The sequence below is a fragment of the Drosophila obscura genome, unplaced genomic scaffold (assembly GCF_018151105.1).
Source record: "Drosophila obscura isolate BZ-5 IFL unplaced genomic scaffold, ASM1815110v1 contig_192, whole genome shotgun sequence".
Taxonomy (NCBI): domain Eukaryota; kingdom Metazoa; phylum Arthropoda; class Insecta; order Diptera; family Drosophilidae; genus Drosophila; species Drosophila obscura.
Genome location: NW_024542781.1, coordinates 1548089 through 1662719, shown reverse-complemented (window position 1 = coordinate 1662719; position 114631 = coordinate 1548089). Strand labels below are relative to the sequence as shown.

Here is a 114631-nt window from a genome sequence, read left to right as displayed (position 1 = left end):
CAGTGGAGGGGCACGTGGTGCAGCGGTGCCTGGCGGTGGCACACACTGTTGGCTCATCAGCGGTGCAGGCGGAAGAGGCCTCAGATTCAATTAAGTGCACTGCCCGCTAAAAAATCACGTGCATTCCGGAACCGAAACAAAGGCATACTCTTACTTTTACACATCCCCTACCGCAAGCCGCCATTCGCCATCCACTATCCGCTTTGTATTTCAGTCGATCCCCGGAGCTGCCGCATCATATCATCACTCTCCTGCCTCTTGCCACCGCCTCCGCCTCTTCGAAAAAAGGTAAGCAAACAACAGCAGGCGAAGGCGTCCAAGCCAGGATGTGCCGACGCCAACTTGCAGTTGTTTGTTTGTCCTTTCCAGCCTTGTGCTCTTCGTCCTTTCACTCACGTCCAACTCTCCCGAGCAGGAGCCCCGTACCCCGAATCCGACACTGCCACGACTCTTTGGCCGCCTCTCACGTTCCGCGGCAAAGTCACGTATTTTCCAGGTAATTTACGTTGGCGAAACTGTTGCCACCAATATTTCTGGCCATGTTGGCCGTTGATTTTAGCCGCGTCTTCATTGCTGCTTGTTTTTGTTGCTGTTGCTGCTGCTGCTGGTGTTTCGTGCTCTTCCCCGCTTTGGGTGCATGAAATGCGTTTTTTGGCCTTTGTACGTGAGCGTTGTCCTTGTTTGCCGCAGTTGTTGCTTTTGCTGCTGCTGATGCTGCCCCTTGCTCTTCGCTTATTGTTTTTCATGTCCGCCGTTCGCTGTCCTCTGTCCTCTGGTGGGGTGGTGTGTCCGCCTGCGCTATACTTGCCCCGAGTGCAACGAAATGTGCATAACGTGACCGGGTTTCTTAGTTGGCTTTTAGCAGTGCCACCTCCACCTCCAGCACCACCAGCACCGCCGCAGCGAAAGTGCAAGCCAACTTTCAGGGGGTTCACAGGAAGCAGGAGTGCTCATCCTTTTAGCCCGATCTTCTCTTCCTTTTGCTGATATTTCACTTGAAAACTTTTCGACAACTTTCGGACAGTTGCCATGGATACTGGCATACACCCACACCCACACACTCGCAGTGCCATCCCAATTCCAATCCCATTGCCCCGTCATCACGAGTTGTTTGTTTGTGCCGCAGTTGCAACTGCTGCAACTGCTGCTTCTGCTGCGGTTGTTTGCGGTAAATTAAGTTGCTGCCATTGAAACTGCACTTGAGTTAATCGTTTAATTGCTGAATGTTCCGCGGGTGGCCCCACTAAATGGGTGGTGGGGGATGTGCTATTGATAGCCAAAGTTCCATAAACCTGTCGGCAAAGTCTTGCCAGATAAACCAAAACAAAAAGTGTAGACAAAAACTTTGCTCAAAGGCAAGGAGAGTTTTCCTGTTAAACAGCATCAAGGATGATGACCTCAAGGAAGTTTCCCCCCCACCCACTTGTTTTACTGTAGGACTTTAACCATAAAATTCAAGCAGAAATTAAAATTTATATTCCCACAACTTGAACGCATTTTATGAGAACCATAAAAAACAAACAAAAAAAGTAAAATAAGTAAATTAATATTTTATTTGCAGTGAAAAGTGCTCAATTCTGAGCCAACTTTGTTTTATGGCCAAGACCAAGACCAAGGCTTCTCTTCTGCTCTCCGGTTGTTGGCCCTGTTTTATGATGGGTTGTTAATTTTTAAATGAACTTTTTTCCAGAGCGGAAGCAACTTCCTGGAGGCGGAGTCCTCAAGTGGAAGCTGTTCATTTTATTTCCCAGAATGTGCAACACGCGAGCATCACATCGAATCAATATTTTAGAGGGCTGGGCGGAGGTGGGGGTGGGGGTGGGGTGGCGCCATCCATGTTCATGCCATAAAATCTCATCAAATATTTAAACAATCAAACTGCGAGACGGCTGCCTTGCCACGGTGCTCCGGTGATGGTGTGGTTATGGGTGGTTAAAGTTGGCCGAGACTCCACTTTTGCACCTGCCAACAGACAACAGACAACAGGTAATGGCAGTGATGCCGCCGCCATCTCAACAAATCTCTCTGTCCCCCTTCTGTCGTGGGTATGGGGGTAAGCTTATTTAGCAGTTTCCGTTTCCGCTTACCGTTTGCATTGAACTCAGCTGGCACTTCCTGTGCACGATTCTGCAGGAGCTGGTCCTGTGTTAGCTTGCAAGTTTAATGCATTTAGCGCTTACATTCAACTCGAGGAATTGGCAGGAGCAGCGAAAGAAGTTTCTGCCGCCCAACTGTCGATTCTCCTGACGGAGTTTTATTCCTTCGTTTTTGCTGGAAATTCTCTGGGCCACTGTTGGCAAACAAAGGAATTAAATTTCAACCCACTTGAACTATTTTTAGCACATTCTTTTCTGTGTATCCGTACCCATGAGCCGTCCGTCCTCTGGGCTCATCCAAAACAAATCCAGACGCTCATTGAGGTCAGATCGTGTTGCGTTTGTATTGCGGTGACATTACCAGAGGACACCCACTGTGCGTCTGTCTGTGTTGCGACGATTCTGTTTGTGTCTTTGCCAAAAAAATAAATGGTTACAGTTATTGCCTCGCTGCCGCCTGCTGCCTGCTGCCACATGCTGTGTCTGTGCCCCCAATCCACCCCCACCCTCACCCTCACCAGAGTGGTTTATTTTAACAGCCAAGGATTGCTGCTGGATTCCTCTTTAGAATCGGAGGATGGCATCGCATCTGGCTAGTGGGTTGGTTCGCTCCTCCATTTGGTTAATTGTGAGCTTTGGCTAGTTTTTAATCTGCTAATGGTCGTGTTGATTCCAATCCCCTTTTCAATCGATTTCCCATTTCTCTGGCCAATTATTTCAATAATTCGAAACATTTCTCTCTCGGCCTCGGACTCGTTCTCTCCTTCTGTGGTACTCGTTTTCATTCTGGGTTCTTTTTTTTCTAGCAATTTCATGGCTCCGCCTGTGGGTCTGATTCCTGTCCGGATCCAAAGCTTTGTCAAGATGCAAAATGCTGAAGCGGAATGAGGCCGAATGGGACGTAACGTAACGTAGCGGAGCGGAGGCGAAGCGGAAACGGAAATAATATTCCCCAGCTCAAGCAGCGGAAATGATTTATTAAAAAACGGACTGCCAGTCAACTGAAGAATCATAATAATCGCAACAATCACGAGCAAAATGGGAATGCGAATGCGAAGAGGAAAAAATGTCAGGGATAAAACTGGCGATTGTCACACAATAAATCGCAACAGAAATCAAAGCGAAAAAAGGAACTTCTGAACGACAACTTATCGCTCTGGAGGTACACTTTTTGTATCTTCGTAGCCCAGGGATACAGGGGAATAGGAATACCCTGTTGCTGCGGATACAGCGTCCCCCAATACAATTGCACGACAATTACGGTGATGGCCAGCAAACGAAGGACAGGGCAGTCGCCTGTTTAGTGACACAGAAATTCTGATTCTGCTGATGACAGTTGGCGGAATAAAAGATACAAATGGAAAGCATAGAGCGGAAAAAAAACACAGTATCGCTTGCAAAAGTATCTGCTGTTTGGTCTGACTGGGGGGGAACAAAAAAATAACTTAAAGCTGAAGCAAAGCAGACTCCCACTTGAGAGGAGAACTTATCATAAAGTGGATTTTCCAATTATATTTTATCACTTATGCAGTCTATTCGGGTATTAATTTGGGATTAATTTCGTTGCTCTATGCACAAGGAAGGGGCCATCTACTACTTCCTGTACAGACAAGCACAAGCTGCCACGTGCACGTGCCCCAGCATCGACGTCCCCCTTCAGACACATGTCAATTAGTTGGAAGCGTATTTATCATTAATTACGGTCCGACTGCCTCCACTTCTTCAACTGTTGTTGCTCTTGGGGCTTGGAGTATGTTTTCCCACTCCAATAACAGACATTGTTTATCTATCCGCTGGGTGTGGGAAAATAGATGAAAATCGAGAGGAAAGCTGAGGATGAGGAAGGGAAATGAAACCAAAGCTGTGGAGTACAAAACCAAACAAACGGCAAGTTCCACAATAGCTGAGATGAGATGCATTTGATGGATAAACAACATTTTGTGGCTGGAGCGCAAATTGAATTTGGCTTAAACTCTTATCACTTATCACTTGGGCTGAGCCAAAGGCAAAGGCAGACGCAAGGCAGAGGACGAGCTGCTTCCGCCCGAATGCACAACTTGCAAAACTAATTAGCAGCAAAGTCAGTCAAGAAAATTTACTCAGCTGCCACTAGCACCGACTCTCCGACTCACCGACTCCCCGAGGTCGTATGCATGTGCGTCTGCCTCTGGCTTTGATTGCACCACAGCTCAGAGAGACACAGTGACAGAGAGAGAGAGAGAGAGAGAGAGAGAGATATGCCGCAGTGCCAGCTGCAGCCAGAGCACTCATAAGACTGCCACACAGACTAGCTAATAAATTTAACTATAATCCGGCATTGTTGCACTAAGTACTTTTCATATTTACACAATATATAAGCTGCATAGTGAAGCCAGCACTCACCCACAACCACACTGGATACGAGTGCACTGGAGCCGACAGGCCTCATATGCATGACTGAAACGGGGCCACAGACAGGAACACAGTGGAGCAGTTTGCCACTGCTGCCACAGCGGCAGTGTGGCTGCTTCTGTCTGCTCTGTCTCCTATCAAATAGGTCAAAAAAGGAGCCCGAGTGGAGCTGTTAGATGCTGCCTCTCCAGGCGACGTTAACCGCATGTGAAAACTTAACTTCCGGTGACATAAACACTGGCAAGGAGCTTGCTTAAAGTGCACCCGGAACGGAGCAACGAAAGTAAATGTGCAGCCTCAAAGCTAGATAAAATATTCAAATGAACAAGCAGCAACACCCACAGGGTGAGTGTGGCACAGATGCACAGATGTCTAAGCAGAAGATGCAACGCATGTAGCTGTGTGCCACACTGGGCCAAGTTGCAGCCAGACAATGGGGATAACGACAAAAATGTCGACAACAATGCGAGCAGACAATGCTGTGGCTGCGGCGGGGGGATGAAACGACTATGTCGAGGACTACGACTAGGACTAGGACTAGGAGGTGGCTTAGATGGCAGGTTGTCGACCCGGTTGTTGTCACTGTGCTGAACTTTTGAACTATTTCCGATGGTTGCCGTTACCTGGTTACCACACGTGCCACACGCACACGCCACACTGCACACACAACCAAATTAATTGCATGCATGGCTCTTAGACTTGATTTTGCCTCCGCTGATTTATAACTCATCTGAGAAGAAGGGAGTGACAGTGGCAGTGCCAGTGGCATCTGCTGCCAAGCCGCAAACTTTTGGCCATCGTCATCGCTGAAATGAAGTGACTGGCATACGCCACAAAAGACGATCGCTTCCGGTTTTCTCGGGTGAAAGTTTTGTGCCCCATGCTCCACTCGCTTGCGATTTGCATGACTTTTGCCAAAGTTTTGAAAAGTGAAAACTTTCTCAGGGACCACTCCCATAGGGCTAGCGAAACAGACAGAGAGAGAGAAAGAGAGGGAGATGGATGAGATGGCTATCTGAATCAATGATTAGCAGCCTTGAAATCGAAAGCGAAGCCAAATCGGTATTCAATCTTAAAATGTCTGGGGCTGAATTGGCCAGTAAATTTTCTTTAATCGAAAAAGAACTTTTAGGGGAAAATTACAAGTAAAAATGGTTTTTTTTCTGTGGAGACTGAAATTTTTTTTAAGTTTTCAGTCTTGAATAGAATTCAAATTTCTAGAATAACAGTCAAAGTTTACTTCGTGATAATCAACGGAAATATAAATAATGGAAAATTTTTTTTTTTTGGGGTAATTTTTTTACGAAATTTTGGCTCCATCAAAAGCAACCTTGATTGATCCTCTATCTTTTTGTGTATGGGATTATTGCCATCACAGATAAGAGCAGGCCAATTTTAACCAAACCTAAAAAATGATACCTTTATAGAATCACTCATATTACTTAATCCTATTATCCAACTCTGATAAAAAAAATACCATTAAACGAAAACTGGTTTAAAAAAAAAAATATCATCAATTTAGCATATATTCAAGAATTGGTTATTTTTGAGAAAAAAAAAAAGGGAAAAAAAAAAAAAAAAAAAAAAAGGGGGGGCCCCAAAAAAAAAAACCGGGGGGGGTGGGGGGGGGGGGGAAAACCCAAAAAAAAAAAGGGGGGGGAAAAAAAAAAAAACCTAAAAAAGGGAGGGATCCATTATCCACCTCGATCCATTAACGACTGGTTTTTTGTTTAGCTTTAATAAACAGTTTTTAAGAGGTGTCACCTACATATACATATAACCAGACTGATAAGTTTTTCGACGATCTAAGCTAAATTTCCGAGCCAATTATTATTATTTTTCAGAATAGATATGATCTGCTGTTCCTAGAATATCTACTCAAGTTACCTAACAACGACTTTGTAGACTTAATTATACTATTAAAATGTCTGCTGTACTATGTAAAACCCTTCCCTAACTGATGCTCGAAATCGTGCTTTGGATGGCAATTTTTTTCGCCAGTGTAATGTGGGTGAAAGTTTATGGGTCGCAGCTAGTTATAAAGTCATTTCGCAGCCCCAGAAAATGTTCTTTACCCGAAAAGGCGTCGCCATGGCCTGGAGAGTATCCCATTTAAAGGCGCCGTGATGCCCGGTCTGCCTCCGATTCATTGACGGCGATAAGGAGACAAGCAGAACAATTTTTGTGTTCGACAGTGGGGGGGGAGAGAGACCCAAAAGGAATCCCAAAAGCAGCTTAGGTTCCTGGGACCTGGAATATGCCTCATTGCATGCCACGCCTGCTTGCGCAGCTGCCACCATTTTCGGTGTGCCGTCTTACCGCAATCAAAATTGTTACTTTCTAAGCCAATATGTTTTATGATGTATGAAATTTGATGTTGCGATAACATTTTACACGCCTGGCTGCACTTTATTTTTTCCATCTTAAAGGCCAAGTGCGAAATCTGGGATAGAATTGGGGCTGCCCTTTTTTTTTTTTGTTGTTGGCCAACATTTAAAGTGTCCTACGTGGTTTGCCACTTTCGTACAACCCCTGCAGGCATTGACTGGGTTCTCCTTTTTTTTATTCTATTTTTATTTTTGCGGGAGGAATGCCGCAATCAACAGCAAAGTTCAATGGGCCAAAACGGATGCCAAGCTGCAACTAAATTTGGCTTTTCCCAGTGAAATATTGTCAATTTCACAACCATGCATGGAGGGCGCTCTGCTCGTACGAGTATGTGCATGAAAGCGTATGAAACTGCAGCGCTTTTCAGTGGATAGACCCAGCGATTTATGCACTAAGCGGGACTGAGAGCAGGTGGAATAGTCCCCTAATCGTTGAAGATTTACGGAACTTACAGCTCACTTGATTAAAGGGTCTTACAGTTATTTCATTAGCTCTGTGTCAGCTCTAGCCCCGAAGCCATGCAGGTAGAGTATACCCGCCTCGACTTGGCTTTGGGGCTTATCTCCGCCGACTGCCAATTGAAATGTGTCACCATTTTGTAGCTTTATGCATGCACCGCTCGCACGGTACGCTACGGGACGGCACGGCACGGCCAGAGCTCCATAAAAAGCAGCGCTTATCATTCTTTTTGCTGTCGGCCATTTTGGGGAAGCGTTTAAGCTTAAGCGACCATTCTTTGGTATAGTATATTCCCTCCACCCTCCACCACCTCTTTCAGCATGGCGGCCATTTTTTTGTTAGCTTAAAAAATTCTTTTTATGCGCTCATGATTTTAATGCGCTTTGGCCATTTTTATGAAGCCAGCAGCAGCAGCAGCATCAGCCGGCAAGCGGCCTCAGCCTCAACCTCCCTACTACCATCCGCCTGTCATTCCGTTTGAAATTCATGAAGCGCAACGCGGTTTTGTAAGCGGCAGACTTAAGTGCTGAAGAGGACCAGGGAGTGGGAGTGAGATTGGGATTGAGATTGGGATTGGGTCCAAGCTGGTCTTATGCTTATGCTCTACTCCACTTGGTTGCCATATCTGTATGCAAATGCCATGGCCAAGTCACTTAATTATGTATTAAATGCTGCAGTTTGCATAATTAACCAAGTGCTTTTGGCAGCTGCAGTTCCGACTGCATCGTGGCTTCGGAAACTTTTCCACTTTTGGTATCCAATAGGGTCTTAAAACCATCCGGCTGAACGCTTTATGCTCGAGTCTTTAATGTGCCTAAGTGAGAGAAGTTAACCATTTTAACGCTTCGATTCGACAGCAGCAGAATCAGGACCCAGACCCAGGCCCAGACAAGGGACGTGCTGTCAGGGAATCTGCTCCTGAGTCCTGTTTCCTGTCTCCAGTCGCCCGCTTCCTGTCAGCCATTGTTTATTTATGTAAAGCAAACGCGTATGTGTGTGTGCGTTGCGTGTGAAATTGTCACGTCAACGGCATGGTACGGCACGGAGCGGCACGGCACGGCGCCGCAGCCAGAGCCATAGAAAGTCAAAAGTGTGGCAAGACGTCTTGGCTTCTGTCATTCGGCATCTGGTGGCTGGCACCTGCCGTTTTGCTTTGACAAGAAATCAAATTAACAGCCCGCAGACGCGTCTGCCGCCCCATGATCTCAAGTGTTTCCCAGCCAAGGCTTCTCCAGCATTACTCATACGCGCCGTGTGGCGCTGCTTCTGGTGGCGTTTGGTGGTGGCAGAGAGAGTGGTTGGCCCAAAGTGGTTGCTGGTTTGAGTGGTTGCGTATGTATGCCTCTTGTGTGTGTGTGTGATTTTGGTTGTATGCATATCCATTGACCTGAATCCTAGGGCCAAGTGCTACTAGCCTGAAATGGCCAGCACTCACGGGCATGGCCCCCATTTGAATGCATTTTTAGACAGCTGCTACTAAAAACAGAAGCAAACAGCCTGAATCTCTATCTGTATCTGCATCTGTACCTGTATTTGTATCTGCATCTGAATCTATGTATATGCATTCATTCCTGAAAGTTTGCACTTGGTTGTTGATGGCAGGCGAAACTTTTTGCTGCCAAATGGGCGAAATTGTTAACTTTACATTAAAGCAGATTACAAAACAAGGGCAAAACGACACAACATACGAACGGGTTGGGCCCCAGACCTGGTCCTGGTCATGGTTCTGTCCATGATCCTGATCCTGCACATGGCAGGCGTGTGCAATGCCTGTCAGCCTTGTGTCAATCATTTGCCACTGCCCCAGTCACAGGGAGAGCCAGCTTTGGTGCGAAGATAATTGTTTTTTTTGCCGGGCTACCGACTGTGTCTGTGACGTGTGTTGGCTTTAAATTATTTTGTTTCGCATTCGTGTCGCTCAATGGAAGGATTTACAAAAAGGAATGGGTAAAAGGACTCCGCCTCTCAATGCCAGTGGCTTAATGGATGTTGGATTTCGCTCTCAATTGAATGTGACAGCAGCTGTCCAATCCCCACATCTCCCTCGAATTTTACTAATTGCCGCCACCGCCTATTTGAGGCCAAAGCTAATTTCGATTAGGCAAAGCCACAGACAGCATCACAAATTTCTGTTTGATTTTGGTTTGCACATTCAATTGCAGCTGCACAAGCGGTTAACCATTAAAAAATTGAATGAAATCGAAAAAAGCAGAGGGCTGTGAACGAACAGACAGACAGAAAGGGGAAAGCTAATGGCTATTGGTTTTTGCCTAAGACAGTCAATAAGCTGATTAAATGGGGTTTTGCGATGCTGAGTCTGTGATTTGTCTGGGGGGGCTATTCCACAGTGTAGTTTTTTGTGTACATTTTCCCATGAATTACGTGCATTGCGTGTTTTATGAATAATGAAAGAATTACTCTAAATTTTCTGCAATTAATGACCATCAATGACCCACCAATGTCTACCTTTTCGTGGTTATCCCTTACGTTTTTCATATCGAGCAATTATATATGATTATATGAGCATCATTGAATTCAAGTATCCTCTTGTCAGCAGCTGCCCATGCAATTTGATCCAAATTGCATTAAGCATTTAAATAATTCATGAGAAATATTTGCCTGAATTATAAGCCATTCAATTGCTCTTTCAAGGACAATTTCCACTGCCACGCCCACTGCCAAATTGTCTCATTTGTTGGAGGCAGGAGGTTGGTTGTTGGAAAATGGCAGCCAGAGAAAGCATCGTTGATTAATTTAATTATCTGGCGCAAAGGCAGGCGGTGATTGTGGATTGGGTGGAGTGGGGCGGGGCTATCCACCTCGGTGATCCAATTGAAAAATATTTTATATTTTAATTGAATTGCATTAAAATTCAATGCGCAATTTAATTATCATTGGCATCGGGCTTTTGACGATGCCTAGGCATGCCAATTGATTTGGCTGCGGCATCAAGCCGCATGCCACATGCCAGACATTGTCAACATTGTTGCTGCTGCCACAGCCACTCACGTTGCTGTTACTACTGCTCTTGCTGCCACTGCCACTGCCACCGCCTCTGCTGCTGCTATTGTTGGGTTTTTCGCATCATTTGATAATTAGTAGGAATGGGCCAATATAGTTGGCCAACCAAAGGGCTTTCTGGCGTAATTTCGTGTCCAATTTTGATGCGGCAATAACGATGCGATTTTTCTCTCATTACGAATATACACTTTCCGTGCAGAGGGAATATGGGTATGATCCAGAGAAGTGTGATCATCATTATTTAGTGGAAAATATTCGTTTAGAAAAAACTTTTCAAAGATGATTTAACCAAGCGTTCAAGATTTTTTGGCTTAGATATTCCCAATCAATTTTGTTCACTATCACCTCAGTGCAGTAGTAGCGATGGATTTTCAAGGGTATTTAAGGCTTCGTCTTCCCAATCAATACTCTTTTTCACTTATTGTTTTGACAATTATCCACCTCGCTATGCGTCGATTGTGATCATCCAAAAATTGGGCACATGAAACGCTCATTAAGGGTTTCTTCTCATCCAAAACATGGCTCCATGTGCTGTTGAATGTTGAATACGACATGAATGTTGAACGTTGAATGCAAACCGAATGGAAAAAGCATTCACTGTGAATAGCCAGGCACCAATAACCCCTCTCGTAAATCCCTTTTTGCACAACAGCTCCCCGTGGCGATTGTGTTGGCAGGAATTTTGTGACTTTGGCTATTGAATAAAGCCCAATATTGGCTCCCAGCGACTGTGTGGCTGCAACACCATACCAAGCAATGTAGGGTGGTGTGGCACATGCTGAGCAGGCTGCCCCTTATCATGCCTTTGAGTGGCAGTACACTCCTCAGCATGAAGCCTGGACCAAAGTCTGATACAACTCTATGAAATTTTCAGTTTTCCCCTTTCAGTATTAATTATTTATATATAAAGTTTATGGGAAAAGCCTCACAGATGCCCATACAGAAGTTTGTAAGCTGAAAAGGGGCCGAAAAACGTATTTTATTGGCCACATAATAAACGGGCCACTTACGCCTGCTTCTCATGCTGGCCCATACTTTTCGTTGAACGACAGTTTGAAGCCTTTAAGTGCCGAATCGTATTGTCCTTAATTGCTTTTTAAAGGCTGGGGGGTGGGACCCTACCGTATCCCGTCAACAACCGAGAACGTCTGACGGTTGTGGCGCTGCAGATAGGCGAAAGACTGGGGATCACAGGGTGGATGTGGATGCCCAAGCAACATTTGTTGCAAGAAATTTACTTCAACATAATCATATTAAATTTTCTCCACCTACTCGCTTAGTTCCATCGAGGATAGGGCCCCAAAGGGGGCGTGCACATCGTTTTTGTCTATCGTTTTCGTACCTGGAGTCCAGACTCGACTCGCCTCGCCCTCTTCTCTATCTCTGGAAAATTATACTTAAAAGCTGGGAGCGTCCTCACCACACACATGCGTCTGAATGGCCGCACATAGAACATACACTCGTACATATTTCCCCTGCCCCGATCTCGGTAAGCTGCAGGCGGACACCAACAGAACCCCACACGGAGAGCTTTTTTTTTATAGTTGCTCTGCGGCAGGATGGCATGGCCATCCAGCCCTGACTCTGAGGCAGTTCTGGTATGTTTATTTTTTTCACCCTGCTCCTGCTGCTAGTCCTGGTCGTCTGCCCTGCCCAGGTCGTTGGCTTCTTGCCTCACATGGGGGGGCGTTTTCATTTCCTTGCAGCCTTTGGCCAGCCCCAACACCAGGAGCCACATGCAACATCCATGGAGTTTCGTTTCCTTTTGTTTCGTTTCGTTTCTTGCCTCAGCTTGGAGGAGGTTCTTTCTTGTGCTGTATTACAGCAATTATAATTTCGTTCTAATTTAATTTCAAATCAAGTAAAAAGCCGTAGCGTCAAAGGCCAGAACCTGGGTCTTGTAGGACTTATGGTGATTATGCATACGTTACACGAAATTCATTTTCCCCGCCCCCAAGTGTTGGCACAGCTCCTGCGCGTGTCCTTCTTTGGGCTTGCTTTCAAATAAGAGACCTTACATATATGAGGGCCTATTTACATCTGTTCTCTTCTGGTTTTGGTTTTAATCATCAATGTAGTTAAATCGCTGTAGTCCCAAGTGTCGCGTAGAGGCAGATTGTCGTTAATATATTTGGCTGGAATATGTCACATTAAAAACTTAAAGGCTTGCAGCTCTTTTCGATTGCATTGGAAGTGGTACTGCCACTGGTTGAATGGGTGGTTGAATGGTGGCGGGGGGGTGTTTCGTGGTTTCTCAACAGCGCAGAACAGCCATTAATATGGCCATTTTTTATTGCAACTTTTGCACTTAAAGGAAACCAACAGAAGCAGCAACATACAGAAGAATTCCATCAAGCATATAAATGGATAAACATTTATTGCAGTTTATTGAAAAATTGGCGGTTATCGAGAACCGTGGCAGGGAGTCAACGAAAGGGAGCAGAGAAGTTTGCACGACCGTTAAGCATTTTAATTTCACACAAGAGACGCAAAGTGCTGTGCGCTACATGCCACCGAATGAGGCATATAGATGGATCAAATTACCAGTACAAGTGCCGGAATAAATGCAGCAAAGATCATGTACATAAAACCAGCTTAATGAAGACCTCAGCTTAGCTAGTGGACTGGCGATAAATTATTTAAATTAGTTCCCATTCCCAGGAGTGGATCCTGTCCCCTGATGGAAGGCAAAAGGTTGCACACTTGCCGTTAGCTCACTTTATTTATTCAACAATTTATATTTGTGTTGCGTGCTTGCACTTTACGGCCACACGGACACTCGCCGGGGCACACGAGTTGCAGTAAATTAAGTCGTTAATATCTTGTTTATCATGGCCACCGCTGCTGCTGCTGCTGCTGCTGGTGCATGATGGTGCAGGCACTGTGCCGTGGCCATATGTTGACCCAGGTCGCTACTTGAACCAGGCCGTAACGGCACGCTGCTCGACCCCGGCGCCATACGTGACTATGCGCCTGTTAATTACATGATTTATATGCATAAATATATGCATTGAGCTTGATTTATGAAATTAATTAAAAATGGATTTACCGTCCTCCAATGGGAAACAGTATCTGTCTCCTGCTCCTGCTTCCACTGCTCCTGGCATTGCGGTCTTTTAAAATTATGTTGCATACGGGGCGGCTATCGATTGAAACACATGGCGCAGACACACACACACTCACACGCGCACACACACAGACACACACAATGTGCTAATCACTTTATCACTTGCAGCAAATTTAAGCAATCCACGCACCCAGCTACACTCGCACCCAAACAGGCGCACACACACACACACACATAAGGATAATTTAATTCTGTTCAGCCTGGCACGAACCAACCGCAAGGAAATAGAATATAGAACCCTCCTTTTGGCAGCCACTACTAACTCATTATAACAGTTTTATTAGCCAACTCTGGTGGGAAGCCAGGAGCAGGAGTGCGATCCGAGAAGGCGCCACAGCCCCGCCCCAGCCCCAGCCACAGCTATTCGCGCTTCGCTTGTTTCATTTACACTCGCTGCCTGAATTACTTTATTAGTCTAATTAAATGCGCCACTTGTACGCAGAAAATGGTACGCGGCTGTGCTGTGCGAGCTGAGCAAACAATTAATGAAATTAGCAAAAGTTTTTTTTCTTTTTTTTTTTTGGTTGGAGGTATTTCTTTTTGCCCCTTAATTACATTAATTAATTGGTCGATCAGGCGCCCGGGCAAGTGAAACTTCAATGCAGCCACAATCCTGGCCTAGCTGCAGATGTTCAGCTGTTGATTTAAGTTTCCGATACTCAGATACAAGCCCAGTGGAGGCAACACCTGCCCCGACACAATCCCGAAATGAACCCGCAAGCCCAACCGCATCCAAAGCGTCGACATCAGCGATTATGGGGCTGAAAGTGGAACAGGAGCCGCAGGAATCGCAACACTCTCAGACACACACACACAGATAGGAATATATGTATATACAACCTGCGGATTATGTCTGCACTAGTATGGAATCCCAAACTGTCAGTGTGGCATACACTGCAGACCGACCCGCTGGCTAAACATAAGCCACACACTCGCATACTCGCAGTCGCATTCGCATTCGCTCTCGAACCCCAGACATAATTCCTTTTATTCTTTGCTGGCAGCCGCTACTTTTTAAATATTTACACATATGCGAGCATCCACGAGTGGGTTTGGCGAGGGTCTCTATTTATGTGTCTTTGTCGGGCGCTCGGATAGAAACTTGTTCAAAGACAATTTGCATTAAGATTCGTGGGTTTAGCACTTAATACAGCTTCAAGTTTACGTACTCTAGAGTTGTCCTAGCTTAGCACTCAATAATTACCTGGAATATGATCTTAGCACACCTTTTTATGGACCTTAATTAGTCTGAAAATATAATTCCCATCTGCAGCAGCTTCCCATATAAGCTTTAAGTTTTTCAACTTTACCCCTTAATAATTATCCTGAAAATTCACACCCTCTTCTGAATCTTAATTCTTCAGACAAGTAAATCTCCCCCTTAAATTGGCAAAGTGCAAAGTGGCAAAACACTATCTGTAATAGACAGACGGGTGCCTGTCTAAACACACACACACACATACCTGCCGAAGGTAGCTATGGTGCGGATTTGGCAATGAAGTATTTTTGGGAAAACAATTTTGCCCCCGAAAACAGCTCTGTGGCTCTAGAGAAACTTCTCGACAATGCACCCAGAACAATGTAACTCGGTTAATCCTATTGATTTTGATTTGCATACAAATTAGAATGTGCTTGCGCACAAGCAGGATGCTCTACTGGCAGTCGGAGAAGCAATCTGCCAAAGGATTTCTGGCTCTCTCTAGCTCTCTGTATGGCAGGATAGCTAGCTGGAGCTGCTGGAGGCGATAAAGAAAGTTGAGCTCGACAAAAAAGTGTTTAACATGTGTACTGCCACATCCAGCGTGGCTTAACCTTCTACTACTCCGGCATTAAATTTCAATTTAAGCTGGACGCTTCGAATGCTTCGAAGAGGCGAAAGGCGGTGTAAAAGCAGCGCTGGGTTGGTGCTTTGGAAGCGACGAAGTGCGAATGCTTTGTGAAACAATTAGCATCTTGCTTAATTGTTCGGAGAGGGAGAACAGTGCTGAGATGTGGCATGTGGGCATGCCCCAGCATGTGTGGCATACAATTCTCCAACATTTTAATGGAGAATGTAGTGAGCGTGTGTGTTGGCTGAACCCCTCCGCATAGATGTGGCTGTACCCCACCCGCAATATTGCTGCTTCTGTACATGAAAGAAATATGAAAATGAAATTTAATGCGGTGCAAATACTTTTCAGCATGTCTGTGTGTTTGTGAGCATTTTAATTTGCTTTAATATTTCATTACGGGCCTGGCATGTGCATGAGCGGGCAAATAGCATATGGCCAAAGAACCAAACAGCTGCGCGGCAAGGAATTTCAATTAAGATTAATTCGAGCCTTTACTCCCAGCACCTTGAGCATGGCTGCCTTCAGGTCTGTGGGTCTGGGGGTCTGGGGTTCTGGAGCCCAGATGCCATCGCGGTGGCAGTCTTCAGGTGGAGCTCACTTTTTGGCACGTCCCCTCGGCAGGCAGTTGCGGTTCTTTTTCAACTCGGTTGCACTTTGGGTCACGCCTGAGCGACGATGCGTTATGAAGATGGCGAAACCGGCGGGAGTGGAAGTGGCAGTGGCAGTCACGGTGGCAGGTGAATAACTTGAGCGGCACAAAATTGTGCCACTTAACGGAAGCAGCATAAAAGCAACGGCAAAAGTAAAGCCAAGCCAAGCCGCAGCCGCAGCAACACGGCAAAGAACAACAGCAACAAATTAAAATAAACTTTAATCATGGCGGGTAAACAGAGGCGAAAAAAACTGTAGCATACTTATGTGCGCCAAAGCAAATGGCGACACCAACACCAAGAGCAACAGCGGACGGAGATGGAGGATGAGAAGAAGCACCAGCTCCACTAAGTGCTCTATTTCATCATCGTCAACAGTCGTATCAGAGGGAGCTCTTCGTCCTGTCGCCTTGTCATCCCTGGCTGCAGCAGCTGCAGCCCCATTGATAACTGGAGTGCTTGACGGGCAGTAAATATTTTTATTCAAGTTAATAATGTTGCTCTCGTTGCCAGCTTTGGTTTGCTTTTTGCCTTCTACCGTTTCCCCTTTTTATACCCATATTAAGGTACCCTTGCTGAGGGTATTTGTGTTCTGATGAGACGTTTGACGTTTACAGAATGTGGTGCATATATTTCAACCATTATTCTTGATCATTAATATTCGGAGTATATGTAGACTTATTCCATTTATCAGCCAATCGATCGAAAACTATCGAAGACTGATCGATAAAATTGCGTAATATCCAACCATCATTGGCTAGGGTATCTAAATTTGCGGCACCAGACCGTACCTTCTTTTCTTATTGCTTATGCAGCCAGCCTGTTTACGGGCCAAGTCCTTTAGTCCGTCTATTTACCAGCACTGCAGTTGTTTACTGAGGTTTCCATCATCCTTTCCCTATCTGTGCTTTTCTGTTTGTTCATTAGCCGCTCGGTCCATGGCAACCAGCAACAGCAGAAGCAGCAGCGGCAGCAACAGCAGCAAGAGCAACATCAGCAAAGGAGCGGCGGCAACATTTTTACTCGTCGCTTGTTTTATGCGGTTTCAAATAAATTGCCAGCCAGCATCATTTCCGCTGCCCCGCCATGATTAAACAGCAACATTTTTGCCCACTCATCAGCCATAAGGGGGATCCCGATACTCGACTCGACTTTGGCATTCCCTCGGCTGCGACCGTATTCATCGTGGATGGCTCAAGTGCTCAATATACCCCTGGAAAGGATGCGACACTCTGCCCTTCAGTTTTGAGCACTAGCTACTATTTATGGCCAACACTTTGCTTTCCCTGGCTAACGACTGCGACTGAAGCGGGGTCTAGAAAAGGCAATTAAATGATTATTTGTGCTTCTACTTCTTCCCAGTGATTTAATGACGTGGTGGAAATATGTTTGCTGTCTGCGTAAGCAGCAAAGAAAGCCGGACAGGGCAGGGGCCAAATGTAATGACCAAAAAACAATTAGACGGAAATCCTCTCCTGCAACGACTTGTTGGTTGCTCTAGAAACGCAATTAATATCAATTTGAATTACTTTTTATGTGTTCCCGTTGAATGGTTCACCTTAATATATCATAATTAGCAATGGGGATTCCCCTTGCTACAGAATGGCCCAGCATATGGCCTGAAATACAAAGGAGACGCAGGGGTAAGGTACACAAAACAAAAAAAGGTGCGGCCATTAAATTTGCATACAATTTTGTGCTTCTGTTATCCTTATCGGGAGGAAGCTCTAACCGTGTTTGCATAATTTTCCACTTTGTGATTTGGGCTGTGCATAGACAAGGAAAAGCCTCGAGTTGATTAATGTTTCTGCCTGATTTCCAGAGTTCTTGACAAGGCATAAATCGCTGGCTTCCATGGCATGGCCATTGTCAGGGCTTATTGGCACATATAATGACAATTATTTAATTGCCAAATACACACAAAAGCCCCTCCCATCCCCTTCCCACCCACGCACACACACACACATTAGGGGGCTTTCGGGGCGTTTTCCAAATTAGTTGGACAAACTTTGTCGTCTGATGATCCGACTGAATGGCAAGTTGAGTTGACTTTTCGACTACAAAAGGGCAAGCAGGGATACTCGTATACTCGTATCTCGGATTGCCATTTAAGTCAGTTGCATTTACACCCAGACATTGATAAGGTTGTAGTCGCCACACACACACACCCACACGCCCAGTCACGTGTGTGTGCATGTGTGCACAGGTATGTGGATTGCATAACTTGGCAGTATGAGTAAATAAACACAGACACGAATAAACCAACAATGCCAAAGTAATTTGCACTCAGGCGGCCCTCTCCTTGTGTAATTTTAGGTGTTTCCTGTACGTCTCTGGCTGCTGCTTTGCATAATTATTATTATGATTGCTCAAGTTTTGGTAATTTGGTCATGCACAAATGAAATTTTGCTGAAGCTGGAGACGAAATTTCGTCTCTAGTTCATCAGACACTCAACCACATCTCGTACTGGCTTCAATTTGCATAGCAAACAAATGATTTTATAACTAATTGCAATATGTATCTTAAGCGATATTTAACAGCCTGGCCCATGAATTATTTCCTCAAATACTGAATAATCCCAACCGCTAACAACTCGAAGCCAGAACTAATTACTAATCATTCATGTTTAATCTACAAATTTCGATTAAAGATGGCCTTTGGTACTCGCCTGCAAGATATTTCCTTTGCTTTAATCTCTCTCTCTCTCGTACTCGCATTAAATATGGTTGGCCAAACTTTCTTCCCTCGAAAAAAAGCAATGGAAAACTTGGCTGGCTTGCCAAGAAAACCCCTTGGCCCGAACCCACCCATGGGGAGGACTGTTGGTTTGGTCCACCTGCCGAGCCGGGCCGGGCCTGCCTCTAATGGCCGCAATGTGCGCGACCATTAGTGGAACATATGGCCAGCTGGAGCAGAGCGGAGCGAACCTTCTTTGGCCCAAAAACTTTTTCGCTGGCCTAAATGTAACTTAATTTTTTGGCTTCTATAGCGGGTCAAACCCAGCTTGTTACCTGACTCGATGCCCGCTCTATAGAGTAATTGGTCCCCGGAGTGCTGTAGCTACTTAGAGACATTGTGCGGTTCAAGCTGGGTTGGGTGGAAGGATACCAGCCATACACTCTTTGCTCCTCTCCACTCCTTGTGCTCGTGTCAACCATCTAGGCATATTTATGGCACAGGAGTGGCGATAAAAAACGTTAACCGTTTTGGCTTAGACTTTTAGCAGACTTTTCCCCACTTTTTCTGCTGGAAAATTAGCAAAGGCACTAAATTTTATTTAAGAAATTACCAGCCAAAGTCGTATGTAATCGTGGGGTTACAAATGGAACCTTTAAGGTCCTAGTGCCCAGCACTTGAAGAGCCAAGAGCGGAACTATGACTGAGACTGAGGCTCCAACGGAAACGGAAACCGAAACCAAAGATTTCCACTTAAGTAAGGGAACTCCAAAGACCGCTCAGGTGTGGCCCTCGTGTGTGTGGGCCAACTCAATTTAACGCCCCGAAGGCAGCAAAGTAGCAGCACAAATAAAGACACACAGCATTCCAGGGATTGCTAGCTCATAAATAGTTAAGCAAGCGAGATGAGAGGCAGGACCTAGTACTCCCGAAAAGGGACCTGGGCAGGAAATGGCATAGAGAGAACCCAGCTCCGGTGCTGGTGCTGGCCCAAAAGGTGGGCCGAAAGGTTAACAAAAGGTTGAAGCGAATTTTATGCGTTTGTCAATAAAAGCCCAAGCACACACGGAACCCCTAGAAGGTGACCCTAAAAGCGAAAGCAAATCAGGCTAAGTGTAGGCATATTGACCTTCATCAGTGCCAACATCGGGCCAGCTCCAACTCCCAGCGGACAGAAGGCAGGGCAAATAATGGCGAGTGGGCTAGGATGTGTAAGAGGACTATGGCGGTACTGGACTGTGATTTGGCGGGGCCTTCACGTGCGACGATTGCTTTGCAATTAGCGCCATTTCAGCATTTTTGTCGTTCTGTCGCCGGCTCGTCGTTAATTACCCAAGTCGCCTGCATTCGAAGGCTGTCCGGCACTCGACACCGCCCATCGACGACAGTTTTGTGACCCATTTGTGTGCAGTATCCATTGCTGTGTGTGAATGTCTATGTGTCTATGGAATAATGGTTAAAAATGCCCTCATAAATTTTGCACACGCCGAACCACGGGGCGCATACGTAACGTCTAATCGTATGTAAGACGGCCGGCTCCAATTAGTCGTGTCGCTTTCAAGTGCTGCGCTCTCGCACACACTAGCACCCTCATCCTTGTCCTCGTTTTTGCTATATTTATGCATGTGTGTGCGTGTGTATGTGTGTGTGTCTGTGTCCCACTGGTACGTGTGATTGCTGAGAGCCAGAAGTTGCTTGGCCAGTCGCCTAACGAGCTAAGCGCCGGGTAAGAGAAGCAGGAGACCAAACAAAAGCTGCTCCTCCTCGAATGCTGCTGCACAATGGCCGTGCAAGATGGCCGCCGGCAGTGCCACTTGGCAAGTGTAAACAAGAACACAAAAAAAAAAAAAAAAACAGAAGCCCGACAAAATTTGTGTCATTTTGAAATGGAGAACAAATGCAAATTATGGAAAACAAAAGGAAGTCACGCATAAACATTTGTTTACATTAAACGTCAACAGAAATACAGCCATTCGAGCCTTTCGGCAATAAATACGCAAATCCAAAACGCCACAGGATACTGTGTTCATTATTGTTTGCATACACACGACTACACTGAGAGCAATTACATCTGCACAGGGAAAGGTAAATGATATATCTGACGATATGTCTGACGATTCTCACATTCAAGGTCTCCTCTTTCCCCCGGTGTACCTATCTATTCCATACTCCATTTGTGTGGCATTCAAAAGCACAGCGTGGCACCACAGCTAAGCTTTCAACAACTTGCAAACTTATTCTGGATTTATTATTAAATGTCAAAAGCGGCCCACACGCTGTGTTCGAAAGACACGCAACGCGGGAGCGGAGTGAATTATGAGAGTTATTTCGAGCACATTCACAGCAAATGGGTTACTGCTACTTTGGCTCTAATGTTTTAATTGGGTCGGGAATTGGGGTGTGGGTGCGAGACCCTGTGCCATATGGCAGAGGCGTCGACTTACCGGCAACTGAAGTCTGTCATGCAACGAAACAAGCGACTAACGATAGGCGGGTACCCAACCCCAATCTCCTGCTGCCATAATGACTTCATTTTCCAGTCCCCACACACCAGCAGCAGCAGGAGGAAACACCTAATCCTGACAAGAAATTGCATTGCGAAATGCATATCGTACAACGTGTGGCATTCAACAGAAGTGTGAATTAGAAACACGCAGGCCCCGCCATGGGCGGGTGGGGCGCCCTTTAATAAGCCACCAGGAACGTGCAGCGGTCAGTGGCAGCAGCAAAAACGGAAAAAAGCGTTGCAAGTTCCAGGCGATAATAGTCAACAACAGGAATCAAAGGATAAATTTAGAAGCGAAGTTTCAGCTACCCTTTCAGATCGATCGTTTCCATGAAAGCTAAGAACGTTGCACAGTAATCACATAAAGATTCTCCTTTACCCAACAATGGTTTTGGTAGTTGAAGTTAATCAAGTAACAAATATACCTACAATGTCAAAGGCCCCAGTTGAAGGGTATTAAAATGAGCTAAAAAAATATGCTAAAAAACTTGTTCAATTAATGTGAGCTGTGCCATGGATGGAAAGGAAAAGAGCAGGAGTAAAACGTTTTCAACGCGCATAATTCTCACACAGATACACACACATCTGAAAATTGTTAGTGCCATGTAATTAAGCGCATGCTAAAAAAAACTCCGTACGAGTATGCAACAAGAATGTCCCGTATCCAGTGGCAGCGTCGCAGGGCAGAGGCTTCCATCCATGAAGCCACCGACTGTAGTTGGGCCAACCACCAATCAATAATCGGGCGGGCGGGCGGTGATGGGTGGTAGTCGGTAGTTGGTAGGTGGGCCGACGTGATACGTTACTTTAATTGGAGCCATGTCAAAAACAGGCAAGCCAAGTGCGGAAAAAATCAAATTTATTTTGAAGCTGAGGGTGCAACTCCTGTTAGCGCATGTGCCAGATCAATCAATATCAATCCGCAGCCATATTACGCATATGTCTGTTTTCGGAGCTGTCAGAAACTGTACACGGACGCAAGAAACTAAGGATACACCGGAAAAATACTCGTTCGGGCATGTTTTTAGGCCAGGTAAACGCAACATTCACTGTCGACGGGGTACTTCATTTGTGTGTATCAAAGGGTAGTGCGATACATGTCCATGGACTTGTCCAGTAGCAGGCGTTCGGTCCATTGTTGTCTGCCATTCCTTGGTAATTTATGCAAATATGCCCAAGGCTCGATGCGGACACACGATGCTCGTCAAACTTTCGCCGAGCGCAGAGCGCCGACCAAACACACACACACACACACAGAACACACAACCTGCAGATGTAAACTATTTAGCAAACATTTGCATAAACATGGGTGTGTGTGTGTGTGTGCTTTGGCATAATGAAAAGCTGGCCAAATATTTACACCCCCTGTAGTAAAGTGACCCACTGTTTGTTGGCCGCAAGGGAAAGAGTTATTCCACAATTACAATAAACATCGTGAAAAAATGTATATAATTTTAGCGGCACAGTGCGGCTCTTTACGGCTGCTCATGTCAAGTCCAATAAATTTAATAACGCATACTAAAACCCTAAGCAGACACGCACACGCGAGAGGAAAATCCAAATAAAAAAGCAACAGCAGCAGTGTGGCAGTGTGGCAGAGGAAAATGTGTGGAATAAAAGTTAAATAGGGTGCAGCATGCGATGAGCGTCGGGCGTGGAGCATAAACATTTTCCATTCAACTTAAAATTGTTTACAGAATAATGTGAAAATGGCTGCCAAGCAGCCTGTGTTGCCTCTCTCTTACTCTACTCTACTCTACTCTCTCTCTCTCTCTCTCTCTCTCTCTCTCTCTCTGTGAGTGTATGTGTATGTATGCTTATGTCAAAATGGCGATAAATGTTGCTAAGCGAGAACAACAATATCAACAGCAGCAAAAGCAGCAGCAGCAGCAAGGGAATTTATGCCAAAGCTGTTGCCTGGCTTCTGGCTTCTGCTCCTGGCCCAACGCCATAAGTTCAATGTTTTTTAAATACCGAAAAAAACAATCATTGGCAGAACGGGGGGCTTTGCATTACACAATATTACGCATACGCCACGCTGGCTTACTGCACAAAATGGCCGCATGTGCCTGAGCGGGTAGGGGAGGGGGGCTTGTCTCCTGGAGGCCCTGGGGATTTTATGGCCTGCTAAAAGGGCACATTTTTATACATTTCACGCGCTCACATAAATAACGATTATGCCCCCAGCCAAACGGAGCAGAAGGTTTATGACTTTTGCCCAGGAAAGATTGCCATTGGCTCTGGCTTGTTGGCCTCGAATTCCTTAAATGGCTTCATTCTGCGGGAAAACTGTCAATTGACAGCTGCTGGAATAGATGAGTCTAATTTATGTGCATGGGATGTGAGGAAAACGGAATGAAAATGGAAAACTTTCCACTTACCGACAGTGCTGGGCGTCTCATATGTGCTGCTGCATAAAGTTTCCGGTAAATTAATCCAAAGTGTTGCGGTCCAATGGCAACAGACACCGCAAGTCGCAGCGGCAGTGGCAGTGGCATTGTCACTGGCAGTCGCTGTAGAAGTCAGTGGAAAAGTTTTGGCTGGATTGTTCTAAATTCGAAGACAAAACAGTCACGACAACAAGAGGTGGTGCAACACCATCCACCATTGCAAGTGCTGCTGCTGCTGCTTCTGCTGCAGCACAAATGTCGCTTCCAAATTGTCACTGGCAGCTGTGGTCGTTGCTGTTGCAGAAACAGCAGCAGGAGCAGCAGCAGCAGTAGCAGCAGCAGTAGGAAGAGCCATGGCAATGTCACTTGGCGAGGCATCGTCAGCGGAACTGCAGACACGCACTCGAAAATGTTTCAGCTGCAAATGTGTTGTCGTTGCTGGTGTAATCAACACCCATAGATACACACAGACACATGGATGCACTGACACGATGGAAGTTGCCCTGACAAAACCTCAAAGTTGCAATATAGTGAAAAGTCAATTGCATTTTGATGTTGGCAACGTCGCAGCAGCAGGAGCATGCACACGAGAAAGACATGGCACGAGCAACAGCAACAGCAACATTGGCAGGAGCAGAAGCCACAATGCATTTGCTGTGCAAGTTTTGGCTTCTAATGAAACAATATTCAATTATTTATCACAATAATGGTTACAGCCCGAGAGTGCCAGACTACGAGTATTGCCAGCGTGGCAAAAGCTTAAACTTAATTAAGGCCAGGAAATGTTTGAGCCTAATGAGAGAGTGAGAAAGAGAGGGAGAGATTTTCTTGCCATTGTATTATACGAGTATAATGTAATCAATATGCAAATGACATAGAAAATTAGAAAATAAATTCGCATCTATGGAAAATGTTTTACAACAGAAATGGATACAAATCAAACCACATTTTGGGGCGTTATTATAGAACAAATATTTATAATTAGCATCGCTTTAGGTGTGAATAATTCGGTTCATAAAATATTCAAATTTCGTGCACAAATTAGATTTGTATGGGCTTTTCAAATGAATGGCCAACAAATTGCAATTTAATTACATCAAAACAGTTGGCAAAATTGAAATTAGCACAACCTGTTTGCAACCCAAACTTTTGTCCAACTAATGAAACAGCCAATTGAGTTTCGTTGAAATTAAATTAAGCCATAATTTCCACTCGAGGTATAGTAACAACAGGGAAGTACATCTCGTATCGCATGGCACTGCTCATGCTGCTCATGCTGCTCCTTGCTGCTGCTCCTGATGTCGTGTCAACACCTTGTCAAACTTTCCCCTCAAGTGTGCCAATTGGTAGCAGGTGGCGGCAAGGACTTGGGCAACTTACTTCTATTTCAATGCATGTCAACTGGGAATGTCAGTTGGCCTTTTTGGCCACGATGCGCATAAATGAAAAACGTGCTCGTGTTGCCCGAGTTAACTGCCTCACTTGTACCTTTTATGTACTTGTGTAACAATCTACCTACACTTTTCTCTGCATTTTTTTCTAGCCAACTTCCGTTTGCAAATCATGATTGACATGCGAATTGCCAGAGAAGTGAAATGAAAAAACCCCAGTCGTCTCTGTTTGCATTTCGTTGTAACTTCCCACTCTGACTGAGCCTTCTCCTTTTTTCCACTACGAAATGTAACTTGATTTTAATTAGCCAAGCAGCTGCAAAGTGAAAAAGTTGTTCAAAGTTTGTTCAATTGATTTTGCAAAGTAATTTGATAAACACAACATTTTTAAACACAATTTGGCCGGGACAAAAGTTGCAATCATTAAAAATTTTCAGTTGGCTTCCACTCCTCGCAGCAGACTCAAGTAATTTAAGTTGCCCATTCATAATGAATTTCTCACTATTTTCCATAGAATTCAATTATGAACTTTTTGTGTCTGCCACAGACGGGACTTTGACCATGTTCCAAACTTTCAACTGGTTCGACATTTTGTTGCTTTGGCCCCCGAACAACCTCTTTATGAATTTCTATTCCCCATTCATGCCGTAGATTTTCTTAAAGATTTTCCCATGTCAAAGTTGTGAAGGTTCCCAAGGTTCCGAAATGAATAAATTTAGTTAGTTTAAGCCTAAAACTTTTGACAGCGGTCAAGAAAATTGTGCTGTGCTGGAAATTTATGGTTCAAATTAAAGATGACAAATTAATTATACGCCCTGTGAGCCAACTCTCTTGCCAGCTGGAATTGCATTAAAAGAGACGTGGCTGGGAGTTTCGAGTTCATTTATTATTCCTACCTATGCACAAGTCTGCCCTCCGTTCTTTTGTGTCGCCCAATGCTTGACTCCTGAGTACTCCAGTCGACTCGACTATACCCGGCATCGATTCCACTCCACTTCACGCCGCCTTTCACTCGAGGAGCTGGCTTGTCATTTTTGTATACCCTTGCTAAGGGTATTTCTGTTTTTTTCCAGATATTTCTTTATTTCTATGCAACATAATCATTAATCTTTCCTTTCATGGAAATACTCGTTTAAAACCATATATAATTAGGTGTATTCGTTATGATTTCGATGCTTTTTTAAGGGTATCAACAGCTTCTTTAAATCAATCTCGCCGGTCTCGTTTTTGCATTTCTCGCATTTTGAATTATTGGCAGCGTAAAAACGGTGACAGCCAAGTGCGTGACGTTCTACTGCAATTTTATGTTTGATGCGATGCGCAGCGCTCAGCAGGGGCTGACTCTCCACCATCTATGGCTTTCCAAGCGAATGGCTGTCCACTCAATCAGGATTTCAAGGATTTGAAGTGACAATCATAATGCAGTCGTTGCATTGGGAATATGCTTTGTCTCTGACAGAGCCAGAAGGAGACAAAGACAGAGAGAGAGAGAGAGAGAGAGAGAGATCGAAAGAGACAGTGTTTAACGGGGAGGAGAGGAGACATAATCATTGAGGCGGATGGAGATTTCCGTTCTTCGGCAGGTAATTGACTTACAGCACTAACAGCACTTGGCCGTGTTTAACTGACGTACTTGCCGGGCAGGGCTGTGTAAATGCCCTAAAGTCTGGCCAGAACTTGTCCAGCAGGGTGATTCCTGATAAGAAATTCTAGGGTAGAGGCTAGAAAATGCAAATTTCTGCTGGGGGGGAGAAACTCAAAGAATTATAAACTTTATGAAAAGATATTTTCACTTTGACCTCACCTAATCTACCTCAAGGTTGAGCACTCTCCGCACACGACTACCCCTGATGGGGTCTTGGCTCTCTGTTGCGCTTCACTTCAACAGGCGAAAGTTTATGGCCAAAAGCCACAGCCCACACATCCCGACACAGCCCACAAAACACGACTCTTTCTTCAGACACCACCTCCACTCCTACTAGTCCGCCAGGATGCCTCCTTTGACATGCCACAGGAGCAGGAGCAGGAGCAGGAGTGACCTGACAGCAGGAATTGCACGTAGCCAAAACTTGTTCGTAGTTTCTCATAGTCGAATTTCTTTTCTCTTTTCTCGATTCCTTTTTGTTTTAGCATCACTTTTGGCTTTCTGAGGCTACTTCTTCTCCTTCTTTCTTTGTGCATTTTTGTGCTAAGTTCTCTCTATTATTTGCTCTGACCACATTTTTCTAGTTTTTGCACGTTTCTACTTTATTACCGTTCACTCGGTGTCTCTCTCTCTCTCTCTATCGTTACCTCTCCATCCACCGCCTCTTGACTCTCTTTTATGGCCTAGCCGACAGGAAAAAAGTGGCTGCCACAAACTATACAAGCATCTAGACAGACAAACTGCGGTCAAGATGACTCTGCTTCTGCCTCCGCCTGTGCCACTGCCTCTCCCACATCCCAATCGCAATCTCTTTGTGTTTGGCAATTTCTAATTTCAGGCATTTACAACAAAATAATGTAATGTTTGCTTGCAACCGCACCAAATGCCGATACGACATAGATAACTTAACAACTTAATGGCCAGCCGCAAGTAAAGAAACTTTATAGGAATACTCGTAGGGGATGTGTGTATGTGGATGTGGTTAAGCACACACAAAAGGAGCTCACAGAAACCAAAAAGTGAACGACAACACTTTGCTGTACATAAATCAATTGGGAGCATCGGAAGACGGGTCCAGAGCAGGCCAGGCCAGGGAATCGGAGCGATTACTTATGTCAGCACAAAAACACAAAGCGGACAATGGATCTACTCGGGCGCCTGGCCTGCTTAGCTGGAATAGGGGGAAGGGTCAACAAAAGGTGCAGGCCTCCGCCTCCTGCTGCTGCCGATGCACACAATCCATGGGCGCTGGAGAATCAATGGGAGGTGAGGCAGGGAGCAGCTCTAAATCAATGGAAGGTAGGAGGCAGGAGGCACCACCTCCGAATCAGGGCACATGCAAAAGCATTTCGAGGTAAACATGTTGGCAAAAGTGTTACAAGTGTTGCAAATCTCTTTGGCTGCCTCGACTGCGGTTGTCCCTAAGCCGAGCGATGGGCTGAGGGTCTAAGAAGGGGCCATCAGGCTGAGGTCGAGATTGTAGCAGAAGTTGGCCAAGTGTAAGTCCTTGGCTTAGGCGGGCTGATAGTTGGCTGAGAGCCTGGCGATTGGAAAAGTAGTTTGCATGTCGCGGTGTGGGGATTATAAACAGGTTGACTTATTCGCACACACACACAAACACACACACAAAGCCCTGCCTCCTCTGAAGGACTCCCTGAAAATGAGCAAATCAAACGACTGCACTACAATGTTGGGTCAACGAGGGTTGAGTGAGCCATTCCATACGATATTTATAGGGAAAACAACTTTCTGGTGTCGTGATTTATGAACGTTTCAACTTTTCCACCTTATCAGCAAAAGTTTTGTTCACTCTATTTTCCGACATCCCCGGAACGCGGTCTGGCATATGGCTGGGTCTGCGTAGGTGAGGACTTTTAATATGCACACAGACACGCACCGCACCACACCCTCCCACCACCGACTGTCTACTCCCACCACCCCTTTCGCCTGATGGTGCCAAGGGCAAGTTGCGGACTGGCGGCATCTAAACTTTGGCGTACAACAAAATTTCGCAAAGCATTTTATCACGTTACGCTTTCAACTGGCTATAAAAATGCATTCACATTCTGCTCGGCTGGCTCTGACATGACGTTTTAACGCCACCCCTTAGACATCACATCAACTCCTCCTCCTTCAAAGCCCTGCAGCGTCGATTGTACTACGGGGGTCTATAAAAATTATGCCCCTAAATCGGGTTGATAGCGTTGTAGACGAGCTGATTGGGGCCGTATTTACCCTACTCAAGCGCTGACAGCGCCAGCCTGATATCTGCTTTTAGATTTTACCATGAAAATCGATTTGAAAATTTATTGCGAGACCTTTGTTGGAATTTGCTTTATAGAGTGGGAGTGCAAAATCGCGTTTATTGGTATTAACTGCGCGAACTGAAGGGATTTTACTTAAGTTTGTATTGGGATCTATGGGAAGTTTTTATCATTGTGTAGTAAAGCTGTGCTTGAGCTTGTTTTTATTATCCTAATGAATCTTAATACCAAATGCTAGAGCAAAGAAAATATGCAATATTACTCGTAGATTAACTGTACTCATGTCCTTATGTTTGTTCTTATTTCATACCATTTCATGCCAATCAATACTGAGAAAGCAGGCACACTCTTACCATCTCCAGGACTCAACTATGACAGATTCATCTCCAGTGTTTCATGTGTAAAGAGTAAAACTCGTTAATTAAATACTGTAGGGCATAGACAAGAATGAAATTAGATTTACAAGCACTCCTCAACCTTCGAACTCATCTGAGACCCAGCAATGTCAGTCCAACAGAGGCTATGGAGCAGAATTGATATCATTTTAGGTTTACTATTACTTTACACAGCGATGTCCGGACAGATACACAGACCCCTAGCCACCACAGTACGGTTATCATCCAACAGCCGCACGAAGCTGGCGATACTCAAATCAAATCATATGAAATTTAAAACTGATGTCATCCAGCTGCTCAACCAATAAACGAGAGAGACTCTCCATAACAATTGCATAATTTAATTGATTTAAGAGTACGATGTGGAGCCGGCACCTCGATTGGTCATAAAAGTGAAAGCACAAACACAATTATGTATCAATATTGAACAACAATAAATAAAATATTAAATTAACACGGATGCGCAGGCGAGCATCAGTGGCAGTTTGCAAAAGTTGTGGCAATGGCAATGGTAGTGGCAGTGGCAATGGCAATGGCAGGAACCGGCTAACCTGGCCACAAATAGTTGTTAAACAAATGTTTTTTGGGTGCAACAACGATGGCAAAAGCCAAATAAATTGCAATATTCATGACAATTGTAAACACATTCGCACATACACATACGCATACACATTCTCGTACGAGTATAGTATATACTCGAATTCGTATGAATGCCAATTGGTGTAAAATGAAAAAGTTTGCATTTCCTTTGTGTGCACACAAATTATATTTTGTCAATTGACAAAACGACAGCAAAAATATCACAGAGTGTTTGTGTTTGTTTGTGTTTGTGTGTGTGTGCATACGATATTTAATTTCTGCTCTTATAAAATTCCACAATTTCCTCATACATTCAATTATACGATAATGAAATATTCAAGGGCTCAAAGCGACTGCGGCGGCAAGTCCTTGTTAAATATTCAAAACTAATTTCCAGAGGAGCGATTCGACTCGTCTCGCAAACGTCTGTAAATTTTGTATTTCAAAACGTGTGAAGTACCAAAATGCAATTGCAATACAAAAGCCTCTGCCAGGCCAGAGCTGGGCGTGAGAATCGTTTTTCTGTTTGATAATACTCCCATTAACTCTTCATAATTAATCATTAAATATTCCCATTAGACACACTTAGCCACCCCCTGTGGCAATTGTCAAACAATGACACTTGAATGGCTGCCATAGGAAATTACCAAAGCCACAAATAGTTGTTGACAACCCATATTTTCGTGGTCTGCCACTTGGCTGCCGTAAACAACTCTCCCAATGGCTTTCTGGCGGCTCCTTTGTGTGGCATTCACGCCCCATCGAAACGGGCGACATAAATTGCCCTCTGCAAGGTGCAAATTGGCAACAATAAATTGTAATTAATGATTTATAGGTGGTCTGTCATTGCGATACAAGGCATGCATGCAGACAAGCGAATACTTGGGACTAGGCACAGATTGGTTGCTTCTGTGCTGAGTGTGGCAGCACTGTTATATCTTTAATGGGTATCTCAATGTCGACTCTGGGCAGCGCATAGTAAATGACAAATGTTCGTCGTGGTAGGCATAAATATTTCAATTAGAGTGCGTGATTTCCATGCTTCTTGGCTAGATATAGGTTGCCTCTTCCGGTGCTGATCAGTGGAGGGTAAGGAAAGTCTCAATTTCATTTCCACCTAGCAGTCGGTGTCTGTCTGGCAATAAGCAAGTTTTCCATTTGTGTGCAGCTACTTATCGACCAGATTAATGGGAATTCTGTGCCCATGAGTCCTTAGTTGCGCCCCAGTTTTCCCGTTAAGGTGTATTATCAGCCAATTTCCCAAATGCAATCCTCCCACAGTTAAGCACTTGGTGGTTATCCCCTTTGCCCCCTCCACGTAATGTGCTCGTTTCCATGCAGCAAGTGGCTTTCCCTCGGTAACTTTTTTCCGCTGGGTTGCTTCAGTGTTTTTTTTCTTATCAGAAAAACCGAGCAAGAGCTTCCCTAGCTGAAGCTGAAAACCAAACAGCAAACCCACACATGCCCCATCCTGCTGCCTCGCCACCCAGAGAGTACTGCAGAGCGCAAATATGTTGGGGCTCGCAAGCCTTTTGCATTTTAATTAAGGCGCATACCATGAGTGTTTGCTTATTTAATTGCACAATCGGAAAAAGTTTCACGATGTGTGTGTGTGTTTTTTTTTTGGGTGTGTGCCGCCTTAACACGACAAGTTTGAAATATTAACAGAGGCGAGGGAGAGCCAACAAGAAATTCAATTTCGTGAAGGCAAACAAGTCGAAGGAGCAGCAACGTACAATTTTTGGCTACATCTTCAGTCATGAGAATGAGAATGAAAACGATGCATGTTGTAGGTGGGAGGGGGGGAGTGGAGTCTTGCTCCAGCGAACGATGAAGGCAGCAAATTGCAGGCTGCATTTTATATATCCCAAAATTACAGCCTCTCTGAGTGTGTGTGTGTGTGTGTGTGTGTGTCTGAGTAAATATAAAAAATACATATCAGAGAAGTGCAGCCAGACAGATCGGAATGGAGTGGAAAGGAGTGGAGAGCACAAGGGCCAACAAGGACTGGCAGCGTGGTCTTTCCCGTTGTCGTTGTCGTTGTCGCTGGCATCATTTTACGTCATTTATCACAATCCTGACATGGCACCCGGACAGGCTGGAAGACTACTGCGGATAACGCGGAATCGGAGCTGACGTGGCCACTGGAGAGTGTGCTACAGGAGTGAGTGTGTCCAGCCAACATCCAATAAGCAGACAGTTCGACCAATTGCGAATATTTTAATACAATTTAAAACTTTTCCAGGATACTCGAAGGGCTCGGCTCTCCGGCAATCAGAGACGGTGATAATAATGGCCAAAAGAACCCAATTAAGAGTCTGTTTTTATCAGAGTAAATTGATTTCTGTAGTTTCTCATCTTATTCCCCACCCAAGAACATGATTAAGCATTCCAACCACAGCTGCAGAGGCTGCGTATATATGGGAATATTCATTGCATATATAAGATGACTTGCTCCTAATGAACATATCAAATTTCGATCAGTAATTCATGTGTTATCCTAATGATGGGACCGATGCCAAAGCCACTGAGTCTTGTGCAAGGCACAATGAATATCCGATTGATTTTCCTGTTAATTTCCTTGAGCAACTTATTGATATGCAAATGCTAATGGTAATGGTGCTGACTCTGGTGTCTGGTGCTCTGACTACGAGTACTCCCTGCAAATTGAAATAATAATATTTTGTAGTATATTTACCATAGTTCCCAGAGCTGGGGCACTGTGCACCAACGAACAGCAACCAAATGGAAGAAGTCCCCAGAGACAGAGAAAGGGGGAGCTGGCTCAAAATACAACTGACGAGCCACACAAAATAATAAAAATGAAAAACTAAGCTAATGGATATGCAAACAACTGGCAAAAGGGACCGGACAGGACGCACAGTGCCTGAAAATAGCAACGAACCGTAATGCATCTAAATAAACACGAAAACAGACAGAGAGAGAGAAAGAGGGAGACAAGCGAGTGAAAGCGAGCACACAGACAGAAGCTACGGAAATGTGAAGAGGATTTGGTTTTTGGTTTAGCTATAGATATAGATATAGAGTTGGAGATAGGATCCCCCATTGTTGCTGCTGTTTCCTGTATTTCTGTTTTATGCATATGCACAATTTTTAATATTTATATTTCATTCTATTTCGAAATTGCAGCACAGACTCACGCAGACACGAAAAGAAGTTGCAACAATAACCGGCAGAACAATGGCTGGAATGGGGAGAACAGGCTTTATAATTGCTGGTAATACAACCACAAATGGATGCACGTGTGTGCATCGGTAGCTGTGTGTGTGCGTTTTTGTATCTGTGTTTTTGTTTGTGCATTGTACATGACACCAATTTATATTGCTACGACTGGCAGTACAGTGACCCAGCCAGGCGTCGCCACGCCCGACCTGCAGCCCTTCTTCAGTCCTTCAGTTGGCCCAAGAATTAATAACCAACGAATGCTGTTGATGTTCCCCTGTGGTAAGAGCATTTATTGTTAGCCATGTTGCTGCATTTATTCAAATTTATTATTGCATGTTGTAGCTGCATTCCATTTGTGTCATATTTACAAGGCATTTTGAATTGCCATACAGCCGTACGGCCCTACAGCAACACAGGGCAGGGCGTGCTCGTACATTTTGCTACACATTAGAATAATCTGTGCAAGAAATTCTATTTGAAGATAAATTATAGGAATTACATGCCACAATTTCGACATTCTCTGGCTGCTACTCCTGCAACGCCTGCAACAAATGCTGGCAGACCCTGAAAAGATTCAGTTAGCCCGACCCGACATTTTAATGAAAAAACTTTTGCCATTACTTAAGGCGTCCTAAATGCAAATTATGACGACTTGCATATTAATTTGAATTTTATCTGACCAAGGAACTCTCATAAATCTTCATTAAACTGGCCGTAGACGAAGGGTACGAGTTTTCCCATTTCATTTTTGCCTTCAGAGAAATGTACTTGTTGCTCCCCGGGCCCAGTGGCCTCAATTAATAAACTCCTCTGGGCCTGTGCTCTCAACAAGGGCTCCCAGTTCCAATCCTTCTATAAACTCGTAGCTGCACATGCAATTCGATATTTCGTTATGGATTGGGCCTGGCCTGCCACTGCATTATGCATGTTTTTTTGGGCTCCATGAACCAAGCAACTGAAGCCTCCTGGAACAATGTGAATAACGTAGGAAACTCGAAGAGTGTTTTGAGACGGACCTCAAGCTGAATGTGTGGTCCGGTTCGATATTTGGCTTAAATAGGAACTTAATTAAAGTTGCACCAAGGAGATTCAAGGCATTCCTGGGGTCAGCAGGCAACAGTTTGAGCTGTTGGTTCGTTGGTTGGTTTGTTGGTTGTCCCCTCGGCCTGGCCGAGCATTGCTTTGTGCAATTTCAGTCATTAAATGCTGCCTGACAGCCCTATGCCCTTGGAACTCAAGTGTTGCCTCAATTCACACGCCCCGATGTTGTCTATATAACTTTTGCCAAGAACAAATCCCTCGCCATGAGTTTTCCAGGCCTTCCTCTATGTGTGTGTGTGGCTGTGTGAGTGTGTCTGTGTGTAGGGGTGTTGGAAGAGCTTTTTAATTTTAATGAGATCTCACTGGCAGACTACGTGCCAGGAGATGGAGCTGATGCTGGTACTGGAGCTGGTGCTGGTGCTGGTGCTAGAGCCTTCTGTCCGTGCCCTGCCACGCCTTGGCACTAATTGAGGCGGCAAAAAATGTTTTGCGCTAACTTGGCTCTGAGCTGCCTTCCCGGGTTGGCAGGCAGTCGGTTTCTAATTACAAAAATATGCATATTTAAGGCTTTTGCCAAAGATTGGACAGGGAAAGGACAGTGCAAAGAGTGCTTAACAATGCCAGTCAACTCTCAGTCCAAAGTGCCATCAAAGTGCTTTAACGAGTACAGATCGATTCTGGTCGAGATGACTTTAAAACAACCATTTAATCACTTGTCAAACTGGATGCTATGCAAGTGCCACAGCAGGTCCAACTGATTTTAATCTTTTAGACATTTTTACTACATGGTGTCTGAAAAGATTGCTAATTTAATTCCCCGCCGCTGCCGCCCCCAATTGCAGCTAATACAAATGGCGGCCACAGAGTTTGGCTGGCTGGGAAGGAGGCGGTCTGGTCCTTCCGTTCAATGGAATAAACCACAAAATAGATTGATACATTACGTGTGCTAGTTGAATGGACGCAGGGTTAGCCAGGTGTGTGACCACACCCATACACACGGACAGTATTCAGATGGGAACTGATTGATTTGCTGCTGCATTCGTTTGCCAATGTGTATTTCAACAAATTCGGTTTTTGCATTTCAATCAGCTAAAAAGGTTTGTAGTACCATTTGTGCGCTCTCTGTGGCTGTATCTCTGCATCTCCATCTGCATCTGCATCTGCATCCACCAGCATCGTTGGAATCTGGCCAATGTTGTTTCAATTTGTCTAAATTAATTTTTAAATGTGCGGTCTGGTTCGCCGTGGAGCAGGAAATGCACTGAGTGCTGCCAGTATTTGCAAGCGAATTTAAATTTTAATTATGTGAACATCTTGATAATTGCTCTGACCCGCATTCACCACAGAGAGAAGAAAATTAGTTGAGAAAAATGAGCGCAAAAATAACAAAGGGAGTACAAAAGGAAAATACGGCAAGCGCTAAAGCGAAATTCATGTCAACGGAAATGTTTTGCTCCAATGACAATAACAGCAGCCAAAAGCGGCCGGAGATGGTGGCCGGGACACTGTCCAGAGAGTGAGGGAGGGAGGGAGGGATGGTAGGGAGGTGCACACAGACAGCGAGAGAGAGGGACAATGGCGTTGCGTTTCCGCTTCCGCTGCTTCTGCTGATGTTGATGCTGATGCCACTCGGCGGCAGCAGTGCCACCAGCAGCAAATGGCGCAAATGAAAAACTAGTTTTTTCCGCGCTGCATCCTTTCCAGCTGCCTTCACTTTTGTGTTTGTGTGTGTGCCTTTTTTTTCCTTTTTGTTAGATCTTGTGACAATGGCGCTTTCCCAGTGGCGTTGACATTCCGCGCTGACAACAATGCGCTTTTCTCAAATTTCACCCAAAGGTAACAAACAAATGCAGCAAAAGCATCAGCAGGTCAAGGGGGAGCAGCAGCAGCAGCAGAAGCAGCAGGAAGATTACTAGTACTAACATCAATGACCCAAGGCGACTGGTGCTTAGTTATTTCATCTTCTATTCATTCCAAGGGACAGCTGCTGACAAATCCACTTTCTTGTAAGCTTCTCTTGCTGGGATTTTTCTCCTCAAATATATTATGCTCGCATCAATGCGGATTTGCAATTGCAGTGTTGATGCTGTAATTAGTGCTAGTGATTCATTCATGGCCATGACTGTACACTTTTACATGATTTATGGAGGCGCATTCACATTCCGTGCTGGACCCACGGACGAAATGACACGTGCTGGGGGCCGGCTTTTTATGATAGTTCTGGAATGCAGGACGTGCCTGAGCCGCCGCAGCTGCGTTTGCATAAATGGTTCCGGGGTGGGGGTAGTTTGGGTACCAGGAAGCGGGCAAAAAATCCTGTCTGGGATGACAAAAATTCAATTTGGATTTTATGTACCCAGCACTTGGCTAGTGCTCTGTATGCCGGGATTCCATTTGTAGCAACTTTGGAGGCACGAAATTGCACTTGCCTCCAGAATCATAAACATCGTCAAAGCCCAGCTTTAGTCGGGCATCGGGATTGGGCCTGCTCTGGAGCTCAGTTACTCCTACAACTTATGGGAATTTTTTTTATGTGACGGAGGCAATTTTTAGCATTAAGTAAGCGTTTTTCATCCTGTCCCCGTTCCCAAAGGCAGAGGGGGCATATGGGAAAAAACGGCCAAGTCAAATTTAAAATGCCTGAGCCATATAGATGGATACGAGTATAAATGCCAACATATGCAGGCTGCAGAGCACCCCAACCATGGATCCTGGATACTGGATCCCCGATTCCCTGCCCAAACACAGGAAGCGCATCGGGCCCTGGCTGGATAACGTTTGCAGGAAGCAAAGGGCAGAATATGATAAGCGCTTGACAAAAAGAGCAATGCAGCAAACAGAGCAGGAAGTTTCCCTCAGCAAAATGGCGGAGCTTCGGGGCGGACTGTCTACAGAGTGTGAGTGTGTATGAGTGTGTGAGGAGTATACATATATACGAGTACGTGAGCGTGTGTTAGAGAGACATAAAGTCGAGTTTTTGGGGTTAAAGTATTTTTATGACCTCTGCTTGTTAGGCTTTATTGGTGCGCAAAAGCAATTAAAGAAGACATAAGGGAGAGCGCCCAAAAATGAACAACAAAAAAAAGAAAACGGCTGCGTAGGCACAATTCCAGAATAGAGTCGGATGATACACAAACCTCCCCTGGACTTTAGCCAGTACGAAAGATAGTAAGGGAGGAGGCAATCCAGATAGGAAACCAAGCAAAATGGTAATTCAGCAGGAAAGTGTTTAAGAAGTAGAATGAATGACTTTCTCTTCCTGAGCTTCTATTCAGAATCGCATTAATCATGAAGTACATTTTTCATCTGTAATTGAATGCATTTCCAATGGGTATCCCATGGCAATTCAGCAGATTCAGCAGTTATAGTGCTTAGGAATTAGAGAATTAGGCTATCAATAATCACATTTACTAGCTATCAGGTAGGGGTGTCAGTTCTTTATATTACCAATTTTAAAATCAATTTTACACTTCTTCTTATCTAAAAAGTATCTACCACTTACTAATTCCCATTCCACTATTCTTTCCCTTTTCCATTCAAAACCCATTGCCACGACATATTTAATTACTCGTGGTAATTAAAGTAGGAAAGTGATTAGGAAAAATAAATATGTGCTTACAATATGTAATTAGTAAAATGTACGATTATTTCCAATAACAAAAAACCACCGTCTCACATTCAATATGTTGATTTTGTAGCAATCAAAGTGGTTGTTTGGCTGGAAAGTAGTTAAAAGCTAAAAATAAAAACTTTCCCCAATCACCACTAATTTTCAATTTAAATTCTCTTCAGAGAACCTTGATTGAACCCAACACTACAACATTAACTATTGATTGGCGCTAGATTCTACGTATTATACGTATCCCTTCCACCATTATATCAGCTTTTCAATTACACTTTAAGCACCATCACATATTCAATTACTCGATTTTATATTTAAATTTTGCTGCCAGGAGCGTCGACAGCACTCGCTGAAAAGTTTTGTTGTCGGAGAAAACAAAATAATATCGATTATTAGCACCTATCCGGCTAACGCGGCTGTCAGCTCCAGTTTTTCCTCTCAACGGTACCCCCCGCGACCCAAACTTTGGCTTTGGTAAACAAACAAAAACGGCAACAGCAGCAAAAGCAGGCACTGAAAGATGTACGTAAGCCAAAAACGGCAGGCAGGCAGGCAGGCAGGCGGGCGGCTAAAGCACCCAAGCAGCAGAGCAGGCAGCCAGTGAGCCGAGCATTGAGGCGGACTGAGAAGAGCAAACATACAAAGCTCCCTGGAAACGATGGGAGAGTACACAGGGAGGAGGCGTGGCAAACAGCGAATTTCGTTAGCCCAATTAAAGCAATTTCGCCAGCTCAACTATTGGCAGGAGATGGAGCAAAAGCCAGAGCGGGAGCGGCACCGAGAAGTGAGTGTGGGTGTGGGTGAGTGGGGGTGGGGGTGGACGATTGCCGGATATTATGGCCAGACAAAAACATAAACCTTTATTTTGTGCGGGTCGGGCGGGTCCACATTTGGCATTTCATTAACAAGTATTTCGGGGCCATTGGGCTCATTAGAAATGCCAATCTAGATGGTAAGTAACTGCGATGATGACCATGTCAATTGGGGGGATTAGTGACGCCATGGCAACGCTAAGAGGCTTAAAGTCTGAACCCTCCTCGCAGCAGGTCTCAATCACACACAAATAGAACAAATAGAAGGCAGAATAACAACAGGGATAAGCATGAAGTACGTTACCCCTTGAAGCTGTAGAGGTTTCTGTGATATTTGTATTCTGCATATATCGATTCGGAGCCCTCTGCGATACTTTAGATGGAGCCAGGGCTTGTGAATTTTCAATAGAAGTGGAAGAACGAACAACAGAAGCCAGGACAGGATATAATGCTTACCCATGAAATGCAACGGATTCCCATCCATTCCCATACCATTCGCATTCTACGGCTTAAGCATTTTCAATTGCAGAATTTATTGTTTACACGCAATCAGCTGTGTAATGAAAAACACGTCACACAATCACAATCAGCGGGAAAGTGAAGGTGGCGCTGCTGTGGGATGAAAAGAAAAGGTGCAGGAGAAGCCATAAATTTGTTTGCCAAGCAATTGGCCGGGCTGTTATGATTTATGTGGCTGCTCGCCAAAAGACAAATGGCTAAGTAATTGAATTACGAGGCGACCCAACAAAAGATGACAATTCTGCTGAGTAAGCTCGAGCACTTATGCAAATTAGGCCCGAGTATGACCAGGCACAAGTGCTGCTCCTGCTCCTGCTCGTGCTTCTGCTGCTGATAAGAAGGCCCTTGGAATTGGAAAGGCACCATTGATTGCAAAATCAATGTGCTCCAAGTGCAACATGGCTGGAAGGTGGCCAAAAGTCAGCTTAGCGGCATCAATACGACACCCAGCCGCCACTGGAGAATCGGGGCGGGGTCGTGGCAACAATTGAAAATGCAAACTCAGAGTTCGCCAGCGGGCAGTCTGCTGTGGACCAACGCGGATGGTGAAATGGCAATGGCAGCGGAAACTGAAACGGAAACGCATAGCACAAGGAACCCAGAAGATGGAGAGGGAATGGGAATGGAGTCATGAGCATTATTTGTGCCAAATTACCTTTAACGAGGTGACTAGCTGGCGGTCCTGTTGCATTACCATTACCGCAATAAACTGTAGCCGCCTCCTCCTCCAACTCCCTCTGCAAGGCTTCAGTGTCAGCGTTAGCCTCAGTTGAGGAGAGCGCCAAGTTGCCAGCAAAATTGCACTTGACTCGAATGCCAATTACATGGCGCTGCAGATGTCAGCGGCAGGCAGACTCGAAGGCTTCCTGGATGACTGGTTGGATGTCGGGTTACCAGGCTGCCAGACGATAAGGACATTGGGGGTGACACAGCAGCAGATGCCGTGGCCGTGGTTGGGGCCCGGTCCTCGGTTCCCCGTCCCCTGGCCCCTGGGCACGACTAGAATTGCCACAAAGTGGATTAAATATGAATAAAAGATATTTGAGTAAATTGCATTACCCACAAGGATGGGGGGGGCAATAGTCTCGCATTTCCCCAGAGGTTACAGCCTGTATTAACTCACTGCATTAACTCGGCCAAGATGGGAGCAGTAGGACCTCTCCAAGATTGCTTTGACATTGCTGATTTCTCCACGGAAAATAATGGCCAGACTGTGGCCGAGCAAATTTCAAACATCTCCATTCCGAGAAAAAGTTAATATTTAATCTGTTCAGTGGAAAGAGTGGCTAAAGTTTTAATTAGGATCCGCATTTCATGTCCGCGGATAAGCTAAAAAACATAAAATTTCAGTTTCACTTTTAATTAAATTCTTTGTTTAACTAAAACGAATGTAAAAAGTGCAGAAAAATACCATTTGGAGCAGAGCAGAGTGTAACCGCAGAACCCACACACACACACATATAAAGGGGCATGTGTGAGTCGCTTGTAATTAAATTCCCTGGCCGCGATATTTGTTTCTGCACGGATGTGTATGTATTCCGCCTCACAATCCTCCTCCTCCTCCTCCTCCCCTTTTTACTGGGCATTCACCGAATGTCCGTACAGTGTGCAACTTCCTTTCAGGATGACCAGTGCAACAGGATATGCCGGGGTAATTCGATTACGTTGTGGCAGACCCACAAATGTGAGTATACATATGTCTGTGTATCTGGCATAAGCTGCTGCTGTGCTACTCTCTCTCCTCGCACAGTTTACCTACGTTTTGTCACGAAAAAAGTTTGGAATTATGAAAAAAATAATTCCTATGACAAATGAATGTCCATCACCTAAGGTTTCCTTTCGAAATGGAGTGATTAATTAGTCATTGCGCTTCAATTTCTGCTTAATCAGGAGTCATAATGCATTTTCAGTGTTTGCTTGAGTTTTACATAGCAAATGGAACGTGCCAATATTAATTATCCGCAATGAGAGAAAGAGTAGCCCCTGCTCAGGACAAACGTCTGTCTCAATTAGTAAAACTTCGAGAGGAGGGTCGAAATGATTGATTTACCCAGGGAATAAAGTCTGTTTGCATTTGAGTATTTGATAGAAACAGTTTCTATGTAAATTCTGTAAGTACGAGTAGCTAACCCTTTCATTACAAACTTTTGCAGCTCTCGCCCTACAGCAGGAGCAATCACAGTTTCCATCAAACGTATCCCACACAAAAATGGGAGAAACAGATACATACATATATAAAATAAACTTTGGCAACAGCAACAGCAACAAACTCCTCTCCGGCTCAGCTCTAAATAAGTTGGCAACAGTTAAAGCACGATCCAGACATAGCACTTGCCGGGGTTATATATTTCTGTGGCCACTATCGAGTGCCGCAGACATGAAATTTTCACAAAGTAGCAAACTTTATGCCGACGCCCGATGCTGTTGCCGTTGCCATTGCCGTTGCCACCGCCGCACAATTTTGCCACACAGATACACTCCAACAAACACACGGGACACACGGATACAGTCACACAATTGAGTTTTAGCCAAAAAAATGAAAAAAATGGCTGAAAAAAAAAGAAGGAGGAGGCAACTCTAACTGGAACTTTTTTGCCCGCCTCTCTTTTGCTTCTCGTCTCTCAACTTTCCTTCTTATTTCATTTTTTTATTTTTTTTGTGTGTGTTGTGTATTTCTATATTTATGGAACTTTTTCAATTTGGAACTAAAGTTTGCTTTTTTCGGTTAAATTTTTATTCATAACAAAGCAAAGCGTGGCCGTAGGAAAAACCAACAAATTTAATGGCAAAGCAAATGCAGTCCGGGGGTAAAAACAACAAAATGGGAAATGCGTTCGAGGCAATTCGAGGCAAAAATGGTCGCACTCGGCCGCAATAAATTCGCGCTGTGATATATTTTCGTTATTAAAAACTAATTTACATTGTGTAAACGGGCAGAACTGTCGGATTTATGGGCGGTGCATAAAAAACTAAATGGCCAAAAATTGTGTGCAAAAAAAGTTAATCACCCGACGGGGTTCCCTCAGCGTACACAATACTTAATTGATTTTGCGGTCGTCGGGGCGTATGCGTAATTAATTAATTGTTAACTCAAGCCGAAAGCGGCAGAGCGTATGCATGGGCTGTGGGCCAGATGCAGATTTCGATGCAACTGTTGCACCAATATGTGGAACCAGCAAATTGAAATGCAAATTTTAATGAGTCTCACAGCAGCTGGCTAGCAGGCAGGCAGGCAGGCAGGCACTGAAAGAAATAGCTAGTGGGTCAATGACACCACACCATCACATTTGTGCTCTTTGAATGCTCCTGTTGGAAGACACATTCCAGGGGCAATAAATTAATGTTTATGGCCAAACTCATTATGCCGCAATCACGTCGCATTGTCCTGTCACGGCCACATTAAGCTGTTGCCTAGCAGTGCCCGTCATAATAGTCACGGCAGCATTTTTAATCAGCCACTTTATATAATGCGCTGTGCATTTAAATTCTCTTTAGCGGCAGGGGCCGGCATCTGTCTGCCTCCTTCCATCTGTCTGGGCGTAGTCCAGGCTTTCCCCGTCTCACTCGTATCGGCTGGATGAGCTTAATGCAATGGAAACAAGCCGTTTAATTGATAGCAATTGAAACAAAATCGGAACTCGGTTCGATTTTATTTCTCATGCCTGTTGGCTTTTATTGTGTAAAATGCATTAAGTTGGTTAAATAACAATACGTAATGGTTAATTCATAAGCTCCTTTGCGTTAGCCCCCTGGTAAATGCGTCTATAAATTTCATTGGCTGCAATCCGAACACATCTATTAAGCCCCAAAAACACTTGTCGTTGTTTAGTTCTCCTCCTTCCTCTGCCTCTGCCTCTGCCTGTGTGTGTGTGAGAGTCCTGTCAGCTGCCAGGACAACGCATTCATTCGATGATATGAGAGCACTAATTTGGCTGCCTTATGTGTGCGCTGAACGGCGGCAAAGTGCTTATCGATTGTCCGACTCCCATAATCACACAAGAATGATCGCCGCCATTTTGCTTTGTGTGAGTGTGTTTGTGTGTGTGTGCATGTGTGAATTCGTGAGTGGACACGCATTAGTATAAATAGTACGTTGTCCTGTGTGTTGAGTGTGTGTGTGTGTGGGCGTGTGCTTTGTGGCAATTACTGCGCCAATTAAGCCGCACTGGACTCGCTTAAGTTATCTATTTACATTTCAATTAACTGCAGGTGGCAGATTTGATTTTAAAGCAAGCTTGAGTCGTGATCACTTTTAATAAGCAAAGGTTTAATGGGAAATATCAGTCATATGTACTCATGCTCTGGTGCACTATTCAGCATGTGATTTCTATTCAATTTCCGCCTGACTATCAGTTTCCTCTAACAGGGTCTGAAAGGTGGCTGGGTAAGGCTCTCACACCCTCTGGCCTGCCTTAGACAAACTCAGCGAAGCAAAAGCGTAACATTAAAAGCAATTTTGCTTTGTGAAAATCCTGGTTTAAATGCCAGCAGCAGCAGCAGCAGAGTGGGGAGAGCCTCGTATCCCTGTCTGTGCGCCTGCCTCTCAATGTGTGTGTCTGTGTGTGTGTGTGTTTCAGAAGATGAAAGAAGAGAGATTCAGCTTCTGCTGCCTCGCATTTGTATGTTAATGTTAATGGAGATTCAGATTTGAATGCGAATGCTTTGTGTGTAATAAAATCTCATCCTTTTTTAAGTGTTAACATTACAGGATTCAAGCTTTTTGTTTGAGATCAGGGCCCTGTGGACCTCTTTACGCCTGGTTAGACCCTTAATTTGTTGCTCGAGAACTTTGAATGGATGGCAAAGCCTTACGTGCACACGCATTCTCGTGAGCGCCCAAAAATTCCGCTTCATTAGAGCCCAACTACGGGGGCTAAACATATGCAAAACGCGAACTTAGAGTCTGCCTCTATTTTACATTATTTATTTTCAATTTCACGAACGACAGCCGCACAAACAGAATGGCCCACAGGCCATTCCACATTCCACAAACCCTCCCAGTATCCGCACGCACACGGTGCGTATGCGTAATGGCTGGAGTTGCGTGCATTTGAAATGCAAAATAGTTTTGTATGCCACAAAAATGGCAGCCAGTCGGCAGTGGCAGCCAGCGGTTGCCTGTTAGCTGCTAGCAGCTAGCTGCTGGCTGTTGCCTCATTTGCATGCATGATGTTCGCGCCTTGATGAGACCCACAGGCCAAAAGCGAGTACCGGGCGTGGCACACGGCCTGGACTTCCACGCCGCCACCTGACGGGACATTGATGATAAAAGCATTTTAGAGCGAATTTAAATAATTAATAGCCAAGTGAAATTTCGCGTTTCAGAATTTAATAGAATATGCCGAGGAATACGTTTTGCTCTTTCAATTTAATTGGACAGCTTGTGGCTTTGAGTCTTCAAATAGAACTCAAGGACATTTCATTTACATTAACATTTTTTGTTTTCCCCCTAGCTTAAGCTTGGTTTCTCCCAGGCATTGTTGGAAAAATGTTTTTACAAATGTTTTAATAATTACCACACTTAAATTTAAACTCTTTCCCAAGCCGTCAGCCGCGTCCTGCCCTGCCCCAAGTGGGCCCGCTTTCAGTTGACTCGCTCGGGCACAATCCTTCCGCCAGGAGAAAATTGTACAAAGTAGCATTTTGGGGTTAACTTCAAGTTAACAGCATTAACAACAACAATGGCAGCGGGGCAGGGATGGGAATGATAGAAACACAAACAAGGGGCCGAAACAAGAGCGAAGGCAAAAGGGCTTTAAAACTTTCTTAATGTGCAAAAGTTTTCTGGGCTTTGCACTAAAGAACAAAACAAAGAGCAGGACAGCAACAAAACAAAAAAACGAAGAAACAATGAAAACAAGTAAACAATAATTGCAATTTTATTTTATTTTCGCTTAAAAGTGAACGCGTTACGGGGCGTGGAAACTTTAAGGACCAAGTCGTTCCCAGTCCCGAGTTCTGGGTCCCGTCTACCCGACTTCCTGCCATATGGCCCGCCTGCTTGACAAACAGCTGCGTTTGTCATGTGCTAGCCTGTGAGCAATATTTCCTGCCAGACGCCAAATAAAAATCCCCAAACTTATGGCGCTGACATTGCCTGCTTCTGCTACTAGTCCTAGTCCTCGCCCAAGTCCTCGTCCTGCTACTGGCTCTGGCCCTTATCGAAGGCAGTCTGGAGCTGAAACATTTCATGCATAGCCCTGGGAATTAACAGCACATTGAAGCGTTGCTTTTTCTTACGTTTTTGTTGGCCCGTTGTTCAATGGCCAGACATGTGCAGCATGTATGCATGCAAACGATGCTTCGGAGACATTGCGACGTTGATAAGTTTGCATATAAATTGTGACACATGCTCCCTGGCAACCAGAACATACTTTAAAACCGAACTTGATGGGAAACAGCCAAGACGATGGCGCCGGGCAGTGGGAGTTGGAGTTGGAATGGGAGTGAGCGAGGACAACGTTATTTATGTTCGGGGCAAAACTATTAGCTGAGATTTTGATTAAATTTCTAAATACCCGGACAAGAGGAAAAGGAAACTTCAAGGCAAATTCTTGGCCAGCTGGCGGGAAAAGTTGAGTTCATATTGGAGCCGGCAGTCCGTTGCGTATGAGTAATGCATGCCCAAACAGAAATGTCAAAAGGCTCTGAACTTTGCCACACATTCACAGCCCCCAGACCGACCGACCGACCGACCGACCGGCAGACAGCCAAACGACAGAGACAAACAGCAACGCCCAGCTTCCAGTCACCCCAAAGGACCCCAAAGACCGCCTCCTGACATCGTAGCTGCCTGGTAGCCTGGTTGCCTGGCTGCCACTGATGCTGCTGTGACATGCCCCAAAGTCCTCCCAAGTGTCTGCTGTGTCGCATTGAATTTATTGGAATTTTTGTTCTGCTTTTGAGCAAGGGCTAGCCTCTGACTCGGGCCACCGGGCCACAAAATATTGTATCTCCGTTGTCTTTCCCACTCGCCGGCGAACAATTTCGTTAATGTTTCGCTGGCTTGTGGTTGACAGCGGTCAGCCGGTCAGCGGCTATGGTATGCTCAAGTTCAGACAAACCTAAATATTCGATGAGATTTAGTTTTCTATTACGTTGAGGTTTAAGGAAGGTCAGTGGCAGTGGCAGTGACTGTGTCAGTGCTGCTGTTGAGTAATTTTCAGGCCATAAGCTCCATGTTTTATTTATTCTGTGGGATTGTGTGCAGCTCAATGGGTTGATTGCCAGCCAAAAGCAACTAGAACAAAAAAAATATTGTAAAATTAATCTAAAATCGAGTATAAATCCTGCCAGTCTGGAGTGCACAAGAAAAATGCCTTAAAATAATATGCAATTTTGTGTATCGGTAATTAACTGTTTTTGATAGCCATATCCGTTAGCTAATCCCCTCTCTAGGTGCTATTCTTGACCTTTTCTGTGCCACTTTTTGTTGGCTCTGTTGTTTTAATGGGCAAATAAATAAATATCGATTATAGCCCTCCCGGTCAGGTGGCCAAAGTGTAAGCAACATTTTGGTCGCTTTCAACAGACAATGGGCCCCCTGGCGCAGAGCTGTCAGCTGGCGTGTTTAAAAACTTTGCCCAGGACCCAACCGAACTGGACTGAGTCCCTAGGCGATTGGCCTCCATAGAAGCTGATCTGCTAAAGCTGGAGAGCATGGTAGAGGGAGGGAGCTGGAAGGCAGAGATTGCTGTGGCTGTATGATAAGACTAATGCCGCCCGCTTGGCTAATTGAAAAAGTTGCATTCCTCATGTTGTTTGGGCCGTGTTTAGTCAGTGGAAAACGAGAAATTGTTGGTAACAACAAAAAAAGCACACAAAATACAAGAACAAGAAATCGTTATTATTATGGATCCTGTGCAGGAGGGGGAGAGGGAGAGGAGGCACACAATTGTGGTCCAGTTTTGGGGGGGGAGGCTCTTGACCAGGTCGGCATTTGCATAATAAGCCCTGTGAATGGAACTGTGACTGCGACTTTGGCTACGGCTCCAGTTACGGTTATTGTTACAGAACAGTTACAGCCGGAGAGTTGCTCTTACGGTCCATGGTGGCCGGTGCCCAGCGGCGCATGAAATTGTTGTCTGCCTTCAGGTTGGGCTTAAAAATTAGAAAGGAGATGCCTGAAGAGAGAGAGAGACGTAGAGACCCATGGGCTGTTCTAGGACCGTAGCCAAAGCGGAAAGCATAAATTCTCGTACGATATGAGAACAGCCAGCAAACATCCGCACATAAATAAATCATAAATATTAAATGAAAATGAAAAATGTGCAGCTACAGCAGCAGCAGCAACAGCGGGGATGAGCTGGAGCTAGGGTGTAGTGGGGCGTGGAAGGAAGCGCACAGAACCTGTCAGCGAGTGCCTGGGCAGGGAATAATGCAGGAGCCAACAATGCATCCGACGATCGCATGATTAGCGGCAGTCCAGAGCCACTGCTAGAGCCAGAGCCAGAGCCACTTGTCCAATGACTCACCAGAAGGAGAGGCAGCAGCAGCAGCAGCACCAGACGCACACCCAGACCCAGATCCAGACAAAGTATGTGCTTGGGCCCCAGGCAACGCACGATATTCTCACAATGCAGAAAATTACTAAATTCGATATGCAATTTATAAACCCAGAGACCCACCGACCAACCGACCGCCCATCCGACCTGCTCTCACCCATAGGGCGCCTGCCGGGGCTCCTTTGGTCTCGGACTTTGTCTGGCTTTTTTGGCAGCAATGCTGAAAACGATTTGGTAAGTACTGTTTGTTGATACCCAGCCAAGGCTTAAGTGTACCCAGAAGCGAAAGCAACAAAATCCTGGCAAAAATACTCTGCTTTAATGCGCTTTGCCAGCCAGCCAGCCAGCTCATGGCTGGAGATGGAGATGGGATGGGATGAGGAGTAGAGAAGCGGACTTTGCCTTGTTATTTGAAGACGTCTAAGCTGCAACTGAGGCAAAGAAGCAAAAACTATATTCATTTTCAATTTCCCTTTAAGGGTTTTTTTTGTTTTCGCCCCCGTTGGCTTATAAACTTGCTCCAAAAACCAAAAAGAATTCCCTTTCAATTTGTATCTGCTTGTTGTACTTTGTTACCTGATTCAGTCTAATGCAGTGCAACTATCACTAAGGTGATTTGCATACATATATACAGAGAGAATGGCAAATGAAGAGCCAGCTCACTTCTTTAACTCTTGATTAAGCGACTTAACTCCTGGGCTTCTGCTCAGCTTCGGACAATGTTTTATTGCCGCAATCTCAACGCAGCGCAGTCAATTATTTATTATGCAAAGCCATCAGTGTTCAGGCCAACAAATTCTGGCCCGGAACCATTAAAGTTCTGAAACAAAACCACCACTCACAATCGCTCTCCCTCTCCTCATGCAGGGACCAGATGATTTAAAAAGCGTTAACATATTTTGGGACGCTTACTTGGCGGTGGGTCACAGCCGCAGACACACGCAGCTGGCTGAAATAATCATTAATCATTTCTTAACGTGGCCAGAACGACGGTGGCGCGCCAGAAAGTTTTCACTCCTCGCCAGGTCGTCGTCGGGTCACAGTCATAAGGCATTAACTTGCCGGGCACTTGTACAGGAGCCACCTCGTGTGGCTCGGAGTCAGAGTCAGAGTGATATTATCAAGTTGATGCCACACCCACATCCACATCCACAGACCTCGTATCCCACCTTGTGGGGGGCGTTGGGCAACCGCGACAAATTTGAAAAATTGCTCAAAGTTTTAGTGCCCCATCTTCGTTCTCCACGGCACTCGCATGACATACGAGCTGAAATAAATATTTTTTCCCCTGGCATGTTACAAATGTTTCGAGTCGGATGAAAAGTTTGCCTCATTGTGAGGAAATTTAAGAGCTCCCTCCCGTCTCAGTCCCTCCAGGGAAGTTTTCTTCCCTTTGCGGAATTGTTACGAGTATTTCAAAATTTAAATAGCCCGGCAACGGCTTTACAGAATTACTCGACAATTTTATGGCTGCCGTGCATAAAATTCGTATGACGCTGCAAGTTTACCGTGCCACACCAGACCCCAGACCCCGAACCATGCCCCAAGACCCGACTTTCATCAGCTGTTTGCCGGCGACGGCTGCTGCTCCCGGTGCGTGTCCGTCTGGAGATGGTGGATGCGGAACGAAGCCGAATGCCAAGTGTCTGGGAAGTGTAAATCGGCTTTGTCGCCGCTTGTTGTGTGCACAATGTAAACACAAACTGAATAATACTGGTTACTGGTCACAGAGTGAGAGAGAGACTTTTGTTCTCGCTCTCTCTATAACGTTCCAGAGAGTTCGTATAAGAGAGTTCCATTCTCTGTCCGCGACGCATGCGCAGATCTATCAAAGCAAAAAGTGCTCCCCAGCCAGTGTTTTCTTTGTTGTATGTGAATTATTTCTTAAATCTGTTTGTGGTTTACTGTGGTTCATGTGCGTGTTGCCAACTAAGGAACGCGCTATATGTAACAAGATTAGGCCAAGTATTTTTATCTTATATCGAAAAGCTTTTCTGAGCCAACAGAGAATTTTATAAAAAGAATTGACAAAGTTTGCCTTGACAAGAGACCTGAAAGTCCATAAAGGTAACATTTACATTTAGCATAGGTACATTTTTAATTTTATTTCAACCGCTTAGAGTCATGTGTGAAACTGTTGTATTTAAAGTGAACAAAGTCTTGGATGTTAGCTTTGTTTTTGTTCACACAGAGTTATAAAATGTAATTTGGGTTGAAGTTCGTTTTTAGATTGCTTTTAAATCATGTATGCAAAGTTTCTTGAGAATTTTAGTTGCAGCCAATATGTCTGCAGATAGTTTCTGTTTTTTAGAAGGAATATATTCGTCTTCGGTCTTGGACATCTGTAAAACAAATAGACATATTATATTTATTGGCTAATAAGAAAATAAAATAGGAACAGAATATACATATAAAATTATATAGGTGAATGCGATTAGAAGTATTTACATGCGTGGTATGATTAGTTTTCTACTCCTTCATTGGTGGATTTATACCAAGGGGTGGTTTCAATGCCTTCGAGCATTTTCAAAACATCATTGAAAGTGCTGTTGGCGTCACCAACAGCAGATAAAATTTCAGACTGGTCTAATTCTTGTTCACTTGCGACACTGGCTGGAGCTGAAGCTGAAGCTGGAGCTTCTGTATCTTGACTGGCAACATTTGGTTGGGCATTTTCGACACCTGAGCCTATTTCATTATCCTCATCAACAAACCCATGAGTTATAAAGTTCTCGAGCTCTGCTACCGTTTGGATATCATATTCAAGTCCACAATCTGATATATCCATTATTTTTCCACCCACTGGGGTCGGATCAGTTCTTGTCTGATTAACGACAGTGTATCGAGGGGCAAAAATACTTTCTACTGACGCATTATGCGGTGGCTCATAGAACTGGGGGATAATAGGTGCGGAATTTATTCAGGTTCACAGACAAAGACTGCAAATGATCTTTCAGTTGCGTTTTTTCAGTTTTTTTTTTTTGTATGGTTTAGTTTAAGTTTTTTATTATATTCAACCCACCTTTTGTTTATACTGTTTCTTAGGCGGCTCCAAGCATTTATGTAGTTCACATGTCTCGTTGCCCAAGTCCCAGACGGGCTCCTCGCATACATTACCGTTACGTTCCCCACCGCAATCGCGGAATACCATCTGGCGTCTGTCCGACAGGATATGCTTGCGGCAGTGCTTGGTGGACTGTATCGCTGGCTTTCCACACTGATGCCCAAACAAATTGAAGACGCACTTTGAGACGTAGAAACTCTGGCGTACGTAATCCGGCTTGGACTGGTCGCGTTTCTCTCTGTATCTCTTGTAGAAATATGCCTCTTTGCCCTGTCGACGATGATAAGTGATGAGAGCCCTCAGCTTTTTGTAGAGCTTCATCTCGTGCGGCGACTTCTTAATTTGATCCTTAATGCTGCCTGCAAATGGCAATAAAAGCATGAATACACGTGGCATAGGCAGAAAATATATGTCAACTTTACAGTAGGTTTCCTGTTCTTTGCGTAAGTCAATTAAATACTGACGGCGGCGCTTCCTCATGTGTCGTGCCAAAAACTTGAGCTCCTCGCCGTAAAGAGTCTGAAGTTTTTCCACTTTTCTTAGAGTTTTATTCACAGCCTCGGCGCGAGTGTAGACGCCGCCATGCCTAAAGTTGAAGACATCATTAAAAGACATCACAACAATTGGGGGCAGATCTTACTTCAGAGGATCATCGTAGTCCGAGTCAATGCTTTCATAATCAGACTCATCAAATTCGACATCTGGTAGGGTATTCCTTACACACGGCGGCTCCTCATCGTCGCTGGAAATATCGGATGCATAGTCGATGACGCGCTTACGCGAAGCCACCGCTTCTGCCACATGCTCCACACTGTTGCGATAATCCTGCGAGACTGTACGGAAAATAAATACCAAGTTTTTAACCCCAATTGCGGAATAATAAATGGTCTTACGAAATGGGGTCACTTGCGGTGACACAACATCAATCACATCATCATCGTCATCACCATTATTCTCCACGGGCTTCGGAGCCTCGGGCTCCTTCACATTTAAGTGATGGGCAAGACTATTGAGCAGCGTCTCATTGGTCTCCACGCCACACCGAAAACGACCCAAGGTCATCTGGGTCTTTCGCACTTGCAGCTGACGATTGTGCTCGAAGCAGAGGGGGGTCTGTATCTCGTTTAGCTTGGCATCAAATTTGGGCACTGCGTTTATGCACTGCCGCTTGTTCAAATACTCAAACGCGCAGCGCCGATACGGAGCCAGTGGATCCCACAGAATGTGGCGAATGCAAAAGTTGTACCCTTCAATACGAACCAAGCTGCAAGTGTATGTCGGGTTGGCGCAGTACCTGGCCTTGGTCAACTCGCTGTGGATCTGGTCGCGCAGCTGCTCTTCCTTTTCCGGGCTGCACTTCCCATTGGATCGCGAGCACTTTGGCATTTTACTTGGAGAGAAACAAGCCATTTCTATTTCGATACCCGGCACTTTTTAATAACAAAATAATTCCTGGAAAAAAAGTGACGCTTGACAGGGATGAGTTTACAGTGAGCTGAAGTGTATCGATGTATCGATATAAGTATTGCGAAGAATTAACTTGAGAAATTTGCTTCGCTTTGGAACTGTGGAAAATGAACATTGTTTTTAATTTTTATTTCATTTCAAATATTTGTATTGCCTAAATATCTGCCATCACACTATTCTTATTGCAGTGGATTATTCACGCTATGCTACAAATGAACTCCTTTGTGGGTATTGCATTTCACTTGACTTGTCTGAGAGGCAACAAAAATAGATTGGTGCGGTTGAGGGGTAAAACTTCTTGGCCAAACATCAAATTCACGCCGATTTCTGTCATTAGAGCAACACAAAACTTTGAAAGGAAACTCTTCAGGCTAAGAGCCCGCCCCCACCCACCCTCAACCCAGTCCACAGAGACCCAGCACCAACATCGCCAGAGGCACAGCCACTGTCACTTGGGCCGTGGCGCGTTTTTAATGGTCAAAACTTTTATGTTTATTGTTTATGCGTTGAAGCAAAAATTTTCATGAACTTTTCATTGTTCCGGTTTGCTGGAGGAAAACTTTTAGCATACAATGCACTTTAATTTCGCTGCCCCTCTAGCACCAGCACCAGCTTCAGCTCCAGCCAAAGTAGCAGCAGCAGTCCCAGTTCCATGTACCCAGTTCGCAGTTCCTGCCAAAGAAATGCTGTGGAAACAATGCGATGGCAAATGTTGCAGCAAAAGTTTATGCGCCAGAAGCTTGGCCAAATGACAGCGATTGGAAGGGGTATGAGAAGAAGGGGGGCATGAATGCGGGTGCGGGTCAAATGGCGGGCGACAACCTTCAATGCCATTGACTGTCCGTCCGGGCGTTTCATTTGCGCGTAATATGCGCGCAGGCCAACTTTGTTTTATTGGCTGGCAAATGCGAATAAAAGTTGGCATTCCACGGACCTGCTGCCACACCAAATGTGGCATGCCCATGCCCATCGAATCTACTTGCGAGGGACTCGAGTCTAGTCCAGTTCAGCAGTTCAGTTAATTTTTTCCATTCAAAGGCGAAACAATGAAAATGCCTGAACATTTTTTGCCCCGTAGTCATCTTGTTAACATTTATTCTCTCTCTCTCTGTCTTTCTCGGCAGCTCCATCTCCCTGGGCACTCACTCTCGCTTTGCGGACTTACATTGTAAAAGTTACTTCCAGTTGTTCCCTTCTCGGCTTTTTTTAGCCAAGCCATGACCAAAGTTTTGGCCACTTAAAGCAGTTTGTCAGTCAGTTCTGGGGAAGCGTTAACTTCCAGAGATTCTGTGGAGCTTGCATTTTGGGTGGCATGAATTTTCGGTTTACTTTCAATTTTCGCAATCATCACATTATGCAATGGAGTCGTTTGTGCTTGCAACAAAGTTTCGTCCAAAGACGCAAAACATTCTGCAGCCGGCGCCAAATACTAGGAGGCAACTTTCCGACTCCAGGCATACGCTCAACGCTTCTAAGCGGATTTTGGGAGCAGCTTCTCCCTGTTGATGACACAATAAATTGCTGAAAATGTCCAACAGGACACAAACAAGCAGAAACCCCAGGAAAGTGCCATTCATATGCAGAATGAAAGCATTTTTCCCAATGCTGAATTTGTTTATTTGTTGGGCCAGGGCAGAGAAGTCTATATATGTATGTATGCATGCCCAACAAGCGGCGGCGGTTGTTGCCCAGTGTCAGCCACAGTTGTTGCACAAATGCCGCTCACAGGGCGAAATATATATGAATATTTGCAGAATATGGTTCGGCTGCAGCTGAAAACAAATCGAATTCCTTCCTCTATTGGCGGCGGGATCTATGACAGGCTAAAGCCACAAAATAAAAAGTGTCTACATTCTCGAGTCGGAAAATGATGCCGCTTGCAGCGTGGACACATGGGGTCTGCTGGTGGAGGCGGTGCGGCAGGGGAGTGTAAAATTGTGACACAAAGTTATGACAATGATGAAACGGGAACGACGTCGTCGTCGTGCTCGCTGATGATGATGATGAGCCGCAGCAGCAGCCGCAAAGGCAGGAGCATCGCTGGAAGTGGGAGCAGGAGCGGCAGAGACGGAGTGCTGCCATGGACAACGATGCCGGCTGCCTGCTGCCAGCTGCCAACACCGGTGGCACGGGAGAATAAGACATTTCTGTGTCTCATCCTCTTTGTGGAGCCTTTGTGGAGCTTTACTTTTTGTACGTACTTTTCCTGCCGCAGAAATACAATTTCATTTGATGTCTATGTGTGCGATGAAATTTTCGCACATTTACATAAAAAAGATGTGAAAGACCGAGCATGTGGCCAAGAGCCAGGCATGAGAATGCAGTCAAATTACAGGAGTCCCCCCAGCTGGAGGCCAAGGGACCGAATCTCATATGACGGAGTGGAATGCCCTACACCGAAGTTGGGTATCCACAGAACGCCCATACACTCACATGTATATCGTTGGTAAGTGGAGCAGCCACTTGCAAAATCCATTCTGAAACCATATCAAGTGCAATCGTGGAAAGTTCATCAGCATCCTTACCACTTTCCTTCAATTTTGAACTCGGATTACTGAGACATTACTGGCAGGGCATTGCCAGGCATTCGGAGCTGACATTTACATACTTTCGCTAACTTGACTCGAAGTCAGCTTGGAATTTGCATGCCAGAAGCCAGAAGCCAGAACGGGACGATGCCAAGTCATTCCGTCACATGTGACATTGCATGCCACATTCCACAAAAAAATGAATGGCAATGAAATGGGGAAACGGTGAATGGGAGAGTGGGGGGAATTTGCCAAGCAACAGAATTTTACGAGTAGCAAACACACTTAAAAAGTAATAAAATATTTTATTGCGACACAGAAAACTGCACATTGAAAATATGCAAACTTATTTCTTGTCGAGAACTTTTGCAAAATTCTTTGAAAAGTAGAAATGACTTTAAATGAAGCCAAGCTGCTCGAAGCGAGCAGCAAATTAAATATTCATTAGTGGAGGGGATCAGGCGTGACGACACCCTCTCTGATGTCGGGGACTTTGATTAAGCATCTAATGCCGCATCTGTAATGCCCCCATAAGGACTTGAGCCACTAATCAATAATGCGCTGCTCTTCAAGCGGCTGCCGCCTCAAACTCAGCCTCAGCCTCAGCCTCATGAAGCTAATTCTGCTGGAGCTCCTCTGCTGTTTGCTGTTTGATGTTTGCTCTGTGCGTGTCATCCCAAGTGGCAGTCGTGCAGCAAGGACCCACACTTGACTGCCACCCTTTGCCCCGCTATCCGTTATCCAGCACTCTAGAGCTGACGTTGACGCAGTTCATCAATCAAATCACTGGCTGTTAGTCAAGCAGTCATGTGATTTGATTGATTCGCGCTAAAAATCTCTGCTCAAACAAGTGACAGTCCCGTCCCGCACAGAGACACATGCATTAATAATGCGGCTGGAAATGAGGAGTAGAAAGCGTCGCCAATGCTCCTCCGACTGCATTTACGCGAACATCAAGCGCTCTTTATCCGCGTACAGGCGGCACGTCAGAGTGGGAAAAACAGCAATGTTGCAACCACAACAGCTGCCACTTGCATTGATTTCAAATGGGGCGGCATGCCACCGCTTCCAGCGCGGCTGTAACGAGACAAAGAATGAGAAGGAGTCATGGAAATCGATAAGCCAGAGTGTGTGCTGGTGTGTGTGTGTGTGTGTCTCCTCTGTCTCTGTAAGTCTGCTGGCAGCGGTGACAGCTACTTAGGTGGGGACCAGGACCGGGACAAGGCATTCATTTGTCACTTGGTTGGGTATAAATTATTTACAGAAGACAATGTTTGCCTTGAGCTCCGGAGGCATCTCCAAGCAATTCCAGCAACTGCTCCCCGGTCGCCTGTTTAGGCATACAAAAATTGTAACGTCAATGAAATTGCCCAATTTTATGTTCAATCAATAAATACGGCCAGCGAAATGCCATATGTACGTGTTGGCTGCCTCAATTTATTTGGTATTCATGCAACATTAACATGGATTTTTATTAGTATCATGTTTTTGAAAAGGGTTGCCGCCGCCCCAACTAATAAAACTCCCAGGCACTTGCCACACGAAATATTGCCGGCCGGGAGTCCGGTATCGACATTGCCCAGACCCAAAAGGCTTAGCGGAGAGCTCGGGAAAACTGTATCGTCGTATTATGCCTACGTATCCAATGCAAAACATATAAACCCAAGGCAAACGACAGGTGATGGAGAACCGAAAGGTGAGAGTCGATGCGATGGAAGGTTGGTTGCCCTTTGGCACTCCACTGTACGTGACTCTTGCCCTATGCTACTTGGTATTTTGTATTTTGTATTTGCCTTTTGCCTTTTGCTGCTCCTGTCTAAGCTGTGAATGGTTGGGGTTATATGTAGCTACGTCTGTGGCTATGGCTATGGTAAGGATCAATACCTTCTTTGATTGGCACTTTGAATTTAAAGCATTAAATTAGCCCGGATAGCCATGACAGCAGCTTTCATGAGAAGTGGCCAGATGTGGGCTAGTAAACTCTACGGAATCCGTTGCCCTGGCCTCAACTGAACTTACCCCAAAAGCATTTCACGGCAGACAGCCAACATCCGTCGTACATTAATTCATTAAATATGCCCTGCTATACAAAGCCAAGAGTCCATGTAAATGCTGGGAAGATCCACCTCAAAGGGGGGAAACGGGGGGACCCCTACTCCTCCCAGTCCCATTTGTCAAGCTGCTAGCAGGAGCCAACAAGTGTCTGAACTTTCTCTTTGAGCTTTTGCTCCTTTTGCAGCGACTTGTAGCTTAGCAATCCTGCGCGACCCTTGCCCGGCACAGAATGTCTCACGTTTCAGCCACTTTTCGACCATAATTACAGCCAAGAGCAATTTGAAAAACACTTGATGCTGGCAATTAAAAAGTTGAGCAACATTTTTCTCAGGCGATGCAGCAGCTCCACGGCAGCTCTTAGCCGCGCTGCTTCGGGCTGCAAGTGTAATTAATTAGTTTTCAATTTCACTCGGCTAAATATGCATAATTTATGTGCCAGTACCGGTGCCGGTGCCGGTGACTGTGACTGGGCGCCAACCCTGGGCATTAGGTTGGTCGTTGAAAGAAGCCACATCATGGATGGTCATAATACAATTTACTAGCCATTACTTGCTCTCTCTCTCTCTCTCTTTTCGAGCAGCCATTCTTTCTCCTATTTGTTGCCATCTTCCTTTTCCTTTTCTTCGGGGTACGCCACTTCTTTTGGCGAGAGGCAATTTGTGTGCACCAATTACTTTGTTTGTTTGCCGTGCACCATGCGACAACTTGCGGGCAAGACGACACTGTGCTCCTGTTATCCTGCTGCTGCTGCTGCTGCTGCTGCTGCAGCTACTGCCACCGGCATTGCTCCTGCTGCACTTCACTTTGCTGCGTTTCCTCTATTTCCGTTACAAACATTTCCGCTTCGCATTGCTGCAAATTTATTGTTTCCTTGTGGTTTTCGTGTGCGTGTGTGCGATTGTGTGTGTGTGTGTGTGTGTTTGTGTGTGGCTAGATGTCCTTTTGCTTGTCCTTTTCAAGCACTTCTGGAGGATACTCTTGTGCGCTCCTTCAACCTAATGGGTATGGCACCTTCAAAGGGATCTTTCTCTGGCTGTGGGACAGGCTCAATCAAACAGTAAAATGGCGGCAGAGCGGAAGTGCTGTCACTACATCCGGCAAACGACCCACGACCCACACTCACCACCCACTGCTGTGCCCTTCCGGCCGGAAATACGCATTTAGTTGCATGTGAAATTGTTACATTTTTGTCAACAGGCAAATTTTGTTATTTATTTCCACGCATTTCTTATTTCGCAGACGTCCTTGCCCCACGACTTGGCGAATGAAAAATTGAAACGTCGTTTCTAATAAATCATTTCGGCAAATTCAGAGCGACTTGTTTGTTTCGGCTGCCGTCGCCAACTGTTTGTGCTTATTTCCGTTTCCGGCCGGAGCCCTGCGACCCTGGCCCAGCTCCAAGCACCAAGCACCAAGCACCCAGACCCCAGACAGAGGCCGTGGCCACAATTTTTTGCCCCTTCTCGAGTACACGGCGGATGTTTTCAGCCCCGTCATTGCAGCTGACATAATTAATTACCCAAGCGCGCGAGCATTTCCCAGCGGCTGCGTGTGCCGTGCCGCCTCACCTGAGGCGCTGCCACCACTGCCATGCCAAGGGCCACCTTCGCAAAAGGAAAGCGGGTGTTCTCGTCCACAGATTTTGCGCGCGGCAGAGCTGCTGACAGGAAGAGGGTCGACAGCAGCACCGAGCGGCACCGACTCGCCATAATTGGATCGCTTTAATTATATGAATTTATGCGGGGCAGTCCGTTATTGCGGTGACTGTGTTTGTAATCCACACGGCCTGACAAATCTTCCTGTCACGACACACACCGCCCGCATCGCCTTTGAGAAGTCCCTGAAAATATTCCAAGAGATTCGAGGAGCAGTGCGAGTAAGTATAAGCTCCAATCGGATTGTATCCTCTTGGTTTTTGTATCCAATTAGCATACATACATAAATGATGCCAAAGAAAAGTGTTGCATAAACGCTTGCCTTGGAATCATTTAAAATGCAAACACAGGGGTCGAGTGACCCCAAATGGAATAATAAATGATTTGAGCAGCACGCAAAAGATTTTCCATCACTCTGCATTCAATTTAAATTGATAATCTCATTGGCAACTTTCACCTCAAACTGCTCTCAATTCCGCATGGCATTCATCTTTGATGGAGCTGACGATGGAGATGCAGAAGCAGTACACAGACGAAACTGATTGCAGATTTATCGCAAAATCGGGGCTGATATTTGGCCCGTGGTAACAACACTTTTCAATTAGGCGGCACAGAGAGGCACAGTGCAGGGCACAGCACAGCACCGAGAATGAGGTGCCAGGGCCATTATCGCAGTGCAAGTCAATTAGACGCCGCTGGGTGGGCGGGCCAAAGACCTCTGTATTTGTAAAGACGTAGTGCAGCATTTGCCCTTGCCTTTGCCCTGTGGTGTGGGCTGGTGTAATGGGAGAGGAGACAGGGTCTTGCCAGCATCAAATTAAGTGAGTTGCAATTGGTTCCACACACACAATGGCTGCTCCTATGGCTCCTGCTGCTCTTGCTACTCCTGCTGCTGCTGCTGCATCCTGCTCCATCTCAAATCAAACTTTCCAATCGAAGGGGCAGATCTAGAGCAAGATTTGTGTGCCGGAATATCAGAATGTATGCAGAGAGAGCATATGAGGCAGGGCGACCTGCCTTGGATGAGTTATCATTTCAGGCACATTGATTTATGCAGTCGCCGGGAAAGGCAACCTGCATGGCTGCTGAGATAAGAATTAATTGGCAAGTGCACTGTGCAAATAAATTGCATAGCCGGGTACGGGTCTGCACTGTGTGGCATGGCTGGGGTGGGTGGTGCAACAGCGCGGCGGTGGTGCACTGTGCAAACACAGATGGAGCTGGGTCCCTGGTTTACTGCTGCTTTTAATGTAAATGTGACAAATGTTTTACGGCTGGCTGCGTCTGCATTGACTCTGGGCAAACACCTGTAAATGGATTGAAGCCACAGCACACTCAGCCGCCACAGGAGCGGAGTGTGAGTGTCCTTCAGAAGGGAGTGGCAACTGAAACTTTTTTTTGAACATTAATCAACATTATTCGATCACGTTGACAGGAGGAAACCCACTGATCGAAAGTAAATAGTGTGTGCAGTAGCGTGTGTCAATAATGGGTCCTGTTAGTCCGCACCTGGAACTCACATATTAGCTGCCACAACAGCAGCAGCAACAGCAGCCATGGACCCCCAGTGAGGCAGGTTGTTTGCATGCTACGCATGCCTTAACCGGCACTGGCCTTGGTGCCACATGCGCATCCATACCCACAGAGAGTCGGCAACCAGCTCGCTGCACTTCGTATTGGATTTTTGTCCACATTTGGGATTTGCATTGCCACATTAACCCTGCTCGCTCCTCTCAGTCCAACGTTCCATCATTCGGTCTGCATGCGGTCTACTCTACTCTGCTCTGCTCTGTTCTGCTCTGTTAAATTTAAAGCAAGGAGAGAACATAAATTGAAGGGCAACTGATCGATCAATATTATTGCGCCTGCGGTGGGGCAATCAACAAAATGAAGAGTCCCTCTACAATGGCCCCAAACCAAAATAGAGGAGGGAGTCGCGTCATGCGTCGTCCCTTTGGGAGCCAGTGCCTGTGTTTTCTATGAACTCCATCGTTGAGTTTTCTCTTCCATAACGGATAGCTGATAACGGATGATGAGGATGAGTTTAAGGGATATTAATTCCCAGCGGGTTGAGTTGCATTTAATTTTATACTCCATTCATTTATGCTTTTTCCCCTTGACAATTTTTATTTAAGTATTTAATTTTCCGGGAAATTCCTCCCCTAACATTATCAGCATCGTTTCAATTGGCAATTGTCTAATTAGTTTTCCGCTGATGAAAATCCTTGTCTGTGTCAGCATTACGCGAATGCCCGGGCTTCTCCTGCGGGTCCTTGCTCTGGGGTCGAGTGTACGCAATAAATAAGAAGTCGCCTTCATTGATTTCTGCTGAGAGCAGCAGCAGCAGCAGAAGCAAGCAAACATTTAATTAAATTGAAGACCATCCTCTGGCCCACACCTCCTCCCCTCCTCCTCCTCCTCTTCCTCCACCTCGCGCACAGACTAAACACTTTTATTTCAGTGGCAATTAAAATTACGTATACGTGATGTTGCCTGCCAATGCCCCCAGGGTCGATTGATTAATGGCCTCGCACAAATGGAAGGAAAAAAAAATATATATATGCAAATTGAAGATTTATTAAAGCCTGAGGCTGGCTCTGGTGCTGGTGCTGGTTCTGGTTCTGTCCCTGGGTCTTGGGGTCTTTGGGTCGTGTGCTCCTATCCACGGGCGTTAACAGTTGACAGTAATTTCCTGCATCTGGACGCGCTCAAAGCAGAATGCAATTTCCGATAAAGCGCACGGCTCTTTTGCCTGTTTTTTATGCACCATCCAGCTGCATGTGTCATCATCCTTATGTCTGCCGCATGCTGCTGTATACCTGAGCCGGGGCTATGTTTTATGACGGCAAGAACAAAGGCTTATACTCGTAAGTGCAAGTGAGTGGAGGAGACAGCAGCTGCTTCTGCTGGTGCTACTGCTGCTATAGTGGCCGTAAAAAGTATCCCCACATATTCGTAAGCGAATGACAAAGTAAAAAAACACATCAAAGCTGTCTACGAGGCACGGGTATGCGGGGCCATTGCTGACCGCCATGGCATGAGGCGGAACACGGTAGACAGCAGCCGACTGAAAGGCAGGAAGAAGGCAGGCGGCAGTCGGCAGTCGGCAGGGGGTAGACGGCAGGCAAAAGGCCAACGGCATCACAAAGGAGAGTAATGGCAAAGGATAATGCGTGGCTTTGGAAGGAGTGTGGGAACTAAAAGGATTTTCCCCACATGCCGCATCCAAGAAAATCATTTAATATGCTTAAATGAGCAACGATTCAATTGAAAATTATCTCCTACAAATGGAAAATAATTTGCATGAAGCTAATCCCATAACTGGATACGAATGAGAGCCAATCAACTGCTTTCAAAGTCACTTCTCAAGGTTGTTTGTGCAAAGTTTTTGTGCAAAACAGATACAAAAACATCTTTCAATCTGTTATCTATCGCCTTTATATATGGAAACTTTTTCTTTATTTATAGATAAAACTAGTAAATGGCATGGTAGGTGAGACCAAGAGATGTGCCCAGTAAATTAAGATTCGAGTCGAGTGTGCATAGTGGCAACAACTGTTGCCAGGACAAGGATGATTATTGCCTGCGGCTGTCAGGGATATTATCATACATATTTCGGGGAGGCTGCTCAATAGTAATCCTCGCATTGCATCTGGCGTCGCCACACGGACCAATCCGCACAGCCCACAGCATCCGAGGTGGCCACGAAGCCCTTGCCGGGGGCGCAGCTGAGGAGCAGCGGTGTGGCCGCCACAGCGGGGCACATGTAGAATTGATTGGGATCCGGAGCAGCCCACGGCTGTATAAAGTGCTCGCTATCGCTGTCACAGCCAGCCGTCGTCGTCGTCGCTGTCGCCGTGGCCGTCGCAAGTGTGGCAGCAGCATCCGGGGCCAACTGACAGGCCGGCCAGCGGTCGTAGGGTAAACAACCCAAATAGCCGAGACCGTTGAAAAATCCACGTCCCTGTGGGCACTGCAGCTGCAGCGGCTGCTGTCCGTCCGCGGAGCATACGTAGAATAAGTTGGGATTCGGATCTCCCCACATGTCGGTGGCGTGTTTGCATGTTGCATTCGTGGCCGTGTCAGGGTCGAAAGTCTCTCGTGCCGCCCCCAACGGTGGCAGTAGCACCACCATCGCCATCACCGTCAAGAGCAACATATTCCATTTATTTTTCATAAATAATTTCATCACGAACGGCAGCCAGAACATTTATTATACTCGCACAAAGTTCTCCTCTATCGCTCGTCTCGTTCTCGCTCTCTCCCCGGGGTTTTTCCTTATTGCAATTTGCTATTATTTGCTGCTGTGGATGCTGCTGGTGTTGTTCTCCGTTTGCCGGCTTTTCATCATTTGCCCATAAGCCGTGTTCGTTAATAAATTTATATGCTCACTACGGCAGCTGCCGTATCTCTGGTATCACTCGGATGCGGCTCTGGTGCGAACGTACAGAAAACTCGACTCGACTCGACTCGACTGATTGATGGCGTCGCCATTGTCTTTGGTTTTTATACTCATTGTGGTGCGAGTACTCGTACTCATACTCGTACTCGTGCCCATTGCATGACTTTACTGATGTTGCCCCTGCAACGCTATCATTGCTATTTTTACAGTCATTTTTCATGGGTTCTCTCGGTCTGCGTCTGGCTCTGGGCCTTTCTGTTCTATTTTGGCCCGATGTGACGTCGCCGCTCTCCCACTTTTCAGCTCTCTCAGTGGACAAGTTTTTGATTAGATAAGCGAAAGAGTTTAAAGTTTGCTTCTGCTCCCTGCAATCGAACAGTGAGATTGATATGAGATATCAATGGCACCACAGTTGGGCATGGGCTGTAACTCTCTCTCCCGCAAAACTGATTTATATCTGACCGACTCGCTGTCATCGTTCGATTCAGAATTTCCGATTTTGATATGATTCACTGTCAAGGAAAACACAGCCACTGTACACTGTCTCATCTACTGGATGATACACAGACATTTGTCTGGTCTTATCAAAGCGATAGCATGGACATTAATTGCCTTTCAAATGAAGGTAAATTTGGAAATTATTGCTGCAGAAATCAGACGAAAATTTAATTACGAACCTACGTGTAACCGTGCTATGCCAAGCCACCCTACGCTGATAATGAAATGGAATGGATTTTGTGTTCAGCTGCAGACACAGGCGGCTGTCAAAACTTCTAATTGATTTGGCTAAAAAGCGGGAATAACCTGAGAAGAGCCTGCGAAGAAGCCACTTTGCGGCCTCTGTAACCTGGAAAAAAGTTCGCCAGCAGCTGCTGGAGTGGAGACACTTTTTTTGTTAAGTCACGTTGTCAATTGGAACTTCTTTTCCCGCAGAAGGCACTCTCTGTCCTGACACTTTTTGCAGTCTATTTACGGTGCCGCCAAGTTTAAATAGGGAAACTTCGTGGAGCACGGAAAAAGTTGACAATATAATCGACATAAATTCCAATAGGCTTGCCATCGATGCATGCTCTCGGCGAGAATTCAATTAAAAGTTTCTGGTGCGAATAGACAGCCGCAGATGGGGGCCAAAGTAACCCAAAGAAGTATTTTTGTGGGCGCCTTTAAGACATCCGGGTGTGGATCTGATTCTTGGAAAATGCTCATCAATTTGTACAGGCCTTCGCCACTTGAGAGGCGTGATATCAGTTGAAAAACAGTCGAAAATTAAGTCAAGAATTCGCCATTATCTGCATAGCAGAAGGCGATAAGCGCACAACACTGCGTATGAGGAACATCAGTAGCCGAAAGTCGCCCTCGGAAGGCGTTCATCACTGAAACAAAGTGTTATTGACAATGATATGGTGCCTCGATAAGTTCCACTGATTGGATAGAATTTTATAAAAGCCCAGGCGCTCGCCGTCACATAGTTTAGTCTGTTTCAGATCCTCAAATTGAACACAAGCTTTGGATAACCTCAAGAAAAACGAATCGCGATGCAAAAAAGTATGTTGTGGCTCTCATTTCTAATTATACATAATTTAAATACTCGTATTTACTATCCTTTGCAGCTCTTTTGATATTCCTTGGCGTATTGGCTGTGTGCTGGTCCGCCAGCGTGGTGGAACAACAGGCGTGCCAGTCCCAGGACGAGCTGTGGGGCGGCGAGGATATACGCAAATTCTACTTCTGCATCAATGATCAAGTAATCGAGGATGAGTGCGACACAGGCTATTACTTTGTGAACAATGCCACCTATTCGGGCTGTCTGCCGGCGAAACTGTTGAATCCGCAGTGCGTCAATCTGGACGCCGTCGAGCCCGACTGCAAGGGCCTCAGCGCCGAGCAGCCACAGCCATGCGATACGCTGACCAACTTCTACCTGTGCACCGCCGATGGCGTCACGAAGATGTCCTGCGCGGACAACAAGGCCTTTGTCAACCAGGACGGTTATCTGGGCTGCTTCCCCTGGGCGGAGTGGCGCCTGTTGCGCAATTGCACCGATGACTAATCTAATGATGCGGAAGGATCACCAGCTCTATCTTTTAATTTGGGATTCTTCCGTGCCCACTTATCGCGATTGAAACTGTCCGAACTGAATGGTTTATTAATTTCAAAATGATTGCAAAATAATTGATATATGAGCGGCATCAGATATGATAAGCGCGACATGGATGGATCGTTTGCGTCTCTGACACTTATTGAAAAATACACACACGCACGCATGACAGTTCTTGGGGCAAAAATCGATGCGCCATAAATCTTTGCTTTTCCCGCCGGCAGCCATGCGGACAAAAACTAAAAATTACAACATGGCAACAAGAAAATTTCAAAAGAAAATTGCACTCGCAATCATTGCAGCAGTGTGTCTTAGGGGGCAGTGTTTCTGTGCTTCTATGCTTCTGTGCTGCTGCAACACCGCAAAACAATTGTCGCCGCAAACTTTTGCGCAAAACAAACAACAAGTAAGGGACAAATTACAGGGCCAGGGACCAAGTGCCGGGCAGGACAACAGCCACTGGTTTGCTGAACATGTGTTTCGTCTGCCACCGAATGGAGTCCCGTCCCAGACAGAAGCTAGAGTCCTGGACTCCGGACTCCAGACTCCGGAGTTCTGCCACATGTGCGTGTGCGTGTGTGTGTGTGTGTCAACGACTGCCGGCATCAAGTTCTGGGGCCGGGCTAAAAATGAGTTTAAAGTTCGATGCTGAACCGCATTAATCTTGCAGTTGCAGCAACATGAAACCAGAAGTTGCCATTGGAGTGGGCAATGATTGCATCAGCAACGGAGTAGTGGCAGTAGAGATGTGCCCCCGGTGCCTCGGGGGAGTTCAAATTGGATGTGGATAAACCAGGGGTCTGCAGTGATCACTCTTGGTTAGTCTCTTGCAGATCTCTCTCTCGCCCCTCCCCTTGATCATTCATGGCAGCCAGACTAGACTCTGCGCCTAGGTAATGAATGTCTGAGTGGGGACCAAGTGTCAGTGACACGACACTGTCCCACCACTGTGCCTCCTCTTCTGGCACACGGGAGGGAGGCCATGCCCACCCCAAATGAGTTAGTCAGGAAATTGCATTATTTGTCTTTGGCCATTGCGGGCAAAAACCCGTACAATGCTGGCGGCTCCAACTCTACGGGAGTGTGTATCCGTATGTGTGTGTGTGTGGACAATGCTGTGTCGCCTCCCATGAGGCACTAACTAGTGTGGCTGCCCCTCTTTACTGCGACTGGTGCTGGTGGTGCTGCTGCTCGTTTTGCTGCCTCGGCAGCCACTTTAAAATGGCGTGGCTATCTCCGGTCGGGCCTCTGTTCCCGTCACACATGCGAATTTTCAAACGCTCCGAAGTCACAGCAATCTTTCTGCTCCATTTCCGCCCACTCCTGCAGCTGTTGCTGTTGCTATTGCTGTTGCTATTGCTGCTGCCACTACCAGTGGCAGTGCCCCTGTTTCCTGTGCCCCTTGTTGTTGCATTTTAATTGCATGGCTGCCTGGGCCGTTCGGACCATTAATCCTGCACAAGTTTTGTGCAAAAATTGCGAAAAGGGATTTTTAAAGTCTCAACTGTCGTATGTTATCAGCACACCCCGGGAGAGTGCCACAGAATGAGGCAGAAGAGCGGCCCGGAGCGGGAGAGTGTCACAGAATGAGGCAGGAAATCGGCACAGAAGCAGAAGGAGCCAAAGTGTACCCCAGAATGGGGCAGACAGAGGACGAGGCAGCGGAAGAGTTGGAGGGAAAGAGTGCTTGAGTCGAGAACTTGGGCCTGTAGCTAAGAGCCGGACTGACGGCGCTGCGGTGCTTGGATTTAATTGAGTTTACAATTGTTTTGTGGCCTGGTCTGTTCTGTTCTCAGCCACTCGACTGCACTCCATCCCGATCCTTTCTTCAACTTTGACCAGTTCGGAGTTGTGCTCCACTACCATCAGCGTTGACCCATTGCCTGGGGCTGACGGCGACTGTTACTTTAATTAAGTTCTGTGTGCCTGCTGCATAAATAAACTTGCCATAAACATGGCCGCGGCGCAAACATGTCTGCGACAACATGGCGCATACGCAATGCGCTCAAAAGCATGCCACAGTTTTTCCACTCTTTCCCTTCCTCTACTTTACTTTGCTGCTCTTACTTCTATTGTTGTAGTGTTCTGGTGCAAGGGATTTCCTCGCCACCGTTCTCTAGTGGCCATAATTGGCATTTTTAGACCCTGTCCATGCCGCATCGAGTGGTGACAGTGCACCCATGCAGCCCGAAACCCGTTTCTCCCCTGCCTTTTCCTGCTGCGGCTTCCGTTGAATGATTTTTCTGTGCGCGCATTTTCGCGCTTGAATTGTTTGGGACTCAGCGGGAAAGGGGCCTTCGGATGGGGGGCACAAAGTTGGCTTAAACTTTTCCACTTGAATGGCAACGGAAGGTTTTATGCGCCTCAGTTCCAGTTGCACTTCCCAGGAACAGGCCAGAATCAGCACCAGCACCAGTTCCATTTCTACACAGAAAAAAAAAATATATTTTAAAAGGAAACAAAAACTTTAGAAGCCTAAAAAACATTTTTTCAAATTATAGTTTTCAATTATTTGCTATCCTTCGAATATTTGGAAATTATTTCCATTTGAAATGGTATCTAAATTTATTCTGAGTGCAGTTTCCATTGCGAATTGTGCCCCATTGTGTTGCAGTGGCAGCGGCGCATGAAAGTATGCTGAATAAAATTTGTGCTCTGCAACAAATAAATATTTGACCCGCAGAACCCCAGAACACCCCAGAACTCAAACCCAGCAAAGCATTCCATTGCTCTCGCAGTTTACTGCGCCGTTGAATTTATATTTGCACTTAACAAGAGGAGCAACAACAGAAGAGTTACAAGAGGAGCAAATAGCGGAGGAGGAGCATCAGGAGTCACCGGAACAGGAATAGGAACTGCAACGACGACAGCTACAACAATAACCACAGCCCGGCACCACTTTTCAGAGAGGGTAAAGTTTGTTTGGCTTATTTTTTGGTTACAAATCAAATCCAAAATCGCATTAAAATTGCATGCAGCGGAAAAATTGTACACCCAAGTCGAGGAGTTGCATGCGAAAGGAGCCGCAAAACCAGCACCGCATCGCGTAACCAGAACCAGAAGCCTTGCCACAATAAGGACTTGGAGTGGCACTGTAGAGGGAGGAGGAAGAGCTCTGGTGGTGAAGTGGTTCAACTGCTGCTGCTGCTCCTGCTGCTGCTCCTCCTGCTGTTGCTGTTGTTGTGTGAGACATTTTGTTTGGGGGGTTTTGCGGTGCTTCAATTGAATTTTTGCGAGACGAAATCACTTCAACGCCTTCGATTTCAATTTCCGCCACATTTCAAATTTGAATTCTGTTATTGCATTTTGCCCTATTTCTCACTCGTTGCTGTTGTTGCTGTTGTTGTTGTTGGCCCCTTCTTTTTGTGTTGCTTTTGCGGTTGAGGGTCGCTTTGAAGGTGTTTTCATCGGGACAAATTTAATTTTGCTTGCTATTTGTATATGTACCCCCAAAAATGTGGAAACTCTTGGAAACAGGGTAAATATATTGATCGGTAAATGGCTTGCATGGCATGAAGAGACAATTTCTGAAATGTCTGTTCAGCTGATTAACTTTGGCCACAGAACGTAACGGCAGATAATGGGATCTCTGCAACGACAACGAGGGAAGAAAGTGAGTCAGAATGTAGGAGAAAGAAAGCTTAAGCTGTTCCATGTTCAAATCCCAACAAGAGTGCAATGGATGTCGAAATATTTAAACTTTAATGGTGATAAACATGAAACCGGCAGCCATAATACAATTATGATACAAACGAGAAGGAACGTGTGCGTCGCCTCTGGGGACGCGACTCTATTCTTATACCCGTACTCAGTCAGTGTATAAATTTTTGAGCTTATGATTTATTGTGAATGTTAAAATATTTTACATTTTAAATTTTTTTTGTTACATCTGTTATCTACATCTACAATGTCGATTCCACACATAAAATGTAAATTATACATACACAATGTAAAAAAAGAAAGAAAGAGAATGAGTAGGAGGTGGGGGAAGCAACTGAAAATTAATTTCTTCATTCTGGCTATAATATTGATCCGATCTGATTCAGATTCAGCAGTTTCTTTTTAAACTTTGATATTGCAGCTCTCTTGCTTTCCTGTCTTTCCGTTCCTTTGCTTTCCATTCCTTTCCTTTCGTTGCCATTCCTTCATTCCTTGTACGCTTTGATTGCTTCATGATTGGACACGCACATGGTCCGAGGCTGGGATTTCTCTCTCATTTAGCTGTGCCTCTGCTCAGGTTGCGTAAATGAACACCGCATGAGAATGGCCATGCTGGTCTTTGGGTCTTTCGGTCTTTGGTTCCAGGGGAAGCCGCAAGTTAAACAATCCGTGTCCATGCCTACAGCCCCTGATGCGGGGCTTTGATGGCCGCCTATTCCATTACGGCTACATGGCTACTGCTCCTAGTGCTCCTCTTACTAGAGCGCTCATCCCCATACTGCAGCTCTTCCTGCTGCCCTTCCTGCTGCTGCTGCTGTCTGCTTTGTTTGCCGTCACTCGAGGATGTCTGGCTGGCTGGCTGGCTGGCTGGCTGTCAGGTTGCTGCTGCTGCTGCTGCTGCCGTTGTCGCTGCTGTTGTAATGGTGCGGCATCAATATCTCATTTGTATAACATATCGCAGTCAATATGAGACACGTGTATAAGTATCTAGTTTACTTTGGGCGTGTGTGGGCTTACGATGGGGGTCTTAGATTGGGTTTGGATTGGGGGGCGTGTGGCATGTGTCTTGTGTCGAGCCTGGAACGTCGTCAACTGTTGTTGTGGGTGTGGGTGTCTGTGTGTGGCCCGTTGCATGTCATTGTAATGGTATCATGCTGTAACAGATTTCTGTTTACCTTGATTTACATATGCATATATGGATATAAGCATGGGATGGATGGGGTTGCTGGGGGGGGCACACATAGAACGAGAGGGGATGGGTTGGCTGGAGAGTGGGACAGAGACAAGCCACAACGAGCGCTGCTCACTCCAACGTCGCAACGTTGCACGTAAATGGAAAAGAAAACACTTAAGCTTGCACTTAGTCCTTGCGCCTTTCACTCTGTGTCGATGACGATGGCGATGGCGATGTCGTGCTGCATGGGTGTGAATAAGCACATGTGTGTGTGTATCTAAGGGTGTGATTGCGGTTGTGTGTGTTGTGGGTGTATCTATGTATGTGTGTTACCAACTGCGATTTATGCAAATTTGTTTGGCTGCTGAGCCAACCCAGGCTGTCGACTTTTTGTTAACAGTTTCTGTTTTTCTTCCCTTTGTGTTCGCATGCCCCATTCCCCATTCCCCATGCTGCTGCCACTCCCTGCCATTTGTGCCACCCACTAAGCAAATAAAGTTATTTGCATGCGCAAGTAAATCGATTTGTGTATATCAAATTGTGGGGCTTCAAACAGTACACAAAAAAAATACATAAAAGAAACACACACAAAGCTGAAATTCAAACAAAAACTTACTCGTAGATTGTGCTGCTTTGCCACAGCTGTGTGATTGCCACCACTGTGGTGTTGCAGCAACGCCAATAGCTTTGCACAGCAACACCAATAACAACAGCATATAATCTGGCACGGATTTCTATATTGATTGTACGCAATTCACGCGTACTCTGCCATGTACCACCAGGTCGTAGCTCCACATTTGAATATATATATTTCATATAATTTTGTTTACCACTTTCATAATGTATTATTCCCGCCTTAAATGCTTAATTTTAAATTACATTTGCATGCCCCAAAGTAAACATAAAAATAGGTTCAAATGAGACATAAAAGGGTTGCTTTGCAGTGGTTACTTTTTAATGGAAATTGGTGCATTCTTTTTATATTTATTTATTTATTTACGATACCAAAACAATTTATTCAAATGCAAAAACCAGTGAGAATGGAAAGCTGCTTTACCATTAGGAGGCACGGCACAAAGCGATGGCTAATTGCAAATTATTAAAAGCGAGCACCAGAAGTTAAGTCCATGGGGCTCATGGATGCTCCAGCGCCATGGCAATGGCAATGGCAATGGCCATCATGTCAATTTACCAAATTGCGCAAACAAACAGAGCCCAGTGGGAGGTGGTCACCGCAGAGTGATGCTGCTACTCCACCCTCCACACTCCACACTCCCATGTGTGCCTCCATCGGTGGCAAAGTCCTCACGCACTCTTCGTAATTGTTGCACGTATGGCCCGGACAACGGCACAAACAAACGCAAATCCTTGCCGGCATCAACATGCTGTGCTCTGTGCCCAGTTCCCATGCCCCATGCTGCAGAGAGGCCTTCTGTAGCAGCCAAAGCGGCTTATGTCCACCCCACCAATCGCACTGTGCATAAATTAGCCCACACTCCCACGTCGCGGAAAACGCTTTTTAATTATATTTTCGACAATTTGTTTCAATACATGCGCCATGTTTTATTTGCGTGGCTTTGTGGGCGGCTCCTGCGGCTCCGTCCAATGCCAATCCTTCCACTGCACACACCGCTGCGCCTTGTCGTAGTAAAGCTCATTGGCGGGGCAGCGCTTCAGCTGTGCCGCCTGCTCCTGCTCCTTGGAGCACTGCCAGTATGCAGTGGGGTCCCAGAAGTGGCGATAGGATTTGCTCAGCTCCGCCGGAGTGCGGCAGCCCGGCTCGCCATTGTAGTCCCGCTCAGACATGGCTGGAAGGAAGTGTAAAGAGATGCCAGAGACTTTAATATAAAGTAAGATTCTAAATCAGATTCCCTTCAGCTAAAAACTCACAAAAGAAAGGAGTTCTATAGCTCTGATTTGGATACAATATTGAAGCAATGTGTGGGATAATTTGTAACGTTTTTGCTCGCTGTGAATAGATGCTCTCAACTGATCCTAACTTGATGTAAAGACTGACTGACTCTCATTACAACTGAGCGACTAGAGATACAGATAAGCTGATAGCTAAATCGCCTCGGCTGGTTAGTACTTATCAAGCATACAAAATACGATAAGAAGGTTATTACAGCCTCGTACTTTCCGCAAAAATTACTACTCGTATAATTCCCTCGGCAACAGGGCAGTTTTTCGCTTTTTGCATCTGCACTTTATTAATTTAAGATTCATTTTAATATTGTTTTCTGTATCCGTGTAGTCCTAGGCCGTGGCTAGGGGCTCGCTGGGAGGCTGGACTGTGGGCGTCCAGTACCAATCGGACCAGGGTACGCAGCTCTTGGCAGCATCCAGCCAGGCGGAGGGGATTGGGCAGGCAGCCAGTGTGGCGGGTACACCCTGAGTGGTGCAGATCCAGTAGGAGTTCTTCAGATAGAAGTGGGGATATGTGGCCACCGTGATCTCCTGCTCGGTCTGGCAGCCTGGTTGTCCCGTGGGTTTGCCCACAGAAGCGCCACTGCAGTGGCTGACCAGGCAAAGGAGGAAGAAGAGGGCGAATAAATGCAGGAAGTTCATCTTGGTTTTCGAGGTTTGGTTCGAGGTTTTCTTTGGACTGACCTATGCTAATCGTTCTCCCCCTCTTTTATACGCTGCCAGGCCGGGTGTAATCTTATCGAGCGGAACTGAGGTGCGATGCTGTGGCGGCGATAAGACCGCAAAGGCTCGCTTTCTGTTTGCAATTTGGCAGGCAGTTTATGGCGCTGTTTGTTTGCCCGCCGCTCAGCCGATTGTTGTTTCTTCCGGCCAAGTGCGGTGCAGGTCGAGCTCCAGGTGCAGAGCTCCTCAGAACACTAATTCCACCCTCTTTGGGCCGCTTGCCTGCTTGCATATTCATGACATCAACGGCAGCTGTAAATTATTTTCCAAGAGAGATAGCCAGACATGGGCATGGGCATGGGCATGGGCAGGCCGCAAAACAGCGTTCCACAGCCGCTGTCCATGGCACTGCCTCTGCTAATTAATTCAAAACACTGCCTCAAAGGCATTTTTGGGGCTGGTCCAACAAATTTCACCTGACTCAACGGCGGCAACGGCGGCTGGCTTTGGTAGCGCCTTAAGGCATATTAGGGGCCTCTTGTGCCCCTTGAGTAATTGCCGATGCACTGCACAGCACTGCACTACGTTGCGGCTGCAACGTCGAGCCTTCTTCCGGCTCTTCCTGGTCGGGGCATCGGCATCGGCATGCCTTTTGCCTTTGTTGCTCATTTTGTGCTCATTCGGCTTTTGTTAGTTTTGGGCCATAAATTAAATCGGGTTATTAATGTCTGCCATTAAATGAAGCTACGTAGCGGACTGGCTGGATGGCTTTCTGGCTTGCTGGCTGCTTGGCTGTAAAATCCTTGTCCTTGTCCCTGTCTCTGTCTCTGTCGCTGGCGTAAAAGTAGTACTGCCTCTATCTCACACTCTGCCTCCATCTCTTTCTGAAGTGATTTATGTTAATTCGTGCGGCGTTTGTAAGTATTTTGTAAGTATTTTGAGATTCCCAGAGACTTTACTCTACTCAAGTTGAGATTTCTGCCACTGTGCTTCCATTTTAAAGCTGATTGCCAGCTACTATTCAGATTAATTTTTATATATATAGTATTTATATATCAATCTCTTGCACTGACACTTGCCACTCTTTATACAAATTATTTCACGAGCGATGCGAAAAAGGGGCTGCCTTCCAATGCAATTAAATATATTGCGTATACGTCACGTATGCTAAAATTTCATTTCACAATTTTTACCAGCGCTTTCTCTTGTCAGTGTATTGCTTCCTCCTCCTCCTCTCTTCTGCAGCTGGGCTGGAAAATTCTTTTACATGCAAATATTTTGTTGGATCCGCACGCACTGCGGCGGCACTGGTATGTGGATTGTGGGGGGCGGGGGACGGGAAAATCGAGAAATAAAATTGCGATTGAAACGTATTTTTTTGCCGCTTATTGATGTGCTCGCCGGCCTGACAAAGCGTTTTGACTGACAACTGCGAAACGAAATAAAATGCTGGCATTCTCACAAAGTGCCGGACGGATCCGGGCGAATCAAAAATAGTGCAACTTATTGCGGCAGGGCGAGAGTCTGCCAACTGTTGACTGGGACAGGAGGATGGGGGCCACGGATGGGGTCTGTCTCGCTGTCTCTGCGTCTGTGGCTGACAAGCGCGGCATATTGATTTATGACAAATGCTTTGGCGTCAACCAAAAACAGTTTTCCAGAGGTGGGGGGGGCGTTGCCTTAACTGCTGTCAGCAGAAACACGTTAACAATTCGAATTGTAATTGCATGTGGCCCATCATCAGATCGTATAAATATTGTTTTTGGATGCCGCTGGAATAACCACTGTAATAAAAGAGAAGACTATTTCATATAAGGGATTCACACGAAGAGAAATTGTAGTAAATGTGATTTATATCAGAAAAGAGCAGTGAGAGAAAATACTGAAAAGAAAAGAGGAAAGCAGTTAACTAATGTGGATCCAAAACAGCAGGAAAACTGCTAGAGCACTGAGAAAAATGTTCAAATAAAATCATAAAAATGATTCAGCTATAAAAGAGCGATGAATCATATCTCTAATGGAATTCACACAAAAAAAAACATAATTAAAGGTGGACAAGTTCAGAAATATGAGTCACAGTAGCAGATCATTAGATATCGCTATCATAAGTAGGGTATAAGATAAGTCTCCTTGAACCCAGAGATATGTGCACATATTCGCTTATCGGTTTCTCGGATCTTGCGCTTGACATTGTGGACGAGATAAGTGTAGGGGAATGCCGGGGTGCAGAATATTCAGCCACTTGGGAATGAGGTGAGAACCTAATTATGAGCAGTGCACTGAGAAGTAAAACGCTGTGCCAAAGTAAACAGATTAATTTGAACATTTTACTCATTTTTACAGTGCATACGCGAAAGAGAGAAATATAATTATGCACCATAAAATATATAATATATATATTCACACAAGTATTCATTTGGTATTCATTCTATTCATTTCTCACGCCACATATTGTATTGTTCATTTCTGAAGAGATTAAAATATATTTCTGAGCGCTTTGCAGTTGATATTTCCTTTCAAAGTTTCTGCTTTCCATTTCCACGAAAATAAGTAAGAAAACTAACTTAATTCCAATATTTTATTTATAGAATTATTAACTTTAGTTTTAATGCACATTTAATTTATTTACAAAGATGCAAAAATAAAACAAAAATATCTAGAGTTTTCTTCACTTTGTCCAGCATGCCAAAATCATTCCTTTATTCGATAATTTCTTCTTTTGTCAATGGCAGGGCGTCACTCAAAGGATTTCTCTTCGATTAGCATCCTTCCCATCCGGGCGGACGACTGACGGGCTCCAGGCAGGGCTGCCACACCCATGCGATCCAGGGCACACAGGCATTGAGATCCTGATCGAAACCCATATTGGGGCGACAGTTTTTGAGCTGCGCCTGGGTGCCCAGGGAGTTGCATTGCCAGTACTTGGTGGGATCAATGCAGTGCCGTTGAGGCATTCCCACCTCAGCGGGGTGCCTGCAGCCCGGCTCGTGGGTGTCGATGCACTGCGCAGGCATCTGGTGGGGCAGCAGCAGGAGCAGCAGAAGTCCCAGGCAGGAGGCGAGCAGCCAGAAGGGAGCTAATCAGAGGCAAAAAAAAACTTTAGATGGTGGCTAAATGAGATGCAGATGGACCACTTACTAGTACTCGTGCCTTGCGGTGGCATGGTGGAGGTGGCGGTGGCGGTGGCAATGATGTGGCTGCAGTGCCCGGCGGTGGCATTTATAGGCCCACCTCGTCATCGTTCTGGCTCAAGTGGTTATCCTTATCGCAATTGATTCGGGTTCGATGCGCCGCCCGAGGTCGCGGCTTGTGTGATTGCCACTCGGAAATGTTTGCCCCCGCTCTTGAGGGGCGTTCACAGTCAGGGGCTAAGCTGCCAGAGAAAAGGCAGACAGTAGATGTCCGACAAAGGGGACTTAAGCCGGCACCCGCCCACAGCAGGAAAGCAGAACAAAGCAGCTTCCTCTTTCACTGGCAATTCTACTTCGCTTGGCCAATTTCGCTGGACATGCCAAATGCATTTCCGAGCGGACCGACACAATCGCACAATCTGCTAGATGGCTAAGAAATTGTACTAAAAGTCGTGGCTTGTTTGCGTTGGCATTGGCATTGACAGGGCCAACAAATAAATAAAATTCTTAAACTGTTGTTTATGGAAAAGGAGGTTTGTTGCCATGGGAGAAGCTAATGGAAATATGTTCCCAATACAAATTATTTCCTAAACATATAATTCATTTATTATATGTTTATATACATTTATTTCAATATAAGTTTTATTTTCTCTTGGAAATTTTAAAAATTCAAATTCAAATATGCAACAGTGCTGCCCATCATTATTTAACAGCTGCTATCCAATGTTAACGCTAAATGTGCTGTTTGGCGCAACAGCTGTCTGGACAGAAGTAGCTCGATAAATGAACTATTTCTAGTTCCATGGAGAAAGTTAATGGCTATGGCGATGAATATCGCCCATCTCTAGTTACGCCTGAGAAATTACTTAGAATACGGTCACACTGCGGCGCGTTTCTCGTCTCACGAACTAGTTCGAAAAGTTCATCTGAGAACTGAACAATTGTAGAGTTCCAGCGGGAATTTCAAATATGGCGCCAATGCGATCTATTTTCAAGCAATGAAAGTGAAAATGCTCTTTTCTATCCATATTTACTTCTGTTCTAAAGAGATATTAATGCCATTATTTTCTTGGCTGATAAGTAAACTTAGTTATTTTTTTATTTTGCAGCGCAATAACTTTAATGAGAAACAATCTGAATATGAAAATGGATATTATGGACTTGAGATATTGTTTGTAATTTCGGGCTCCAGTTAATGCAGAAACTACTCAGCTTCTGTTGTAAAGATATTAACTAAATTTTGCAGCTCATGGGTACCAATAACAGGTATCAGAACCGGGATAAACGTATTTATAAACACAAAAAATATGCATTAATAGGTTTAAAACATGTCAATCTAAGACAAATTCATTATTAATGTTTCAAAGCAGCTTAGAACAACAAAATTTAACATTAATTAAAGGAAATATGGTAAAAAATGTCCATACGCACAGAAGTAACTTGGTTGACCAGCAACAATGACGTCACATTTAGTCAACATTTACGTTTTATGCTTTGGCCGTTTTTGTTTGAACCCTATTATGTACACAATGCAATAAAAAGAATTTTCGAAAACTAGCCAATCTTTTAGGAAATGTATGTATCTATTAGATAAAATTATTTGCTTAGGGCTGAGAGGGCTACCTAGCTAGTAATATTAGACTGAATATCAAAATCATGGAATTCGATTTCAATCAATAAAATATAACGTTATCCCATTGTCGACCAGGGGGTATTTTATATTTCGACGAAATTGATGTAACTTTAAACTATTTTACGCATTATAGGTGAAAGATATCGGTGGTCATTTTTGTTTTGTAAGTTTACGAACAGTATTATTTTCCGCGGTTTAGCACAAAGGGTGCTAAACATTTTAAATATAGGGGTGTTAAGTGTGTTACGTCTCGTTCCATCGCCGGATTGCCCTGGTTTTTTTTTCGTATCTAAATGGTATTAACTGGTATTTCTCGAAACTGAAATGGTAGTTAATGGTACTTAATGGTATTTATTTTTTGGCTGGATGGTATTTTTTATCGCTACCGTATTTTGTATTTCTTATAATTTGATTAAACCTTATTCTATGATCCGATCCAAATAAAAATGTGTATTTATAGCTGGCAAATTCAGAAAATTGATGCATCTATCTGATAAAATGACATTTTCAGTTGTTAAAGTCCTAGTTAGCCAGTAATATTAAATCGAATATCAAAATTTAAGAATATGATTTTCCTCGGTATATTTAAGGTATATTTGAATACTTACATGGTATATTTCGGTATGTCACAGTGGGTATATTAAAGTACTTTTCAAAATAAAATAGTCATGGTCACACTCTTTCCCTATAAAAATAATAAAATAAATTAAATTAAGTAATTGCGGAATAAAAACGGAGCGTGCGGTCAATTTGGAGCGCCTGACAGTGACGCACATGAGCGGTAAAATGCAGGGACCAGGCAGCACTTGCAACGAATGGAAAATGCGAATTCCGCAACAGAAAACAGCGCCACACAAACTGAAAGTGTAGTGTAGTGTAGTTTATAGTGACAGTGACGACAGGGGGAGAATAAATCTAATTATAACAAAAAGAAGACAAAAGTGCAAGCGCAAAGCGAATCCGATCTACACACACACGCACGCATCCACAAACACATAGAGCGGTTAATTAGTGGCAGAAAAATTAACGATTTTTAGAGGAAAACACACAAAAGCATAGACAGCAAGGGAGCAGCGGTGGCAGTGGCAGCAGCAGCGGCAGCGGCAGGTAGAAGCAGCGACAGCAGCAGCCTTTGCGTGTGTGGCGCGCAAGGCATGGGCTGAGAAGAGGTGTGGCAAGGCACCTGCAGCAGCAGCAGGAGGAGGAACACAAAGCAGCAACATTACCGCACAGCCAGCCAGTGGACGGCTGACGCCTACGTAATGGCCAGCCAATTGGATGCCAATGTCAAGGACGATCTGAAAACGCAATTCGTAACGCGCGAGGGCACCTACCGCCTGCTGACCCTCTCCGAATACTCGCGCCCCAATCGTGTCGGCTACAGCAGCAACCAGAGCTCGCCGCAGGTGCGCGTCTCCATTGTGACACTACCGAATCCGGCGCATGGCAGCACCAATGCCGGCAACAGCAATAGCAACAACAATGGCAATAAGACCAACAACGAGCCGGCTACAGCGAGCGGTGCATCGCCCACAGCAGCAGCAGCAGCAGCAGCGGCGGCGACAACAACTACAACAACGAGCGGCGGTAATCGCGGCACGAATTCGAATGGTGCCTCAACGGCAACACCTGCAGCATCCACCAGCACTACCACCACCCCAACAACAAGCACATCTGGCGGTGGTGGCGGGGGAGGAAACATCTCCAATGGCGGTGCTGGCGGAGACAACAACTACAACAACAGCAATAGCACTGTAGACGCCCGCCTGGGTGGCGGCATCTCCATGCACTCGATGATGAACGGGGGAATGGGAGTGACGGACCAGAACGGGATGGCCACCAGCCAGGTTGTGGGCGGGGATCGCATCTGCTTCAACTTTGGCCGCGATCTCTACGTGTATTCCTTTCGGGGTGCCAAAAAGGTGAGTGACGTGGCCCATGGAACCAGTACGACTTCTCCTTCTCCTCACTGTGACCGCTCCTTAATCTTTGGAGGAGCAGAGCAGGTGGGCTTATCAGGCCACTGGGGGTGGAGCAGGAGGGGCGCATGCTCTACTAGAGAGCTGCTAGATAAGCGCGCAATTGCATTCTAGGCAGGCGGCAGATTGCACCAGATTGCAATTGGCAAACCAAATAGTTCCGCGGATTCCCACACCCATGAAGGGGGGGAGGAGCGGCATGTGTCCCCCATGTGTCCGTGTGTCTGTGTCCCCTTGAGGGTCGGTCGCTTAATTTGCTCTACTTCGAGCAGCGTTTGATCAATTCTCCGCTTGTTTGGCGTTTTTTTTTATGAATGTTTATTGCATTCGAAGGTAGCCAGAGATGCACAATGGGGGATGGTGTATTTTCACTGGAAAATGTACATTTCTTCTTCTATGTACAAGTACACATGCTAATACATATATTTAGATAGTGTTAACACGTGACTATTAGTCAGGTAGAATATTTACCAATTAACAGTGGGGCAGATGACCGTCTGTTACGTGGATTGAATTCATATTTGCGTAGGGGTATTTAATGTAGGGTATTTTATTGGGAAATTTTTAAAGTAAATAGTCGACACTTGCCACAGCACATCCACGTGGATGATTCTCTGATGTGTCTGTTCGTTTATGGGAAATTTGAACTATCAGTATTATCAGCGAGAGGAATATCACTGTACAAAAGTTCACAATCTCTTCTCTGTTTGGTGTCTTAAAGGGGATACTTAAATCTGATAGAAATCTATCAATTATCACCGACAGATGATAATCTGTTCGGGGTTTGTGTACTCACAAAGAGGCCAGTTATAAAGTACATGGGAATATTCCATTCCCACCAATTATTTGTGCTCAGCAAAAGCTGGAAATATCAGCAATCAATTATCAGTTATCTATATCCCCTAAGCTACTTGGAGAGCACTGCCTTAAAGTGTCTTTCCATATACGAACATACATATGTATGTATGTATGTATGTTTTGTAAGTGTGTGCCATGTTCGACTTGAACTCGAAGGCTCATTCCTCAGCTCATTCTTGTGTTTGCATTCCGCAGCAGCAGCTACGCTACCATTGTAGACGTAGCCACAGCCTGCCCTCCGTGTAGCAGCTGTTTCTAGTTCTTTGGCGATTCTTTTGCATATTTAGTTTTTGCCTTTTTTGTTGACTGTGTGTTAGCTGAGAAAACTTGGCAAACGCTGGGTTTGTAGGGGCCCATAGGCAGGGCATTTTTTGTTGGGTCCGCCTGATTCCGGCAACGAGCTGCTAATTTCCATGCAGCCTCCAAAATGTGTGAATTTGTATGAGATTGAGATTGGGTTAGCAGAGAGGTTTTCTTTGCAGTGTTTCAGCGTTTCAGATGATAGTTTTTTGTTTGTTTGTTGTTGCAGGGCACGGAGATGAGCAAACCGATCGATAAGAAGTTCTACAAGGGCACCAATCCCAGCTGCCACGACTTTAACTCAAACTCGGCCACGCCCACGGGCGCACCGCTACTGGTGGGCTTCACCACGGGCCAAATTCAATTGGTATCCCCGCAGATGGGGCCACGGGAGCTGCGGAAGCTGTTCAACGAAGAGGTGAGTGGGACAGACGCACACGCAGGGGCAAGAACCGACTCTAAAATCAAAATTCTATTTGCAGCGCCTTATCGACAAGACCAAAGTGACCTGCCTGAAGTGGCTGCCGAATTCTGCCCATTTGTTTCTCGCCTCCCACTCCTCGGGCCACTTGTATCTGTACAACGAGGAGCTGCCGTGCGCGGCGACGGCGCCCAGCTACCAGCCGTTCAAGATGGGCGACGGCTACACGATACTCACCTGCAAGTCCAAGTCGACGCGGAATCCGCTCTACAAGTGGGTCTTCAGCACCGACAACTGCTGCATCAATGAGTTCTGCTTCTCGCCGTGCGGCTCCAATCTGGCTGTCGTCTCGCAGGATGGCTTCCTGCGTGTCTTTCACTACGACACCATGGAGCTGCTGGGCATCGCGCGTTCCTATTTCGGTGGCTTCCTCTGCGTCTGCTGGTCCCCCGATGGCAAGTACATTGTGGTGGGCGGCGAGGATGACCTCGTGACGGTGTGGTCGCTGCAGGAGCGCCGTGTGGTGGCTCGCGGCCAGGGCCATCGTTCCTGGGTCTCTGTGGTGGCCTTTGACCCCTACACCACCTCCTACACCAACTGGGATGGCGGCGACTTCAGCGACGACGAGAACCAACTGAACGAGCAGTACACGGCCTCGCGGGAAGCCCGCTTCTCAGGCGACTCCACGGCGAACGGCGGCTTCGAGGGCTTCGACAGGAATTCCACGCCCGTGCATGCCGCGCGGCCTCGGGCCCACTCTGCCTCGTTTCGGTCGGATGCCTCGTCGGCGGCGCTGGCGCCGGACAAGCTGGCCATCAGCTATCGCCTGGGATCCGTCAGCCAGGACACACAGGTCTGCCTCTGGGACATCACGGAGGATGTGCTGCGGCATCCGCTGGCGCTGAGGCAGCGCGTGAACAGCACGCAGCTGAATGACACCAGCTTCCTAAACGGCGGCATCGATGCGGACGGCATCAAAGTGATACGGCCCATTGCCATGGGACATGGAGCTGGCGGCGGCAATGGTGGAATCAATCATGCGGTGGAATCGGACAGCTGCAGTCCCACCAGAGAGGCGGCGGGTGGAGCAGCCACCGAGAATAGCAACAGCAGCTCCAGCAAGTTCTCCACCGCCAACTGCACGATATCGTCGCAATCCTCGAACGCCAATACCCCGCCCGAGGACTGCGAAACGGAGGCGGCCACACCGGCCTCCACATCATCGAATGCGGCAGCAACTACTGCAGCAGCAACAGCAGCGGCGGCGGCGGCGCCGGTGGCTGCAACAGCAGCAGCAGCAGCACCCTCCACCAAGCAGAACAATCGGACACATGGGACAAGCAACTCGATCAAATTCCCCAACTGCATCAGCGCCACAAAGTCGGATAGCATCGATGGGAATGCGAGCATCAGCGGAAGCGCCGGCGGTGGCCAACGGACATCCTATGCCACGTCCGGGTACAACAGCAAGACTTCCAACAGCTCGACCAAGTCCTCGAACTCGGGCAGCGGCTTCAGCGCCTTCAACAGCCTCACGCAGCGGCTGTCGAACTTGAATTTCCTGAGCAGCTCTGACAAGAAGTCGTCCGCCGTCGGCCACGAGGGCAGCAACTCGACGGCGCATCGGCAGCACCGCAAGGCCATGAGCATGCTGAAGAGCTACAATCAACACAACAATCACAGCAGCAATAATCACAGCAACAACAGCAGCTCCTCCAACTTTGGGCACTCCAGCACCCAGGAGTCGGGCGCCGCCATCGGCAGCAGTTCGACGGCGCACAGCTTTGGATCGCTAAAGCTGAGCAAATCGTCCCACAATGCCTCCTCCCTGGCGACGGCCGCCCAGTCGGCGGCCAGTGTGAGCAGCTTCGATCCCATGAAGCTGATCGGCACGCCCGCCTGTCCGCGCTTCGACGAGTGCCCGCTGCTGGAGCCGCTGGTGTGCAAGAAGATTGCCCACGAGCGTCTCACGGCGTTAATATTTCGCGAGGATTGCTTTTTGACGGCATGTCAGGATGGCTTCATTTATACATGGGCGCGGCCTGGTCATGCAACAGTAAGTTCTCCAGCTAAGGACTAAATACCTCTTTGATCCTTATTCATGTGGAATTTGCATCTCCTTTGTTGCAGCACACCAACCAGCAGCACTTGTCGCCCAGCCAGTCGACGGCACCTGGTGGGACGGTAATCTAGTAGCTCAAACAGCAAAACTATCAGCGTAATCTTGTCAAGGAGCAGAAGAAGCTGGAGGAGGAGCGGAAGTGGAAGTGGATGCAGCAGGTGGTGCAGTGCAGTTGGTGATCTAGGATTAAAACTAGGCGATTGATTTCGATAATTTATTGATAGGAGAAAAGAGTTTTAAAGGTTTTTTATGTTGCGTATTTTGTATTCCAAATGTAGCCTAAATGTAGCACCTCCCCCTCCCACACACACACAAACACACACCTTTAATATATATATATGTATACATATATATAGCTATGTAAAACATAACTACAATTTATATGCGCAACAGAACCACACACACGAGAGAGTGTGTTTTATGTGGGAGAAGAAGAGAAAACCTAAATTATTAGTTGTAAATGTATTATTTTTTTAGTACGTGGAATTTGTTGAAAACAAATGCAAAGCAAAAGCATGTTTATAACTATTTACTAAGCGCCTAGCCCTACACACAAACACACACACACAGAGAGAATAAAAGCGAAAAAAAAAAAAAAAAAAAAACATAAAATAAAGCAAAAATCATGCAAAAGGATCGAAACAGAAACAGGAGTGGAGAGAAGAGAAGAGCAAAACGAATGCTGATTTAGCGAATGTTTTTTCACATTTGTGCTATGAACTGAGGCCCCCAACACTAACGTAACGTAACTAAACGAACGAAAGATCGAATGAGAAATTTATAAATGAATGGAATAAAACTATGAATATGAACTACATTACATACATACATACATAGCAAACATATGTACTATATATGTAAACAACTCACGAGAGAACTAAACCTAAAGCGTAGGAACTGTTATACCTATTACGGACTATTATTATTATTATTATTATTATTACTACTATTATTATTGTGCATTCTTATGCCTCTTATTTTGATGCAATACCCCTGCCATGGCAGGGCAGGGCAGGCGGTTTTGGCATGCGAACAAATTAGACTAAAGAGCAGACGACAGGAAACGGATATAGGAATAGATAACCCGTAACATCAGCATACAAAAACAGACACACACACACACACAAAACACACATGCAAACATACATACATACATATATATTTTGTAACGAAATCAAGAAAAGAAACAAAAACTAGCGACAATTTGCAGGGGATCCCCCACTGGAAGGCGGCAGTTGGCCATTAAGCCTATCCGAAGAGCAGATCAGAAACAACAGAAGCAACCAACCAACCAACAAACAAACAAACACGTTACAGTAAAGAAAGACTAAAAATTTCAATAAAATTATATATAAAAAATACATACACGAATAACTACTCAAAATCAATGATAGATGGATGATTGATAATCGATCTGCCAGAGAGGAGAGAAGAGATGGATGATGTGTGGCATCGTTTTAATAGCTTGTATTTATTTATTTTATAAAATGTGCTTCGTTATTAACAAAAATATGTTTCTCTTATGCAAATCTCAGACGCACGGTTGCTGGCATGCGCTCGCTCTTCCAATCCAATCCTTAAGTAACAGCTAACCATTCATAAACTACGCAGAACTACGAAGATTTAACATTCTGGAAATGATATCGGCTCCTCCCCAGTTTGTCGGACCAAATTAATCTATCAATCGGTAAAGTTACATGGCCTTGGGCACCGACAATAGTATATTCGATTCTGGTAGGTATAAATGCTTCGAGAGCAGAAACGCCAGCACCGCCTGACCGGCCACAACCATGAACAGAAAGTAGAGCTTCCGCTTGCGTCCGCCGCTGTAGTCGAGCTCCTGCGGATTGCTATAGGGATCATAGTTGATGGCATTGCTGGAGACAGCTGGCGCGCTGTCTTGCAGCAGTTTCGTTCGTAACGTTCGCAGCTGTAAAGGGATGGGATCAGGTCACTCACATTAATTGCTGGATACATTGATAGAAGGAGAGACTCACCAGAAAGAAACCAAAGGAGAAACTGGTGTAGGCCAATGCTATAAAGTAGCCAGACCTGTAGAAGAGCGTGCTGAGCATTAGGCAGGCTACAATGTTCACGTACTTGTAGCCAGTGAATGCCAGCAGATCCAGGGTCTTGAGGCTCGTCTTGATATTCATCACATACAGTGCTATCGAGTAGATGACCAGCTCGAAGATGCTGTAGGCCATGGCACTGGAGGCCTGAATGCCCAGCTGCTCGGGCGAAAATCTCTTCTGCATGCCCAACAGCAGGCCGGCCACAATCACGTAGGTGATGTACCCCATCGTTGGAAGATACAGATCGGGCGCATTCACATCGTACCTGGGCTGCACGGGGTGCTCCTGATCGTACTTCAAGGACCAGTCCTAAAAGAGGAATTCAAGCATTTACATCAGGGGATTCAAAGAAGACTTTTGTGCCCCTCCTTACCTTGTGTATATACGGAAAGAAAAGCAATCGCAGCTTGCGCCCCACATACGCATTGTCCACGGCAAAGTAGTACCTCAGCTTGGCCACGGGCACCCATCTCTCGAACTGATTCTCCACCATCTGCCTGCCCTGATCGGCCAGCCGCTGACCGTACTCCATGGCCATGTCCTGCACGATGGGCTGCTGGAGCATCGCGAACTGTGGAAACTGTCCACCAGGTCCTGCCTGCGGTGCTCCCATGCCGTATGGGGGCGGTGCCCCTCCCTGTTGCGGTTGCGCATAGCTGAAGCTCTGCTGCTGCTGCTGCTGTGGCGGCTGCTGATAGTTTTGGGGAGCCTGTTGCTGCTGTGGCTGATAATGTTGCTGGGGCTGATGCTGCTGCTGTGGCTGCTGAGATGGTGCCACATTGAAGCCGTAGCTAGTCGACGGAGCAGCAGCAGCAGCTGGGACGCCGCCGTACACATTGGGGTCCAACATGCCGGGCCCGGCTGTCGGGGGCATGAAGGTAGGTCCGCCCATCATCGGGGCTGTCGGGCCCATCGCATTCATGTCGCTGATGCGCTTGTTTGGCCGCGGGCGGCCGCCACCTTGTGCTATTTCGGTCGAGAGGAAAAGAGGCTGGTTAATGGCAGGGCCCGAGAGCAGTGGTGGCAGAAAGGAAACGTGGGGAAAGTGATGGAAACAAGTAAAATCAAGCTACAACGCAAACAGCAAACAGCAGGAAAAAGGCGCAACAGGACGGATTGGGTTAGTGCGGGATATAGAAACAGGATAAAAAATTTAACGTCCAGCTGCAGGCGCGGCCCGTTCCGACAGTCTGGTCAGCAGCATTTCGGAGGAGGCGGTGGCGGCGGCTGGTCTGCCTTCGTGGTATACTTGCTTGCCGTTGCTTGTTCCTTACAGTTTTCCCACTTACGATTCCGCATACCCGCATTTGGATTGTAGTTCATCTTGCTCGCGCCAAACTCCGACCAGTCTGCTTATTGAATGCTATGTACTTTCCGTGTTATTTGAGGAAAAAGTGATTTAAAAATTCTATAAACATTTAACACCACATCAGCACATCATCCAGTGTGACTGAACCTAAAAAATATACCAGAATATACCGAAATATACCTTATTATTTTCAGAATATAACAAAAATATACCGTGTAAAAATAGGAACTTAGCCCACCTAATCCCCAACTATTTGAACAGAAGAAAAACTTGAGTTAAACCGCGTTATTACTGTTTGTAAATTTTCCTTGTCCATCTTTTCTCTTTACGTGGTAATATTTTTGAAATTTAAAGAACGTGCGTGTCACCAATTTAACATAATTGAAAGGAAATTGTGTATAAAAAGTTCCATCACACTCCACAAATAAGTCGTTGATATGTACCAAAACGTGTAGTTACTATGTAGCTACCGTGTAGTTACCATGTAAAAATGGGACATTCTTTGTTTAAACCGGATTTTATAAGTAATCCCATAACAAGGAGTCATTAAAAGAAGTCATATTTCAGAAAATTGATTTCAGAAAATTGATTCATCTATCTGATAAAATGATATCTTTAGTTGTCAAATATAAAAACTGAGGAAATAAGTCGAAGGTATATTTGGGGATATTTTTGAAGCCCAGACGGTATATTTGGTCGATAAGTCCATGGTCACACTGGTTCTGCGACGCAAAGTAAACAAATGTATTTAAAATGGAAAACGGGTTCATAAAAAGGCGCTCGCTGACTCTCAGCGCCCGGCTGCTGCACAAACGCCACAGCGGTAAGTGTTTTCGCAACGCATTGGCACGTCCGAAGCATCTATAAAATGATTTCTTCCAACAGCCTCGCCGCAAAACTGCGGGCGCCCTGTCGGCGGAAACGATGCGACAACAGATGCACCTGGCTCTCCATCGTCTATTGTGGGCCCAGTAGACGATGTGGAGTGCACGCCCCCCAACAAGAAGTCGCTGAGTCTGGACGATAGCGTGGACTTTTCGCCGCGCATGGACATCAGCCTGTCGCCCAACTGCCTCTTCTCGCAGACGCTGGCCACCGAGAGTCCGGAGGTCGGCTGGCGTTGGAACCGCAACAGCAACAGCAACGCCAGCGTGAACTTGAACCCCAACAAGATAAACACCACAACAGACAGTGGCTTCGATTCCGCAGAGCTGGCTGCTGGCAAACTAAAGGATCGCCGCCGGCAGCTGACGATGAAGGGCTGCGAGGATCGACGAAATCAGCAGGACAACGACCTGTGGCGCGCAAAGCAAATACGCGCAAGAGAGCTGCTCAAGGAGCGATGCGACAAGCTGCACCGACAGCTGGACCAAGTGGCAGTGTCTGAGACGCCCAAGCCTGTGCCAGCGATGGTTCCCCCAGTGGCGGCGCGCACACGATCTGCCAGCAAGAGACCTACTCCAGAGCCAGCTGCACCTGTGGCAGACCCAGCATTCGCAGACTTTCTCAATGACTCGGAGACGGACATGTTCCTGTTGGAGGCCTCGCAGCAGTTGGAGTCGAAGATGGTGACCCAAGGGACCGGATCGACAGCGACAGCGGCAACAACCACAACCACACCCACCAGTCATCACAAGACGAAGCGGCCCTCGTTCTATATGAAGTTTCTGGAGGATGAGAGTGAGAGCGAGGATTGGCTGACGGCCCTCGAGGAGGCTGTCGATCAGGCGACCATGCCCAAGAAGCCGCGCACCTCGCTGCAGCGCTACAAATCGATGCCCACAACTGGAGACATATCGGTCGGTAATGGTAGTTGTGACAACGGATCTAGCAAAGGATCTGCCGCAGGGGCCAGCACTTCGTCGGCATTGTCCAGCATGGCGGAGACGCCACGCATCAAGCGACATGCCAGCTCGCACGCGCTGTCCCCAGCCACGTCGCATGGTAAGTGGTCAATGAAATCCCATTCCCAGGAGCACTAACTTATTTTGTAGCGTTCCCTGCAGCGCGCGGCAAACTTTTCGGCAGCCGGAAATGAAACTCAATTCGGCTACTGCCACCGAATCAGCGCTCCACAGGCGCACAACCCACAAGCCTTGCCTTCCCCCTCCCCTTCCACAGCGAGTACCAATTGTGATGAGAGCAAATGTTAGGTTTTAAGTTTCGATTCCCCAAACGGATGACCATTCTGCAGTACTGCGTGTATACGAGTAAGATAATTGAATTTGTGCAGCTCGGAAGTTGCTTTATAAATTTAACTTTAAGGCTAATTAAGAGTTAATTGTAAATTAAAGCGTTACGCGGCCATTCGCCCATCGAGAGTCGTAATGATTACGCGGCTGTTCCGGTTACAACAGCGCATGCGACCGGCCATATGCTCGGCATTATCGGGTGGCAGAAGCTGCGCTGTCGGGCGTTGCGCCGCCCACCTGGTCAGGTGGCTGTAACTGGCTGTAACTGGCTGCTCGAAATGCGGATGATTCGACTCCCCGAGTTGTAAGCAAAGTATTTAAGTTTGTAGTCTGTAGGGAATATGTAATGTTTATCCTTAATTTGGAATTCCAGGAAACTGCTGCTTACATATAATTAAAGTTGCTTGAATTATGTTTACATATAAATGTGGATTGTGCTGCAGATAAGGGACATAAAACGAAGGGAAAGTGTGCGCGGGATTTATGGGAAATGAAATCAAAATATACTCCCGACTCGAGCGCCCAGACAATCGTAAAAGCCAAGTTTCCAAAGTTTCCGCCGGCTGCAGCTTAAAGGGTTTGGCGAGCAGCACTTTATGAACCTATTTGGGCTAAGGTCAAAGTTGAAGCCCTTTCGTTTGTGTGTGGGGCACTCCACTATACCAGCACTCGTAAGAGGGCCAGGCAATTGCGTACGAGAGTCCGTTCGTCTTTTATGAATTGCCACTGCAATGAAGCTGGCCAAAGCCAAGTACGCTGCCATATGTTGACGGAGTGCAGCATAAACCAATGGCAGCCGAGCCACAAATCCGAGGCAGTAACAGTTTTAGATGTTTAGAACAGAGTGGGGCAGGACAGGGATGGGGATGGTGATGGTGATGGTGATGGGATGGATGGGCCACTGCGGGTGGCCAAAATGATGACGTCTACAGGCTACGAAAAATGCTGCAAAAGCAAAGGGAAAGCGAGAATGGGAGGAGCAGGAGGCAGGGAGCCCAAAGTAAGTTAAAGCCAAAGCTAAGTCCCTGCAAAAAGCAGCTGAGCAGCGAAGGCGGCCAGAGAGGGACAGCACCAGCGACGAATCGAAACGCGTTGAGTGGGCGCCCAGCGCCCACAGCGGGCGGGAGCCAGAGAGCTTTCCTTCTCCGGAGAGCTTTCTCCCAAGCTTTCTCTTGTGCGGCTCGTACTGGACATTCATAATGGCGTCTGCTCACGACGCTGGCAAACAGTTTTCAGCGCGCAGCGCCCAAGTGAAGTTCGTGGCAGCGCATAAAATTCTGCAGGAAGGAAAACCACCACCACCACCGCCGCACCACAACAACCATTCAGAGAGCCAGCCAACAAAATAGGAAAACAAATCCTCAACCACAACAAAGACAAAACTGATTTTCGGTGCATTGCTCTGCGATTCGCGTGGCAGAAGGAATCCTCTTTCGTGTGCAGTGAAGCGCGGCTTTTATTTTCGACAATTATAAGCTGCCCCGCTACCCCATTCCGCCCCCAAAGACGACATCGAGAGTGTGCTGTTAGCGTTGCCCCATCGTCAGGAAACCATAGCCACAGCACAGCCCCAGAGGAGGACAGGCCGGGAGGACAACGCGTGAGATGTTCATTGCAGCAGCCGCCTGGAGCTGCACTGCTGCTTCATGGCGCCTGCTGAGCGCCGGACTGCTGGCCCTCTGCCTGCTCCAGCTGGCCGCTGAGACGGGTGCCGGATCGAGCGGCGGATTGGGCAATCAGGCCGTGTTCACCAGCTCGTTCCTGGTGCGCTTCCGGCGCAACGTTGACAATGACTTCGCCCACCAGGTGGCCGACAAATATGGTTTCGACAATCTCGGGCCGGTAAGTAATCCACCAATCAATACACAAATGCCAACAAATCCACAGCCATCCCTGTGGATGGCACAGCAGTACACCTGCACTGCAGGCTCATTATTTTAGGTTCGAGGAGCCCGCAAGAGTGCGAAAAATCAATTATTTTATTGCCGTCGGCTTGGGCTTTGCCATCGACTTGGGCCTCGACTTGTGCCTACTGCTGCTGCCATCCCAAATATGGGAGGGCGATAGCGGGCAACACGACATTGCTAACACGCTGCAGTCAGTTGTCAGGCAACTGTCAAGCGTTAATTGTGACTACTTAGGCGTCTCTGTGTGTGTGCCTGTGTGGGTGCTTCCTGTGTGTGTGCCACAAAAACCATGCACTAAAAAAAATATTACGAAATATTTTAACCCAACAGATTTTTTTCCCTAAAGCAATCATACATCTGTCATGGTAACGCTCGAGTTTTATAGTTTGCAGAACTTTTGTTTCTGTGAATTAGGTATACCAAAATATACTGCTTCAACAATTGTTGAAAGAAGAGTTCCTTAAAGAAAGAAAAAACATTTCTAAAAGAGTTTTCCTTGGGTTTACCTAAAATTTCAGACAAAAAGAAAGAGAAGTTTTTTTTTTTAAATATAAACAATTATTTCACAATGTCTTCAGAGTAGAAGGGGCATTCAGAAACCTTTTTTTTTAGAGTGTAGAATATGTTTCACTTTCAGAGAAACAACCGCAAAAGTTTCTGACTTTGGCATTTACAAAACTTCCGTCGGCCGAGAACAATTTCCACTGCATACCCGGCAGGCAAAAAATTGTGGCAGAAAATTCGCGTATTGCATGCTAACTACCCATCGCATTCGGGACAAGGTCACTAGCACCCAGAGCCAGCACCCAGAACCACCTACATGATTACATATGAGAGAGTACTTTCACTTGCCTGCCGCCGACTGGCAGACAGCGTTTTAGGCACACCCCAGTGGCTCGAGACGGCAACGTAATGTGTCTGACGTTTAGAAACTCGTGTCCCCATCAAGGTGCTGCATAATACTCGTATAATCTGGATATGGCCTAGCATTTGACAGCTATTACTTGTTGCATACACTGGGATCGGGTTAACCCAACTCCATGGAAATGGGGAAACAAATGGGTGCCATTAATTGGGGTGCCGTCAATTACCATTGCGATCCATCAGGGTCAGAGGGAAATACTTGTATTAGGCAAGCGTTGAAACCAATTACATTTTTCTTCTATGTATAAGTGGGTAGCACGGCCCACGACTGATTTATCGGAAAGTTGATACCAAGGCCAACACCTGAGACCCACTTGGTGCTGCGGGCCTGATCTGCACCCTCCTCTCCTTCGCTATTCGTTTTCCGTTCTACGTGCCCCGTACTCAATGCTATGTTCTCTATTATCCATTATCCATGCGGGAGTCGTCCTTGTTATCTCGGGACTTTATTGCGACATCGATGCTATTTGCAGTGGAGCAATCTCATCTGTGTCGCCCGCCCCGCACTCTAGCTGATTGCATGCCACGGTTGCCATGCCACTGCCACTGGGCGTGCATTGCAAAAGATAGCATGCCGAGTCGGGGTCTGTGAAAAGTGAACCTTTCTCCCACTAATTGCGTCGAGATGTTTCGCTGCCCACACCCATGACCCTGCCCCTGCCTCTGAAGCAAGGAGCCCTGCAACAACAGTGGCAACAGCAATTCGACTTTAATTAAACGCCCTGCCTGGCCTGGCCTGGCTCGAGCTCTCCATTCCAACTCAAGAGGGACATTTAATTAAGCTCGAGTTGAATTTTCGCTTATTCATTTCATTTTGTAAATTTCAAATGCAGGGATTATTACGCACTAATTTATTTCAAGGAATGTACTTTTTGAGCAAAAAATAGAAGCAAGAAAAATACACTCTCTAGAGTGGCAGATAGACACACAGCATTGTCAGCAATCAGGACACGCACGTTCTTGCAAAAGTGGTAGAGATACACTCAGCTTTTCCATCAATCATAATGTACTTGCCAGTGAAGCAGAGATATACAACACATTCCCATCAGTCGGACTATAATCTGTTTAGGACGAGTACCAGCTATGCAGAAAACATTTCCATCAATGGCTCAGTTAACTGATTTGAGGGGTAACTTTTTTTTAAAAATAGACCACAAATTTAATTACAAATTGCTGCTCGTTGGCCCGTTTCTGTGGGCTTTTCCTTTTGGGCCTTAGATAATTGGCCAGAAACTCCCTCGTCCCTTGTGTGTGGGCGGGGCGCGTGTAATAAAAGTGCGGCACATGTAGCAGTACCGCAACCAAAAAAAAAGCGAACCAAATCTGTTGCTTCCTACGTCAAACGCTATCTACAAATACAAATCAAAATGTATCCTAAACAAAATATTCGCTTTCCAAAGGCAAACACACGGCAAGAGCGGAGCGGGACAGACAGGAGGCAGGGACACGAAACACACTTCAGTTCTCATTCCAATCGATATTGCGTATACGCCGCCGCGTCTTATCTGAGTGTGTTTAGATTTTATTGCCTTTGATGTTACGACCTTATCGGCAGTAAAACGTTAGATTCTGTCAGCTATTGCCCTGCTGGTCCGAGTAGAGTACACGTCGACCCACACAAATCCATATAAATCTCGATCTTCGATTAATGTAATTGCTGGCCGGCAATTTGAATAAGAGAGGCGAGAAAGTCAATTTCGTGCTTAGGTAAATACATATGCTCCCTGATTGTACGTACGCTCTCTGAGGATTTGGCCATGATGATGGAGGCGGGCAATTTTATGCTTGCTGCTCCTTAAAGTGATGGCCGACTGTTACTTGTTGCCACAGCCTCGGCTAATGCCTCAAAGCGGCTCTTCTCCTTTGTGGTGCTTAAAAGTTTACCTACGACTTACTTTGTGGCATCGCTGAGCCTTTGAGCATGCACCATGTGCATACAGGCGACAGGACACAAAGGACAGGTGTTTGTCTGCGGCTCGGTGTGTGTAATAACTTTAAAAGCTAACAAAACACAAAACCCACCTGCCTCGGTACCCCTTGGCGGTTCTGAGGCTGCTGCCTCATGAGCCGCTTGTCGTCGTTGTGAAGCTGTTGGGCAAATCCTTCCATAAAGCGCTAAGTCAAGGCTTGCCTTGACGTGGCCAATGGCAACAGGGAACCGGCAGCAGGCGCTAGTTCATGCACTCCAACCGGGTTTTCGCTTTTGCTTCTGCTGTTTGCCAAGCGATGATAAGCCCCAAGACTAACCCAGCAACAACTTGCCAGGTGAACATTTATTACAGGACTCTCCTCCCCCCGATTGTCACTGACTCTGGCACTCACTTCAATAGAAAATATCTTTTCAGTGCAACTGTCACTGAAATGTCAGTTCTCATCAAATATGCATAGTTTCATATTGCGCCACAAGTTTCTGCTCATAAATAATGCAAGACTGTTGTGACCTTATTAGCAGAGACGTGGAATCGTCCTCTTGCATGGATCCAACCACCCAACCACCCACGAACCGAGACCGACCCCATTTGGTTTTGTGGCAGAAGCTTGGTAAAGACAAATGTCCCAATGACTCGGTGGCTTGACACTGGAGCATTCATCTCCGTTTGCCGATCAACGTTTCGTCTCCGTTTGGCTGTGTTTTCCTTTCATTTATTATGCCAAATGAAAAACGAGTTTACAAATTCACTGTGGCCGCCCGTTCAGAGGCTTGCAAATTAAAGGCACGGACATTTGTAACCCAGGGCGAGCATATGTTGGCAAATACAAGACAAACAAAAGAGGCACACCCTCTGCCCATCCACACAGATAAACGTATACGTACGTACGAGTATTTCTGGTGGACAAACAGAGACGCAGTTGAAGTTGAAGATGGCCAAGGAAAAAGGTCTACCCAGGAGAAAGAGAGAGAGAGAGAGGGACCAAAGCCACAGGCACACATCTCCCCACACACACACAATGCTCTATCACGTATACGCAGTGTTGTGTCCGGGCCAAGCCAAGGCGCATTATTTATTTATTTTTAGCTCTGCGAAACTGCCGGACAAAGGCAGCACCCCTGGTGCCATATGACACCAATCTTCTCCCAGATGGAAGTCTTATGAGTACGAGTCACAACTGGCCTTGAATGCTCTTTCAATAGTTGCGCTAACTAGCAGTAATTTACCTCAGACTAGAGCTTCATAATAGTCAATGAAATGGAGAGAAATTACATATACATATGCATGTGATACATCCTAACAAAGGTGAATTCCAGCCTGTTAGAAATAGAAGAACGTAACAACAAGAACTTCTACCTTGCTCCACAATTTTCTTTAAAACTTAATCCACCTGACATTTAATGATCCCAATCATACATGTATATATCAAAATATATTTAATCGCTGCATCGCTTTCCGACATATACATATTAGTCATCCTTTCTGTTTGAGATTTAATTCAATTTAGATCCCATTAAAAAGTTGATGTTTGCCCAATGTAACTTCACTCTCGGCACATTAACCTGCACCCGATAACTTTTCACTTTTCCATGAGTCAGTCAGCAGTGTGGAACATTTGGCAAATATTTGACAACTTTTCGTTTGCATTTTGGGATATATCAAATTACATTACGCAACCTTGTCCCACGTTCCCTCCTACCACCCTTTTTGGTGAAATATAATTTCATAAAATGTATTTCTAACTATAAATTTTGGCACATAGAGCTGGGAATGGATTTCATTAAGCCCCTAATGATAATTAGAAAGTTTTTGGGTTCCGCCTGGGTCCGGCCACAAATAAATACTACTCATAAATTCCATTATTTTGCTGTCATAGCATTTGGGCTTTAACTAGTTTAGAGATGGGCGGCAGGAGCTCCTGTTTAACGTGTTGACGAGGTGTTTTCAGGGGCATTATTTTATTGGAGTCGCTATAAATAGCCAAACGATGGTAAACAAGCTCAGCTCGGATCAGCTCACACAACGAAACCAATGGACCGTACTCCAGGAGAGGACAGCGGACAGGTGTGCTCCAGTCTGCCGCTTGGAGGTGTCGCTAATGCATGCTACCCTCTGGCTGGGGGCACACAAACCCGTCACCCGTCAGCCGACACCCGACAACGATGACAGGCTGCCACTGTGGATAAACAATTTAATATATCAACACTTCAGCTAAAGTTCTGTCAAATATTTTGGCCACGGAACGGCAAAGAAAATACTTCGAATGCCATAAAATTCTGGGCAAAAGCGAGGCAAAACACAAAGACCATAAGTGCCTCGTGCTCGTACTAAATAATTAAAAAACTTTTTAGTCTCCCACTCGTGGCTTCCCTTTCCTTTCGCTCCGTTCCGTCCCCTTCCCTTCGCATCCCTTCCCACGATGTCTGCAGTGTGATAAACGAGTGTGTGAACCGCATTCTGTCATATATACTTTGTGTAAAGCTGTTTGTACACATTTTTTTGGCAAACATTTTCCATTTTTTGTGTCTTTCCGGGAATGTCAAAGGGCATTGGGCAAAAGTTTTGTTTGCTATGCGGCAAATTTCATTTTGATAAAATTAGATGAAAATCTCGAAATTTCATTAGCAAACTGCCAGCTGGCAGTGCAGAGAACAGTAGGGAGAAGAGCAACAGTAAATACGAGCAGCATGGAATTACTGCACGGACTCCCTTTGTTTGCCTTTGCGAAAATATCGCTCACACGCAATGGCGGCCCCTCGCGCCAGCATGTCAATGTCAAAACAGTGCGCTAGATAATTATGTGGCTGGGGGCGGCTGAAAAGCTGCCTTTGTGCCAAATAGTAAAGCATCTTATGGGCGATTATGAAGGGTCGGATCGCAATCTGCTTCCATTTCTGCCCGTGCATGTGGCCTTTCAGTTGACCCAGTTGCAAATTGCTGCCCGGGGGCTGTCTAAACGCTTTTTAATTACGGATAATATAAGTTTTTCTAGCTGCAGTCGTAAGCTTTTACTTGCTGGAAAATTTAATACAAAAGGTACCAGCTTTCTGGTTGGATCCTTGGATGGAAATGCAGCCGCTCTCTCCCCTGACATTATTATTTCTAATTCAATTTTCAGTTGAGCAAACTCCAGATAGGGGAAACTTTTGCGCAACTTTTCCCATTGTGCGCCGTGACAACCCAGGTTGGCAGGCAGCTAACTAACTTTCGTGGCTTCTGTCAGCCAGTCTTCGGAGCCAACAAATCAGATGCCACAACGAGCGGCACATGCCAAAAGCCTCAATCAGAGCTTATTAGTTCGGTTTCGCACAGCTGTTTGTCTTTGGTGCCATTCCTTTCACTGCCATTGTCCTGGCCTCTGAGGCGCATTCTGTTGAATTATTCAGCAGTTCCCTACCTCTTGGCCCAGCACTCATTTGCATTTCTCTCATTCGAGGCAGTCGTCTAATTCCGAGGCTACACAAATTTGCATGCCATTTATTGATGCCTTGGATTTGCTTGGTTCTCGCGTATTTATTTATTTCCATTGTTTTTCAAAAACCGACACAGACAGACGCTGTTTTGAATGAAAGTCTGACACAATAGGAACTGTCAAGTGGCGAGCCCTTGAAGGCATTTTCCAGGCAGGTTTTTCCCTATACCCGCTAAGCTACTGATTTGATTTTTATTTTCATTTTATTTCAACAAACTCAACAAATCGACTCGTCTGTGGTGATAATTTATGCAAACACTATAAAGCCTGCAGCAATTTATTTGCTTATTGATTGATTGATAAATTGCATTCGATGCGGGAGAGGGGCGGGTAGCGGTATCGGCCAGCGGACGATTTTTCTTAATTAGCGGCATGGCAATGAGGTCCGGGAGTCCAGATACAAGTACACATTTATCACATTGTAACGGAGCGCGTATCTATATTATGTGTATGGCAGGAGTTATTGGCGGCTAATGCCACCAGAAAAAGTTCACCAGCTACTGATAAAGTGACTGCCACACAGCCAGGCCAGCCAGCAGCCCTAGATAAACTGCTGCTCATGCTCATGCCGCTGACGTCGAACCACTGGGGCAGAAATTGATGAATGGTTTTCCCTTTTTGATGTTCAATATTGGATGTGAGTATAAATACGAGTACGAGTACGCAACGCATTGTGTAATATGCTTTTATTGAACTTTTTATGGAAATAAATGGTAGCCTACTTTTCAGAGAAAAGAGTTCACAACTGATTGCCTGATTGATTTCCTGAAAATGTATGCTGGAATTCAAATTAGACATGTAATATTGTGATTGAAAATTCCTTTTAGCTTGCCTTTGAGAGCATGCAAAAGGCTTCTCCGGGCTGATGTGCGTGTGTGTGTCCTGCCATTGAATGCGCATATGTAGACTGCACAATTTTCATATTTCTAAGAAGATTGTTTTTGCTATATGGCATCCATGTGGAAGTGCAAATTTAATACTTCAAATGCACGCAAGATATTTATTTTTGGATTGAACATTTCCACATAAAATATGCCAATAGAGGTCATAGGATTTTCTTGTGTGGGTGAATGTGAATTCGCTTAATTCCCTTAAAATCCGCTATTTCCTTGAAGATATTTTGAGACTCTTTCTATTATGGTGGAAGCTTAGGAATTTATGGCTATTTCTGGGTATTCCTCTCCTCTCCTCCTCCGGCAAGAAGAAAAGGCCAGTTTTGTTTCCTTTTAACTTGTTGAATGGCAGCCCAATAAGAATTCGATTAAGGTATACAATAGAGGGACAGATTTGAACGAGTTTAAGCCCTTATTGTGTGCACAAGCCCAGAGCCCTTGGGCGCACAATCACAATGGCCAAACCATTGTTATGTCGCGTGCACCCACTGAAATAAACTCGTACTCCCATCGGATGTATAAATATATCCGTCTATATAAGGACCCAGGGCCATCCAACTATTGGAGCCTGTCAGTGTCATGTACCAGCGTAGCTGCCGTCGCTGATGTTTTTGCGTTCGGTGCATTGTGCCACATTTTTTCAATCATTCATTCACCTTCCGTGAATTTTCGCGACGAGCTCGACCGACCCGAACCGTTCCCGAGTGGGAATCCATAAATTTCTGCTGCTGACAGGAGATGAAAGATGACGTGTCACAGCGGTGGCCGGCCTGAGATGTATCCAGTGAGCACCCACACAACGCTGAGGAGAGAGCATGTTCCTGTGATGTAACTACACGACCAACAGCTGGCTGGCACTTTCTTGGCATGCAAATGAACGTCAAGTCTGCGATAGCGTTTGCTTGTGTGTGTGTGTGTGTGTACGTGTGTAGTGCTCCAATCAACAAGTGTCGTCGCTGCCAACGGCTTCTTCACGCTGCCTGATGATCATTAATAAAATTTGCTATTTAAATGCGGCAAGCAACTAATTATAGACACCATTTTGGCAGCACCGAAAGTGTGGGGAAAATGGCGTCGTCCCGTTGGGCAAACTTTTTGCTAAATGCGTGTGGGCGACATTGAGCTTAAATAATTCACACAAGCAGACAGAAGCCAACGTTTGGTGGGGAACACAAAAAGAACAGCTGCCACTTGCCACGCAGTGTCTGTTGCTGGTGCTGGTTCAGTTTCTGCCACTGCCGCTTGTCCTGGGATCACTCTTGCTGGCTGCCATCCACGTTATCACCCATTGCGACATATTATATTTATAATGGCGAACCATATACATACACACACACACACACTCATATATACTAATACATCGGGGGTACTAACACGGGCAGACACAATGGCAACAATATGGCTACATTAGACTCCGCTGAGCCTGTGCTGACTTTGCTGCCATTCTTATTCGCATTATTTCTGTTTTGCTCGACCCACTCAAAGCCCGGGATAACAGTTTTTTTCTCTGTTGTAATCTGTTGGCAGCTCCATATGTTGTGCTCATGAAGAATAATCCAAAAATTATGCCACAGCCATCTAAAAATACGATGGCAATTTATCGGCATGTGGCCATCGCTGCCGCCGCCGCTCAGATTAATTCACTTATGTATGCAGAAAGTTCCCCAGCACCCACTGTGCGTATGGGCAATGTTTGCGCTATTTTCTTGGGCATTTCGCGTTGGCCGCTGCTCTATCCCCTTGTCTCTTGTTCTCTTTGTTGATGAGTTACTTGGGAAGTCCATTAAACTTCGATGTTGGGCGCGCAGCTGTTGCAGTACCCATTCAGTAATTTACGCACAAATTAACAGAACATAAAAATAGGCAAGCCGCGGCCGCTCCACTGCCCTCATTAAACAGGAAAGCGGCTGGCTCCCGGCACGAGTGGTGAGAGTGGCGCGACTGTCAAACTGTCAGTGGGTTCTGATTGACAACAGTCAACGGATTGATGGCCCTCGAGCCTCGCTTCGCGGCCTTGTTTGTTGGCACTTGTCGCCTAAGTAAACCAAAACGTGGTGGGTCCTTCTATTGATTTGCTACCCTCTTGGTGGCGCGTCTGCTGAACGAAAGTAACATTTCTTCCGCACAATTTCAGAAATATTTGTACAGACAAACAGAATGAACGGAGTTCTGTTCCGCTTGTTGATTTTACTCTTCTGCTACATTTTTAATGTTTTTTCTGAGAATTACATTCCCCCTTTCAGCACAACGAAAATTCCGTGTGAAAGCGGTCCGGGGTCATCGGTCAGCGTTATAAAACCCGAGATGTAAAAGCATTCATCAGTCGGGCATATCCCGACTGGCTTTATTAATATTTAATCCTGCGAGGTGAGACGGACGGGACGGGTCCCGCGAATCCTTAAAACAGCTGCGTGGGCACACTTTTGCATAAGCTCACGTTGATGGAATCCTGTCAGACAGCAGTCCATCCTGTGGTGGAGTTACTCATCCGCTCAGTCAGTCAGTTAGTCAATCATTCAGGGGCTGGTCTTAGACAATTACCCGCGTGTTCTTAGCAGTCCTCATGCTTCTCTTTTCTTCAGAATTGTTCCAACAAAAGAAAAGCCTTTCAAGTGCCAATCTGCATAAATTCTGTTCTGGCCTGGTTAATGAGTTGCGTCACAAGAGTAGACCAGGGAACTGGGACCAGGTCCAGCTAGAGTTTTAGTTCCAGTTACTGTTGCCAGGAAATTGATGGTATTGTCATCGCTGGGCGCATTAATGAACGCTTTATTGTCGCGAATTTGTGCGAGTTTGGCATTAATGGCACTCAGCGCCATACAGCTGCTAATTAATCTCAGTATAAGCCTGAATTATGCAGGACAAACCGACGGACAAAAGGGCAAAGTTAAACGACGCCCAGCAGCTGGGCAATACCCATTTGAGTTTCCAATGGCAATCAGCACAGAAGAGCAACAGTTCCAGAGGCGGAGCACAGGCCCCCAGAACCATGGCACACAGACACAGAGAGAGCGAATCCCAAGGGCTCGACCATATAGACTTTTACTGGGGCCAAGCGAAAGCGTGTGTGTGTCGAAGGCCAGGCACAGGCACAGGCACGTATCGTGCTGAAACTTGAGATTCCTTTCACTGAAATTGTACTACGGAAAAACGGAAAATTACTGGGCTCTCGCTCTGGCACTGCCTTTGGCTCGAGGAGCGATGCTTGCCCAAGCGTCAGCATCGGGCACTCAATTTACCAAAGCCAACTAATGATGAAGATGTTGCTGATGCTGGGCTTCTGCTGCTCCGTCGCATCATGATTATGACTGGCAATTTAGAGCACAATTATGGGCATGTACCCACGCAGGATACGAGTGCGAGTACGAGTACGAGTATGTGTGTGTGCTTATCGAGTGGCGAGGGAATAGCTCCGGCTAAACTCAATTAGAGCGCAATTAAGGGTCACGCTTCTAGGCGTAAAACAAGCTGAGAATTAATGTGTTTTCCTCAATTAAAATGCCTCGGGGTCTAGTGTAACGCTATTTCGTATCTGGATTCATTACAGCTGGTCGGCGCCGACGGACACGAGTATCATTTCAAGCACCGGACCCTGCCGCACGCCCGCTCCAGACGCAGCTTGACGCACACGCGTGCCCTCAAGAGCCATCCCTCGGTAAGTCGATTTCCTGCAACAAACAAGAGCATGAAAATGAAAAAGAGTGCGACTATGTACAGCCAATCCACTTGACATACTTATTGTCCGTTGGTTGCACCATCGTAGTGGGTCATAAAAAGGTGTCGAACGGCAAGATTGTGTTCCGGGCAAATGCCAGAGTTCAGCCAGGGCTAAGCTTCATTTCCTGCAGAAAGGTGGTTCTCAAAATAGTCCAGCCAGGACATGGCACGAACGCTCACTGTTTCCGTCCAAACTGCAGTTGGAACATCGATTGCCTTGCATTGAAATGCGACGTGCGTCCGTTTTGTTTGGGTGGAACGTGCCATTAGGCCATCGACGATAATTACAATGCAAAATGCAAAATGCCGAGGGCAAACAGAGCGTGACAGCGAACAGGGAACGAACAGGACAGTATGGAAATTGGCAAGCAAACTAGGTCGTTCGGAGCTTTCCAATGAACTACTGGCCAGAATGCCAGCAGAAGTTTACAGGTTCGACAGGCATTCAGGCATAGCAATCATCCATATGGCCATGCCTTGGCTGTGTATCGGAATGAGGTGCTGATTGTTGACGTAACTAACAAAAAAAAAAAAAAACTATTTCCATTCTGATGCTACAGGTACACACGGCTGTGCAACAACCCGGATTCAAGCGCGTCAAGCGGGGGCTGCGACCGGCAGTGCCTGCCATTCATGGCATGAAATTCGATTTGAAGCAGGGGGAGGCGAACGCCAACCGCATCGAGGAGGAGCCCACGGACCCCTACTTCCCCATGCAATGGTACCTGAAGAACACCGGCCAGAACGGGGGCAAGGTGCGACTCGATCTGAATGTGCAGGCGGCCTGGGCCCAGGGCATCACCGGCAAGAATGTGACCACAGCAATCATGGATGACGGTGCGTACTTCTCGAATGGCATATAAAAATTTAATTTACAACTCAAAATAAACTGAATTTTATTACATCCCATTTCTGCAGGCGTGGACTATATGCATCCGGACCTCAAATTTAATTATGTGAGTACGCAACATACACACACACACACAGAGAGTTTCATGAATATTTTGTTTATTTATGACTGGCCTCTGGCCAGTCGCCCCTGCTCTCGCTCTCGGAGCTGAAAAGCTCATTCATTTTGAGAGCGGATGTCACGGTCAGATGGTCACTTTTAAAGCGAAATTCATGCTGCTTCACGTTGCTCATCAAACGCTCGGTTTTTAATTAAATTTCGGTTTGATGAGAAATTCAATTAGAGACATGTGGCAGTTTCAGCTGAAGCTGTCGCTGCAGTTGCAGCTGCAGCTGCAGAGGTGTGGAAATCAATATTCGAACGAGCTGCGAGCAGGCCATGAGGACTGCTTGCGGAAGAATAATTGCGTCACCCAATCCAGTGTAATGCAAACAATTCAACTTTTAAACAGCCCCACAAAAGACTTTCCGAAGCCCTAATATGTGCACGGGAAGTTTTCAGAAAATTGAAGCTGAAAGCTGAAACTTTTATAAGGTCATTAAAACTTTCCACTGTGCTTACCCTCAAGGGATCTGTGCTGACTTGAATCCGTCGTCTCTTAAAGCTATACCCAAAATGGAAAAATGGAATAATTTGAATACCTTTTACGACTGACTTAATCGGCTGCTACATCAAAACGCACTTACCAAAGACACGCGGAATTTACATTACATTTGGGTTAACGGAGATGCTCATTCTATGTTTTATTTTTTGTCTTTTAGAATGCCGAGGCCAGCTATGACTTCAGCAGCAATGATCCCTTCCCCTATCCACGCTACACTGACGACTGGTTCAACAGGTAAGTGGGTGGAAAAAGGATTTGGAGTGCCCTTGCCAGACAGCATGAATAAACGTAGGCAGAATTCCATTGAATTTTCGTGCCACGCCAGGAGAAATGTAGACAGATATTTACGCAATCCCTTGCTCAATGCCACAGTAGAGATTTCAATTGCATTCTTGGGTTGCAATATCTGCTTTAATTGGCCTAAACGGCAGCAGGAAAGTGAAACTAGAATGCCAGTAGTTGTGCCAGTATAATTGAGAGCAATAAAGTGAACATAAGAGAGTTATTATCCATTGGATGCACTTGCAGATTGTAGATAATAAAGTGTTTAATTGGAATCAAGCACCCAACAGACTCCGACAGCAGACCGTTTTTCTAGGTTTCCTTTCGCCCCCCTTCAATACGCTTTATTTAGCTTCTAACCGCTACAAATTCCACGTAAATACGCAAATGTGTAACCCTTGTTTGTGCTTCTATTTGCAGTCATGGAACCCGTTGTGCCGGCGAGGTGGCTGCTGCCAGAGATAATGGAATTTGCGGTGTCGGCGTTGCTTATGACAGCAAAATCGCAGGTAAGTGGCTTTTCACAGATGGCAAAGGATTAATAATGCAAATGCTCTGTCAGTGCCTGTCCCGCAAAGTTTTTCTCTTGATAAATCGCATTACGCATACGCCGCGTAATCCTCGGCTAGCGCAGGGAAATCAATTTACGGCCTCAGCTGCGGATACAATCTTTTTTTGGGGTGAAAGTTAATGGATCGCATGTCGTCATTGAAAATTGAGCTTCAGAAATGATTTCACATAAACTTGGGTCACAAGGGGAAGAGGGCGCACCCCAAGGTCGCGGCGGCGGCAACAAGTGTGGATATAAATCGGGCCGAGTTATCTGTCATTTTTATAACCCAAGTGGGAGAAATCATGTGAAAAATCGGGGAAAATGCTGTGCCCTCTTTGGCCCTGGCCCTGTCTCTGTCGTCGAATTGCAACTTTTATGATTGCCATAAAGCTGCGAGTGAAAGTGGCTGGTGGGTGGTGGGTGGACTGGGTGGGGGAGTCATATAAATATTGATTTATAATTTCCGCCATTAGAATTAATGCATACTTATCGCATTCGCCATTCGCCACAGGCATACGCATGCTGGATCAGCCGTATATGACGGATCTAATCGAGGCCAACTCCATGGGCCATGAGCCGCACAAAATCCACATATACAGCGCCTCCTGGGGCCCCACGGACGATGGCAAGACGGTGGACGGTCCCCGGAATGCCACCATGAGGGCGATTGTCCAGGGCGTCAATGAGGTATGCCATTTGCGAAATAGAGCTCTAATCCGATACCCGGTCATTAGTGCTAATCTTTGGCACCACCCGCAGGGTCGAAATGGACTGGGCAACATCTATGTCTGGGCATCGGGCGATGGCGGCGAGGAGGATGACTGCAACTGTGACGGCTATGCCGCCTCCATGTGGACGATTTCCATTAACAGCGCCATTAACGACGGCCAGAACGCTCACTACGACGAGAGCTGCAGCTCCACGCTGGCATCCACGTTCAGCAACGGTGCCAAGGACCCCAACACGGGCGTTGCCACCACTGACCTGTACGGCAAGTGCACGACCACTCACTCGGGCACCAGTGCGGCGGCGCCCGAAGCAGCGGGCGTCTTTGCGTTGGCCTTGGAGGCAAAGTGAGTAGTCCTGCCCCTCCCTCTTTCATTCTCTCCCTCTGCAGCATTATGAATTTATGCTAATCCAACCCGACTCCGTTTCGCTAACCCACGTCCACAGTCCACAACTCACTTGGCGCGACATCCAGCATCTGACGGTGCTGACATCGAAGCGCAACTCTCTGTTCGATGCCAAGAACCGCTTCCACTGGACAATGAACGGCGTGGGTCTGGAGTTCAACCACCTCTTCGGGTTCGGCGTGCTCGATGCTGGTGCCATGGTGACGCTCTCCAAGCAGTGGCATGCAGTGCCACCGCGATACCATTGCGAGGCGGGCGCGATAACCCAATCGCAGTGAGTGTTTCTATCTTTGCTTGGATTAGGACAGCTTTACCCATCTATCTCTTTCTCTCTCCCTCCTAGGGCAATTATCATGGGTCGCTCACTGTTCTGGGAAATTAAGACCGATGCCTGCAAGGGCACTGACACAGAGGTGAACTACTTGGAGCACGTTCAGGCGGTGATCTCGGCAAATACTTCGCGACGCGGCGACCTGGAGCTCTTCCTCACATCCCCCATGGGCACCAAGTGAGTAATCTAACCTGAATCACTGTTCACAAGAGGTTCACCTTATTTCATTCACAGATCCATGATCCTGTCGCGCCGCGCCAACGATGATGACCATCGCGATGGCTTCACCAAATGGCCCTTCATGACCACTCACTCCTGGGGCGAGTATCCGCAGGGAACCTGGAAACTGGAGGTGATATACAAACCATTTGGGATAGATAGATAGATAGATTACATTATCTAATCAATTCCATTCCATTTCCACAGGCACGTTTCAATTCCCCCCAAACCCGTCATGGTAATCTGCTGGAATGGTCTCTCGTTCTGCATGGCACCAAGGAGGCGCCCTACCGCACTCTGCACCCATCCTCGCCGCACTCCAAGCTGGCCATCGTGAAGAAGGCCCACGAGGACAAGAAGATGAAGTAGGGCGGTTCTGGTTATCCAGCCGGCAGGTCCGTACCGACGACGGCCATTAGGCAGCTTGGCGTTTTATCAACGAGTGTAGAGAGGCGGAGAGAGGGAGGGAGAGAGGTTCAATAAAAGTGCTGGCTGTGTTTTATTTTGGTATAGGATTGATTGAGATTAAACTATTGATTTCTTTGCGTATCTCTAATTTAATTTGTCTTCAAATTCTGGCCGTTTGCGAGTTTGCTTTGCTGAACTGAAAGTTCATGTTTCAATTGAAAGTCTTTAATGTTTTCGATCTGTTTACATTAGTTAATTGATACTTCTATATATATTTCACTGTCCATTCAATATTTCTGGAACTTGCAAAGCGCACATTAGAAAATCTATTAAATATACTAGGCTCAAGCAGAAGATCAGAGAGCAACTCCTTCTTGAATATCAGAGAGACAAGCCACAATGAGAAACAGGTATAGCAGTATATAATATAGCAGAATATATATATACATAGCTGAGCGATCGAGGAAGTAGTAGAAGGGGTATATAGCATAATAAAACGAAACGAAAACCCTATGTAAATGTGTAATATCTATGTGTATACATACATACATAAACTTAACTAACTCTAGCTGTGTCCTATGCCGTTAGACTCCTTCCTATATTTATCTAGTATGAAATACGAGTGTTTACACATATTTTAAAGCTACGTATTTTATTTTTCCATAACGTATATACATATATACATACATACATATATATACCCACACGCATATACATATTTACCTAAAGATCTATCTAAATCTTAGCGAAAACATAAAATGTTAATCCCAGTAATCAGGCCAGCAGAACAAGTTTGTTGCCGCTTCGATTCGCCGATTCGGTTGCAACTTCCATGCCGGATGATTCTGATTTCCTTTCGGAGCTCGCACGTGTGAGATGCATTTACATACATAGTTTTCCTTTCAGTTTCTTTCGGGGGCCAAAACCAAAACCAAAACTAAAAACCAAAACCAAAACAAGCATACATAATGATATAATATTACGAGTAAAAAAAGTAACAACACGAGACACGATACACGATAAACGATAAACGATATATGATGAAGAGATCACAAAACGATTGTAACGTTGAACGGAGCGATGGTTAAGCAGAGGTATTAAAGTACAAGTTCAGAACAGAGTGTTTAGCATGTAACAGATACAGATAAAGATAAAGATAAAAAGATTGTTTTACCTAGTCTAATAACTAAACGACAGCGCATTGTTAAGTTTATGGAGAATGTGCCGTGGCATGGATACAAAGATATATATATATATATACATATATACAAAAGCATATATACATACATATGTATATGAGTACGTACATGTGTAATTATTAATCGATAAACCATATGAGCAGATGTGGACAGAAACATTATATACATACACCAAATATATAGCTATACATGCATAAATGTATGAACCATATATATATATATATATATACATATATACAAAATACCACAAGAATAAATGCAAGCAGTAACATATGTGGCTGTTATGTTGATCTTTGATGTTGTAGATACAAAAACCCAAACGGTACTCACTCACAGATCCGAATACACCCAAAACCATCGGTCATAGATAAAAATGTGTTGTAGATGATAGATGTTTAACACCCACAAATACACAAACACCCAAACACACACACACAGAAAACACCGATATTTGGTTACATATTTTCTGTTTTTCCATAGCGTTCAATATGATTTCCCTCCTTGGTTCGGTTTTACCATTTCCGTGTAATTGCACAGGAAGATCATTTAAGTTTGTAAATAAAAGTTAAAACAAAACGGCTTAAAGTGTGTTTGATTTGGGTCTAAAAACAACTTTAGAACTCGTAGATATGTACATACATATATAAAAGCAGACTTTAGACATCTCTTCCAGCAATTGTGTAAGCTTCAAAGCTTTTCACCCTTACCCAGCTATTTTCTCTCCAAGCCAAATCTACAAAAAAGTTTCTGTTCAGCTTTTGCGGTGCTTTTAAAAAGCAAAAAGCTAAAGTGAACCCTTAATCAAGTCTTGGTATTGAGAGCAAGCACAAGAGCATACTTAAACCCTTAATATGGGAAGAACTTGGGAACCTTGTAGCGATTTCCTGCACCTCAGTAATGCTTCCAATATAGAGAAAAAGAAGCTCTAGAGCTTTCGAGCCCAGCCAATGGACAACCTTTATATACATTTGCTTAATATTATCAACATCAATTAATTATGCAGCTCTATTTTAGCCACGTCCCGGACACGCTTTCAAAATATAATTAATGAACGCCAATTAATATGCCAGAACAAGCATGTGATAAAGGCAGCAGGATGTGTGTGTGCGGGGGATTACTATTACTATCCGTGCCACTGTTCTGTGGCTACTGTTCGGCTCTCGACCGAGTGTCCGGTTTATGGATACCATAATTAAGGACATGACGTAATATGAATGCGTATCTGGCTATTGATCATGATAGCTATTGATTTTCGTTTATGGCCTGGCCAACAAATGATTCTGCGCTGGATTCTATGTATTTTCCATGTTCTATATACAAAAGTCTGTCTAAATTTAGAACCTTATGCAAAAAGAACAACAGAACAGTTTCAGCTGTTGACACAACTAATTGCGCTATATCCTGGTAGTCATTTGCGGGCGTGTCCCGCCAGGTTCTTGTCCTTTTCCTTTTTTCGCTGTAGCCGGAAATATTTATTAACTAGAAATTGCATAGCACAATGGCAACAAGCAGGCGTACAGGCCGCCAACAGGAAGGAAGGAAACGAGCAAACATATGACGCACCCTCCGAAAGCAAATAAACGTTTGCCTTTACCCACACACACACACACACACGCTGAGCAACACACCGACAGGCGCCAACGATACGTATACGCAATGTTGTTTTTAGCCATCGGCTCTATAGGCCTTCATAAATCATCTGGCTGCGGGCATATGATAAATTGTCATACTAATTGTTTTTAGCGTCCAAGACAGGGCACGTCGCGGTGCGGCCACTGGCCGGGAAAAAAGGAAACGGAAGCATGGAGGAGCCGTAATAATGTTGTGGGGTGTCGTCCGCCTGCTTTAAAATGCCGATGGCCCAACGATTTTCCAGCTCATTTACTTGCCCTGTCAAATTTTGCTTATCATTTAACACAACTCTCATTTGTTGAAGAACGTTCCACTTAAATTGTCGAATTTCTGGTGAAACATTTGGCCTTACACTCGTCAATGTTCTGCAGGTTCTGCAAGTGCAGTCAGTCGGTCCTGGTCATAAGGCCATCATCAATCATAATTAGCCGCTGCAACTGCATGTGCTCATCGACGGTTACACCAGAAACAGAGCCAAGGGCACGCCCCACAGATTCGCGTAAAAAATGTCGGGTTACATGTAGGCGCTACTATTATGCAAATGTTTGTTGGGTTTACGATACAGGGTAACAAGTTTTTGATTTATGACACATTAATAGTGACAGCCAGCAAAAGCCCTGTTTTAGGGTCAGTTGGGCGTCTCGTCGTCTTCACTAACAGCGTCAGCAGCAGAAGCAGCAATATGAGATGAGCTTCCCCAAAGAGGCAACAGGTTTTTGGCTGCTGCGGCTGCTGCTGCTTCTGCTGCTTTTGACCAATTTCTCTGCGGTCTTGGAACTTGGCGCAAACATGTCTGCCGGACAAAGTGTTTGACACTTTAATGAACTGCCCGGGGTCGCGTGTGTGAGCAGTTCATTAATATTAATGCTCTGGGTATTTTGTTTTCTTTCTGTCGTTTCTCCACGGCTTGCGCCATGCGAAAATTGTAGACCAATTCGCTCTGGGCCAGACACAAATGTCAGTTGCCGGCCATTAGCTAATATTTAGTAATTGCTCTTTAATTGACCAGCTCCACCCCCCTCTCACTCGCCATCCATTGATGAATTCTACCCATTTGGCTGACAGTATAATGTGTGTAATAAAGGTCTGCTGACCTTTTGGGCACTACACTCCACTCCACTCCACTCCAATCCAAACCACCCCCATTCCGGCCGATCTGCTCCTTTGAATGCTGTCGTGATTTGTTTTTTTTTTTTGTCCGCCGCATTTTCGTATAATTGCCATGATTATCTGTCGGTGACTGTAGTCCCCTGGATGGTGGGTCAATTTCTGCTGCTGATGTCATGATTTATTACCAAGGATACGGCACCCGGCGGTACGCGTGCCTTTAAAGAATTTTAATTAACACAACCACAGGCGAAAGCCCAGCCCTGCAAAATTTGTACAGCCAATCACTCCAATTTGGGGCTAAAAATAAATCTTATCACTCTCGAAACTTTCGACATGGCGAATTGTTATTGTCATTGTTCGGGCCTAGTTCTGTTTGTCTTCTGGCCAAAGATAAACAGTAAACAAGTGATGGAGGGGCCCTGCCACAGCAATGCCGATACCCATGGCCAAGGACAACAGGAGTCCTGGCAACCTGGCCAAAACTGAAACCTGTGCTCGGACCCCGCCCCAGGACAGTATATTTGCTTTTGGGATACGCAGCTTTTTGCGGGTGTCACTGTCAATAGGCTGTTTGATTTTGCTGTCGCCCACAGACACTTTGGCAACTTCTAAGCGCATTTCAAATCTCCAGGAACTTGCCATTCCTTGGACACAAATTAAATGAATTCTCTTTATGGCCAATGGCCAAAATGATGAAATTAGGTGAACGCTTTGCTGAAATGCCCCTCAAGGCGAAAGCAGGATTAAATTTTTCCTCTAACAAACTATGCATATTTATAAATGTAAATGTAAATGCTGCCCAGTGGCCATTGCCAACCCTCGGCCAAGAAACGCCACCCCGCCTTCAGGATCTACTCTCATCTGCCTGATGAGCAGCCGTCGGCAGCTGTACTTGTTCGTAGTCATCCCTGATGGATGACTCCTCATTATGTGCATAAATGGGTATTGTCCGGCCCATCCTGCCATCCTAGCCTGTTGCGCTGCTGTTGTTCCTGTTCTGCCTTTTGGCCCTGTCCTTTTGCTCCTCTGTCTGATGGAATGTTTCGGTTATTTAGGCAAATAAATCGGGCCATATGCCCACTGAGCGAAAGTACTCATCGAACTCGGTTATTTCGAGTGAAAAACTTAAAGAGAAATCTCCTCAGTTTCGAATTACAATGGGATAGGTGGCTGCCTGATGATAGCCCAATTAAAACAGAACCAATTAAAAGTGAGAATACAAATTCATCTTTAAATGCTTTCAGTATCGTTTTCCGAGTGTATCTAAACTGGTTTATGATCTATTCAATTGGCAGCAAAATAGCTGCTTGGTCTTTATCAATTAGAGCACATCCTTAACGCCCACACACACACACTCACGCATGAGATTTATGTACGGCAATCAGAACAATTAACTGGACCAGAAACCGTAGACAGAGGAAGTGTGCTGATGTCTGATGTCTGAAGTCTGATGTGTGTTTGTGTTTGTATTTATTGTTAAATATTGCTTATGCAATGCTCTTCATTTGTGGTCTGTTCATGTGTGCGTCTCCTGAGAACCATTTATACCTAATTCAGGAGCATTTGTTACCGACTAAACGGAGGCAATGTGCGAAAATTAGACGGCAAAAGCAAACCGTGTACCATAGTAGTCAGTCCTAGGTAACCACGGGAATATCCAACAAGCAAGATTGACTGGCACTTTTGTTTAGTTTCCTACTTCCAACTGTTGCTGACGGAGCTCTGAAGATTACTGGAGTTGGAGATGGAGTTTGAGTTGATGGAGATCCCAGATGATGGAGCTGATGGGGCGAATGCTCGGAGTGGGTTCATAAGCAGCCGCAAGAAATGCAAATCGCAATCTCTTCGACTAATTAATTAATTATGCATATTTTGCATAGCTGTTTTGTGGCAGAAAGCATCGCTTTGATGTCTGTCCGCCCAAACACGAGTAGTTCCGCAGATTTATGTAAGACAAGCAACGCCCTAAGGTTGCAAGCAGCAACAGAAAAAAAAAAACACAAAACAGGTTGAGAGAGAGCCCCCCGTGGAAGTGGGGACCGTAACCCAAGACGGGGTTTTGTGTCAACGCTTAAAAGCTCATTTATCTTTGATTAACTGTTGGCAATGCTCGTGGCGCGGCGTTGCAACAACCGAAGATGAAACCCAAATCGATGCCGATCCGAATCCCGATATGATACTGGCATATTGCAAGCGCTGCCCATCATTTGTCATATTTACAATTTCCCATTTCGCTGGTTTGTATAAATATCTGCGAATTCCAGATGCTGGGCGCCAGTTACAGAGTTTACAGAGTGTGAAACAGATCCTCAGCACCGGACATCATCAGACAGAAATACCCAAGCAAAAGATGCGTGGATTTGTGGTAAGCCATCGAGAAAGTTACAGCCTGGGAGAGTGAGTTAAAGTATTCCCTCATCTTTGCAGCTACTTAGTTTCGTTGCTGTGGTGGCAGCTGGTAAATTGGGTTACAATTACCAGGCAACTGCTGGCGACCGCCGATTTGCTGGACTCATTGATGCAGAAGCCACGGGATTTAGTTCTACGAACGGGGGACATCAGCAGCAGCAACCACAGCAGCAGCAGCAGCAGCAGTTGCAACAGGATAACCAGCAGCAACAGATTCCAGTGGCCGCCGAAGAGTTCAGCAAGGAGTTCTTTACCTATGCCGCTCCCGAGGAGGACTTTACGGACCACGATGCCACCGAGCAGATAGCCACCATGCTGAAGCGCAATCTTCGCGTGCTGTTCATCAAGTCACCGGAGCACCAAGGCCTCACCAATGCCGCCCTACAGCTTGCCAAGCAGGCCAGTGAGCAGCGCACGGCCGTCTATGTGCTGACCAAGCAGGCGGATATCGGGCAGCTGGCCCAGCGGCTGCAGAGCGAGAAGCAGAGCCAGAGCAGCAAGCCAGAGGTGCACTTCGTCAAGTATCGCACACCCGAGGAGGCGGTGCGGGCACAGCAGCTCATCCAACAGCAATTCGATGCCCTGGGCGGCTCCTCCCGCAGCTCCGATGAGGGTGTGGCTCCCGTGCTGGACTTCAGCTCGGCTCCAGGCTCCCTTAACGAGCAGGGTCAGAGTCAGGGTCTGAATCAGCGAGAGGTTGCTCCCCCGTCAAAGTATTTACCATCGGCGTCGCTCCGAGCAGATAGATCGTAGGCTACTAGGATAGATAACCATAGGAACTTAATCGTAGGTCGTAGTCCCCTAAGCCTAGCCCTAAAATATATACAAAAGAAAGAAGAGAATAACATTACTGACTTGTAAATGCCAAAAGACGCATGGAAACTTTAAAGGCGATTATATTGTAAAGGCAATGTGCTTCTGAGTACGTGACCAGCCATCTCATCTGGTGGGGTTCATGCAGGAGGTGGTCCTCCCATGTGCTTTCCTGTACCCAGTCTCTCTGCCTGTTCGCTACGGCGATGGCGATGGCGACCGAGACCGAGAGCACGACCACGACCACGACCACGACTCTGATTTCTATCTCGCATGTTTCTGTCATATTTCATATTTTATGGGCCCGCCGGGCAGATGGCGATGGACCCCCACACTCATGAATAATTTAATAATATCATAATAATTGCGAGTATTGAAAACAATTTACAGTTTGGCCTGCTAATGGCCCCCAGGCCAACGGGATTGATAAAATGTGAAATATGCCCAGTCGTTTTAGCCTAATTAGGGGGCAATTTAGACAGCTGTCGGGATAAGTGTACGCCGTTAGACTAGAATAAAATAAAGGTGTCTATATATAGCAAGGGAGTCTTGCTGTTGATTCAGACTGATGCTATAACAATTGTTGCAACAGTCGCATGGAGACTGGGGCATTAGCCATATCTTGTGGTTGCGTAACTCAAGGAAACGCGATATAAAACCAAACAAGACGCCGGCGGAAGTGGAAATAAAACGTAGTGCAGGACATAAAATGAAGTGCCGACAAAATGTCTGCCATTTGGCCAGCGCGCAGTGTCCATATTGGATTAAAGTGTAATTCTTATTCAATTAATACGAATGACCAGTGCCAGAGGGTCAGCTCTTTCGACCATAACTAAAGCTATCCCAGCGGTACAGACAAACGTAGAGAGATACATACATATATAGTATATAGTAGTAGAGAAATGGAGAAGGCAATGGGAGAGCAGAGAAATTTTTGTTTCTATTTGCTTTTGCAATTTAATTAAACAAACAGTTGGCGCTGCTGCGGTTTGAGCCAGCAACGGCAATTGGCCAAGGGGAATTGTAATTTGCAGCAAAAACAACGACAGGGCAGGGCCAAGTGCCGACGTGTTGCCGACAGCTCTAATCCTTTGTGAAAAATTGTTATTGTTTCGGGTTCTCCAGGGTACGGGGTGAACGTCCGTCCGTCCGTCCATCCGTCCGTACGGCCTTTTGCTCTAAATTTAATTGTTTTGAGGTTTTGGGTACAATATCGATTATTTTTAAATGCTCTTTGACATTCCCGCTCTTGTACCCCTGGGGGGACATACATAAAAATGTTATTAGTTTGATATGTTAAGGGGGGCCTGATATGGGGGGCCTAAATCTGTTTGAAGAACTCACATTAAAGCCAGCGAATTAAAGCCCACGAAGAGCGAGAGCGAACTCCCAGCCAACTGTCAGTCAGTGCTTACGCCGTTAATGTGACAAAAGCCCCGATGGAGGACAACAAAAAGTGCCAGATGTAATTCCATGCGCAGGACAAAGTGAAAACAGAAAGCGGAATCGAAGTCGGAGTTCGGAGTTCGACGGATCACGACAGATTGCCCGGCCACCACATCATTCATGCCGTTTGCTTGCCAAAGTAATGAAAAACTCGCATAAAACTAAAAGTGGATCGTAAGCCACGAGGCAATGTGAGTGTTGAGGTGGCATAAAAATAGTGCTCGCCACATTTGGGGCTGCGTGAATGATTTGATGACGCGGCATGCCGTGATGGCAGCAGTTGCTTCAGTGTGTCTGCTGCTGTCATATCCCGGCCAATTAAGCCAGAAGAAAGGCAGAAAGGCAGCAAGGAATGAAGGGAGAAAGGGAGAAAAGGAGCCCCCAAACAAAAGTGGAGTGTAACCAAAAGCCGTCGAAAGTATCCTTCAGAATCTGCTGCGGCTATCATTATCCCTTTTGTTTTGGCCGCCATCCCCACCAAATTGATTGTGAAAGGCGATTTCCATGTGCTGGTAATTTTGGTGCGCCAGG

General features: G+C 45.8%; 11 protein-coding genes across 18 annotated transcripts; 5 read left to right on the top strand and 6 right to left on the bottom strand.

The window, feature by feature from the left end:
• Window positions 1–49559: 49559 nt before the first annotated feature.
• LOC111067648 (KAT8 regulatory NSL complex subunit 2-like) lies at window positions 49560–52056 on the bottom strand. Of its 3 annotated transcripts, none has more exons than XM_022356869.2 (6): window positions 51453–52055; window positions 51200–51392; window positions 50982–51145; window positions 50518–50918; window positions 49944–50388; window positions 49746–49837 (listed from the first exon to the last, which is right to left on the bottom strand). In XM_022356869.2, exons 1-5 carry the CDS (start codon window positions 51967–51969, stop codon window positions 49957–49959), a joined length of 1707 nt encoding a protein of 568 aa, XP_022212561.2. In that variant the 5' UTR covers window positions 51970–52055; the 3' UTR covers window positions 49746–49837; window positions 49944–49956. The 3 variants fall into 3 exon arrangements, 2 of the variants coding, with proteins under 2 accessions (XP_022212562.2, XP_022212561.2); XR_002607133.2 differs by having other exon boundaries at window positions 49754–49837; window positions 49904–50388; window positions 51453–52056; XM_022356870.2 differs by lacking the exon at window positions 49944–50388 and having other exon boundaries at window positions 49560–49837.
• Window positions 52057–61691: 9635 nt separating this feature from the next.
• Window positions 61692–62754, bottom strand: LOC111067653. Its single transcript, XM_022356875.2, has one exon. It carries the CDS (start codon window positions 62472–62474, stop codon window positions 61893–61895), a length of 582 nt encoding a protein of 193 aa, XP_022212567.2. The 5' UTR covers window positions 62475–62754; the 3' UTR covers window positions 61692–61892.
• Window positions 62755–64099: 1345 nt separating this feature from the next.
• On the top strand, window positions 64100–64935 carry LOC111067671. The gene is made up of 2 exons (XM_022356921.2): window positions 64100–64211; window positions 64277–64935. Exons 1-2 carry the CDS (start codon window positions 64202–64204, stop codon window positions 64714–64716), a joined length of 450 nt encoding a protein of 149 aa, XP_022212613.2. The 5' UTR covers window positions 64100–64201; the 3' UTR covers window positions 64717–64935.
• A 6166-nt stretch (window positions 64936–71101) lies between these two features.
• On the bottom strand, window positions 71102–73624 carry LOC111067641. Of its 3 annotated transcripts, none has more exons than XM_041593564.1 (2): window positions 73381–73624; window positions 71102–71406 (listed from the first exon to the last, which is right to left on the bottom strand). In XM_041593564.1, the coding sequence occupies exon 2, from the start codon at window positions 71402–71404 to the stop codon at window positions 71162–71164; it is 243 nt and encodes an 80-aa protein (XP_041449498.1). In that variant the 5' UTR covers window positions 71405–71406; window positions 73381–73624; the 3' UTR covers window positions 71102–71161. The 3 variants fall into 3 exon arrangements, with proteins under 3 accessions (XP_041449498.1, XP_022212553.2, XP_041449499.1); XM_022356861.2 differs by lacking the exon at window positions 73381–73624 and adding an exon at window positions 71489–71631 and having other exon boundaries at window positions 71102–71436; XM_041593565.1 differs by lacking the exon at window positions 73381–73624 and adding an exon at window positions 71489–71623.
• On the bottom strand, window positions 71762–72220 carry LOC111067643. The gene has a single exon (XM_022356862.2). The coding sequence runs from the start codon at window positions 72164–72166 to the stop codon at window positions 71855–71857; it is 312 nt and encodes a 103-aa protein (XP_022212554.1). The 5' UTR covers window positions 72167–72220; the 3' UTR covers window positions 71762–71854.
• Window positions 73625–74857: 1233 nt separating the features above from the next.
• LOC111067626 lies at window positions 74858–75429 on the bottom strand. The gene is made up of 2 exons (XM_022356810.2): window positions 75326–75429; window positions 74858–75263 (listed from the first exon to the last, which is right to left on the bottom strand). Exons 1-2 carry the CDS (start codon window positions 75348–75350, stop codon window positions 74947–74949), a joined length of 342 nt encoding a protein of 113 aa, XP_022212502.1. The 5' UTR covers window positions 75351–75429; the 3' UTR covers window positions 74858–74946.
• A 2181-nt stretch (window positions 75430–77610) lies between these two features.
• On the top strand, window positions 77611–83726 carry LOC111067624 (WD repeat-containing protein 20). Its single transcript, XM_022356806.2, has 4 exons — window positions 77611–78873; window positions 80318–80506; window positions 80571–82565; window positions 82640–83726. The coding sequence occupies exons 1-4, from the start codon at window positions 78214–78216 to the stop codon at window positions 82700–82702; spliced, it is 2907 nt and encodes a 968-aa protein (XP_022212498.1). The 5' UTR covers window positions 77611–78213; the 3' UTR covers window positions 82703–83726.
• A 342-nt stretch (window positions 83727–84068) lies between these two features.
• Window positions 84069–86156, bottom strand: LOC111067625 (protein YIF1B-A). Of its 3 annotated transcripts, none has more exons than XM_022356807.2 (4): window positions 85981–86156; window positions 85080–85672; window positions 84629–85015; window positions 84069–84561 (listed from the first exon to the last, which is right to left on the bottom strand). In XM_022356807.2, exons 1-4 carry the CDS (start codon window positions 86027–86029, stop codon window positions 84325–84327), a joined length of 1266 nt encoding a protein of 421 aa, XP_022212499.2. In that variant the 5' UTR covers window positions 86030–86156; the 3' UTR covers window positions 84069–84324. The 3 variants fall into 3 exon arrangements, with proteins under 3 accessions (XP_022212499.2, XP_022212500.2, XP_022212501.2); XM_022356808.2 differs by having other exon boundaries at window positions 85996–86156; XM_022356809.2 differs by having other exon boundaries at window positions 86008–86156.
• A 478-nt stretch (window positions 86157–86634) lies between these two features.
• LOC111067640 lies at window positions 86635–88463 on the top strand. 2 transcript variants are annotated; one of them, XM_022356859.2, is made up of 3 exons: window positions 86635–86838; window positions 86901–87959; window positions 88010–88463. In XM_022356859.2, exons 1-3 carry the CDS (start codon window positions 86769–86771, stop codon window positions 88051–88053), a joined length of 1173 nt encoding a protein of 390 aa, XP_022212551.1. In that variant the 5' UTR covers window positions 86635–86768; the 3' UTR covers window positions 88054–88463. The 2 variants fall into 2 exon arrangements, with proteins under 2 accessions (XP_022212551.1, XP_022212552.1); XM_022356860.2 differs by having other exon boundaries at window positions 86636–86838; window positions 88022–88463.
• A 972-nt stretch (window positions 88464–89435) lies between these two features.
• On the top strand, window positions 89436–106588 carry LOC111067698 (neuroendocrine convertase 2). The gene is made up of 12 exons (XM_022356956.2): window positions 89436–90049; window positions 100882–100989; window positions 101612–101888; window positions 101970–102007; window positions 102723–102799; window positions 103268–103356; window positions 103912–104087; window positions 104160–104473; window positions 104574–104807; window positions 104877–105041; window positions 105099–105216; window positions 105291–106588. The coding sequence occupies exons 1-12, from the start codon at window positions 89813–89815 to the stop codon at window positions 105450–105452; spliced, it is 1995 nt and encodes a 664-aa protein (XP_022212648.1). The 5' UTR covers window positions 89436–89812; the 3' UTR covers window positions 105453–106588.
• A 5194-nt stretch (window positions 106589–111782) lies between these two features.
• LOC111067601 (uncharacterized protein DDB_G0285291) lies at window positions 111783–112594 on the top strand. Its single transcript, XM_022356771.2, has 2 exons — window positions 111783–111797; window positions 111860–112594. The coding sequence occupies exons 1-2, from the start codon at window positions 111783–111785 to the stop codon at window positions 112592–112594; spliced, it is 750 nt and encodes a 249-aa protein (XP_022212463.2).
• The last annotated feature ends 2037 nt before the right edge of the window (window positions 112595–114631 follow it).

Excerpts from the sequence above, each read along its gene's own strand:
- LOC111067648 (XM_022356869.2), bottom strand. The coding sequence starts at position 51,969 with ATGGCTTGTTTCTCTCCAAGTAAAATGCCAAAGTGCTCGCGATCCAAT. Across the intron at positions 50,919-50,981 it reads CAAAGAACAGGAAACCTACT|GCAGCATTAAGGATCAAATT; the intron begins GTAAAGTTGACA and ends TGCCATTTGCAG. Across the intron at positions 50,389-50,517 it reads AGAAACAGTATAAACAAAAG|TTCTATGAGCCACCGCATAA; the intron begins GTGGGTTGAATA and ends ATTATCCCCCAG.
- LOC111067653 (XM_022356875.2), bottom strand. The coding sequence starts at position 62,474 with ATGTTCTGGCTGCCGTTCGTGATGAAATTATTTATGAAAAATAAATGG.
- LOC111067641 (XM_041593564.1), bottom strand. The coding sequence starts at position 71,404 with ATGTCTGAGCGGGACTACAATGGCGAGCCGGGCTGCCGCACTCCGGCG.
- LOC111067643 (XM_022356862.2), bottom strand. The coding sequence starts at position 72,166 with ATGAACTTCCTGCATTTATTCGCCCTCTTCTTCCTCCTTTGCCTGGTC.
- LOC111067626 (XM_022356810.2), bottom strand. The coding sequence starts at position 75,350 with ATGCCACCGCAAGGCACGAGTACTA. Across the intron at positions 75,264-75,325 it reads ACCGCAAGGCACGAGTACTA|CTCCCTTCTGGCTGCTCGCC; the intron begins GTAAGTGGTCCA and ends GCCTCTGATTAG.
- LOC111067624 (XM_022356806.2), top strand. The coding sequence starts at position 78,214 with ATGGCCAGCCAATTGGATGCCAATGTCAAGGACGATCTGAAAACGCAA. Across the intron at positions 80,507-80,570 it reads GGAAGCTGTTCAACGAAGAG|CGCCTTATCGACAAGACCAA; the intron begins GTGAGTGGGACA and ends TTCTATTTGCAG. Across the intron at positions 82,566-82,639 it reads CGCGGCCTGGTCATGCAACA|CACACCAACCAGCAGCACTT; the intron begins GTAAGTTCTCCA and ends CCTTTGTTGCAG.
- LOC111067625 (XM_022356807.2), bottom strand. The coding sequence starts at position 86,029 with ATGAACTACAATCCAAATGCGGGTATGCGGAATCGTAAGTGGGAAAAC. Across the intron at positions 85,016-85,079 it reads TCTTTCCGTATATACACAAG|GACTGGTCCTTGAAGTACGA; the intron begins GTAAGGAGGGGC and ends TTCCTCTTTTAG. Across the intron at positions 84,562-84,628 it reads TCTCCTTTGGTTTCTTTCTG|CTGCGAACGTTACGAACGAA; the intron begins GTGAGTCTCTCC and ends ATCCCTTTACAG.
- LOC111067640 (XM_022356859.2), top strand. The coding sequence starts at position 86,769 with ATGGAAAACGGGTTCATAAAAAGGCGCTCGCTGACTCTCAGCGCCCGG. Across the intron at positions 86,839-86,900 it reads GCTGCACAAACGCCACAGCG|CCTCGCCGCAAAACTGCGGG; the intron begins GTAAGTGTTTTC and ends TTCTTCCAACAG. Across the intron at positions 87,960-88,009 it reads GTCCCCAGCCACGTCGCATG|CGTTCCCTGCAGCGCGCGGC; the intron begins GTAAGTGGTCAA and ends CTTATTTTGTAG.
- LOC111067698 (XM_022356956.2), top strand. The coding sequence starts at position 89,813 with ATGTTCATTGCAGCAGCCGCCTGGAGCTGCACTGCTGCTTCATGGCGC. Across the intron at positions 101,889-101,969 it reads CACAGCAATCATGGATGACG|GCGTGGACTATATGCATCCG; the intron begins GTGCGTACTTCT and ends CCATTTCTGCAG. Across the intron at positions 104,474-104,573 it reads GCGTTGGCCTTGGAGGCAAA|TCCACAACTCACTTGGCGCG; the intron begins GTGAGTAGTCCT and ends CCACGTCCACAG.